This window comes from Anser cygnoides, chromosome 1 (genome assembly GCF_040182565.1).
Source record: "Anser cygnoides isolate HZ-2024a breed goose chromosome 1, Taihu_goose_T2T_genome, whole genome shotgun sequence".
In the NCBI taxonomy this organism is placed as follows: Eukaryota; Metazoa; Chordata; class Aves; order Anseriformes; family Anatidae; genus Anser; species Anser cygnoides.
The window spans coordinates 73,377,849-73,522,027 of NC_089873.1; the positions used below are offsets into that span (position 1 = coordinate 73,377,849).

At 40.9% G+C, this 144,179-nt stretch overlaps 1 protein-coding gene, 2 long non-coding RNA genes and 1 other non-coding gene across 5 annotated transcripts; 3 read left to right on the forward strand and 1 right to left on the reverse strand.

Annotated features, from left to right (window-relative positions):
• Positions 1–16,347: 16,347 nt before the first annotated feature.
• Positions 16,348–110,098, forward strand: WNT7B (Wnt family member 7B). 2 transcript variants are annotated; one of them, XM_013184563.3, is made up of 4 exons: positions 16,348–16,857; positions 70,065–70,291; positions 97,281–97,552; positions 109,345–110,098. In XM_013184563.3, exons 1-4 carry the CDS (start codon positions 16,787–16,789, stop codon positions 109,822–109,824), a joined length of 1,050 nt encoding a protein of 349 aa, XP_013040017.1. In that variant the 5' UTR covers positions 16,348–16,786; the 3' UTR covers positions 109,825–110,098. The 2 variants fall into 2 exon arrangements, with proteins under 2 accessions (XP_013040017.1, XP_013040016.1); XM_013184562.3 differs by lacking the exon at positions 16,348–16,857 and adding an exon at positions 22,589–23,119.
• Positions 17,422–20,412, forward strand: LOC136791156 (uncharacterized). Its single transcript, XR_010832560.1, has 2 exons — positions 17,422–17,743; positions 20,218–20,412. It is a non-coding gene; the product is annotated as an uncharacterized lncRNA (long non-coding RNA).
• On the reverse strand, positions 18,763–22,734 carry LOC125179868 (uncharacterized). The gene is made up of 3 exons (XR_010832559.1): positions 21,783–22,734; positions 20,248–20,370; positions 18,763–19,801 (listed from the first exon to the last, which is right to left on the reverse strand). It is a non-coding gene; the product is annotated as an uncharacterized lncRNA (long non-coding RNA).
• LOC125179870 (U1 spliceosomal RNA) lies at positions 47,384–47,547 on the forward strand. The gene has a single exon (XR_007157852.1). It is a non-coding gene; the product is annotated as a U1 spliceosomal RNA (small nuclear RNA).
• Positions 110,099–144,179: the final 34,081 nt, after the last annotated feature.

Here is a 144,179-nt window from a genome sequence, read left to right on the forward strand (position 1 = left end):
GGCGGCAGCCTCGTAGCGGGACAGATCGACGGCAGCGCCCGGGGGGGGGCTTTGGCGGTACGGGGTGGGCACCCCTGCGTGGCCCCCGCCGTGCTCACTGTCCGGAGCCCCCCGGGGCCGGTGCGGTCCCCGCGGGGCCCCGAGGGAGGGCAGCGCAGGCAGGGGCGGGAAGCGTCAGCAGCGCCTTCCAGAAAGTTCCCCGCGCCCTGAGTGACTGACAGGGCGGGGCAGGGCGCCCTCTGCCGCCTCGCCGTGCTTTTGGGGCCGGGGAACCGCACACGGGATTTTAGTGCTTTCTCGGGGGGGGGGGAAAGTCTTTTAAATAAGCCGAGTCCTCATCCCACAGTATATCCCCCCCCGCCCCACACCTGCTGTTTGTGTAGTTTTTGTCGAGATGGAAGCACGCCGTGTGCCTTCTATGTATAGCTTTAGCACTTCCAAGACAAAAGTGCCGAGTAGAAGTAGAAGTCGACTTAAAAGATGACCACGGCCTGCGTAGAATTTTTCGCTCTTTTTAAAAGTGCATGCTCATTTAATAAAACCTTTATGCTGGTTTACAGTTCCATTAAAATGGCTCTGGCTATCAGATCGCAAATAGCGAAAATGTAAATTTGGCTTGTCATAGTTTAAAATATTCTTGTGATGTCATGAAATGACGGCTTATAAAATATTTTCATTTAATTAGGAAGCACTAAGAGGATTTCTAGAGAAAAAAAAAAAAAAGAGGAAGCTCACTCTGAATTATTTATGTGCTGTGAACTACCATTGTTGCTTCTGAAGCTTTTTAAGTACAAAAATGCAGGCTTTATCCGTTTTCATTTTTAGGCCCTAATTCTTTAATTATTCAGGCATGCAAATGCTTGTGAACAGGGATTAATTATGCAGGTAATCAAGGTTTTATTCCAAGTTTACTCTTGAAAAGCAATGAATATTTGTTATTATGTATACTCTGCCTGACACCATTCATATTAATATACCAAAGTAAGGTTTTAAGGGTATATTAATGTTTTGGAATTTCATAAATGGAAAAAAGTGCACAGATGAATTTGTGCCATGCATAAACTGAAGAACACGTTTTGTTGCAGCGTCACTATGGTCAGTTAGCAGGACTCACTTATCTACAAGAGATGAGAGCATACTCTGTCAGGATCTTTGTTCACTATCTTCTGCCTTTTGCAATGAAGATGTACCACATTATATACAGCAAAGAATTTGGGAGGTCAGAGGCTGTTTTAGGCTGGGAAGATTTAGTTCAGAGTGAGAGTTAAAAGGAAGACCCTTATGTCCAGTAAGGCTGAGCTGACCTCTGCCAAGGAAGCATTCCAGAGCTTTCAGAATTCTGCCTTCCCCAGAACAGTATTGCATTTATTGCACAGCATCATGACACTTTATTTAGCAGCCCTGTTTCCACTTACTTTTCTAGCACTCAGACAGTGATATGACGTTAAGAATCTCAGTTCAGGTGCCGAAGCACGCAAATTTGGTGGTAGGAGACCTTATCATGCAGAAACTTAGGTACATGAGCAGTGTATAATTTAATAAACTTTGCTGTCAGAAGTATCACAGAATACCAACAGAGAGCCATTTACATCTCAAAAAATTTTGCAGCTGTAATCATACTTTCTTCAGTTAGTAAGTCCCTTACTTAAAGCTGACAGTTATACTAGTACAGTTTCAATTTATGGAAGTGTCATAGTGTATGTAGTATGTCTTGTTCCATAAAACAATAATTCCTTAAAAAAGACCTTCTCCTGATCCTCAGACTAAGATATTTTAAATGAGAGCTGAGCTTAAGACCCTGAAAATAGTGAGAATTAAAACAGTAAGCGGTGGAAAACTGACAGCTTCCAGTGTGAGCTGCACAGCATTCCCAAATCCTCCCTTCGGGTAATCTGCAGCGCCATCTTGTGTGAAGCAATGGGAATATTCTTACGGCATGCGGTGGTGGTTGTCTGGTGTACTTGCAAACTGTCCATCACCTGAGTGTTTCTGGCTTTAAGATACGGTACGTTGTGAAATGAAAATGTCGGACTTGACGTATTTTGAATGCAGTTTAATCACGAGTCCCTTCAATAAGTTAAAGAAGTAAAAGCATAGTCGAAAAAATGCCTTTTTGTAGTAGGAGAAAGAGAGACGTATGACTTTATCAAAAGAGCTGAAGAGTAAGGAGTAGCATTACTTTATGCATAGCCCAAAGAGAAGAAAACCAATTTGTTAAATACCAGAGGATTATTTTAAAATGTTAAGACAAGAGCTAGAGGTCTGTGAAATGGGTAGTCCGAGACCTTTGGAGGCTTAGTGAATTTTTTGTTTTCATCCCTCCACTGAACTCTAGTTCCACTCCAATTGTTAAAGACACCCTCTAGGCAATAGGGATTGGTCCTCAGCATCAAAAAGCTATTTTATTTCAGACGGTAAAAAATGTTTTACATCTTGTGTCTCATGCACGTACCACAACTAAACAACAAAAAAATCTTTTAGCTTCTTCTTACCAAAGTAGCTTCCTCAAGCCCTCCACAATATCCACTCCTTAATACAGGGGAAAAAAAAAAAAAAAAAGAAAAAAGAAAACAACAATAACAAAAAACCACTAAACTCAAACCGCCCTTACAACACCAACTAATGCTGTCAGATATCCAGAAGGAGAAATGGACCTCCTACTTTAATTGAACTCTTGTTTTCTTAACTCATTGACGAGACTGGTGATTAGGCAACATTTACAGTGTGTCAGTTCTGACAAGGTTAGAAGGAAAAGACAGCTTGGGGGATACTGGTACAGCAGGGAAAAAGTCTATACTTTTTATAACCAGCCAAATACAGCTAGATGAACACCATAGTGCAATTAATGATATAGAAAATATTTATTCAACATATTTACAGTAAAGATTTTTTAGGGGCCTTTTCAAAGAATAGAAATAGTAATGAACTAAACATTAGCATTAGCATTAGTATTAGCATAGTATTTTTCATCCAGCTTGAAGTAAGACATCCTGTTACGATCAGAACATCCAAGTCCAACCTCATTCTTTGTTCTGAAGGTAACTTCTTCAATCTGAGAAAAACTACTTAGAAAAGGAACATGATTAAAAGAAATCACAGATAGAGTACCTGCATGCTTTCATCTTCTGGTGACATTTACTTCAGACAGCAAAGGACTAGAGAAAGAGAGAAATTAAGGTCTCACTCAACCTCTTATTTTGTTGAAACATGATGGAGTATAAATAAATAAATAAATAAATAAATAAAAGACCGTCACAAAAATGCACAAAAAGGATAAAAACATCAGCACTTAGTAACAAAATTATGACACACTGTTTACTTCACTAGTAGGGTAACATATATTGGCCTGCTTCTGCGACGGTTTACAGAATGTCTACAGTCTGGACTTGCAAGCCACAGGGTTGCATACTGCACTACAGCTGCATCAACATTGTCATTGTGGTGCAAGTTCCCAGTGTAGATACTGGAGTATTGGTGTGACTTCTAAAGAAACTTTCTGCCTTGGGAGAAAAAGGGAGGAGGATCAGACATTTCCTCTTCTCCCTTCTGTTGCATTCAGTTTGTCAAAGCATTGTTTCTCTTGCCGCAGGGGTGGAAGCCACTTCTAGCTTTGGGTGGCTGGAAGAAGAAAGAACAAGGAGCTGAGCTTCGTTTGTATGGAGTGAACAGCAACAGATGGAAAAGCAAGAGACAAATGCTTTGTTCCTTTCCTTCCCTTCCCTTTCTGGATCTTTCTCTGGATTTAATTATCCAGTGATTTTGTAGCTGTCAACTGATGAATGTGCACTCTACCAGTGCCTGCTGGCTAATCCACTTTTGGGCTGTATTAGAGTGGTTGAAGAATGATTGAATTAGAATAATATTCTGCTGCAACATAGAACAATAGTGGGAGAATGAGGAAGTCTATGGAAAAGAAGTAATATTGGTATCAACAGAAGAAACTGTGTTTCAATTTCTAAGGGGAAAATATGAGTTTCAGTTACATTAGTGCAGCATCACAGTTTTAAGAGATACAGAAAGAGTTGGACTTGTTCTCAAAAGACTCAAAATTACATAAAAGAGGAGAGACAGAAAAAAAATAGCAAAACAAATAATAGGATATATGATCTTGTGGTCTGGTAGGATGCCAAATAAAGTATATTAAATTTGGTTTGTGTGGTCAGAAGCATCTTGTAAACCCAGATGCAGAACATGGAGAATGGTAAAACAATAACAATTGGAGAAAAAGAAATGGAAAGTGGTAGAACTATCAAAAGATATACAGGAGGGCTCCTTTAAATGAGTGCTTGAGGTTTTACATAGCTGTTTTACATAGCTAGAGATTTGTCTTATGCCATAAGAATTGCATTTGTATGTGTCGTTTTTCAATGAATCATGCTTGAATAAAAACAGAATGCTGCATAGACCAGAGTGTTTTTGGTACTGTGTATCCATGCCCTTACCTCTTACCACTGAGTAATGGTTTACTAATAATGCAATGATTTGGAGTTGGGTAAAATGAGGGATTCTCCGTGTATCTTAAGGTTCAAGGAAACTCATTTAGTATATAGGGGTTTTGTTTGTTTTTTTGTTTTTGATGTTTTGTGCTCAGTGCAAAAAATACTTTGTCATTTGGCAGAAGTGTGAAAATTATTACTGTATCAACAGTAAGCCTTTATCATCCTAAATTTTTGTTCTTAGATCTGTCTGCATACTGGTATTGCTGTTATCTTGGTTGAGTTGATTCTGACCCATTCTACTCTTCCCTTTTCTCTAAGTAAATGGAAAAGGAAAGTATTTTTTTCATACATAATTTTTGCATAGTGAGAAGTAATAGTATAGTGTCTTTGGAAAACTCAGTCCTTTTAGGAAAGATAGGTAAATCATTATTTTAGTATGCAATGTTTACAAAGGGAGCAGAAATGGCCACTGAAAGCAGAGGCCATAAAATGCCCCAAAAAAGCCAATAGTGATTCAGGAGATATCTCAGTATATCTCACAAAATTCACATGGCATCTTCAACAAAATAAGCCTGACCTCTTTACTTGTTTCTGTCTCTAGGAAGAAATGGTATTTTTTCCCCATTTCACCCATACCAGTTATCAAACAGGTAAAGAAAGAACGTCAGTATGTGAGAACACTACGAGCAGTATTCCCTATAAAAAGCAACAGCTGCTGCAGTCACTAGTGTGTACGGATGACTTCTTCATCCTTAGATGAAATGCCTTCATTACAAATTGTCTTAGATTGGCCATCTATTCAGGAAAGCATTAGTAATCTTGTCAGTAATCACATCAAAACATCCCTGTTGCTCTTTGCAAGCCATAAAGACAAAGGTCTAGCTCACAGTTTTGGCATTTCCTATTCAGCAAAGCTGGTGCAAACATCCAAAGAAGATGGTCTATTTGTGTCCTTTGGCTTGATTATTGCCTCTTTTGTGTAAACCCAATCTGTGGGGACCCATTTAGATTATTCATTGCTAATAATATCACCACTGTCTTTCATAGCACTATCTATGAGTAGACAGCAAAGCAAGTAACGATGGAACTAGCATGGATATCCCCATTTCCTAGCTGAGGAAGGAGGCACAGTGATGGAAATGACTCATACAAAGTCAATCAGTAGGCCAGTGATTCAGTGAAGACTAGCACTAGGCATGTTAAATTCAGTATAGTCAAATTTCATTAGCATCATGAAAAAAGACACGAACAGAGATTAGCTGAAGTGACCTGTGACAAAGAATTAAGAGCTAGAAGGTGCCCACTTGCCAATTGTTTGATTTCTATGGGTAAAGGTTGTATTATTTCAAAACATTATCAGCAGAATGCCTTGATGGACAGTGTTTTGTGCTTAAAACAGCTGGAACTGAGTTGGTCTATCAGCGAAAAAACAACCAAAAAGTCACACCAATCTGAAGGAGTGGTGACAGATTCTTATTTCAGAAAGGGAGCTATAGCTATGGCAAATTATTACTGGAAATAGGAACCCATGGGCCTACATTTGCTGTAGTATTACACTCTTGAACACATTGTTTTTTGTTGTTTTAATTTAGTTGTTGAGTTACAAATAGATTCTTAGAAATACCAAAGAAATGGCTTATCTCCTGTATATTTTAACACAGTGGTTCATTTTACCAGTGCTCCTCTTTCATTTGGTTCCAAAATCTTTCTTTCCTTCATTCCTATTCACAACTAACACTCTTTTCATTGTTGGCTCACTCTTTTCTGCATATCCTTTTTTCTCCTCTTCACTGTTTTTTTCCCATTTTTCTGAAAATTACCTTATATTTTCTGTTCTTACTTTTTTTTTGTTTTGTTTTGTTTCATTTTGTTTTTTAAATATGTAAGTAGCTATAACAGCCACCTTTAAAGTCCTTTGAATACTTATTGTCCTACATCAAATTCTTCCAAAGGATATACTTATGCTGCATATAGAAAACAGATTGCTGTGCATTAAGATACCAAAAGGTAAGACTTAGTAACAATGCAGTCTCTGCAAGAACTGACACAATGTAGCTCTAAGGAATAATAATTAAGATTTGGCTTCCATGTTACAAAGGAAAAGTACCCATGCAGCCATAGAGAAATTCAAAATAAACTTACAGAAAATTGCACTTTTTTTTTTTTTTTAAATTGCTAAAAGTAAATGGACACATGGACACCTACAGCTACCAGCCAAATGAGGATTCCTCCCCCCCCCGTCCCCCCCCTCCCCATCCCTTACCTCTATGTCTCATTGAATGTAAGAGGCATTGTCCGTACAGGCAGTGGAACATTACCTTTAGAATCAAACCAATTTATGACTTTCTAAAAGAAGAAAAAAAGAGTGAAAAATACTAAGGAAAGATTTAGCAAATAGACTGTGTTTGGTAAAAGCAATAAGTAAGTTCTCAGTTTATGGTTCCTAGAGTGTCAGTAGACAATAGCATAACAATAAATTGTAGTATGAACTATCCTTATTACACCAATTAAAGAGCAGAAGACAAATATTAGAAGACCATATTAGCTCTGCCATGCATACAGACAAACAAAACTGCAAAGATCTTGTGAATAAAGCTTTACATCACTTTAGAGGGACTAATTTACTGAGCCTAAAACTCCCTTGCATCCAAAGACCCAGCAGAAAAAATGCAAAGGGGTGAGGAATGTCCTACAGGGTGGTACTAGACTTCGGGGCTCTACTCTGGATCTGGAATTATGGTGGGGACTAATCATTTCAGCTTGGGAATCAGCAGCTCTGTGTTTTGATGCCAACACAATGATTCTGTGTTGGGGAGGAGGAGGATGTCTAATCCAGATGATATTGTCCCACCATTTTCTGCTAGCACAGGCAGAATTCTTTATTAATATGTATGTAATTATGTTGCATTAAGGTCACAAAGCTAGTCTCCAATTTGCTAACCCTTGTCGGAACATACAGAAAAAAAAATCATTGTCTGCAACCAAAGAGGAGTGAAAGAATTTCATTTACACCATGGTGTGAAACCAATCCACCCTACAGAAACAGTTTATGCTTCCTCCAAAGATCCCACAATTGCTCACTATTTTGGAGGCATGGGTACGGATGCACATTACAAACACAGTGGCACCCATACTGCCCATCTTCTGTTGTAAAATCAGAAAGATGCAGTGTTTCTAGAAGCCGAAGAGAATCGAAGCGTGTACTAAGGCAGAGACACATAGATAGATGTCTGCTAGGCTTACTAAATCAGTGGTTTCTGCTCAGTACTTTAAAGGTTTTGCTGTCGTGGGTGGAATCATAGGAGCCCATTCTGAGAGCAAACCTCCACAACAAATAAATGTTTCCCTGAGCATTGGCAGCTCACTGTCTTACAGGATTTATTTTGTGTGCTTCCCTAGGTAATCTGTCCTCATGCTTTGCAGCTTTCAGGGCATACTCTGTTTGAGGGGGAGAGGCAAGGGCTATGGTGGCCACACCATGAATTCAGATAATGCAGAAGTTCAGATGTCATGCCAGGAGGGTGTAATGGATGAGTTACTGCCCTTTAGGGCCTTGCCAGGTACGTCTGTGCTTGATCTGAAAGTAAGATTAACACACACACAGACACACAAACACACACACACACAGAGGTATGTTAGAGCTGCATCAGAAAAATAAATAAATAAAAGTGCTGAGACCCTTCAGCTCCAGTGAAAGTGATGACATAGCAGAAGCAGTCAACACTTAGGTGTAGACCCTGGTTTCTACAGAGATCCTCTATTGAGATTACCAGACACTAGATTTAAGCAAAGAGTTAAGTCTGAAAACCAAAGCATGCACTTCTAAACATCTCATAAATTGCTTATAACTGCACAAAATACTGCAGGGTGCATACGAGCACCCCCACATTAAGCTGAATAGCTGCCAGATAAAATATGATGCAGCTTTTGCTGATAATCATGATAAAAGGAGGCTTATTGTAATAGAGAGAAAATGTAGGAAAGATTTGTAGATAAATGATCATTATAATTCAGTGACCTGGGGAGGACATGACACAAACGACATTATTTGCTGAATCATTGAAAACTTTAATGGGAAGAGTGGCAATCCTGTCTAGCTTGTTTCCAAACTGGTCATTTCTGTACACTAATACAGGCAGCAAAATTTACTATAGAACTGCAGTGCGACAATATAGCTAGGTTAGTCAAAACCTGCTACAGAGGCAAAGATAAAAATATCAGTGTAAAAGCGACAATTGTTTTGGAAAACAGTTCTTTTCTTTTATTTTCTTGCCATAGTTCCTGGGAAGAGGGAGGAAATCCCATTTAGGAGTTTTTCTCGGTATCTCACATGTATGAAAAAAAAAATCCACAGGTTCACAGCTCATCTGTTATTTAAAAACATCAATCGTTAGAAGGCATGCAATTAACTTTTGAAATCTGGCAACTATGTACTGTCAAGTGTGTATAAATGTGAGTCACCAGAGTCATTTTTAAAAATAGCACACACAAAATTGAGATATGATACTTCTATGCCTAACAGGAGGGCACACATTCATACAGATTTACATCAAGATTGTAAGCCATATACAATAAAGCAAATTAATAAATTCAGTATGAATACAGCTGATAAAGTCGTGTGTTTTTAAGCAGATATGGTTATCAAGTCCTTTAATGAGTTACTCTGTGAGAAAAAAAAAATGGATGTTTAAAAGTTCAATTACAAGATAGAGGCCCAAACATATGGCTGATGTTACAAAGTTTCCTACTGGTTGTTGAAATCTGTTGAATATTTTCTTGATATGAGGGAGAAAAAAAAATGCCATTGAATTCCCATGCTCACTGTTCTCCTTTCAGGATGTTTTCCTAACATGAGACTGCATCAGGTAGCTACAGCTGTGCACTCTAGGTAGGGACGTGCACTCTAGATCTCAGATTTCTGGAAAATGTAGTTTAGAAATCGGAAAGAGAAAAGGACGGTTTTTGATAGGCTTATTTGCAATTGATAAAATTAGTGGTTTATCTGAGATATTATGAATAATACCTTTGAAAGCGATAAGATGAACAGCTAAAGAAGATTCACTTGATTAAGCTGTAGTACCAGTGATACATTGATAAATGAAAAAAGAGTTGTGTACCATTTTATCTATCATTATTGCTTTCTTTCACCCCCTATATTTCTCCCACTTCTTATTTAATGAGTATTCCTACTATATACCTTTGATGAGTCTCAGCACAATGCCTCAGTTTCTTACAATGAAAAGTACCTTTGGGTTATCCAAAGAAGGGATCTAAATGATCTGCAACTTTACATGGACAACTTAGCTGCATCACTAGTAGGGATGAAGCTAACATTGAAAAAGGGGACAGCTGCAGTGGCAGAAAGAATGTAATAAAGCCTGCACAGTATTCACAGGCAAGAAAATACCTGAATTCACTCAGCTATCATAAAAACTATCCAGTTACATGGTTTTTGAAAAGGTGATTTTAAGAGGAAAATATAATTTAAAACCACCATAATATCTTTTGTACTTGTTATCTGAAAACACAGATAGCTAAAAAGATTCTTGGCCACCTAGGCTTTTCTGAGAATAACGATTAGAAAACATAAATGAAGCATGAATAATTAATTCTTTAATTAAAAGACCTTCATGTGGATTCCAATTCTGTGTACTTATTGGTGGGACACACCAGGCATGAACCTGTGGATAACATAAATCACAAAAGAGAAAATTACTCCTCAGTCCTGACGTTCCTTTGTTGTATCATAGGTAGTTGTTAACTAAGAGACCTGCAGTGGATCCTAGAAAAATAAAAGAGAAAGGGATTCTCTTTAAATAACACAAAAACAACAGTAGAAGTTTGTACCAATTACAGATTAAATTAGTGGACTAAATTTATTTCTTTTTGATTCCAGTATAAGCCTTGCTGAACTCAATACTTGGTTTGCATTCATTTGGGCTACCCCAGTGGGGCTACCTTAGACAGACAGCAGACTTTGATTCAGTGAGGTTCTCTTACTCTTTACATTACCTGAAGCGGGGAATGAAAGTTATATACATAGCTTCAAACCCTAAGTCTCTGAATTGCTGACCTAACTAGAAATGTGCAGGCTCCTTTTATTAGATGTAGGCATTATGCCTAAAAGGGACCTTGATGTGTGTAGCCTGAGGCAGAATCCTGTACTACTAAAGAATTTCTTGCAGTTTTTTATCTAACCTAATCTTAAATCTCGTGAAGATTTTTCCTGATTTTTAAACTAATTGTATTTAAATTCTGCTCAGATCCATTTATCCCATGTGTGTGTACAACAATTTACTACCTTGCTGTATTTTCAATGTGCTTTTGCACCTTTGATGACTACTATCCTCTCTCTGTTCAGTCCATGTGTCTGTAAAATAAACAAACACAGACGGTTTAACTTTTCTTCATGAATCAGATCTTCCACACATCTTCCTGTTGCTCACCTGTAGATTACCTCCAATCGATCTATATCCTTCTTAAAGTGTGCTGCCCAGGAGACACAGTTCATCCATCACTCTAGCCTTCATGCTACTTCAGAGAATAACAGGATTGGTTCACATATAACATGTACATCTAACAAGTCAGTTTTTTTAAAATTGTTGTATTTAACATTTTTGCTGTTATATTACATTGCTGGCTAATGTTCAATTTTAGCTGCTGAATCTTCTTCTGCAGACAGTGTTTTAGGCTAACATAATTGATGCAGATAAGAAGCCAGTTCATGAAGTACAGACGAAAGGATCTAGAATTATGACCAGTGCAACAAAGCCAGTGAATACCCACTCAGCAGGGGAGGAGTTAGTGAGAGGGTTTGTTAATTCCATTTTGTGCTGGTATCTCATACACATAATGTATTCCTATCAGACATTTCTGTAGTTTGAACAATTCTTCTCTGGTCATTGATGAAAAAAGTAAAAAAATAAAATAAAAATTCAAATCAGGATTAACCTGAAAATGTAAAATGTGAAGCAACCAAACATGGACACCTCTGCTGCTTACTAATCTAATTTGGTATCTGCTAAAGTGATGAAATGTTGGCCGGCTTCGGAATTACAGGAGGACAGACACCTTGAGAGGAAGAACATATTCCAGGCAAGAAGATGTAAAAGAGAAAACAGAAAAAAAAAAAAAAAAAAAAAAAAAAGGAGAGAAATAGGGAATGAAAAACAGGGAAGGAAAATAAACAAAAAACAGTGGTAACTAAAGGTATGGACAAGAGCTGTTAAGTGTAAAACCAAGTGAGAGAACAACTCAGGGTGCAATGGAAAGTTTAGTCACTGTGTAAGACCAGACTCAACCCTTGACCTTGGTGCAAAATTTCTATTGCCGGTAATGGGTGTTATGCCAGACACTGTGCCACATGTGTGCCCCAAGAGCATAAACAGGGTGTAATTTCCATGCCTCTGTCAGATGAGTATCATACCCTCATGCTGAACTGAATCTCAAAGTCCAGATGATCAGAACAAACTTGGCATCAGAACCTCACTGAAGGACATCCTGAATCTTAAAACCAACTCTAGAGGTAGATAGTGGGTTCAGTAGTCTCTCAGAGAGGGTGGCCACCTTACACCTAAGAAGCAGTTAAGTAAATGAGAGAAGGAGCCAAGAAAAGACTTAATGAGCAAAATATTAAGGACTGTTAGTAAATGTGTATAGTTAACACATATACTTGTTAAGAACACTTGCCAATTGTATGGCATAAGATCCTTGTCAGATATAACTCTCTGTTTCTTATGCTCATTTTTATTCTTCTAGTTCTTTTCCTCTCTTTCAGCCACGTCCTCTTCGTGTTTTCCCTGAGGAATACTTTCACGTCTATGTATGTTAGGTGGGCCTTCATCTCCAACAGCGTGGAGCAACAGTGCCGGCCAGTGGCTGGCTGGGATAAACGCAGGCAGATTTTCCGGTGGTTAGCCTTTGGGACCTGGGACAAGCATGCCAGTTACCTATGATTGATCTGAGCAGTAAAAAAGAGAAAGGTGTGTAAGGAAGCCTGTCTCAGAGGCATTATGCCTGCTGCCTGCATTCCCGAGAAATTTCACAAGATTTATTCTGATTTTGAACACCGTGCTTGGAAATAAGCTCTGGGGAAAATGATGTGAAGTGTGACAGACAGTTTAAAATTCCTTTCCCTGTCCACTCTGCTCCATTTATAAAGATTTACATGCTGCTGTGCAGGCTTTTGCCTCTTAGTCCCCTGAGGATTGCTTCCTCATCCTGGGACAGAGTCTGTCCTCTGTCTGTAAGGCCCTACAGTCACGGTGGTCCAGGTCAGACTAGCAGTGCCATGTCCTTTGTGGCACAGATTGGGTAATGGAAAATAATGAGACGCATGCCCTGGCAAGCTGGCAAGTGAATCTTGTTCTCGTTGCCTCCTTTTTTTTTTTTTTTTTTAAGACAGATACTTGCCCTTGTGTTAACAGCACGCCTGGTAGTTACTGCTGATTGACTAAGCTCTGGGACAAATCCACTGCTGACCACCACGAAAGGTTGCCCAGGTTCTCCTCCTTACATGCAGGAAAAGCCTTTCTTGTTGAAGGAGTGCAGGTAAATGTGTCTGTGATGGATTGTGAAAACTGATGTCCAATAGGCCTTTGAAACATTTTACCACATGAGCCATTTCATTAAAAGGCTCTCGGAGGGCTGGCGTCAGGCAGCAGCGTGTTACAGGTGACCTTTCCTTCTGCAGGTTTATAGGAGTGAATGTTACACTTTATCAGCGTGGGGCAAATGAGCAGAAAAAAATGAATTACTGAATTTTCAATCACCTGTAGGAAGCAACCTGCTACACCAATTATTTTGGATGAGTGATAATGATAACGATAATCATTTGCTATGCCTGTGCACTAAAAGAGCGTTCAGCAAATGGTTTCAATCCACACCTACCAATGCTTCTGTATTTGTGAATATTACCTTACTTTCAGGAAATATTTATCATTACTAAGTTGATATTTGTTTAATATAGTTCAACAAGCTTCACATATTTTTGCCTATAAACTATTTGAATTTCTGAATACTAACTGTGAGAACTACCTGCTTTAATATTCTACAGTGCCGTTGTTTTTTTTTTTTTTAAATCTCAGAATTATTAATCTCCATGAAATCTTCTTATTGTTAGCCTAAGCTTTCAGCAATAGATAAACTGATATTTGGAGGAAAGAAAATCTACCATTTATCCCCAGTCCAATTAGCTGATGATAACAGTGAAGTAAGTGTCAAAAATATAAAAGCATTTTGCTCTGAAATTGTAACTGTATCCAAGATAGTTTTAGACAAAATCTAGCTTGGTTGCTTCTATTGGAACTTCATGGAAACATGAAAAAGACTCACCAGTTCAAAGAAGCAGGTGGGATGGGGGGAAGGGGAAGGGGAAGGGGGGGAGGGGGAGGGGAGGGGAAGGGAAGGGGAAGGGAAGGGAAGGGAAGGGGGAAGGGAAGGGAAGGGAAGGGAAGGGAAGGGAAGGGAAGGGAAGGGAAGGGAAGGGAAGGGAAGGGAAGGGAAGGGAAGGGAAGGGAAGGGAAGGGACCACCAGATGGAATGTATAAGTAATCTTTAGAGAAGAAAGGAAACAATTAATCGTTCTGCCCCTGAGACCCTCACTCTTCCTGTTCTCCCAACTCCGACGTCAAAGGGGAGCAGGGAGCACTCGTGGGGGGAAACTGAGGAGCAAGGCAGCTTCTACCGCGCAAAACCCGGCTTTTAGGCAGAGGTTTAGGACGGCAGACGGCGACCTGCAGGGGGGCGGGGGCTCGGGGGCGGCGGCTTCTCCTCGTGGCACCGCCGCCTCCTCCGGATCCCCCCGGGTCCCCCAGGCAGCCTGTGCTGGCAGCGTCCCTGGCTGCCCCCAGGTCCCGGCTGCCCAGGAACCCAGCGGAGCCCCCCGCATGCCCTTTGGCCCGGCCCGGCCCGGCCCGGCCTTGGCATCGGCAGGGCCTCCCGCCGCCCCTGGGTGGCGGTGTTACCCCGTGGGACGCGGCCCCGCACCCCCCCCCCCCCCCGCCCTCCGCGCCCCGGGGGCTCGGCCCTTCCTAGCGGGGTGTCGGAGGGGAGGGGGGAGGGGCACGTCGTCTTCCAGTGGGAAAAAAAGGGGGGAGAGGTATTGTGGGGGCAAGAGGAGGATGAGCATCGTCAGTGCCTCCGGGAGGGAGGTTGGGGGGAAGTCTGGGTTAAGTTATGGGGCTGGAGAAATGTTTTTTGCAAGGGGGAAATACGGCTTCATCTCACGTAAAAAAAAAAAAAAAAAAAAAAAAAAAGGTGTGTGGGGGAAAATAAAGGATATTTAAATAGAAAGAACGGGGAGGAAAAAAACAGCTTTTTAAAAAGACGAGTTATTCACAGCTAAGTGTTAGGAATAAGGGAGTAGAGGTGATGGGGAGGATGGCTGGGCATTAAAGAAAAAGAGGGGAAAGTGGGGGGGTGGGGGGGTGGAAGAAGCCGAGCTGCGGCTAGAGGCAGCGGCGGAGTAGGGCAGGCTCGACCGCCTCTGTGTCACCCCGGGGTGGCACTAAGGGCCCCCAGATGAGGCCGCTCTCTCTTCCCCTCAGCTTCTGCTTCCCTCGCCGGGAGACCCGCTGGACATCCTTGAGCGCTGCCCCGAGGAGAGCCAGTTTTGGGGAGCGGGGTGTCTGTGGGAGGCATCGAGCATGACCTCCAGTTTCACACTGTGTCACTTCAACCACGACAGCCTGTCTGGGCTTTAAAAAATCCTTTGTTCTCTCCATCAGTACTTTACGATGAAGTTCTGTGTTCAGGCTCTTTTGCTTGCTTGTCACTGCCTGCTTGCCTTTCAGCCCTCACTGGTGTGCGTTTAGCTGTTTCTCTTGAAGAGATGCCTAGAGCTATTGGTGTTTACTGTTACTACATGTATATGTACACTTGTGTGCAAGTGGGCATAGGCGCACAGGTTTATCCATATCTCTATAACTTACCACAGCCCACAAGCGTGTATTTGAGTGCTATTTAGACGTGCGTATGCATGCAGACATATGCCTCCAGACAGACACACTTTGTGTAATAGACTGGAATAGGCAATTCCACAGAATGCAGGAATAAACTGAACGACTCTGAAATGAGTGAGAAAAAGAGAAAGAAAGAAAGAAAGAAAGAAAGAAAGAGAGAGAGAAAGAGAGAGAGAGAAAGAAAGAGAAAGAGAGAAAGAGAGAGAGAGAGAAAGAAAGAAAGAAGGAAGGAAGAAAGGAAGGAAGGAAGGAAGGAAGGAAGGAAGGAAGGAAGGAAGGAAGGAAGGAAGGAAGGAAGGAAGGAAGGAAGGAGAGAAAGAAAGAAAGAAAAAGAAAGAAAGAAAGAAAGAAAGAAAGAAAAAGAAAGAAAGAAAGAAAAAGAAAGAAAGAGAAAACTTGCTTGACTGTGTCTGAACACAGTAATTTCACGAAGAGCAGTAAACTGAATATCCCAAACTTATGCTAAAATCCAAGTATATCCGTTTTTTAAAGGACGGGGAATGTTTACTTGCTGTGGAAAATGAAATCAAATTTAGTGACAGGCGTTTTTAAGTGCACAACAGGGTTGGACGGCCAAAGAGAGATAGCCTGGACACACACACACCACGTTTTACGACACAGAGCTATAAGCAACCTGGGGTTAACGCCTGCCTCTTTATGATTAAAAAGGAAAATAATAATAATAAATTATCAATATCTTTCGGAAAGTCAATACATTACAAATGCAGCTTCGTTACCATACTAGAGGAAATGAAAAAAAAAATGCTGTAGCTTGAGACGACGAGTCTTTTATTATTTCCCTTTTTGGATACATTTCATGTGTTTTCCCAAACACTCAGGCTGAGGGACATGCCTACCGAAACACAAACACGCACAGAACTCGCACACACACATACGCACGGACAGATAAGATATGTATTAGATTCTGACACATACAGGGTGGGGGGAAGAGCAGGAGAGAGAGAGAGAGAGAGAGAGGGAGAGAGAGAGAAGAGATCCTCCTACCTGGAGCCATAGATTGCAAGATACGTAGTGTTACCTGGGGAAGTCAGAACAAGTAAAAACACATTGAACTTCAGGGCTCTATGAGGCAGTTGATCAAGATCAGTGCTTGCTCATTTTCTTCCTCAGACTGTCTGTCTTGGGTTTTTGTTTTACCGTTTTGAGCAGCTCTATCTGTTTTCCTCCCTCTTTAGCTTTACTATCGGAGCCGGTTTTGGTCACCATGGCTCTGGGAAGAGCTGCTTATCTGCGCGCTGTTGATTTTTTACAGTTTGGACGGCTTTGCTTCTGGGCAGCTTCAGAAATGCTCTTAACTGGGATTTAATCGACAAGATCAGTTCGACTTTTTGTGCAGTTTTTATGGCTCAGTCCATTCTCTAGATCATGCACAGAAACTTTCGCAAGTGGATTTTCTACGTGTTTCTATGCTTTGGAGTCATCTATGTCAAACTAGGGTAAGTCCTTGTGCACCACAAACCTTGTCTTTTGGGTCACGTTAGCGCGGAGCAAGCGCAGCCGAAAGAAGAGAAGCGATCGAGCGACAAAAGGACGGGAAGCGATCGTGTCTCGCCGCCGGGACCCTGGGGCAGGGTCGCGGTGCGGGGGGTGGCGGCGGGGTCGCTCCGGTGTCGCGGAGCCTGGAGGGAGCCGCTCACCGGGGAACGCCGGATCCTCGTGTTTTACACCGCTCAGCCGGGCTTCGGTATTAGCTCTGGCTCACGGTACCCTCGGAGCCAAAAAAAAAAAAAAAAGAGCCCGACAGAGTTAACTCAGCCGCTGCTGATGAGACAATAGAGAGGAGCTTAAGTATTAAAAAGGAGAAAGGGGCGGGAGGAGGGGAATCCCTGCTCCGAACCTGCACTCGGGGATTTGTTTTATGCAGGCCTAGACACAATTTGCGCTCCTAACCATCACGCCGACGTGGTGAAATTAACTTGACAACTGCTCCGGCTGCCTCCGCATCCCGGCGGCCGGGCGGACTGGGGGGGGCGGGAAAGGGGGGGGGGGGGGGGGGCGCTGGCAGGGGCGTCTCGGGGGAACGGGGGGGGCCGGGGGGGCCCGGCCAGCGCTGCCGGAGATCTCGGTGGTGTCTCCGCGTTGCTGGATGGCAGCGGCCGAGACCGCGCTGTGATTTCAGTCGCCAAGTTTCTCCCTCTGCCTCTCCCCCCCCTTACCTGGGTGCCCTTATTAATATTGCTCGTCGCAGTAGGCTGACTTGAGTTGAATTTCCACATTCCTGAGCCCCAGCCGAGTCCTTACCTGTCGAGCTACAACCTCTTTAAAGATCCTGTCTTTGCATAGCTGTGGGATTTTTTTTTTAAATGATCAAGAATGCATAAGGTGAGTTGCAATCCGAAAACGTTTGCTTCCCGCCTTGAAACCAACACGGGAAAGAAGGGGGCGAAGGGGCAGGTCGCGCGTGTGTGTGTGTGAAGGGGGAGCACGTCCCCGGGGAGCCAGGCCAGCAGCACGGAAAGGGCCGGCAGGGACAAGCGCGGAGCCGGCCGCCGGGACCCTCTAGGGACGCGCAAAGCTGTCGCCCGCCGCCACTCCCCGTCCCCTCCTCGGCCACCCCCCAGAGCAAAACGGGCGGCGACGGGGAGGAGGGGGCCGGCGGGGCAACATAGGGGCGGTCTGCAGCGGGGGGGGAGCGCAGGAGCCGGTTGCACGATTTGGGGTGGTGGTGGGGGGTGGGGGGCTGCTGAACCGGGCTGCAACGGGAGCAAAAGGGAAGCGGTGCCCACGCCGGTCGGTGCTCCTGCCCGCTCCCTCCCGGCCCGGCCCTGCCCGGAGGGTCCCCAGCAGGTTGCATTCACCTTCGCTCGCCCATCTGGCTAGCCACCTAATTCGTGGCCCGGGCACTGCGGCAGGGCTCCCAGCCCGCCCCCACGGCCGCAGGTGCCGCGGAAGGGTCCCCCGCGGAGCCTCGGGGGTGCGGGCCGGGCCGGGTACCTGCACCGCCGTCCTCCTGATCCCTAAATCCACCCAGACGGGGCGCCCCGTCTGCCTCGGTAGCTGACCGGTAGACTCTGTGCAAAGGCGTCCCTCGCGGAGGGCCAGACGAGCTCAAAGAAAAGGGTTTGCAGAAGAAGGGTTAGTGCTAGTGCTGTTCGCTTTCACTGCGGTTTTAGTTGTAAAGGGAACAGAAGATTGGGCACGTGTTACAGTCTGGAAGGCAGATTTCTTTTCGAAATTGATTGTGGCTGTTTTAGAAGGGGATTCGGGTGGAAAAAAAAATCGCAAGAATGCTGTCGAACTGAGCCTGGAAATAAAATTGAGTGGAGGGCAGGAACAGTAAAAGCCCTTACAGAAACCCCATCAGATCCATCACCATGCCTGTAAGGCAATGAGGATGCTTCACTTTCCCTGAACAATAGGAGAGAAATTTGCTCTGAGATCCAGGGCTACTTCTAGGCTAGGCATGTGGGATGCAATTATTTCCTCTTTCATCAGCCACTGGAACTACCATTTTGTTGAAACCATATCCTCTAAGCGTAATGATACCTTTCCTAGTGAGCTCTGTGCGTAGCAAAGGCATGGGGGGGGGGGGGGGGGCGATGAAGTGAGATAAAACACGGTTTGCCTCCCCGCGCCTTAGGTTTAGTTTGCAGGGTGAAGAAGAGATGGAGATAGCAAAGAACTTGGCTTATGCAGTTACGTTATTTGCCGCCGAGCACATGTTCTTGTCTTAATAAAACGTGATCAGAGCTGGGCTTTCTGGCTGGACAGTGGCGAAGGGGAGCCCGAGGGGAGGGAAAACAAGACGATGCCCAGCTGCTGACTGGCGGGGCTGCTGCTGCGGCACGGCAGGGTCCCAGCGGCGGCTTGGAGTGGAGAAGCCGCTGTCCCCAGTACAGAGGAGGGAACGAGACCCCACTCAGGTGGTCCTCCCTTCCTCCATCCCTCCCTCCACCCCTCCATCCCTGCTCCATCACTCCCTCCCACGGAATTCCCGTTCTTCCCAGTTCCATTTTGCATTCCTCAGTATGTTTCTGGCCGTGTCGAGCCTTGCTCCCGCACCGGCTGGCACAGGTGAGGGGGGTGAAGCCGCGGTGACCAGCAACCCCCACTCCGGCGCGGAGTGGTCCGACTCTCGCCGTTGCGCCTTGCAGCCCCCCTGGCTCCCAGCATCTAGCGGCGAAAACAGAGGTAATCAAACGGCGACCTCGGCTGGCAGCTGGATTGAAACAGACAAGTTTCCTGCGAAGATCACAGAGCAGCCAGCTCCAGTTTAATTAATAAACGCGTCGGAAGTCCAAAATCGCAGCTGTGCCGCAGATGCAAATCGCAGCGGATGCTCTGGGGATGAGTGCTGGGACCCTCTGGAAAGACGGAGCGGTTGGCCGTGCCCAGATCGGGGCTCGGGGGGCAAGCCCCCCGTGTTCCCCGTCCTCTTTCCTGGACGGATAGAAGGAGGGCAGCCAGGGGGAGCGGAGAGGAGGCCCGCGGGGAGGAGGCCGAGGTGCGGCTCAAGGGGTGCAGGAGGAGGGGGGCAGGAGCTGGCCCTGCCCCGGGGAGCCACGGAAAGCTTGTGCCGACGGCTCCTGCCCCAAACGCCAAAGAAATCCCGCTCCCCTCTGAGCCTCCCCGTACCTGGGCGCAGCCGCGACGGCGGCCACCATGAGGGAGGCAGCGCCGGGAGCCCCGGAGAGGCCCCGGGAGGAGACGAGAGGGCTTCGACCGTGACCCCCCCGGCCCCTTGCCGCGATGCCCTTGGCTATGCTGCCGCAGCCAGCCCGCCCGCTCCCCGCCAGCCCGACGTCGGGTCGCGTCAAGGGACTCATCTTTGACCCCCTTTTTTTCCCCTGCACTAGACTTGCAGCTCTGCGAGGTACAAGAAATACCTGGTTCCGACCTGAAAGGAGTCCAGTGCGTTGCCTGCTGGACGTGCGGTCAAAGCTCTTTCTGTCTTCCGACGTGATCTCCTGCCGGACACTGCAGGTTTTGGTGTAAGAAAGAAACCGCAGCTGGGAATAGATGAAAGAAATAAAAGGGAAATTCTTAATTCATGCCTGCTCTGCTTCATCTGCCTTCTATCGCACGGTGCCGGCAACCATTTCGGTGCCGCCCTGCCCGTATTTTGTCCAGAAAACACAGGTTTGTGGGAGAAGAAATGACAGATGCTGAAATGTCCATATTAGGTGCTACCGCCAGTACCGGCTCCTAGAGTGCCACACCATTTTATGGGGGTTATATTCGGCTTAACAGGTCGGTTTATTCGACAAAACAAGTGCACTTCTCGCTATTCCAGACTGCCATACATATAGATACAATTTGCAGAGAATTTAAAGCGTTATTGTTATCACCGGCATCATTGCTATTGATTTTCCGACGTAATAATCGGCCCGCGTTTTTAGCGAAAAAAATTATCTTCCCAAAATGAATCGGCACGATTTGGTTGATTTTATAAGACTTTCCTCCCACTACACGACAAAGCTAGCTTCCTCCCGAAGCTGTGCGGAAGGGCAAAGCGTCTTCGTTTCAGCCGGGCTGGCTCAGCCCCTGCCAGCCTTACTTCGAAGTTTTCCAGCGTTTACTTTTCATTTTTAGAATTCACTTTCTTCCCTTCCTTTCCCCGCCATGCACATCTTTAAAAGAACATTTTAAAATATATCTGAAGCCGAAAAAATGGTAGAAATAACCCATCAAAAATCGCTACTCGTTCTCCCAGTTCGCTTTCAGCTCTGCTGCCCCAGCCACTTTTTACATGTCTGAGAAGGGCAACGGGCATCACGGGAGATACACAGCTATATGTCTCTCTCTATATATATGTGTAGACAGATGCACAAACACAGTTAAAGAAGTATAAATACGACAATTTCAGAATCTTAAAGAATTACAAATAAATAAGACGATTCTAGGATGTAAGTAATCGTTGAGAGGCTTAAACTTCTGTCCCTCATTAATCGAGAATAGCGTTCTCCAAATGACGCTCACTGTACCAGCGCATGCATTATTCATCTTGTAGATGAAAGTCGTTAAATGAAACAAACCCCCGAGAAGACTCTTATCGGATATTCGGCGGAACACACCGTTTTTACACCAATTCTGCACTCGCGATTCCATCCGAAGGATTATTTCGTTGTGCCGCAGGGACAGCTGCACCCATGTGCCGGGACTGGTTAACTCGAGGAGGTGTATCCGGGGTGTCCGGAGGAGCTCTCGGCCAAGAAAGCTCCTTCGGTCATTAGGCGATTAACCCGAGACGAACATTACAAATCCTACGGACCAAGGAGCCTTCGGAACCCAGTTCTTTTTCGCTCCGGCTGCACTTCAGCTAAACTCGCCGCGGAGCACATTTCTCTTTGGGGCTTCGTTTGGAGACCCGAAGCCCACGTCCCTCCAGCAGGTTCCCACCAGCGGGACTTCGTTTCCTTACCCGAAAACCAGACGAATCCAGTGCTCCGCGGGGCGAGGGGCTCCCGCTGGCCGCAGCAGGGTCGGGGCGAGCTCCCCCCGGCCCGGGGCCCGAGGGGCACGCAGGGGAGAGGGGGCTGATCCGCCGGCAAAGCGCCTAGCCCGCCCTGTATCCTCTGGGAAAGAAGGAGGGAAAGGGAGAGGCGGCAGCTCTGCCCCCGGGGGCTGCGGGAGAGGCTCCCGGCCGGCCCGGCGCTGCGGCCCCCGCTCGCCCCCGTCACCCGGCTGCTGCCCACACGTCCTTTCCCCCCTTCTCTCACGCCAAAGCCAGCCCCACCAGGAAGCTACGAGTGTGCACGTCTTTATTTCTCTCTTAGGCGGGCTAAGACAACGTGCACGTCTTTTTTTTTTTTTTTTTTTTTTTTTTGTACAGAGGTCCCCCCGAAACCAGAGCTTGATTTGCAACAGCAGGGGCAACAAGAGCCAAGAGCCCTCCGGGGCTGGAGGGGACGGCGGAGCCCTTTGGGGGAGCTGGGGCAGCCACCCATCATAAAGCAATTAACCAGGAGCTGCCGGCTCCTCCAGGACGTCTCCGAACCAGAGCCCAAGAGCTGCCTTCGCCGAGGCACGGAGCGAGCCGCCCCAAAATGCAGCGCTGAGCGGGTGGGGACCGCTCCGAGAGCTGGGCGTACGGACAGGGCTGGCCCGGGGAGAGAGGGTGCATTGCAGCCCGGGCGAGATCAGTGTCTCTCCATTGTCATCCTCCCCTTAAAAAAAAAAAAAAAAAAAAAAAAAAAAAAAAGGAGGGAGAGAGAGGGAGAGAAAAAAGTAGGCGGATTGCAGTGACTGACTGCCCAATGGCAGCCCCGAGTCTCAGGAGAGTTGCAGAAACAGGGAGAGAGAGAGAGAGAGAGAGAGGCACTTTCTGCCATCCAAATCCCTTAAACCATCCTCATTCCAACACGAGAACCCACTGTAACAACTTCCAACCACTGAGACATGACAGGCAGGAGCCCAGAGGCAGCAGCAGCAGCGAGAGCAGCAGCAGCAGCACATACTCTGCACAGGGAGCAGCATTAGCACCAGGGGAATACTAGACACAACAATACAAACAAACAAAAAAAAACCAGACAAAGCCCCCCAAGCCCAAGGGACTGGATTCCAACTCAGATTCAAGCCACAGCTGACACCAAAAAGGGTGGGGAGTTACGACCAGGGGGGGCCAGAAAGGAATAACCAAGGAAGCGAACTCCAAGAGTGTAAACGGGATTCAGCCATGATACTTTTTTCATCTCGCAGTGTGTTACTCTCAGTGTATTACCCTCAGATTTTCCTCATCCTTACCAGTGGGAGTTACCTGTAAGTGATCCAGATTTTTTTTAATTGTTATTTTTTCCAAATACCGTTTGAAATGCCCCCGCTAGCTGCCTAGGGGCAATGCAAGCAGAGGGAGCCGGGACAAGCCAGCCAGCCCGGGCGGCGGCAGCTCCGCGCAGAGCGTGGTGGTGAGGATGATGATGGTGATGATGATTGATGATGATGACGGTGGTGGTGGTGGTGGCGGCGGAGCTGCTGGCGGTCGGGCCCCGACCGGGGAAGGTGCACCGCCAGGTAACTCCCGGGGCTGCCCCGCCGGGGCCGGGACCTTGCGCGCCCCTCCGCGGGGCGGTGGCACCGGGAGGGCGGCGGGCACGGGGAGCGGAGCGGAGCGGAGCCGAGCGGCGTCTCCCCGGGGCCTTCGAGCCCGACTCCTCCTCCTGCCGGAGAGGAGACGGCCACGGCTCCGTGCTCGCCAGGGGAGACCCAGCCCGCAGCCAGGGGGGAGCCGCGGCCGCGTTGCGCGGAGGCGCACGCTAGGCGGGTGCTTTTGCTCAGGAGGGATCTGCAGTCCCGCAGTTAGAGCTGGCTCCAGGACCTTTTCCTTGTGAGGAAGGGGGTGGAGGTAGGGGTGGGGGAAATGAGAGTCGGTGGGTGGGACTGCAAGGAGTTTCGGGCTCGGTTTTTTAATATCTGTATCTGCATTTAATGTTGCGGGGGAGAGGTAGCGGCCAGGCTGCTCCGTGCGGGCTGCGGGGAGCGGCGGCCGCCGCGCTGCTGCGGGTCCCGGGCAGGTCCGGGGCGCCGGCCGGGGGTGCCGGGGCAGCGGGCCAGGGGTCCCCGCACCGACACGCCGCCGTGCCCTGGAGCCCGGTCGGGGCTGCGCTCCAGAGCCCCGAGGGGCTGCTGGAGGGGCTGCCGAGAGCCCCTGCCCTCAGGCGAGGCGCGCCCAAGTTTTGGGGCAGCAGCGGGGACAGGAGGGCACCGGGGGCTGGAGGAGCTGGAGTAGCGCCCGGACTCGCTCCCTCCCTTGAGCATCCCCCAGGGACCCGGCGCGCCCCTCCGTGCGGGGCGCCGGGCTCGGGGGGGCCCGGGGCTAGCTCTGAGGCGGGCAGGTCGCCGGCTGTGTCTGGGGAGTCGCCTTGGCTCCCGCCTGCGCTGGGAAGAGGCTGCTTCGGTGTCACCTCCTCACATTCCCCTCGGCTGCAGGTGCCGGGCGGATTTCTCTTCTATTCCACCCCCGCGGCGAGCACAGACCTCTATTCCACGGCGGGTGCAAAATTGGAGCTCCTACCCCTGAGGTGCATGTGGTTTTCTCTTTCTTTCTTTCTTTCTTTCTTTCTTTCTTTCTTTCTTTCTTTCTTCTTTCTTTCTTTCTTTCTTTCTTTCTTTCTTTCTTTCTTTCTTTCTTTCTTTCTTTCTTTCTTTCTTTCTTTCTTTCTTTCTTTCTTTCTTTCTTTCTTTCTTTCTTTCTTTCTTTCTTTCTTTCTTTCTTTCTTTCTTTCTTTCTCTCTCTCTCTCTCTCTCTCTCTCTCTCTCTTTCTCTCTTTCTCTCTTTCTCTCTTTCTCTCTTTCTCTCTTTCTCTCTTTCTCTCTTTCTCTCTTTCTCTCTTTCTCTCTTTCTCTTTCTCTTTCTACCTACCTACCTACCCACCCACCTACCCACCCATCCATCCATCCATCCATCCATCCATCCATCCACCTATCTATCCTATTCATCCATCCATTCATCCATCCGACTATTTTTCTTTCTGTGCACGCAAGTGAGCAATACACATGCACATAAACAAGCACGTGTGCGTGTTTTTTTGTGGGCTATGGAAAAATATAGCCCACTGGTAGGCAAGAAAAGTAGGAATAAACACAGACATAAAAAGAAACTAAACGCCTATTCCTGCATTCTTAATTCTTAATGAAATGCACATGCCTTGGCTACCGATTTTTAAAGGCGCTTGATTTATGGAGCCACGTTAGGTTTAATTCGGTGGGATGCTATTGATTAGACCAAACAGCCTGGTCTGCCCGCTTCTCTTCCCAGGAGGGATGCGTCTGCTGGTAGGTGACCCAACAGCCCGTGAAAAAATTGCAATGCCATCTTCTTTTTCAAACAGGAGGAAGGAGTCGTGATAAATAAATAAATATACCCATTTAATATAAACGTAGCCATATTCTTCTCAAAACCGTAGGAAATTACTATCCTACAAAGTTTGCCTTCTATAAATAGCTCAAATCTTGAAACAAAAGTTTTAAACCGCACACCAGATGCTGGGATGCTAGTGGTTTCCCTTGCTGTGTGATATAATTATAAGGTCCGAAAGCAAAAGCTATAGAAGTATAATAATAATACTAAGGCGACTGCTGAGGGGAAATACAAGGGGAGCAAAGCCTGCTTTATTTAGAGCGAACCGCTCGGGGATCTTTTGAGCGCTGCCCTGAGACAATGCGAACTTGTTGCGGGGAAATAATGCTGCCTCGGTTCATCCCGCCGGCGGCAGGTCACCGGGAGCTGGACCCGCGGAGCCGGAGCCGCGGGGGCTATTGCAGTCCAGCAGAGCAGAAGGGAAAGGGATCAGGAGGTGAAAGCCAACAAAGCGCAGCCCGAAACCAGCGCGCACGTCCCTCCGGCCATCCATCACCCCGCGGGGACGCAGCCGGCCGCCTCCCCGGGGCCCCGTTGCCCCGGCCCCGCTTCCACCGGGTCGCCCCATCCCCATCCCCTCTCCCTCCATCCCCTCTCCCCTCGACCTTCCTCCCCTAGACCCCTCTTCGCTCGGCCCCGCTGCTGCCCTCCCAGCAGCCCGGAGCGAGCTGGGCGCGCTGCGATGCTTCGCCTCGCTCCCGCTTGGAAGTGAAAAGAAAGAGGAGTTATTTCAGTGCTTAATGGACAGTAGCCTAGAGAACTTGTGGTGTTTATTTTGTGGGTAAATATACTCCTCAGGCTTACTAATGGTAGCTTTTGAAGATTAAAGCATAGTAGAGCCTGTTCGAGCATTATCTTCTGTTGTCTGGTTCTGCTACCCTCGCTCTCTAGAGGGGAGGATGCTTCCCAAGCTGCTGTTTACTAAACTTCCATGGACTGTCAATGACTATGTTAATTGTGCCCGAGATCTCTATCATCTCTTGGCCGTGCGAACAACAAATCGTCTTCCGAGCTGTTGGTACTCAGGGGATAAAGGCGAAGCTCACGAGGGCAGTTTGCAGCGGACGAGCAGAGGGAGAGCGGCGCGTCTGTGCCGCGTCTGTCCCGCTGCCTGCGAGCCGGGCATGGCATGGCACGGCACGGCACGGCACGGCACGGCACGGCACGGCACGGGTCGGCACGGCTCGCGTGTTCTGCCAGCACGGCTGTAACACACAGCCCATCCTGGTCAAGTGCAATTCTGAAAAGTGCGCAAGCAAAAAGGCACCCGAGGCCTCGGTGCTAAGCGCGCAATAGCCTGGAGAAGACACCCAGATTTAAAGAACAAACTCCTTTATAAAGTCGATTTCTGTACTGTGAGCATGCTATCTGCTAAAGCAATCTTTTCCGGCACGCTCACCTACTAACCTCTGGCCCTCTGAGACACTGTAAACATTTTTACAACCAGAAGCAATTAGTGTCTGACTTTTCGAAAAAGAAAACCGACTTCAGGTAGAATGGCTGGTAGTAGGATGACTGATATATGTTAATGCAGTGGACGTATGTTGGTAATCCAATTACATATTTAAAGTATACAACTGTCATTTAATAATATCGATGTAGTTAGTATAAATGTCTAAAACCAGGATTAGATATAACACTGTTTGGCACCGTTTCTCGCAGCGCGTGTTTAAGTGCACATGTGTCTGTACGCATACACATAATTAGCTTCTGAAAAAGACGGGGCTGTTCTGGCTTTCCATTTGTGTACCGCCTTCACTGTTCATCTTCTTCAGGGTTGGGTGCATTCACTAGCAACATGAGAGTGTTCTTAAGAAGCTTATTTTGGGGATTATCTGCTGGTACATAGAGTTAATTCAGTTATTTGCTAAAAAGTGATTGGGAATAACTTGTAAGAGAATGTGTGTGTACAAGGTAATAGCAGCATAAACCTTCAGAACAGCTAAACATTCTGACACCACAGTATAGCAAATAATTTTTATTAGCCAGTAGGTATTACTGGCAGATTATGAAATGTAGGAGAAAAATGCCTCTGCACATTTTGCGTCTGTTCTGCTGATTCTGTCAAGTCCTTATAATTCCACTTCCTTTACAACAGGGCTTCTCCATGTTTGTGGGAAGTGGGTTAGAAGGAGCATGTATTTTTCATATGCTTACAGGAAAGTACTCATGCCTAATCCCTAAAGATTAGGATTGCTGGAGATGGTCCCTGAAGCTTTTCTCTTAATCTGGGAAGTGTAGGAGGGAGCTACACAAACAGAAGAGCAAGCCCGCTCTGTGTTGCAGCCTCTTCAAGAGGAGCCCATTCTTCCTATCCCAGTTAGATCAGAGCTATGTCGACCTCTGTGATAAAACTTGTTATTGGAATAGGATTGTCTCTGGCTCAGTCACTGGACTGTGGTGTAAATCTGCTGTTTCCCTGCTCTCGTGTCTTGTTCATCTTTTTGCTGAGTCTGTGTATGCTTTGGGGGCAAACTTGCTCTCTCAGCCTCTATTTGTGCAGCATCCAGTGTGCAAAGAGAGCTCTTTTGGGATCTTTAGATACTTCTGTTCCATAGAACTTCATAATACTCATTTATAAGACTTTATTTTGCCTCCACAGATGTGTTGGCTTAGATACAGAACAGGTGAACCCCCAAATTATATTGACTATTTTTTAGGATCACCTAAACCACCTTTTCTTTTGCTTAGGAGAAACAAGAAAAATAAAGAAGATTTGCATGCTGTGCTGCCATAATCACTGTAAGCTTGGCTTACCTGTCTGATAGAGGCTATTTCCATCTGTTGAAGCTGCCACACAAAGGCAGGAAAGTGACTGTGATATGACTTCCTAGTAGCTTTAGAAGATCAAGTCTACCATTTCTCCAAGACACCCAAACTAAAATTCCCTGTCTAAAACTATAGGGCTCTGGTAAACATGCCACCCTTCTCCCTGTTTGGTCTAGGCCAAACACTGGATATCCCTGAATTTAAATGCAGATGGATGTAGCACCCATTCTCAATAGTTTGTGGCAAGCAGGTTCTGGGGATTAGATTTCTAGCACACTTTAAATTTTAAAAACTCATGACAAGTAATTATAAGGAAAGGTGGTAGCATCTAGAATTTGTAGGATGACAGCCTGCAATTATTACATGTGTTGCATTACTAACACAATACTACCATTGGATATAAAGCATCTTTAAATGTGCAGATGAGCAGGTCAGGTTTAAAGAAGATATGCTAGCATATTAAAGAACAAGGCTAATCCCTCAGAAGACAATCTTTCAAAGGAGGTGTTAAAGAGCTAGACAAAGAAAGCTGCAATTATACTGCTAGACTGACAAATACATTTTATGCAATGGAAAAAATACACCATGTGGACCTGGCAATATGGCACGGTAAAGGTGGAATGGTGCCAAGTGTTTTCTTAGTGCATGCAGCTGTGTAATTTGGGCTGAAATACTGTCAGAGGGATTCCTCAAAACACACCTTAATGCTGTTGTCCTCCCAGGTCACTACAAACAGCAGGAAGCTGGGACCAGCTCTAGATCAAAGGTGTTCTGCAGGCGTGCTGACACCAGACATTACAGAACTGCTTAATGTTGCAAGGGCGATTCCTTCAGCCCATAACCTTTGCACGTTGTTTAACCCACAGTGGATTCTCACCAGTGTTTTTCACACACATTGGCAAAACACCTCTACCTGCTTGCTACCTGACAGCTGGCTGTTTGCAGCTCTAGGTCATATGCTTGACTCTTCTCATTATCTTTGTTCCTTCCTCCTTGATGCTTCATTGCCCTCCTGGATGGCATTGCCCCAGCCTGTCCCAGTTGAGGCATATAACTTTTATCGTATGGCAGTAGCACCCTACATGGAAGAGTTGTGTGGGAACCAGCCAGGCCTCTGGCCATGAGAGCCATAACCAAAATATCAATGCATGAAAGCAAAATATCCATGACTTGCGGAATTTTTCTGTGTACGCAGGCAAAGAGCCGAACAAGTTTGTCACTGAAAGCTGTGGATTTACAAGCCCAGAATTACTTGGGAAGCTAAGAAAGATCAGGAGCTCAGGCATGCTCTGGAAGAAAAGCCAGGGAAAGAAGGTTCCTTAAGGATATCTTTCAGTCCTTTAAGGATTATTAGCACCTTCTCCATCTCTTTTACTTTCCCTTCAGTCCTGCCCCAAAGGTAAAAGGACACATTTTCCCTCCTTTGTGAAAAAATGCATAGGACTTGGTAGCTGCTTCAAGACAGCTCCTATATATTTGTTCTTGCTAAAATACATGCATAAGGAGCTTTGCAAATACTTCAGCTGGTACAAATGTGACAAAATTTTAGCTAAAGAGACACAAAGGATTTTCTTAGTAGAGTTCTCTATCTACATGCAATGTATTTCTGTGACTTCTCTCTTCTGTTACTGCCTGAATGCTGTTAGGACAAACCTTTATTCAAAGCACTGATTTTTTTTTTCCACATTTCTCTTAGGCTTTGTTTCTCCTCTAAAGGCAGTTTTCTTGAAAGTCTGAGGAAGCTGCCAGCTAGCTATCTTGTTCAGTATTAGCAGAGTATAGACAGTTTCTGCAAAGTTAAGATAGCTATGGCCAAAGCCATCACTTTCATTAAAAAAAAAAAAATCCTTCTTCTACTAGGATTTGACAGCAAGATAATTATCACCTGATAAATATTTTATGACCAATCACACCTTCTTTAGAAAATCTGATGGCAGGCTAAATTAGAGAGCTATTGTATCTTTTTCTAGAAATAATTTTAAAAGTGGATATAATTTGTACCCATGTTGTAGCTACAGTTTTGTACTTATGTTTTCTTCTCATCCTAGGCCTGTGGATCAGATTTCCCTTGTGGCAGAAACCCACTAATGATAAAATTCACTTTAATGCAAAAATCCCACGTAATCATCATGGTGACATAGTCTGTGTTCCAGCTCTTTGTCCAAGGTCAGATTTCATCCTGAGTTCCTAACTAATTAGGGAAAAGGACATCCAGTGGTATAGCAAGTGTGCAACTGTGGGCAAAAGCTAGCCTCAGACGTTTAACATGTGGCAGAAGAATTTTCCCCTGTGAAGTGACAGCAAGTCCACTGGTCACTGTACTGTGTCCCAGATTGCTTATCTGAGGTAGAGCCACCCTGATGCTAGGTGGACTTTACTGGCAGATTTGTGGTTTCGGTACAAAGCGCAAATATAACGCTGATGACTTGCCTCTTCCTCCAGAACATACCTGGGATGCACAACAAAAGTGTTTTCTTCTGGATGGCCACCACCAGAGGTTTGTGCAGCATTTTGGGAAGTTCCTATAATATCTTGTCTTTTCAGCATGAAGGCCTACAGCTTCCCTCCCCTGGGGTTGCATCTGCAATCCAGTAGCTTAACAAAGCAGGAGCAGCTGTGCTGAAGCTGACAGAGCGGCGCAAGTGAGAGGAGAACCAAGCCCAAAGTCAGCACAAGTCTTGTTCTTCCAGCATCCCTTCTCCTGCAGCCTTGGCACAGGCATGCGGTGTTTTGAAATTTGAAGGGAATGTGGCCATACTTCCCAAGAACATACAGCAAAAGCAATATTAATAGGAGGCTATTCCTCCATGTCAGACAAAACCCAAAATCAGTTCTATGGACTATTGAAAGAATCATTATGGCCTCTGGTGACAGTAAGAGCTGACATAAAAACAAAACGTTATTTATTTTTTGAGGGGAGAAGCACTTCAAAAACACTGCAGCATTTGCTTGTTGTGTGCAAGGCACTGTGGGGAAGCCCAGCTTTCAAATCTAGAAGTAAGAATAACTCATAAAGATATAAACCACTGTCTGCCTGCAAGTAGGGTCTGGAAAACAATTTGAGGTGTATTTAATTTAAAACTGTTTAAGCATGGCAGTTCTGGGTCTGGATATCATATCCACCCTCCTAATCTGGCTGAAGTGAAACATAATTATAAAACATGACTACTATTTAATAATAGTTGCTTTCATACAAGGGTTGTAAGTGAATTAATCCTCCCAGTACTCAAGTGAACTGGGCAAGGATCATTTCACTCATGGCTGGGGCAGAACGCTGCAGCTGCCAGGCAGCATATGGCAGAGCTGTGAGCACATGTGGGGCCAGCACTGGTCCTAACATCCCCCACAGTAATGCAGGAAAGCATCTGCAAAAGCCCAAGTGCATCTCTAATTGACCTGGACCATGGCCAGGGCAGCAGGGTAGCCCCTCTAAAGATGAAGCTTTTCTGCGGTGGGTTTTGCTCTGTGGTGATGACAGAGGAGGTCTGAGACTGGAGGAAAACCTCAAATGCTGAATGGCCTGACTTCTGTCTGCCTCAGTTTTTCACAGCTTTAACAGGGCAATGGCAGTGCTGGCATGGCTTAGAGGGAGGGGAGGAAACCAAAAGCTGCCACAGCACTTTGGAAATGGAAAATGCAGTGTAAGTGCCATGTCATTACTTTCAGTGACTCTTCTCTGACAGAAAAGAGGAGAGTCAGCGTGACTGTGTCTCATCAGAAAGATGGCATCGCACTCACCTGCTTCACCACCATGTCCAGTGTGGCCACTTCCCTGGGTCATGAGCATCACTTCTGACTGTCTCTCCTCATCCTGGGAGGCTGGCCAGACACCCACGGGTGCAGCCAAGCAAGGCTCGGCCAGGGAGAGCTGCTGGGCATGAGGCGGTGGCTGGTGGCAGCCTGGGCAGCAGGCAGGACATGGTTAAGGGAGCTCTTGGGGAATGGCAGCATCTCTCATGACTCCTTTGGCTGCTGGCCTGGGAGCCATGTGACTCCTTGGTTAAAAGAGTCCTCTCAACCATGAGACACTTTTTTTTCCCCCTCTGGTTGTACCTTTTCTTTTCTGAAGTTAAAAAAAAACGTACCCACAAAACTTTCCACATTAAAGTTGTACTGTAGTCTGATGACTCAGGGTGAGAAATTCAAGGGGAATGAAGAGTAAGTAACATTTCTGAATCAGACCTGTTGTGCTGAGCCTTAAAGGAGGATTTTTCTGGATGGAGAACAGCATGTCTGTAAAGTCCAGTGAGCAAGGAGCAGAAAAGGGGACTTACATTGATTCCCTACTGCTGTGGGCTACAGCTAAATCAGTTGGGGTAACTTCATATACAGTGGACTTTGATGTTATCAAAAGGGCCAAGGGTGAGGGTGCAAATACATATGGCTTCATCTGATTCACAGTAAATTCCTTTTTCTTCACTCCCATGGCCTTAAGGGGTACATAATTTAGCTTTACAGTTTTTCTTTGTTTTCCTTTATTGGCAACTCTCCTCACAGTATCTGAGCACTGCCCACAACAATTAGATTGGCACATCCCTTGTAGACTTCCTGGAGTCTTTTGTCCCTTTTCTGTCCCTGGGGAGCTCTGCCCAGGGTAGGTGCTTCTGAGGGCTGGGATGGGGTCAGGTTATTGTTGTTAATGTCACTCTGGTTATGTTGTAAAAGATATATCAAAGAGGAAGCTCTTGCACTATGACCCAAAGGTCATCACACTCTGGATTAGTCTAATCTCTGAAGGTTTGTTCCCCAGACAGATCCTTTCGACCGAGAGTAACTTACCTCTGGGCTCAGAGCTTTGTCTTGAGTTTTATGATCTTCGTTGTTCCAGAGGAGCTCAATAGGCCTGGCAGAGACAGAGGTTTGGTCTGTCTTCTGTTGCTAGGCCATGATCCACTAATTGCTATAGGGGTTACGCTTTACACCTTGAACTGGGGATGAAAGAGAACAGGAGGGATGAGAAAGACATGCATGCAGAGACAATATGCAGAGCACAACCTCACCTGGTCATCCTTTGAAGTCGACACGCTGTTTTCATGGTCAGAACATGTTGGAAGTCATAAAGCCTGTGTCTCTCTTTGGCTTTGTCCTCTTCTAGGAGAAAAAGGCAAACCATTTTGAAACCCCCTAGCAGGGAGCTTACCCATCTCTTTTGGTCTCATGTAGGCCACACTGTGGCTGGAGAGCAGCAAGTTCAGGGCTGTCCATTAACCAGTAATGCAATACAACCCATGCTAAGGATGTGAGGGGTGCAGGGCAGACTTTAGAAACAACACCTTGCTCCTTTGTAAACCCAAAACACAGCTGTGCTTCTGAGCAGAACCAACGCATCATCTCAGTGTAAATACTTGATTTTAAGGAATGTGCTGGGACGAGCACTTGCGCCTGCTGCCCCTGTGTGCTCTTCTTTTCTCTTCTCCCTAGACCAGCTCCATAGTGTGCTAATGCCTGCTGCTCAGCAACAAGACTTGGCAGGTGGCACCTGATGAGATAATCGTGCCCCAGGGGCAGAAGGAGGCATAAGGTGCAGCCAGGTGCTCCTAATCTGTCCATGGGTGTGATTTTCTGTGGTAACCACACCCTCAAGTGTTGTCTTACTGCAATTAGGAAATTTGTTCAGTTTAGGTCAAGTACTTATATCAGGGTGCTCTTCACATCTAGCATGTGTTGGCATGGCAGGAGTGTGTAGACATCCAGGGTCAGGTGCTGTACTGAGTGGTATCCCTGCTACTATGAGCTCCTACTTCTCATCACTTTGTGCTTATTTCCAAGCCTTGACCTTCCCTTTCTGTTTCAGGTGCTGTGGTGGTTTTACTTGGGTGGGTGGCCGAGCTCCACCACAACCGCTCTCTCACTCCCCCTCCTCAAAGAGGAACAGGGAGAAAATACGATGAAAAGGGCTCAAGGATTGAGATAAGGACAGGGAGATCGCACAGTAATTATTGTGACGGGCAAAACAGACTCAGCATAGGGAGACAGTAAGATTTATTGCTTATTACTATCAAGCTAGAGAAGTGAGAAACAAAGGAAAGAAACCAAAAGCACCTTCCCCCCCAACCACCCTCTTCCACCTCCTCCCCGCGAGCAGGGGAACGGGGGAATGGGGGTTATGGTCAGTCTATAGCACTTCTTCTCCACCGCTCCTTCTCGGTCATTCTTGTCCCCTGTGCTGTGAGGTCCCCCCCATGGGATGCAGTCCTTCCTGGACTGATCCGGCATGGGCTGCCCACAGGCAGCAGCTCTTCAAGAACTGCTCCAGATGTGGGTCCGTACCACGGGGTCCATCCCTCAGGAGCAAACTGCTCCAACCTGGATCCCTCATGGGCAGCAGCTCCTGCCAGGTCACCTGCTCCTGCGTGGGCTCCTCTCCACGGGCTACAGGTCTGGCCTGGAATCTGCTCCGGCAGGGGTCTTCCACAGGCCGCAGCCTCTGTCGGTGCAGGTCCACCTGCTCCACCGTGGTCTCCTCCACGGGCTGCAGTGTGGAACCCTGCTCCACTGTGGTACTCCATGAGCTGCAGGGGGACAGCCTGCTTCACCAAGGTCCTCACCACAGGCCGCAGGGAACTTCTGCTCCAGCGCCTGGAGCACCTCTCCCCCTCCTTCTTCACTGACCTTGGTGCCTGCAAGGCTGTTCCTCACTCCTCTCACTCTCCCAGTTGCTGTGTGGCGCAGCTTTTTTTTTTCCCCTCTCTTAAATATTCTCTCACAAAGGCGCAAAACAACATCACTTATTGGCTCAGCTCTGGCCAGCAGTGTGGCCCTTACCAAACATGGGGCAGCTTCTAGATCCTTCTCACAGAAGCCACCCCTATGGCCCCCTGCTACCAAAACCTTGCCACTACAGGTGCAAATAAAAACAAATGGAAATACTGCCCCCCCCCCCCCCCCCCCCCCCCGACTAGGCACAAGTTATATCACAGGCAAGGACCCTTTTAAGAATTCACCACTTTTCCGTTCTGGAGTTTCCATTTTACAGAAACGGCTTTGAAAACCAAAATATATGAGGGCTGTACTGTAACAAAGACCAAATGGCAGCTCCTTCCTGAAGGTAGCAAATGCTTCGCTTTTGCAGGCTGACTTGCATTTCAGTCATGCTGCAGGCAGGTATGGCAGCTAGGTATTAAATCAGTCAGGTAATGAAGAATACCTGACAGGTACACATCTTTCTACTGTTTTATTAAAGACTTGGTGTAATAACATCTGACAGGCAATAAGGTTCTCTGGCTGCCACTGAGGTGAACAGGAAAGGGGGGCCTCATGCTGCTCGCAGCATTTGTTCCCTGTGTCTTTACTTGGCAGAACTGTCATTGCTTGCCACAAGCCGCACACTGTGGTTCCTGTTCCAGCCTTGCCTGCTTAGGCTGCAGGAAGGGGAGATGTCTCCATGCCTTCACACAGGGAAGCACGTGCAACGTTTTTCCTGTTTGCCCTTCATGTAAGCTTAAATTTTGGTTCCATCTAAACTTTGCCTGAGTTACTACAGGATTTATCTCACAGTATTTTGTTAGGACATTGCTGTTTATTGTAAAGACGTGGCAAAATACATCAACTCAGAAGAATATCTCATATGCTGGGTAAGGGTAAATCAGGGGCCTGGTATATTTTACCTCTCTGAAAGTGGAAAACACTTTCAGTGCTAACAAAAGTCTCGTTTGCTTTTCTTCATATTGCACAGATTTTCTAATTTTTTATTTTTTGAGGTTTGTCAGATCTTTGCTTACATGATAGTTGCTATTGTATACCTAATTAGAAATCAGCGTTAGCTTGCTGCCAGTAGCTGGCATAGTTTGTGTTCCCCCTAAGACATCTTGTGAGATAATTAAAACGATGACTGACAACATAGCATAGCGAAAGTAATGTTTCTCAAAGTGTTTCTCACTTCTACAGGTTGCTTGTACACATTCTGTTAAATGCAACCCCGTTATAACTACGCTGGTTGATGAATTCCCTGGAAATTAGACTGACCCTCCTTTTTTTTTTTTGAGAGAGCACTAAACCTGCAAGTCTCTCCATTTCTGACTCCTTTCATGTTTAAACGTATGCGCAGGAATATAGTGTTTATGAAGGGTGCCTGAATCAGAGCCCTGGAAAATGAATTCCTCTCCTTACCCACAAAACCAGTACAGCACAAGCAGAGGGTGTGTGAGCTTCCCCACTCCACCCCATCCTTGTGTCTCATCCATGACCTAGAGGGGCAACCTCTAGATAGGCATAAGTGGGTGGCTCAGTCTCTGTACTTATTTAATCCTTGGCCAACCTGCTAAGGCTGCCAATAAGGGTGCCAATTGTGCTGGTGGTTTCTGTGATGTGGATAGTTGTCCACTGGGAACTGGATTAAGACCATCAACTCATTTCAAATACTCTAGGCCACAAAGCATCTGCCAAACGGTAACCATTTTTTTGGTCACTACTGACTTGGGTCATGTTTGGATCAGTGATGAAAGGCTCCATATCCCAGTACCAATCCCCTGAGCAATACAGTTTCCCGGAATAATTTTTTTAAAGAAGGAAAACATTATTTATTGTCCTAAATTCTCCTTTGATCTGCTGTTTTTTAGTGTGCATAATGGCTCTTTAAGGTGCATAATTTTCATTGCCTCACTGTAGAGGATTCAGAGACTGGGAGAGATTTTGGAAGATTGCAGGTGGCAGATCCATGGGGTGTGATCCAAAGTGAGCTCTCAGGGAGAATGGATACACACCCTGGCACCTCAGCTGGCATTGCATTTGGACCTAAAACTTTTATCTTCTTAAAGCTTATCTTATACATACTTCTTACAGTCTCTCAATAGGGAAACTACCATTAAATTGAAGATCACATTGCTTTCTTGTTTGCTCTTGTTCTTTCTAATATATCTAGATATCCATATCAGATAAATGCAGTCAACCAGCTTTTCTGGTAGCTCTTCTAGAAGCTGACTATATTGTCAGATATCTTTGTTACCACAGTCTGTGAACCCACCACAACCTTGTGTATATGCCCGTTAACATGTCATTTTTTTGGGGAAAATGCCCTATTTCACATGTATTGAACTGCAGGATGCAGGGACTAAATAATTTCACTCAAATCACACAGTCCAGCAGGGTGAAGAAATGAAAGGGAACTTTCCTGATCTCAGTGTAGACCCCAAACCATTAACAGTTCTTCTCTTCAGCATACCTGAAAGCGGAGTTAGGGTCAGCTGAAATTTGTAGTGTAGTTGGCAATGAATAATATTGCCTTCCATAGCTGTGTGTGTTGCACAGAAGAGACCCCATCTCAGAAAATACCTGGGCAGGAAACATGTTGTCAGCATGCTGAAGGAATGTCATTGTGGCTTTTCTTGGACAGTACAAAGCTGTGCAATATTCCCTATTCCCACCAGTTCTCCCTTGAACTGAGCAAAATACTAAGAGGTGACTTTTAGTTTTCCTTCCTTCCTTCCTTCCTTCCTTCCTTCCTGCCTGCCTGCCTGCCTGCCTTCCTGCCTTCCTGCCTTCCTCCCTCCCTCCCTCCCTCCCTCCCTTTTTCTTTCTTTGGGGTAATTTACATTTGTGCTAATATGAGGGCACTATGCTTGCATTAGCTCCTTAGAACAATGACAAATCTACCTTCTTCTTCTCTATTACACCTGGAAAAGATGCATGTTATGATTTCAAGAGAGTAGCTGTTGAGATAGAAAATTCTCGGCAGATCCATTACAGTAATGGATGGTCAGATACAACAGGGGTAAACAACAATGATATTGAATTAATTGTGAGGCTGTGATAGTATCTGCTTTCTATCACACAAGTGTCAGGATCACCATATCAGTAGATATCTCATGGAGGTTTATTGATATTAGACTGCAAAGCAGATATTTTGGATTTCCTTATATTTTGTTTAAAATAATAAACAAAAAATTATGTTATTCCATGTATCCTTTCAGTGTGAAAAGTTGTTTCTATTAAGAGAAATAGAAAAAGGAAAAAGTAGGGAAATGATTGTGTTTGTAAGACTGTATGCAGAGGTATAGATATATATAGAATTAATAATTCTTTAGTTCTTAAAAAATAAATGTATCGCTATAAAGCTTTCTTTTTTTTCTTTCTCTTTGCTTTTTTTTTTTTAATTTAAAGTTTTTCAGCTTATTTGAAGTCCTTTTATCTTGAGTTTCTATTTCCAGAGTAGAAGTTTCCCTTTTAATAGCAGCTGAGGCTTAAATCAAGAAAACACACGGAGAAATGTAAGCATACTGGCTTAAGAGATCTTGTAGTTACATGCATATGTTTCAGTAGACCATGGCCTAAACCTAGAAAACATGGGACATACACAGGGCCTACCACCCTCCTATGTTCCCAGAATACAAAGGGATTTCAACACAATTAACTCTTTCCTAAATCAGGTTATTAAGTTGGGTGATAGCTCTCAATTTTACTTTCTTATTAGTATCAAACACACAAAAAGTGAGCTGAAAACATAAAGTGCCAATGAAATCTCAGCTTGGGGCATGACTCAGGTTTTTCCTTTCAGCCTGATGGCTGTGTGCAAAGGCTAGACTTACTGCCTTAGGAGTTTCAGGACATATGGTGGGGGAGAGTGAGGGGTAGCAAGAGAGGGACAGCAAGGACAGGGGCTGCGTATACCCCATGGAAGAGAGAACAGAGAGATGTAGGGGGTGGAAAACCCAACAGGAGGGAGAATGAGCGAACTGGGAAGAGAAAAGGGGAAGGAAGCAGCAAGAAGGAAGAAAATCAGAGGTCAGGAAAGCATGAAAAACAGAAGAGATGGCGCTGGAGAGTGAAGCAGACTGTAGGATCATTGCCAGAGGAAGAGTTCTTGGGAGGTTCAGCGCTTAGCCGAATCATGGTTTAACCTTTCTTGTTGATCAAACCTCCATCAGCTGATAATAAATGTAACCACCTGCGAGCACATTTTTTTGCAGCTCAGCATGAGGACCAGAGCTGGGAGAGGAGCATAGTCTGGAACTGGGAGGCAAGTGTGGAGTTAGGAGAGGTGATCAGAAAGCAGGAGCAAAGCAGCACAGGAAACTACTCTCAGGCAAGAGACACTCTACTGTGCCTCTGAGGCTTATTTGTCCCCCATAGAGGATGTGACTCAACATCACTGGTCAGGAAGAGACAGCAAAGAATAGAGCAGGATATGTTGATGGCTAATTTCAGCAGGCAAAAGATGATCCCCCTTTTGAGGAGAGGGCAGGGGAAGAGATGCAGGAGAGGGCATGTAAAAGGAGTAAGAGACAAAGCAGAGTTTACATCAATAAGAGAATTTGGCTTTGGAAGAAGATTTTGTGCATAGCTGCTCCACATAAATTGTGTTTAGCTCTACGGATTTTGGGGTTTCTGACAAGGCTCTTGAATGTAAACTCTTAAGGACAATTTTACTATTTAGCATCCCAATATGCTGTCATCCACTGAACCTAAAGCCTTGTGATGGTGCACTTTTAAGTTTATAAATTTGGTGATGCTCTAATAATAATGGTTAATAAGCACATAGATTAAAGGCTCTCTTTATGGGATTTCATTTGTGAGTATTGGGGTACTAGGGGGTAAAGGCCTGTCTGGCCTGTGATTCCACAACTGTAGTGTGTAATATATATATTAATAACATAATATCGCATTTCTTTAATGATAGCAAATGCTGTGTAATTCTGGCATGCAGGAGTGAATTGGGCCAGTCACTTGGATAGGATGCTCAGCTTTTCCTTCCTCTAGAGCACGAGTTCATTTCAAGAACCAGGCTTTCAGGGGGTGTAACATTGTTTGTGTATAGCCAAACCATGAAGGATTTTCTTCTCAAAATATATTCAGCTCCTTTCTTCCCATCTCAATAACTAACTCTCTTCAATCTTTCAGCAGAATAGAATGTAGTTTTTGAATATATATAGGAGCTATTGCTTGGCACAGAATAGAGATTGTGGCTTTTATAGTATCCATACACTATCAGGGTCCAGTGTATTACACTGTATTTTGGAATACGTCTTTTTTTTTTTAATATAAAACTAAGTCCAGTACCACGCATATTTCACATCTCTTTCTTCTTTTCTGTTGTCTTCTTCACGAACACAGATATATAAAGGGTTGAGAAGCTATAGAAAGACTCAGGAGTAGGTCCTTTAAGACTTCAAATGATTTTTGGATCTTACTTTTAGCCTTGTTTAGAGTTCTCTTTCCAAAGTTTACCCCAATTTTAATTGAAATTGGTGCCTCATATACACATACATGATTTCAGTGTAAGTCACACAAAGTGGTCCCTAAAGTTTCACTCAACAGTTTTTGCTAAAGACATGTATAAGTAGATCTAAGACAAGGCTAATGTTAATGTGCACTGGCTATTTTATCTCATCCTTCTGAGGAATATAAACTTATGGAGAGGAACAGAGTGAGATTGTCATCTGAAGTAAACTATTTTATCAAATCTTAATCTCTGTGCAGCTATGCTGGTTTGAATCTTGTCTCTGGTCTCACAGTCACAGACCTGCATTTTTCTTTTTCTGACTCTCCTCTATTCCCTTCACTATTGTTTTCCTAAAATATTTTATTTTAGGATTAAGGAAGGAGATAACTGATAGAAAAACACAGCACTGAAACAAGGCTCTGAAGCCATTGATGGTCCTCTTGGTGCATTCTGCTCCTTGGAAGAAACCTGGCATCACCTGCTTTCCACGAGATGTGAAGTTAGAGAGATGCTACCCAGGGAGTAGGAAGCACAGTGCAAATACCTGGAGAAAAGTTTGCTCACAAGCTTAGCAACACATGCTCACACACATGTCACCCAGGCAGAACAGTAAATGCTAGCTACAGTGCTTCCAAGCTGAGAACACATATCTGGGCAAACATAGGTTATTATAACTCTGGACAGCAAACCACAAAGGCATTCAAAGAATCACCACCACAACATTTTACAGAATATTATTACAACTGTCACCAGCAGTTCTGTCAGAAATCTGAAAACTGCAAAGGACAAAATTTAGCTACTGAGGAGCAGAGAATTCTCAAAAATTCTCTGGCAGTATGCTGGCACAGTTTGGACCAGAGAGAAAAATGCTGGGCTTTGCTGCTAAGCATCCTGCAGAGCACAGGGGGAAAAATAATATCAGAATGATATTACGTTATAATCTACACCTCTTCCTTTACATTCCTCCATGCATTTTTGTCAGCATCTTTATGCCTGCTCTCTCTCTCCTTCTGAATTGCACCACCTCTGGAGCTGGACTAGCTCCATGGACCAACTGGAAGGCAGTTCTTCATCAAAATCTCTGATCTCACCATAGCTGTCAGTTTGGAAATGGGTTTGAATTTTATGAGAGAGAAAGTAAAATGGAGTTGTACTCATCTGTTCTATACCTCTAGCAGGAGAATATGTCACAGTATTAGTGGCACACTGCAGTTAAATTATACCTCTGATGTCACATAAAGCACCTGGCTGGGCATGGTCTCTCTTGTTGTTAGAAGACTTACTTTGTACATTTATATATTCTGATATAAAATACCTGATATTTTGTGTTGCTCAAGAACTTCATTATACATTATTAATTGTCAGAGGAGAAGTAGAGATTTGAACACAAGGATCTGAGAGCTGGAGCTTCTGGAACTTGGGAAGCTTCCACAGGGAGAGATTTTGGGGGGCTGGAGCCTTTAGGTTATCTTGATAGGAGGTGGAGCAGGGCTGCTGTTGAAGAAGTGGAGAACTTGAATTCCTGCTTTCAGTTCCACTCTGTCCTTTTCAACTTCTTCTTCAACCAGAAGTGATCCACCAATGCATTGCCTAAAGGCTTCAGTTAAATTATTAGGAGTGAAATGGTTAAGCACACTGATTGCCATTTTCACCAGATTTCAGTAAAAGCAGATTTGTAACATAAACCATGCAGCTTGAATTTCTCCCAGAGCTATAGTTCCAGACTCCTTGTAGACTGAAGGGAACAGCAGAGTTACAGTATGTATGTTGAAGGGCTAAGGGATTTTTTAATATATTCAGGATCAAGATGTTGCTGCAGTTTCCAAACCATAAACAAGGACATGTCAATGCAGTTGGCCCCAACTACTATCTGTGTGAGAGCCTGCCAATATATGTGCAAAGTGTTGCTGAGCATGTGCAAACCTGTGCCAGCAAAGCCTTGTTGCCTCTGTCATCGTGTATTCCAGCAATGGTTCTCCTGGAGCTCCACACACATGAGCACATCCCGTATGCTCCTCTATGCTGGGGTGTGAGCACAGCCAGGGTGGTGTTCAGTGGTGCGTGCTTTCTGTGCTCCTGTGTGATGCCCTATACAGGAGAGGATATAAACACTTGAGAGAGGTATAAAACATATCATTTTTGCTACATGCCATGTCTGTCTCCCTCTAAAGCCATTTGTTTTAACACTGAGAATTGGGTGACTTGTCTGTAATACAGCACTGACATGGTGGAGTTGTCACAGTGTCCAGTTGTGAAATCATCCCATTGTGAAAAATCCCCTCAACTGGCACTGCCCTAATGACGTGGCAATTGGTGTTGATCTGGAAAGTGAATTTCAGCATCATGTCATCTCACTTGGGCCCCAGCAATGCAATGCTGGATGGGATATTTTGTTACTTGGTGTGGTTGTTTGCTACCATGATAAAATGCAATTGCATTTTTGTAAAGGTAAAAAGACTTCTACTTCACAGGCCAGAGGGAAGATGACAACATATTAGAACAGGAGTACTTTTGAGGCAACCTGAGGCTGCTATCCTTATAAGAACGCAGATTGCCTCAGGGTCAACGAGTATAGTTGTATAAGGTCTATAAATGGTCAGAAAGTCATAGCTTCTCTGTTGTACGGCACACTCATTGCCAGTGGCAATGACTTATAAGATATCTCACATGAAGCCTGTCAATCTACCAAGACTGACTGTTGCATCTCTGATATGAGAAATACTGTTTGTGGGGGAAATATGTTTATTTATGTGCTAGTGGTTCTATAAGTGCTCCTTAGGTTGGAGCTTCAGAAGTGGCTCAAGCATGCCCATGTTAAGGTGCTGGATAAATTATTAGGCATTTCTGCAGCTTACCAGCTGATATCACCACAATGTAATAGATTCAACGTATGTGCTGAACAAAACAATCAGTTGTATCAGGTTCCCGCCTAGCTTAGTTCAGCAAGAGGCTGATATTTTGTGGCCTGATTTCACCAAAGTGCGTAATCCCGGGAGCATCCCATTGGCTCTGATTTGAACTCAGTGGGAACATATGCAGGCTTAGAACTTTCCACACACTCTTAGGAGCATGCCTAAAGCCCATGCCTGGTGTACTCAGTGGAACAAACACCAGAGGGTTGAGTGTCTTCTGCAGCCACTGGTGACGAGTGTGCTTCGGTCACAGCGTACTCCCTAGGGTGGGCGATTGCGTCACCAGGCTGTTTGCAGTTACATTTGTTATTGACCAGGGTTGTTTAGTTTGCCCCTTTGCTCTCAGACCTTTGCTTGCACAGTCTGGGTCACTTTTTAAGAGCTGCATTTAAAGAACAAGTTCAGATCTCTGTGGGAAATCTGCCTTCAATCATCAAAATTGAATGGGTCAAATCTACATATGTAACACTCTGAATATGCATTGTCACTCAGTTGCCTAAAGGAGATATGAGATCTTGAGGAAATCGGGCTGCTTCTGTGCTGGAAATCTGTCTTTCAACTCCTTGGAAATCCGAGTGATGGACAGATGTCCTTTCAATAATCTGACTCCCCAGCACTGTTACAAGCTTTACTGAAAGCCTGGAGAATATAGTGTGTACTGACTCACACACGTGTGCCATTGACCATACATCCAGCTGAAGATGTGTGCCTTGCCCAGCCACCTTTATTGTGCTGCCTTCCTTCTCTCAGAGCTGCATCCTTGGCTGCATTACCACTCTATCTGCTGATCTAGCAGGGAAGGAGAGGGAAAAACATGGACATAGGCAAGGTCCTGAGCAGAATGGGAATACTAAGATAGCAATAATGAGAACTGATACTGATACTGCTTTCCTATGTACATATTGCCAGGCAACTTCTACAGTGAGGACAGTCATTTCTCTGGAGTCCACAGTGGACTTAAGTCCTGTGGACTTAAGCAGCCTTTAGCACAGGCCACATTTGTTTGCTCCAATCATTTTATTTAACAGGGTGAGTCAAATTGCTCCAGTTCCCTCCCAGTCTGAGACACGGTTGATTGAAGGGGAGGGTGTGGAGGTTGCAGCAGGAGGGAGAAAGAGGGAATAGTCTCCTTTGAAAGCAAATAAATGCTACCACTTCTGCTAATTGCATAAAAGTCAAAAGCTAAGCCATAAATGGTACTGCAAGTCTGAGATTACTCGACAGCCCTGTTATTCAAATGCAGAATGCTGTATGAGGCAGATATAGAAGAGCTTAGTGTTAGAAAGGGCTCTTATCTTCACTTGTTAAACCACTCGTGTGTTATGACAAGTCATCCCCAGCCTAACAAATGAAGCTTAGTGCACTACCAGCAGCATTAAAAAGTACAGATGCTGGGAACTCTTAACAGTGGACCCAAATGGCCCCTGATCTTTGAAGAACTGACACCTCAGTTCAGCCTTCACTCAGACCCCTTTCTCATGAAAGGTCTGAAACTCACCTGTCTGACACCTACAAATGAACCTGCAAAGTACTCTTTTTGATAGGAGAATTGACTTCCCTGTCACTTTAATCTAGTAAAAGACTCTTATGGATTTCAATAGGCTTTGGATCAAGCCCAGGAGTGACCGATAATGCACACAGAGCATTAACATGTGGCCCTGAAGGATGGCAGATATCACAGCTTCTGCTTGTATTTGGCAGCTCCTGTTAAAGCCAGGGCATACTCAGAGATTGCTTGCTGCGGAGTGGCAGAAAATTGGCCTCGGTGTTAATATCCAGAGTTGTTTTCAAAGTGAACTGGATTACATATTAGTGCATAGGATTTTTCCTTTGAAAAATTCAGTATATGGAAACCACAATTACTCCACGATAAGAGGTACACAAAGAAGAACAAAAGGAACTATCGTGTTGCAATCCATTTGGATGTTTATCTGTAGCAACACGTAGAGGTGGATTAACACAACCAAATTTAGGCAACTAAGAGAGTCAAGTTAGGAGTCTAGTCTCCCTGTGTGCTTTGTATAGTTAATAGAGAAACAGGCAGGTCCATGGCATTATTCAATCCACCTCCATTGTGAATCATCCTGGGAGGCAGCTAGCTCTTTCCTTGATGGTAGAGGGAACTTAGGGTGTCCTGTTGCCTAACTCAGGCACCTTTGGCAACACTATGAATGGTATAGAAAATGGGCCCAATGAAGAACACTACCAAATATCACCATTGAATTCCTATTAAAGTGAATCAGACCTAACTTTGAGTAAGAATGCTGAGATTCAGGAGAGTTTGAAGGGAGCGAATGGCATGCTAAAGAGGCAGGGAACCACACACCTCTGTGCCCATGACGCACCGTGGATCCCAAGTAGCATAGGGAAAATGCAGTGCTGGCAGTCTTTCTGCTGCATGGATTTTCAGAGTGATGAATGGGAGCTGTAATAGTCCCACATAAATTAAAATAGTCTTGCTACATTGCAGCAGCAGCATCCTTCTTTATGCTGGTGGACTGAATGACAGCACTGTTACATAGCAGCATCTCTATGGAGGTGGGATAGTAAGGACTCACAGGAACCCACTGATATTCCTGAAACAAAACAATTCCACAGCCTTTTCCATAAGTTATCAGCACCATGCTCAATGTACAGCTGAGGAGGAAGGAGAACAAACCTCTTTCTAATTCAGGTAAGGAGTTCAGCAGCAGTGCAAGCAGAGGTAACACAATCCCTAGAGCTGCTGAAATGTGTTTGGGACTTCCAAGCAGTGTGAATGAGTCACAAGGAGGGACAGAGAGAGAGAGAAAGAAAAGCAAGCTCAAATCTGGGAAGGTAGAAAGTGTGGGTGGAAGGCAAATACCATAGACAAGCAAAGGGCTGCTTTGTGAGTTAATTGAATCCTATAGATACTAATACTTATCATAAATACCAAAGAGGTTTTAGCAACCGCAAGCTTTCAGGAAACAGTAAATGAAAACTGTTTCCTGTGGCCAGAAGTACCAGAGAGGAAGATGTGAATGGAGGAAAAAGAGATAGCAGGACTGTGAACACAAGGGAAAGGGTACTGCGGAATATGACATAATGGAACATGGATTAGCAGTGATTATGTGGCATGGATAACAAGATCAGATGATTAGCTTTTCCAGAAAGATGCTGTGTTGTTTTTCCCAGTAATCTCTTATTAAAAGGGTGCTAGAATGCATGAACAATACAAGAAAAACCCTTCTTATTCTAGTGGCTTTCCTCCCATAACTCTGTAAATTTTGCACATAAAGCATTGCAGGATACTCTTTTTTTTTTTTTTAAGTGATACTTCATTTTAGTATTATGTTGCTTGCTTGCTTTGGTTTTCAGATGACAATGAAAGCAAGTCTTATTTTTAACTATGAAAGTTGCTTTGGGGAGCTATGTCAATGTGGACATCACCATTTATTACTTTATACTCCACAACATTATCTTCAACAAGGGCCTGCCCCATGGGGTGCAAAATACATCTTAGAAAGTAAGGAAGAAATGCAATGCATAGGAGAGTACAAAGAGATTTCTTTGACCCTTTCATGAGAATGTTATAAAATAAAGCCTAAACTTTAGGCATTGCCAATATATATATATATATATATAAATTTTTGGGAGGACAGAATGCAGTGAGTTTCAAATATAATTGTCAATGTTGGTCTCCAAACCTTCCCAGGTAGCTCCATCCACATGTTAAGTAGAACAGTATTCAGAATGGATATAATTCTGAGAATCTGGGCCACAGCTGTTGTAAGTTAGCATACAAGCCAAAGCAGAGAGGGAGTTTTTTTTTTTCTTGAAATTATAGGAATGATTGCTGTGCATTTAGTTTGGTGTTGAAACTTTTCCTGTTCTGTGACTGCCTCAGTAATTTCAGATGAGTCAGTTCAAAAGACTCTTAGGAAGGGGCTACAGAAAGGATACTGCCCTGACCTTCGTGACTGTTCCTCTCATAGAGTGCTCTTGAACAGGAATTTGCAATTGACATTAGAGTTGCTGCTCAGAGTTGGCATTTAAAAGCTCAGAGTTTGTGTTAAAATTTCAGTTTATTTATTTATTTATTTTTTCCTGAAGAACTGCCAATGAATCATGAGTGTAGCTTGTGCCTAAGTGTGCATTAGCATGGTGTCTTTAACTTCATGGTCACATTTTCTAATGGGATGCCTGCCTCAGGAGTGCATACCCTTGTATATTTGCTGAAATCAGTGGAGGGTCTGCAGGCTTTCTTCTTGTGGCTGTGAATGAACACAGGCTGTCTGGATGAGAGAAGGAAGGTCCTGTGGGTCAGATGTTTGCGTGTTGCTATCAGGAGCTACATTCTCTTTCCTGTCTTATCCTGGCAGGGGAGGCACCATGATCAGGCAGGTGGTTTTCCCAGGGCGAAGCTCATACCTTGAACTCCAGGTATGCTGATTCGTGCGATTTCCCCAAATGTGGGAAACTCGACTGTATAATTTGTGGTAGTGGGGGACTGCATTTGTGCTCTCCACTGGTAAAGGAATTGGAACTAGATGATCTTTAAGGTCCCTTCCAGCCCGAGCCATTCTATGATTCTATCCCATTTACCTGTGTATTGCTAGCAAAGTCATTTAAACTTCTTTTTCAATTTTTTATTTTTTATTTTTGAATTTAGTAGTAGTTGTTCCCCATGTTTGATTGCTTACTTTGGGTTCCCAGCATGTGGCTTTCTGAAGTGGTGAACAACCACAGCTGCAGAAAAGCACCAGAAGTCAGAAGCATCAGTGTTTAAAACCAAAAAGTACTCTGAAGGCTGGTGTCTTAAGACCCATCAAACTGAATTGCTCATACCAGCAAATACTTAGATGTTACATCTTACTACAATGCTAAGGTGGGAGGAATCGTATCTCCTTACCTCAAGTGGATAGATATTGTTAAATGATTTTTTTCTGTGATTCTCTCACACTTTACATTGGTTGGTACTATCCAAAAGCTAAGGTGAAGCTCAGAGTTAATCTATAAAATGGAATAAAATAAATAAATAAATAAATAAAATAAATAAAAATATATAAAATAAAGCCTGGGGTGTGCACAGTGAGCAAGAAGAAAGCAAAACAGAGCAATTGCTCATCAAAAGGGTGAATCCATCCTGCACACTAAGTGGAGGAGAGGGTCCTGTGGAATAAAAGGTTATGTTACCATAAGCATGGAAGATAGCTGAATTAAAGTTTCACTGTCAGTCCTCATTCTGTCACTTCCTAAATTTTAAGTACTTGAACTTATGACCTTGAAATGTTAGTTTAGAAATGCTTTCTCTCCGTTAATGTTATGTATGCTTATAGTGGTTAATATGGAAAGATTGATGGAATGACCCTGGACGTGAAAGCCTGATGTAGATTTTTTCCCCTCCATTTTAGGGCAACAGTGCTTTCCATACTTGATTTTCTGAGGCTTCCTCTATGACTTAATATATTGTCTCACTCACTTTTAAATTAACAAGTTACTTGGAACCTGTTAAATCCTAGAATTTAACAGTTTGGGATTCTAGAGGCATTTACCAAATTCATCCGTCATACTAATTTAATGACTTCGGTATTTGGCTTATTGCACCCATTTTATTTTGGAAGGTTAATCCTGCTAGCCTTACTCACAATGAAGAGATGCATAGACTTAACCTATTACACTGGACTCCTTTGTATCAACAACTCAGTAAACGAAAAGACATATTTGGATGCCTTTGCACAGCAAAAAAGAACTACTTTGTTTTTTGCAGAAGAAACAGAAGCATTCACAGGGCAAATTACAACTTTGCCACATAGTTGATAGAAAACTGCTAAGTGATGATTTCATGCAGCAGTTTGCTGAAGATCTCATTATGCTTATAAGCTCTTGGTTAAATGCATTCTAACTCTTGAACTGTAGCTCCTATTAAAAGAAGGTGTATTTTTTATAGATAAAGGTGTTAGAACACACTGTATTTTCTACAGCAGATTACGCTGCTGAGAAAGTATAAGCCAAACACTGCCCTTTGCAGGAGAAGGAAAGCAAAGTGCTTGGCTGGCTGTGTTAGCGCATAGGTGCATGTGCACATGTGCATGGGTGTGCAGGTGTCTGTAACAAAGGAGGAGTTAACTACTATTTGAAAAAAAAATAATCAACCCTGGCAATTTCTGGTTTTGCTTCATTTCTTTTGAAGAAAAAATGTGTGAAAGGTGAAGCCTGCAAAACAGCTTGGCTACATTAGGCCAGGGAGCATGAAGAAGGGTGACAGCAGAAGAAAGGTATCATGGAATACATCTGCACATAAGCAGCATTAGTTGGAAGACATCATCATGCCATGGCTGCTTAGTGGCTGAGGATAAGATGGATGTTGTGGGCTCCCCAGGGGCCTCACCAAGCCCCTTCTGTAACAGGCAGATTTAGCTTCCCTGTTGCCAGTGTTGGCTTCAAGTCCAAGAGGTAGGTCTGAGAAGGTGACTGTTCTTCTTCTGAGAGTCCCCAAGGTTGTGGATAAACTTGCAGTGAGTATGGCAGTACCCTCCAGCCTTTCAAAACCCAAAGACAATGGACAGCTGGGAAGAGCCCAAGCCATGGGAAGCAATGGATTAAATTTACTATCTCACCATTCAGCTACCCAGAGAAAAAGCAGAGAGATTGGCTTGTGAAGAAAGAGAAATCAACTCGATCTTCAGTTGCTACTGTCAGTGTCATAGAGCAGAATTAAATTTCATACTGCAGAGGTTTCAGTTTTCTCTTTGACTGTCAGTTGCTCTTCTGTGGCATACATAATTGTCTGAATCAATGATGGGAAGCTGAAAACAGAACCATTCAGATTTTTATAACAGCAAACATTATAGCAGGAGTCATAAGAGCAAACCACTAAGGGGAGGAATGGACCACTCACCTTTGTAAGTGCTCATAGGAAGTCTGGATCCTTTCTGGCATGGGCTTTAGTCTTCAGTTTCTCAAATCAGTAGTTCATGGCTTCTTTAGAGGTCCAGTGAGGGTTCAGATGGTATTACAAAGTTTTAGGCAGCAGCATGCAGCCACTTGGTTCCTCCAAGGTGGAGGAGTGAGGGGCAGCTGTGGTTACTGACTGACTGTGGTTGCACCAGCCAAGGCACTGTGCAGCAGCTTCAATTTGCTGACAGGAGCTTGGCTACTATGAACTGAGGTGTCTTGCAGCCAGCTAGGAGGGTAAAGACAGTGGAGCAGAGAAGAGGTATGTTACTGCCAGGTGAGGAGTCAACATAGTCAACATTAACAAATCCACAAAACTTGTGCTGTAGTTATACACAGGCTGCATCTATGATAAGAATTTGAGATATAGTTTATCTAGTATGTCCTCCTTGTCTTTAGAAGGAGATAATCAATAAATGTGATAATACTTATTTTAATGTTAATGTTAGTCTGTTTAAAATAGTTGAATTTAAAAATGGTCCTTAAGATGGTACTGCTGAGCACCATGAAGGAGACATTTAAGATTTGCTATACCTACAGTCATATACCTTCTTTGGGTCTGGAAAACATTGACATATCTTCGGAAAAAGTGAAGAGGATGGTTTGTTTTGGAATTACTAAGTGCTGGATTCAGCACCTGGGATGGGGCATCCCTGGCTGTGTATGTACAGACTGAGGGACAAGAGGCTGGAGAGCTGCCCTGCAGAAAGGGATCTGTGGGTTTTGGTTGACGTCAAGTTGAACATGAGCCAGCAGTGTATCCTGGACGCCAAAAGGGCGAACTATACCCTGGGGTGCATCAAGCACGACATTGCTAGCCAAGGTCAAGGGAAGTGATTATCCTGCTCTGCTCTGCACTGGTACAGCCTCACCTCAAGTACTGTGTGCAGTTTTGGGCACCAAAGTATAAGGAGGACATAAAACTCTTGGTGTCCAAAGGAGAGCTACAAAGATGGTGAAGGGTCTAGAGGGGAAGATGTATGGGGTGTGGCTGAAGGCACTTGGTTTGTTCAGCCCAGAGACTGAGGGGAGGCCTCATGGTGGCCTGCAGCTCCCTCATGAGGGGAGCGGAGGGGCAGGCGCTGAGCTCTGCTCTCCGGGGACAGCGACAGGACCTGAGGGAATGGCATGGAGCTGGGACAGGGAAGGGTCAGGCTGGGTGTTAAGGAAAGGTTCTTCACTGAGGGGCGTTCGGGCACTGGAACAGGCTCCCCAAGGAAGTGGTCATGGCACCAAGCTGCCAGAGTTTAAGAAGCATATGAACAATGCTCTCAGACACACAGTCTGATTTTTTGGTTGTCATGTATGGAGCCAGGGGTTGGACTCAATGATCCTTGTGGGTCCCTTCCAACTCAGGATATTCTGTGATTCTATAATTCTACGATACTACTTTGGTAACAACTTCAACTTATCTAGGAAAAAAAGCTATGGACAGCTAGGAAGACAAAACAAACACCCAACGCAACATCTTTCTCTTGAACAAATGAATAACAGCAACTACAGCAAAAAAGATCAGGATTATTACAAAGTGTGAAAAGGATAATCTGGATGGCAGAGGAAAGCACTAAGCATGATGCTATAGTCAAATGTTTTAGTGCCTCTCTTTGCTGTCAGCTTGTTTGTTACTGGTGGTACGTATGTGGTAGTCAGTTGGTATGTGCCTTCTAATTAATTTTTCAACTAAATTAACACCTAGCACTGAGTCCTTATTGTGACAGAGATCACAGTAATGGGCAAGATACTGTCCTGGCCCACATACCCTCTAGGAAGTTAAAATGAATGCAAGGAAGCAGGAAAGAAGCACAAGACAATGAAGTGGCTTGTCCAAAGATACACAGGGGCCAGAATAGGACCAGATCTTGTTATTTTAAGCTGGTATCCAAGATACTGGAGAAGTGGCTCTCCAGTCTTGCCTGTGGGCTTTCTGGGAGAGTAGGTTAGCAAGGAAAGCATGCCCAGGATGCTCTTCAGGACCAGAAGACTCAATATCCTGCCTCTCTCTGATGCCTCCCTCACACAGTCTGACTCAGAGCTCAGGCTGCTCTGTTCACACCTAGGTATCAGCTTACTTCCCATGTTCACTTGCTTTAAGGAAGTCTCCTGTTATGACCCATCCTGTTTAAAGTGCATTTCATAGTAGGGCAAATAGCCCAATATTTTATGAGTCTATGACTCCAGAGGAGAATCTCCCAGATTTGCATTTCAAATGCTAAACATATGGGATACTTGGCGTATCCTCTCCCTGATTTGACTTTATAGTGGTAAGGTCTCTCATTCAGGAAGACAATAGGAAGGTAAATGTGGTAAAATAGTGCACTAAGTATACACCAGGGAGGATTTCCTTGTCATTTAGCTTCTGATACGGACAGACAACCAAAACCAAGTAAATTGATTGCCACATTCAAATTCAAAACATTTTTTTTTACATAATTCTGTGCCTCAGTATTCGCATATCTAACAGTACCACTTCTCATCTATTGTTATTGCTAGGAATTTTCAATCCCTGATTTTTAAGACCCTACGGTTTTCTCTGCTTCACATAGGAGATGTCTGGAAATTATTTGGTTTGCTTGTACAGTGTCTCACCGCTGGATCACACTGACAGCCCATGTCAATTATGAAAGAAGTTGTGGACGTTAGTGGGCTGCAATATTTTATGATCTTACATCACAGACTATCTTATTTCTCTTTTCTGTTCTGAATGACTGATTTTCTGCGTCACAGGAAACGTGGATTTTTCTTTGTGTTAGTTTTATGCAGTGACATTTTGTGGAGATAGAGGGTACACTGCTGAACATAGGGCAGAAATGAGAATAACCCCTTCACCAAGAAACTTACCGTCTATGTTTATGTCTTCCACTGAAATAATGCAAGTGTGTTTTTGAGCTGCATAACCAAACTGACTGGAGAACTCATCATGACATTTATGGTGCAGAGCGGATCTATGGTATAAAAATGGTTATAATGTCAAGCTTTCTGCCTGAGGTCTCCAAGTCTGTGAATCACATTTTCTTTCCTCTACTAGCAACACAAGAAGGGTCATAATCCTCTTCTATGCAGTGTGGATTTCTTCATGTCCTTTTCTAGAAAGCCCTGAGATCTTCAGAGTACACAATGTAAGTGCAAAAGCAGTAAGCCTATTTCACAAATCTGGCCATACTTAGTGTCAGCCAGCTGTTTTGCTATCCACAATTCCTCTGTGGTAGGTTATGTCCAAAATCCACCCTGGCATGACTTCACTTCTCCAGTCAGAGGGCATCCTATAAAACATACAAAATCATACACCCTTTAATTCTGAGTAAGAGACGCATCCATATACATTGTATATATGTTGTATATAAGGAAGTCACGAATGTACAATATTTTGTTCCATCCTGAAAGAGTCCCAAAACAGTTGCAGGCCTCTGACATGTGTACTCAATTTCACATTCACAGGGCTGTCCCACTGGGCCATGGAGTTAAATGCTAAATTATGTCTAAATTTATAAGTAGAATCATTCAATTCTGAACTAGAAAATAGCCATTTATCAGCAAGCCTTATTCAGTTTACTCAAGTAATTAGCTGGTTTCTTGCCCCCAGTTTTGCCAGAAAAAAACAAAAACAAAAACAAAAAACTACATTGTTCATTATTCAGATCGAATGCAGAAAGTGTTTAGGCAAAACCAGAATGCAATATATAGTTAATGCTTGCAAGAATTTTACCCAGACAATTATAATTATCTTATTTTTTATCAGTTCTCTGATTCCAAAAAACACCAGAGAATTTTTAACACAACAAGAGATCAGGCCCTCTGTTTTATCTCTGGGAGGCAACATCAAAATGTAGTACATGCATCATCATCTATCACCATCTATTTTCACTGTGAATTAGACATTTGGTATCTCCAGAGGAACTGGCTTTTGGGTTGGTATGAGATTGCATTGTTTTGCTCTACAACAAAGATGCTGATTCTTGTTAGCATTTGGGAGTTGGTTTGTGATGCTTGGATCGTATTATCAGCTACTGCACTGTATGGGTTAGTTATTAAATCCTTCATTAAGTTATAGTTTTCCCAACACAAAACAAAACAAAACAGAAAAAATGGGGTGAGGGTGGTGATTTTCTTATTCTTGTGCTTACGTAACGCAGAAAGAATGCTGTGGATCTTTCTTTCTTTTCTTTTTTTCTCTTTTTCTTCTTTTTTTTTTTTTCCTTGGGTGACAGGAAGTTTTCAAGCATAACAAGCAAGAGAAGTCTAAAGTATACTTTAAGACATGGCATTAAGGTATTATTTTACAATATCTTTTGTTGTTGTTGTGAAAGTATTCACAACATTCCCTTTGGTTTGTTGAAGTTAACTTGCTGAACAAACATATATGACGTTCACCTGTTGCAACTGTTTTTTCCTTTAAAATACATCATTCTGTAAGTACTTTTTTAGAACATACGAGAAGTCAGAACAAAAGCAACCAGCTTGGAAAACACTAGCCACCCTAGGAAGAGCCTTGGGAGGATGGATTTTGAACAGCATGAACTGTGATTTTTTTCTGGGCACCTGTGGGGTGGGCTTCCCCACACAGAAGGGCAGTTTGTGTCTCATGGTCAAATTTTCAAAATAAGTAAGATTTCTGTTGACCCTCCGAATGGGTGGCCAACTCATCAGAAAGAATTGTCTGTCAACTGAGTAGATTTGTGACAGGGGTGAATGGTCCTACTTACGGACTGAACCCATGACCTCCTAATCCTATCTCATGTGTAGTGCCTGCTAGACTGTTCAATGGTCATTAGACCTGGGTGAACAATTTGGACAAAATGTTGAGCCATTCTGGGATTAAGGATCCAAAGAAACCAAAACCCAGCTCTTAAAGTTTTGGCTTTCAATTTCCACATAATTTTGTATTTCATTGGTGTCTTGCCTGTGCTATGTGTTTGTTTTGCCATGACAATAAACTTTCATGCTGGATCCTATAGGCTAAGCTTGGAAAGCTCAAGCATATGGCACAAGACCTTTGTGTGTGAGCCAGAGAAACTAGAGTTTAAGGATTCACTTTGATGGAATAACGTGATGGTAATCCAATAAAATCAGGTTGTTTGAATTTTACTAGGAATGAAATGCTCAGAAGTTGAATTCAAAAATGTAAACACTGGTTTAAATCTAGAGTTGTTTATTTTAAGTGGTATTGGACAGAAAGTTTTATACCATATTCTATAAAAATCCATGAATTATAGCAAATTCAGAAGCATCTAATGATTTGGACTCTTAAGTCCTAGGGCCTCTTGAGCATACAGACTGACCTAGAAATTAAAGAGAGAGACTGCTTTTCTGTCTGGAATTGAAAGACACTTTTTCACCAGCATGTGTCATTCCTTACTAAAACAAAACAAAACAAAAACAGACAGACTTTTCTTTCACTCTGTTTTGAGATAGAAAAGAATGACCCAGTAAGGCTGGAAGTGATGCTACCTCTTTTATCTTAAGCAGTTCACAAATTTCTAATTACAGCAATTCACGTGCACAGTTGTTCTAAATCTTTAAAGTGCAATGAAACCAAAACAAGTCAAGTCTACTTTGGCTATTACTTACTGTGAGTTCTTTTTGTCTGCTGTAATTTATGCACCAAAACATTCTTTAGATTTATCTGGAAGCCAGTATATACACTATTTCTAAGACTCTTAAAATCGGTGTTTTTAAAATATGACTTTTTTGTATATTAAGCATTTAGTAAGGATACTTTTAATTGCCATTTTTTTCTGTCTCAAACATTAAAAGTTTTATTGCAAATATCAAGACTAATCTATTAAAATTGTTTCTGCGCCTTTTACTACAATTCTTCTCCATCTGCCCCAAATTTTCAGTCAGAGGCTGCAACTCCTTTTAGACACAAACGAAAGAGGTGCTGATAACTGGACAATATTTGTACAATGTTACTGTTCCATTGTGAGGGGCTGAGACACAAGTTCAAAGACTCAAAATATTTTTGCAGGGCTGATTTTACACAGTGCAAGATAGCTTTAACAGTGGGTCCATGCAAGAACTGAAGAAGTCAGAAGAAATGAAAGATCATTTTAAGATGTGTAAGTGTAAATATCACTTTACTTCAGATCTCCACTCCATTTCTCTCTGCCTTGCCTGTGTACCTATTTTCAGATTTGGCAGTGTTTTGTTCTTACATGGCTATGAAGGATATAAGTGAAGACCTCAGTGCTGAGACAATGTTGGTTTTGATACGCTTGATATATAAATTTTCACTCTCAATATACCAGTACCAGTGATTCCTCAGATGAGCTTATTCCCTGTCACCTACAGCTTTCTCAGAAACTAACAGTTAATCTAATGTGGGCAGGAAGGGTTGCTCAGTATGGCAAATGGCTTGAGGTCTCTGGTCCTTAAAGTCAGTTGAGCTGGTTGTTTGCCTCCTACAGGGCAGCTCTACACTGGATCAAACCTGAAAGGAGCAGTGCTTCTCTTTTCAGACTGTGATATGAAGAAGGGAGGGAAACCTTGGCATTTGGCTTGGGGTATAACATAGGCAAGCAGAGGAAGTTAAGAGTGTTATCTATAAGAAACCCACTGATTGCAACTGTATTGGGGTATAGGGTATAAAGTCACTGCTCAAATCAAAGCCAAGGGCAGCCCAGGATCATCGGGAGCAGGCAGCATCCAGAATGGCACTAAATGTATGGGGTAACAAAGCTAGTTACCTTATTCTTTCATCCTTGAGAGGAGGAGAGGGGAGAGTGTATTTCCTTCAGTGCCAGTCATGATACACAGTTTAGCTTTTTGTGCAAAAAAACATGGACCAATGGGAGGTCTAAAATAGGTCTAGGAAATATGCCTAGGAGGAAAAGTTGGTTGAGGGCTGGTTTGCTCCAGAGAAGACTTATCAACAATGTAAAAGATGGTGCAATACTCCTGGGGACAAAATATTCTGTTTCCATGCATCAGAGAAGTACTGAGCTTTAGTTATATAAATTAGGTTAGGGCATAAGGGAAAATAGGTGTTTTAATGGACAATAAAGTCCTGGAACAGATTGTTTTGGGACATTTGGCATCCCCAAATGTTCTTTATGTGTTTCTTATACATAAAGAACTAAGTGTGTCAGGAATGAAAAAGATGTAGCTGATCTTGCCTCAGGGAAGGTGGATGGACTACTGCCTCCTTAAGGTCACTTTCTGTCCTGTTTACTTGTTTCCATTGTTAATACTGTGCTGTCCTACCACCATTCAGACAAAAATGATTACCACATCACTTTCTTACAAAACTTTCTATAGGGAATTCAGCTCCTTCAGTCTCCAGCATTTGTGGTCCTGTAGTATCCTAATGGGAGCCTTTTAATGTGTACATACAGTGGTCAGCTCTGCACACTGCCATGCATAAATATCTCAGTCCAACAGAGTGCTCTGGCATGCACTTACAGATGCTTTGATTCATGGGTTCTTCTGATATGCCTAAAGACAAGCATACACTTTTTTTTTGGCAAGGCATGTCACATCAACTTAATGCCCATTGTAAGAAACTATGAATGTAGGTTGCAGATTTCACATCTTAGAGCACATCTTGACTTCCCCTGGCTATAATCACAACACTTTTAAACTAACCTCCCCTCTGACTAGTGGGTAAGTTCCATAGGGCTTAATGATATTTAACTTGTGAGATTTTAGAAAAATGTTTCACATACTTTAATATAGCCTATGGTATTATTGCTAGTTGAAGTATTTCTGTTCTAGAATGGTTAAATGTAATGTAGACAGAAAGGTTATACTACTCTATCAATTTCCATTGCACTTCAGGGTAAAATGTTTTTTAAAAAGTCAGTAGCAAAAGAGTGCCAGCACTGGGAAAAAAAAACAGAGTAAATATTTGTTAGCAGAGAAGACTCTTCCAAGAGCACAAGGTTGGCCGAAGACAAAGACTGGAGTGCAGTGCAGAGGTAGCTGTTACACCACGCCCAGTCCTCCCAGGGAATTTTCAGCTTTGCTGAGCCTGCCCTAGGCTCTTGCTGACCAATGCTGCACGTGCTGTGCTGTCTGCCTGTACACCCTGCAGATTGCATATGCTGCATTTTTATGTAGCTGTTGTAGCACAGCCTCTGCTGGCTCAGCTGTGAATCCCAAATTATTATTTTCACTTACTCCCTTAAATAGGTTCACTCGGGAATGCGTGGTCATAAAAGGACTCAAATAATTAGATTTAGAAAGAGAGCTGGAGGAAAAAAAAAAACACATGCAAAATGCAGTAGAAAAAGGCAGACCCAAACAGCATCTTCATTCCGAAGGCAGGAAGAAGCTGAAATGGATTCAATAAACAGCAAAAATAAATAAATAAATAAATAAAAACCACACAGGTGTGAGTGCTGGCATATGTGTGATTTTTTGAGAGATCTTAGAATGAGAAGTACTTCGTCTGGTTGCTTTCACAAGCTTATAGTGATTTGCAAAAAGCCAGTCCCTAGGGACACACCCAACACAGGCCACTGCGATAATAACACAGATGCACAATGTTTACAGCTGTCTACCAAATTTAGAAGCTCCCCCTGGAAAACCAACTCAAAATGTCTTTTGCTAATCCTTCTGAACACCTGGAATAAGTGCAACAAGCCAGGGACCTAGGAAAGATACAATGTGCTTTCCCAATGCTCTTGCATCAGTCAAACTTAAAATTTTGAAATAAGCAGCTGAAAGGAATCTTAGAGATTCATGGGCAGCCTGTTGGGTGTTACATTGTTCTGTGCAGCGTTGACAGTTTGGATTATAAAGCACCATGTTTCTGGTCACAGAAAGTCCACATGCTGAATATAACAACATTTTGAATGCTAGGAAATATGTGTAGGATCTCTCTCTCTATTTTATATTCTACAGTTTTTAAGGGGTTGCCCCCATTTTTTACCCTCATGTGCTTAGGCTGCAGCCATTTTATAGTAATGGCTAACATTTGGGAATAGATCTAAATGTTTGATGAGTCTCACAGTGTGCTAGCAACTAAGCCCTGCTTACAAGGGCTTTCAAGGGCCCTGCTTAGCCCTATTGTACACAAACTGCCTCACAACCTCATGCCAGTACATTAAGGATAAATGATCCAGTGGATCAGAATTTCTTTTTACGTGATTATCAGTGAGAGCTCAATGTAGAAGGCACAGTCCTCCTCCATAAAAGTGGTTTTGCATGCAGTTAGCTATGATGGTGCAGAAGGCTGCAAATAATTTTGTCACTGGAAAATAAAGGTCAACAAACAGACTTTAAAGAGAAAAAGCAAGATTAATTAATGCATTAATAGGCTATTTTTTTTTTTACAAGAGAAATTCAGTTTGATATTTCCTCAAAAATATGTTGCAATCCTTTTTTGTTTGTTTGTTTGTTTGTTTTCAGACAGGTATTTATTAGAAACTTGCAAAACCTACCTAATGCGGTATTTCCGTACCCTGTTTTTCTTAGGCATCTGCCTTAATGCAAAACTTCTACCTCTTAGATTCATTTTGGGATTTGGTGTTTCCTCTGAAATCTACATGCAGGGACATATTCTGGTACATTTACTTCAACTGACTTGCAGTTTAATAGCAAATTTCCCACTGCAATAAATGCAACAAAATGACAAGCATGAAGTGTGGCAAATATTGAAATCAGTGGTAGATGTCTTGCATTTAATGGGCTGGTCCCAACAGCACTCTCCTTCTTTAAGTCAAGGCTCTGCAAGATCTTATCTGAGCTGTGCAGGCTAAAAGGGACTTCTATGGCACTTGTGTTTTGGAAGCATGCTTACGTTGCAGCCAGCCGAGTGAAGTCATTTAAAGCTGCCTGTCTAGTCGCAGCAAAATCTCTTGGTTGCCAAACCTGTCCAGGGAGCAAGACAAGTACCCAGGCAATCAGCTCATGCCGGCCTCTGTGGCATGGTGGTTATGCTGCAACTTCTGCCAGGTCATCTAAAGCCAGTCTGGATATGTCTGCATGGGGCTGAGCTCACGGCCAGGTGATGGTGCAGGGTTAGCCTGGTCTGGGAGGAGGGTTAGCTGTGTAACCCTGCATCTCCAGCAGCAGAAACAGGAGGGAAGCTGTATCTAAATTCTCATCCATAAATGAACAGATGCCACTCTGCTGTTTCCGTTCGTTTGTGCCTGTGTAATTTTCTGTGGACTCTCTTTTCTGGTTGTGACAACCTGCCACTAACATGCCTTGGTATTTTGGTTACTGGTAGCAACATAACAGTACCAACCACAGAATATATGTTGGGTCTCTTAATCAATAGAAAAATACCCAAAGGGGCCAAAATATCTTGATTCTAAAAGGAGACTTCCAAGGAGGAGCTGTGATGTAATTTGTTGCTCTGAAAAAGGGCAAAGCCATGTCTTCATGCCAGACCTGGTGAGATCAATGATTTGTGCTTCTGGGATGTCATGTTTCTTTCCTATTTTTTTCTACATCCTGGAAACAACATAAGTGCATTCACAGTAAGAGAGCGTACACCAACTAATGTAATCTGAGGGAAAGAGAAGTGTTGAAAGTGGGTCTAGGGATGAAGGCTTTGTGAGCAGATTGGGAATATGTCAAAAAGTCAACGGTCTGCCTGGTATATTTGGGCTCTTGTCAAGAGGCCCAGTCCTCACAATTGCTTCCTACATGCTGCACACCTATGCATGAGATGCTGTGTTCCCCTGACCATGCTGTCATCTCAGAGGTTAATCAGTTGAACAGAAAAGCTGAGAGAAGACCTTATGATCTTCAACCCCTACATTGGCAGACAACTGTCTTGCTTTAAGTAAGATGCAGCAAGCATATGGGATTTTGGTTTTAATTTTGTCTGCAGATGTTTTTCAATTTGATATTCTGATATCTCATGGCTGTAGCAAAGATTTACCACCATGAAAACAGTGGTGAGGAAAGAAAACGAGAGAAATCTTGAGTCAAATTATGCTGGTGTATTCAGCGTACAAAAATTTAATGTCAATAACAAAGTGAATTTAATTTTCTCTGTTCTGCTGTTAATTCAAGACCAGTCAGACAGCTAGATTTGTAGTCATATATCAGTGCAGAAATAGCAACCTCCAGTGGTCATTTAGTCCAAATTACACATTTTGCATGGGGTCAATATGGCCTCTTCACTTTCCTTACTTGAAAAGACCTCTGAGACTACTTTAATTGCTTTTCGGTTATAGCTAAAAGCCACATACATGCTTTCACCTTCATGCTTAACAGCCACAGTTTTAAAATTAACATAAAAGACTAAATATTGTGATAGAATGATTCATTAGTAAATTCTCAGAGCTTATTCTCATTGGCTAGCAGAAATGAGTTCCTACCTGCACTACCATAGCACTAAAGCTAGATTGTTTCTTTTGGGAAAGCAGATATCTTCCTTTCTTGTAGATCCACTATTACATGTTTTACTCTTTCAATTGGTGTATCATGTTCATGGAAGTCCTGTGCATGCTAAGCCAAAAAAAAAAAAAAATATATATATATATACTTAAATGCTAAATGTAAATACAAGAAAGCCTGTATTTTAAAATAGATTTCACCAACAGTCCATCTTCAATATTTAAAAAACACAACCACATATCTGCTATTAACTAAATGACAATTTAGAGTGAGCTAGCCAAGTGGAATATATGTTTCTACGCATCAGAGCCATTCTATGAGGATTTCAGAGCCACACCATGTCTGACACACATCATCAGATTTCACAAATTAAACAGGATATGGTCTTGCCAAATTTTGGACTTCACCTGAATGCTTTCATCTTTCTCCTACTCTTATAACTTTTTCACAGGGGAGAGCAGTCTGCTGAACTTTGGACAAAACCAAAACATACACTCCAGTTAGACTTATTTAAGGCTTGGAGTTGATAAATTTTGGAAAATTTCAATAACTATGCATTTGTCATGTGCGACGGAGACAATTTATTCATTCTTGTTTGCTATATGAAAAAAAGCATATAATGAAAGCTTGGGATTTTACATCTTGAAGTGTGACATTTTGATTTGCCTATAACACTGAAACATTTTAGTGTAGACACATAAATTGTGTGGCTTATCTCTTCCAGCCATTTTGGTATTTCAGAGTTCTATTCCCCCACAGAGAAACTGCAATATCCCACCACAATTACGCTGCAAGGTAATCTTTTTCCTCTGTAGTGAATCACTATTCAGCAAACAACTCTGTAACTTTGTTAGATATCAGCATGATTCTTTCTTGTGCTAAAGGAAAACAGAAATAGGGTGGAAGGCAAATAATAGCATTTGACATCCATACCAACTGCAAATGCTCAGCAGGCATTCAGGATTGGACATTTTTGTTATTGATAGTAGATGTTGCCTGGTACTTTGCTGGGCATAATACAGGTGTGTGGATGCTTGCAGGACTGAAATGGTAGGTTCTGTTAACAATGTGCTTGTATAGACATAAGACAAAAAAAGAAGTATTTCAGTGTGATTTCTACATCTGGCATGAAATCAAATCACTTTATATCAACCATTTTTCATTAAACTTACTCAGATAAGTTCAGTTACATCTTGTGTACCACCACTATCATCACTGGGAAGACCAAAGCAGGGATATCGTAGTCTCTCACGAATGACCCCACACATGCCAGGAGAACTGTGGCCTGCCTGTAGCTTGCTCAGTCCTATCAGCTTACTCTGTTTTAGCAAATAAAATGCTTTTTGAAACCCAAATTGTTCTGGAATCAATGTTTCCCACACTTCAGGTATTTTGACATCCTATTTTAATTTTATTGTTTATAGATACGCAAAAATGTTTTTCTCCATCTGACAAGATGCCTCTAGAAAAAAGCAAGTGTAGACCAAAAATGAAAATGCTTGTTACACAGTCGTTTACCATTCAAATACGGTATGCCTACTTTAAGAGATTATGCAAATGTCCAGTTTGGGAGTGTGATTTATCTGATAGAAGATATATTTACACGTGAGGCATTTCTGTTTTTCATGAGCCTTCTCTTGGTGTGAACATTTTCCCACAAAGATCAATGTGGAGGAATGGCTCCTAGATTAGTACGTGGTCACTAAAGATTGTCACATCCTAGACATCATCAGGACTTCATATCAGAAAGGACTCATTTCGATCAAATATTTATGTTGTTCTGTTTTAAACATAACTTAATGGGAAATAAACCCATTACTTTTTCAGAATTTTGAGTTCTTTTGGAAAAGATATTTGCACTTAGATAAGGCCTTCTGGCTCTTGAAAATGAAATCTGTGGGTAATGCACAGATTTCTGAAAAAAACACCATAAAGTAGCCTCATATATAGTGGAGTAATAGTCTTGAAAAAATTGAATACAAGTAAACTAGAGGTGTAACAGGTCTTCAGGATATCCTGTTACATATCAAGAGCTGCCTCACTAACTGATGAATAAGTGATGATTACAGTGGACCATCCACGCACCAGTCAGATTGGAATGTCATTGTGGGTATAAATCTCAAGAGATATCAGACCAGAAATACTTCTGTTTCATAGATGCTTATGCTTTTTCTTGCTCTTGAGTGACCAGAAATAACTAACAAAAAGCTTGTACCAAGCACTAGTGGAATCTGCGAAAGCAAGTGAGTAGTAGGTGAGTCATTTTTTTTCTTTAATCACGCCCAGCCCTCCTACCCTGGCATAACACTATTTAGATGAGGAGTAGCTCCTGGGTCTTCAATTTGAGCTTCAGCTATCTTGCATTAGAAAGCTAAGTGAGTACCACTCCCCAGCTATCCTCCATTCAGGCTCAGGACCACTGGTATTTGTATGATTCTGTACAGCAAGCCAGGGGAGGGCACGAACCCAAAGCTTTGCATAGGCTTTCCCCCATCACTGTTGTGTACAAGGATGTAATGTGGATCCTTGTTCCCACTCCTCTCTAAAGCAAGCATTTTGTCTAAGGCACACCCCGCCCTTATGAGAGCTGTGCCCTCAGGTTTATTTATCTTACCGCATTCATTCTGGACCATGCCACCAACCACACTGTATGATCCAGAAGGCTCTTTTTTAGTGATCTGCTCAGAGAAGTCATTGCCTTTCATTTAACATGAATGACCATGTTGCTATCAATGGCCCACAAGTCCAAAAACTTGGCTTGGAGCTCCAGTGGAGATGAGTGCACCATGGGACAGTATCAAACAGTCCTGTTTGATTTCCATTTCAATAACAGATACACTGAACAATGATTTCTTAAGGCCTGCCGTGGAAAACAAAATTGAAAGCATAAACATATGCAGATGGAACTCAGAGCCCACGATGCTTCTGCCAATTCGTGCAACTTACGCATGCTCAAAATATTTACTTAGGAATTCTTAATTAAGTAAACTATTCGGTAGTGGTGTACTGTTTCAGATATGTCACAGTGTCACCGCAAAATATGCCAGTGCCTCCTCCTAACAAAGATCCCATTATGGAGCTTTTTATCAGGCACAGTGGGGTAAGTTTTCAGTACAGTGTACCCAGATTTAAGCCGTGCAGCTCCTCTTCTGTTAATGGGATTTGTGTGGCTAAATCCCTTCATTCCTTGCTGAAAAGGATACCCCGCCCGACAGCAAGCGAAGGTGAATATCGAGTAGCGCAGTCAGGGCTGACATCAGGGTAATCCTAAGCACGCCTGTTCAAAGGATTTGCAGCAAGGCTGTCTTGGCGGCTTGTGGGGAAATGTGTACTGCACCACTGTGCAAGCAGGAATACAAATGAGAAAGGGTGTTAAAGAAGATGGTACAGCTTCTGAAGCCACTCCTGGCCTGTAATAAAGTGTTATATGCACAGGGTGCAAGGACTGATGGAAAAGAATTTTGAGTGCAGACTCAAATTTCAAACCAAAAGGTTAAAATCAGCTTGGTTAAGTGCTTTGTCTGTATGAAATGTGTTGGTAGTTTAATAATTCTCTTTCTATTTTGCCTTTCATTCCATATTTGCTGGAACAAAATTCTAAGCTCTTTGGAGAAATCTCAGTGCATGTTTGTGCCTGTACTGGAGCTTGGTGAGAACTCTGGTTAGTGACTCCTATTTATCTATAAACAGCTAGTTCTATTTATCACTTTGCTAAAAAGCAGATTCTTCTAACAACAGTAAAAACTAGATTTATTTTTTTTCTCATGTGGTTGTACAATTGCCCATTATAAGGTTTTATTTTATATTTGTGTATTTGCCACTTGTGCAAAGATTCTAAGCCCCTCTATAAAATAGAACTCAGGTGATGACCTTCCTATGCAGGACATTCATCAAGTTGCAAGAACATAATGACATTTGATATCAATGAAATGACTAATGTGCTGAAGTTAAGCAAATGCTTGCATTTGTAAATATAAAATAGAGACTCTAGAAAAATTGTTAATGAAAAGTGCATTTTTATTCTGACAAGCAATATTGCATTCAATATGTGCTTGTTAATTGCTCACATGATTTTAGGGATTAATATTTAATTTCTGAAGTATTTTCAAAGACCTATCATTTTAATGAATTGCTGAATTGCTTGCAATATACAATAATTTTCATGGTTCTGATCTTTACATTTTTCCCTATAATGCTGTGAAAAGGAAGGTTATAGTTGTGTATGTCCCAGAGAGAAGACACAACCATGACAGGGAACACATTTTGAGGGAGAATATTCATTGTCATCTGTCTTTACATAGGTAAACAAGCATTATTTTAGAAAATACTTTGAAATTTTCCTCCTACTGCTGTGTGTTTTTGTTTATATCCAGTCTGACTGCAGCTGCAGACATTTTTTCAAAGAATGATAAACCTGGTATTTCAGGACAAACCAAACCTTCTGAGACACCACTCCTCAGGTTTAGCTTGTTAACTTTGAACTGCAAGGTCCTATCCAAGCCCAGATTTAGATTTTTTTTTTTATTATTTATTTGAAAATTACTCTGTTTAGAGCTCAATTTCAGTGCTGGTGTTTCCCTTGCATTAATGACTAGTGATGGAGAACAGTGATGACTATTCATATGCCAGCCACTACCATTAATTGCTTTGATGTGCAATGTTATCCCACTAACACTGTTCAATTGGATAACCCATGTGGATGGCCCAACATCACACTTTGAATTGTGCATAGGCTATTGCACTGTGGTATGGTTACAATTATAGCAAACTGCAGCAGAAATCTTAACAAAACCCTGCATTCAGGATTTCCTTGTGATAAGAATCATGAGAGTTTGCACCGCAGAGAAATATTAGATGGGAAAAGATGCCAAAATGTGGCGTGTGGATCTGTCTTTTGACAGTTATAAAGCAAAACATTCTCCATCAAGTAAAAAAAGGGTAGTCTTCAACCTGCCAAGGGCCAGGAGTAAAGCACAATCCTCCTGAATGTGTGACAGACGCACAAACTGAGGGACGCCACAAGAAATAGTGGAGAGGAAGCTTGAAATGCTGCTGGATGCATTTCTTTAATATAAATAGTTTTCCAAAACCTCAGATTCATGATTCAGCACTTCTTTTGGCACTAAAATTATAGTAACAATTTAAAGTAGGCTAAACAAGTCTGAGGGAATATGCTGGTAAATTCAGGCCAAAGAGGGGGAAGTCCCTGGAAGTAGTAATAAAAAAACTAAGGCTCTCCTCCTCCTTAACCCCCTCCCCCCTCCCCCCCCCCCCCCCCCAGTAACTGAAGTTTGATCCTTTTAATAAGGAATGTCTTAAATCTCTCTTCAAGCACACAGTAATTATCAATATCCTCACAATACGTTCTGAGGCAGATATGATGATACTTATTTTCTGGATGAATAAGCTGTCCCACTTTGACCAAGGCCTGCTCCAAAAACGATGGGAGACCATAGAATACACTCTTTAACCTAATTATGAGACAGTAGTAATATGTATGGAGGAAGCAACTAAACTGTAAATTATACATGGGGTAGATACCGTAGCCAAACCTTTCCTACTTTTCTTTGTTTTGAAAGTCATAAGTTTTTGCTGCTCAAGTTGAGATAATTGTTAGTGAAAGCTGTGGGGGAAGCTTTCTTTTCCAAAAGAGATGCCAGAAAGTTATCTCATAACTTTTATCAGTATTTTAATGTAAAAATATATTTATATTATACATTTTATATGTATATATATATTATTTATCAGTTAATTGGTCATGTAGCCTCAGCTAGTCAATGACCACTGGGTACCCAGTGGACCAGAACACTGTGTCTTGTGTACATATGTTGAACATAAACTTGAATTTTGAAGTCTTGTGTGTGTTCACATCTAGGACCTAACACCACATTCCTTCAGGATTAGGAATTTTCCTCAGCTGGCCCATTGCCTGTGCTTCCTGACAGTGTGGCTGACCTGTGTGCCTTTCAGCCGCTCTTAGGCAGAAGAGACATTGACCAAGCTGCAATTTCAGGTCCCCTGTTGGGCACATTCAGGTTACGCCTAGATTTATAAGAGCACTGTCAAGTAAACATGGTGAGACTGCTTCCGCATCATTTGAGAGCCATGTAGCTCCAGGGGTGAAACCATCCACAGGGAGGAGAAGGGGACAGTACCAGGATGGTGTTTTTATTTCTGGTGCTGGTGGTATGCAAGCCCAGAGAACACAGCTTGACACCAGAGCCCAGCAATGAATTTGCAGAGCAAGTGGTCAAAAACCTACTAATTTTTGTAAACCTCGTGCACCTGTATTTGAAATTTGCCCTCTCCTCTGCCTCAGTGTACAGTGAAGCTTCTCTGCAAGCTCTTCTGCAGTTTGCCTGTGATCCATCACTTATCAATTTAGTTTGCTTATAATTGGAACTACAATGTTTTCTTTGTCACTTGGAGAGGCACCCAACTACTACCCTTTATACAACATGAACAGTGTAATGCTATATGGTATCATGTGGCTGGATGTATACATACTCTGAACAAGATACAGTTCTCTTGCTGTAACTTTGAAAACAGCCAGACTAAATACCGGCATGGTTTGGGAAAAGATTCTGGTATTTTAAAGTGATCAAGGTGATACTTTTCCTTATGATTTTAAATGTCTCCTTCTCATGTTACTATCTAAGTACTATGTTACTATCTAAAACCGTTGTGGAAGTCAGAGAATCATATTATCTCTACATGACATTCACTTTTTTTTTTTTAAACATTATTGTATCTCTTAGAAAATTTTGATTTAAAGGCATGGTCATTTAAATATTTTATTGAGTTGTTTAAGTAGAGAGGCCAGAAACAAAATCTCAGGTCAAAACCTGACTGAATCTTGGGGAGTTGTAGATTCCAGATGCTCCAGCTTTGTTCCTTAGTACTCAGAGAAACATGAATGAAAGCAACAGGTCTGAGCACTCATGCCCCATACACTGTGAGTGGTCAGAGCTGCAACTACATTTTCTTCTTACTTTTGTTTAGTAGGTAGTACCACATGGCATACATGTTCTGTGTTTGCAATACCTTTTTTCCATATCTATAAAGCCCCAAGCCATAAATAAAAATACAATTGAGAAACTTCTCAGGGATTGTTAACTTTGGAAAAGATGCACAAATACCTATTAAAGGCAGAGTGAATCATCATGGAATTTCCATCCCACAGTAAAACTTGTATTTCATTTTGACCAGCGAAGAGTTCTGCATTTCACCCTTTTTGTTCTGGCTTTACTGTAGTTTATTGAAATGGCAAAATGAAACACTCTGATTTTGTTTAAATGCAACATCTATGTAATTTTCTGGTTACCTTTAAGGTGAAGTTGGTAAGTTCCTACAAAACGCTTCAATTTTGTTTAGTCAGCATTTTCCAAAAAGAGCACTTCCAATGGGAATTTTTCAACACTAAGAACAGAGGCATAAGTGAGCGTACAAGATGGAGAGAAAAGGAATGGGGAATTTATTCTGTATCCTGTAACTAACAGGATGGGAAATTGAAACTAAATGTATGATCCAATACCAGGCTGGGAAAAGCTAAAGAGGGGAAAAAGTTTGCAGAGGTACTTCCTTGGAGCTGCCAAGAAGCAGGATGTTGTCTGCAGAGCACAAAAACCAGCTAGCCCATGCAGCAGGGGCTTTTGCAGGCTTCAGAAGGTCTATATAACTAGTCAGGGATGTGGATCAGAAATGACGACCACATACATCATTATGGGGTAGTATGCCTCAAGCTCTTCCCTTTTGGTGGTCTACGTTTTTTTGGAAGACATTTTCTGAAGTGCTTCATTGACTTGGGTGCTGAAGAGTGTTTTCTGAAAATGGACTGAAGGCTCCTAAGTTGTGGAGCTGTCTCAGGGTCCAACACATTGGGTTGAGAAAGGACTGTTTTGCTAACAAAACTATACTGAGCTCCTTGCTCTTGCTGGCTTGTCCAGAGTCAGTTGAAGCATCCCTGCTGGTACTTGATAGATGTGACCTGAGGCATCCCTGAATGTGTACCCACATTGTCTTATTTTTTCAAAATATGACTGCTTAAAATGTAGCTTGTACTGATGTTGAAAAATGAGCCTGTAATGATGCTGAAAAATGAAAAATAAATGCACTAAAGTGAAAACATATGGCAGGTGCAAGTTATATGCAAGCTTTATAAATAATGCTGAAAATATACTTGAAGAATGAGAAATACAAATGTTTCTGGTCTGGATAGCCCATATTAAGGATCACTCATATGTGCTCCGTGATATTTGCCAGGTCTAGAAGTTCAGTTATGCTGGTGAACTTTCATTAATCACTCAGTACAAGAGTGTAATAACGGGCAAGAAAGTTGGTACTGTCAAGTCATCCTCTAAATTGTGTTCAATGGTTTCAAATGAGTGATGGATGGATGGGCTGCAGTAATTAAAACACTGAGCCTGAATCTGTGTAGGCCATTCAAAGCAGACCTTAACTTCAGAGATTCACATACAACCAGTTATCACTATTTTCTGTTTTTAAATATGACTTACTTTCCACATCTAAACATCTGATGGCAGTGTGTAGGACTGGAAGCAGAAGTGCCAAAGTTCCACTTGTGTGGAGTTTCTGGCACAAATCAGACCAAGAATTACTGCAAGATTTCCAAATCCGCTTACCAGACCAGAAAAGTTGGGATAAGTCTACATAATTATAGGAACTAAACTTCCAAACCTTCCTCATTTACTTAGCACCTTGCCTGCCACATGGCAACATACAGCAAAAGCAATTAATAGCCTCAATCTGGTTCTAATGTGTCTTTCTGCTTTTCTTCAGAGCTTTGTCATCTGTGGTGGCTTTAGGAGCTAATATCATCTGCAACAAAATCCCAGGCTTGGCCCCTCGGCAGCGAGCGATCTGCCAGAGCCGCCCTGATGCCATCATTGTGATTGGAGAAGGGGCACAAATGGGAATCAATGAGTGCCAGTACCAGTTTCGTTATGGGAGGTGGAACTGCTCTGCACTGGGAGAGAAAACAGTCTTTGGACAAGAACTTCGAGTAGGTAAGGGAGTCTCTAATACAGTGCTAAAATGGTATTTTGGGGCTATTTGTCTTTTAGCTTTCTCACTGTGCTTCTGCAATGGTTTAGCTCCCTCTAAGGTATTTGCTTGCTGGAGTTCAACAGTGATGCTCCCAGAGCAACTGTGGTCTGTATTTTTCAATCATCAAATGGTAATTGGCAAGAGACAAGAAATCTCTAATGAACTCTAGACGAAGTCACTCATATCTGTGCAACTTCATACCTAGCAATGACCCAGATCCCTGCACAGGCATCCTAGGGCACAGTCATCACAGCCCCTGAAAAAATATTTCCAATTGTTATCCTGTTAGAGGCTGCCATGATAACTGTGGTGCATGTTAAGGCCAATCGAAAGGGAACTACAATGAGCTCCAAAGAACACCTCCACCGATTTCCCAAGAGCTTAAGTAAAAGGAGAGTCCCAATTAACTGATGGAAGTGTAGCACATACGACACTGGCCTTCCAATAAAAAAATAGCAATACATATCCATTTTAATGTTGCTGTCATATTTTAAAGAAAATACTGCAATTGATTTGAGGCAGGAAACCTATTCGAAGAAAATAATACCGGATCTTGGCCTGACAAACCATTAGCTGGCAGAAGTTAAGTGATCACTTTCCATTTACCGTATGTCTGCTATTATTTCATAGGGAGGATTATGCAAATTTATTTTCCAGCACTGAGATCATTATTTTCCTCATCAACTAGCTCAGTATCCTAACCCTATTCTTGTCCTTTCCTCTCTCCCCCAAGGGCTGTCCACTTACCATACCCCATGCTTATGGTGCTCAATGTTGGGATAACATTTTGTGGTGTTTGGCTCTCACAGGGGTGCTCAGAATGAAATCATCCAGCTTCTCTGTGTGGTTGTAGCATGTTCTTGTGTCACATTCTTCTCTGGGTGACATCTCTTTCTTGAATTCAATAGTTCAGGTGAGTTTTGTAACACAATTCAATGTAGTCAGACACAAGATATCTTTAAAACTGTGTGAAAAAATAGCATAACAATTATTCCCATCTGTGCAAAGAGGAGGCAACTTACATGGTGCTTTGGTTGTTAATAGAGATCAAGGCACTTTTTTTTTCCCCCAACATACTTGTGCAATGAATGCCAAAAGCTCAGGTGCGCTTAAGTCAATGACGAAACTGAATATTTTTTCAAAGCACATGCAAGACTGAGAGTCTGATTGAGGTCTGGGCTTTTTCAGTGCACAGTGGACTAGTTATAAAGAATTGTAACTGAATAAGTACATTGATGTCAGGAGAACTGACTTATACTAGCAGAGAATTTATCATACTCTGGCATTACTCCACACAAAACCACAGAAGTGAAAAGGCCTAGAAAGCCAAACTAATGGCTAAAGAAAAGTCTGAATTTCTTGAACTTTAGAAAAATTTTCGGTAGAATTAATGCTGAAAAGATGGTAGTGAGAAATTTGATTTTCAGTGTCTCTTCCCACATTTGACTGAAGAGATTTCTAATTCCTCTTAGAAAATACATCACACCTAACCTTTGTTTCTTAAAAGGAAGTGGAAGGCATTAAACATCCTCGAGACACCATATACAGGAAATAAACGAACACTTAACATTTGCCTTCATCTTTAAATGAATCAGAAAGCCATCTAGTCACCTGTATTGACTATTAGAAGCACAGGTCTAGTCTTCCTTGGTTGGTCTTAGACTTGTTTGTCATAAGATGATATCCAAAATGATGTTGCTACTAGAAAATATATAGATGCCAAGCAGACTACTGTTGTACTTCTTTATGCTCCTTTGTCTTGACCTGCTAAAGCCTGCAGGCATGCTCTGAACCTTAGACAAGTAAGTCCTCTTAACATCTGTGAGATCATCTATGTCCTTGGAAAGAGACACTTGGTAGTGTTGTACCCGAGTCAGTGTCACTGCTAAACTTTCACTTGAAAATGTTTTCATGACTTCTGCTTTCCTCTTCAAGCTCAGAATCTTGTGACACCTCATCAGCGTAGGTATGATTGTATTCATACCTAACAATCTATACCACTGACAGAAATTGTGCAAGTGAGCACAGTGAAAACGCTTAAAGAAGACAACAAGTCGTGGTTGTGCTTTCTTTCTGAAATAAGAGCCATAGGGAACAGAAATTGTTTGGTATCAGGATGGACCAGCTATCAGGACGGTCAGACTATACAAGTTTTGAAAAAACAAGGTTTTCTTGAGCCATTGTTCAGGTCATATTTGCCAAAATGTTCACCAAATTCTTGACCTCTTCACCGAACCTGGGTGGTTTCTTTCAGCTCTGAAATGACTGATGTGGAATTTGGTGGGTTCTTTTATGGCTTAACCCAAACACAGACAAAACTTGGCAGTTGCAGCTGAGTTCTGCTTTGACATTTGTTGGGTGTGAAACCACACAAACTGTAACGGATGGAGAAGGTTTACATGAACCCTGCCAGCTGAGCCAGATGAGTTCCATGCAGGTCTATAAAGGATCCCATAATCCACATGTCTTTATTTGTTTTATTAGTGGAGTAGCACCCAGAGATGATGTGGTCAGTATCTAGGGAAAGGACAAGGTTTAGGAAGTGGTGTTATTACACTAGTGAGAGGAAAACAAGTGAAAAAAAGGACAAAGTTAAAATAAAATAAAATACTTAAAAGGTACAAAAGACTTGTAAACATAAATATTCACATGTGTAACAAAACACATCTGTATCTGACACATACAGAAACACTAAACCAGACATTTGGTTCTGTCTTGAACAGACTGAAGGAAGGATTAAGACAAAAAAAAAAGACAGACATTATTCCTTTCATCCTCAATAAGCTAGCTATGTTGGATTGATGCTGAGCTATTTTTTCAAAGACTTACTTCAGTGAATGGGTCCTGTATCACCACCTATGTAATACACAGGGTTCAATATTAAAAACAATGCAAATAATTCATTCGGAGGTTAGAATAACAACTGTAGCAACCATGTTATATGTGGGGCATTCATATTTGTGTGAAAGATTTATAGCAACCAGAGATAAAAAGTGGTAAGGAGATCCAAATTAGTAGCATGAACAAAGGACGTGGCATGGAATGCATTAGGCAAGCCATGTGTATAGCTTTTTTTTTTTTTTAATTGTCTTTTTATATATATATATATATTTATAGCTGGGAACTTTCCCAGTCGTGCTAACTCCAAAGAAAAATATCACTACTACACTTACTTTACTCATCCTGTCCCTGCACGTACTCATAATTGTCATCTTCCTGCACTCATCCTTAGTTTTCACACCAGCTTCTCACATAAAGTCATCTTTTGCAGTCTCTATTCATTCCCCTTGTCAGAAGCCATAAGTTTACCTCTTTAACAAATGGATTCACAAATTAATTGGTTAATGATACATAAATTGGTATTATACATCTGATAATCATTGTGGAAAATTTATTGTCCTTCTAACTTTTTGAAGGCAAGGGCCCTGATTTGGAAATGTATAGCCTCTGGTCCTACCAAGCTATTAATGCAAAAGAGTGGATTGGTCTTAATTGCCCCAAATGATGGTTTAAACAATCTATCATGTAGGTACCTCTAAAAGTTATAGATTATTAATAGCAATTGGAAGCAAAAAACTCTAAGCAAATAAGTATCCAGTGCAGCCTCTGAAGTAGGGAGTTAGAATCAATATCAGAATTGAAACCTACCATGGTTCTTTGAAAGTAGATTGTTCTGGCTAATTATTTGAGTATTGACCTTTTCCACTGAAATTCTCCAAACTGAAGTGCTTATAAACAGACTGCTCTTATAGTGTTAAATCCAGGGCAAAAATGAGGTACAGCAGACAAAAGTCTTAGAAATGTATAGCTGTAAAGATATAAAGATATCAAAATAATCTGTAGAAGATCCCTTTGTCAGACTCATGATATAGAAAATTGTCATGAATTAGTAGTATTCATCTGGCTGTCTTTCACACTCATCAGAATGTCTCAAAGATAACTTTAGATATGGGTTATATGGAAAAACTTAATAATTGATCTGAACATTTTACAGGGAAGAAGCAACAAATTGGCAAAAACAAGGGAGTTCAGAAGTTTTTTTTTTTTTTTTTTTTTAATTTCTGACCTTTTGTGTGGATCTGTAGATTTCTGGTATGTTGAAAAGATGCTTCTGAAGTGAGGTTAAGCTTTGATTGCTGTGAGAGATTTAGGAAAAGACCAATATCTTAAGAAATTTCCAGTCACCGTGCATTTACCCAACTCTTATTCCACTCTCCAGGCAGAAAGGGAGAGGGATGGAAGAGAAAACTGCATTTTTAAAGACTACTGAAATATGTGCATGGATTTTGTTAACTCACAGGTGAAGAAGACCTTACAGGTTATTTTGAGAAACAGTCAGAAAATAAAGTCGATTGTCAAGGTTATATACACGCTTTCACTTGTATATATGCACACATAAAATGATAGGAAGACAGCATAATTTCAAACAGAAAGTGAAGAAATGGAGTGAAGCACCTTCCAGAAGAAAGATACTCATAAAAATGTGATTCTTTATATATTTACACTGGAAATATGTAACTAAATCCACGTTGAATCCTGCTATTTTAGCTGCAGGCATAAAAGAACATGGGAATTGGGCATGAAAGATTTGTAAGTGATGACATTGTGGAGAATTGGTTGGCATTTTATCATGCATAATGAGGGATGTCAGTAAATTATTCTTGGTTCAGGCCATATATAGGCTTAATTAAACTTGGATTCACATATGAATCCAGTCATTTTTATTCTGGGCTACGATGGTGGTTTGACCGAGATGCCAAATGTTCATAAAAACTTCCTACCAAAAATGGGAGGAGTAGAGAGGCTCATTACTCTCCAAAAATGGAAAATCACATCCAGGGAGATACATTGATCTAGTACAGTAGTGTCTAGTATGGTATGAGTTGGCCAACTTGGAAAGCTTGACTTGCAGTATGAGCAGAAAATTTCCAATACATGAAGACAGGCGGCATTCTTAGACATGCTTTACAACCATACATGTGTTTTAATGCTATCAGCAAATCAATAAAGGGAACCATAAATGAATCCAGATAGTTTGCCTAAAGTAAGTACACTTCTATCTCTTTATTTCCCTTTCTTTCCTGTTGCCATTTTTTTTCTTTCAATTACTTTATGTTCTCATTTTCCAATTTTTAATCAATATATGTTGTTAGTTAATGCTTAGTAATATTCGTGTATCAGGTTGACTGTATGTTTATTATTCAAACATCTGTGTATTTATTATGGGAAAATCTATCTTTACAGAATTGTGTTATATCCAATAAAAATAATATGGGGAAAAGAAAGGAGTCGTGCAGCTGGAAACAATTTAGAGGGGGAAAATGAGTTGGAATTAGATTATTTTAAATGTGATACAGAGAAGGGTATACACTTCACCAACAGAAAGGCAGTAATTATCTTTGTCATAGCAGTAGGTGCTATGATTGGTTTAGGCATTTGTCAGTTATTGTCAACCACAATTGCACAGTGGCCTTTGGATATAATGTGGAAAAAAATCTTTTTTTTTTTTTTTTTCTGTTGTTGTCATATAGCATGGTTCCAGATAACAAAGTCTTTTTAGCATTCAAGCAACTGATCAGAAAGAAACTTGTTTGTAATTTGAACTGGATGTCTGCATTGGTGCTAGGATATGATAAAAGACATTTCAATGTAGAAGTGGCTTCTCGGGGGATGGCAGCAGCTTCCAACTCATAGTGCAGCAGGTTATCTGGGATGTCAGGAGATAGGTACGCACAATGTGCTCAATCAGCCAAGACTGTGTGCGAGACTTAGAGAAGACTGCCTAAGACCAATACAAATTGGGTCCTTGCTGCTCACATGGCTACCTTGGAATGACTGCTGATGTCCATTTCACAAAATGTCATGTGGAGGCATTGCATTTGCTTGTGTGATTTAGTTAAATGAGTACATGCTATAAATGCCATGGCAAATTTAATGAACCATGGTTTATGCAAGAATAGTTTTTAATAGAAGCACAGAGGTATATTACAAGATGCATAATCCTCGGTTATTTAAAGAAAGAGATTTCCCATTATTAGGCTGAATTCAAAAATAAAAATAAAAAATAAAACAAGACATGCACAGTGAACTGCCACCTATACTGGCTGAGTAACTGTCAGGCAGACAGGCAGAGCCAGCGGTAAAGAGAAGAAAATACAAGCTCTGAGGACCTCCTCAGAATGCTCATTTTGCTGGAAAGATTTATCTTAGTGCAAATACCCTTTGAAAGCCTTATATTAAATAGCTCAAACAAACAGTGTATTTCTTTTCACAACTGGCATGTTTTTGCTGGAAGGAGAAACAAAAATGTTCTTAACTTGAAGAATATCCAGTATATTTGTACTATCTTATTAGATATATATTGCAGAAAGATTTCAGTTATATCAGAGATAGAACAAAGATAGAAAGTCCATGTTAGAACAAAATTGGGTTAATCCACTTAATGTCCCTCATACCTATATTAGTTATCCTGTAGGCAATAAGGTAACCAAAAAAAAGGTATGCAAGCTGCCTTATGAGGACAGTTTTTACAGGGCAATTCATTCTGATGGTGACCTAAAGAGTAGAAAAAAAGCTGTGAAAATCTAGTGGCTACAAGGTAAAGTGAGATGGCTATTTTAGTTTGCATCACTGACTTTGAAGGAAATTGAAGAAAAGATTCAAACAGTTTGTACTTTGTGACTGTAGAAGGGTGGATAAGCTTCTTGCTATCACAAGAAACAAAGCAAGACAGTAACCCAAACCAGAATAAGAAAATAAACCTCCCAGCTGGCAGCAGCTGATGTTGGGAAGGGTTGGTAAAAACTTATGAAACAACTTCTGTGCTAAGAATTGATATTATTCTAGCTGAGGAGACCTTTTGTGAGAGTGATAGGTTGAGACTTTTCCTAATTTTAGTAGGATTCTGTCATCTGAAGGTTTTAGAAAAATAAAAAAGTATTTCTGTTCTAAGGAAGTACTGTTGTATTAAACAAACATCCTATTTTGAGAGGATGGAGAATCCCCATCTTAGTGAATCTATTCAAAAATATGTGGATAATAATTTTGCTGTGCTTTAAATATTTCTTCAGATGTCAGAGCCCCATAATCACCCAGCAAGCCTTAATTAATGTTTTCAAAACAGACTGCAAGTCATAGGTGAAAAGATAAATGTGAATGGACAGCGCCCTTCGTAAATTATTAATTGACAGTAATATATTTTGTTTGACTTTACTAGAAACAATGTCATTTTTCTACATTAATTTAATCATTTCTACCTCTTTTTCTTTGTCTCCCTATAAAAGAAACTTGTCTAGCATATGTAATCTGTCATATAGATAATCACCTTTTTGTAAGGTATAACTGTGTAGTGCAGTGTAGCTCAATTATGTTGTTGTTGTTGTTGTTTGTTTATTTCTTTCTTTTTTGTCAAGGATCATAAGTTTGAAGAAAAGTACAAGTTCTCTTAGATTAAAATATTATCATTGCCATTTAAATATTTACCTCTTTGGCAGAACAGTTGCTTTTAAAATGCAGACATCCTTATTCTAAACGCAGCACTAATATGTTAATACAATTACTTCATGAACTCTGTGTGGCTTGCAGCTGGATGAGAAATGGTAGATGCTGAACTGAATGAAATCTGGAATTCCCATTCTGAGAGGAGTGCTAACTCCTTAAACTTCTATTTCATTTGTCATATAAAAATGAAGTTTTCTTTGGAATACATATTTTTCTTCAGACACTTTCAAACTAAAATGCCTGACTCTGAACAACTTCATTTTGGTTTACTAATGCACTGCCTTTCAAACTAATTAAGGATTAATGCGCATTGATGTAAATCGATGCAGGGACCTGTAACTAGGGAGGCTCAAGTCTCTGCATCTCATGAGCTTTGGTCTCACCTGCTTCCATATGCATCTGAAGTTATATGGCTCTGTGACATACCTTGCAGTTTGGTAAGAGAAATCACAGAGCAAGACACACTGCCTTCCTGTGACATTAAACCTCAGGTTACAAAAGGGCCATTGTGTTCTCAGAAAACAACAGGTTGATGTGGGAAAGCAGTTTAATACTTTGTTTCAATGGTCCAAAACTAAATGGACCACTTTTTTCTTAAATGGAATAGCTCCTTTAAATAACCTTTTTTTTTTTTTTTTTTTTTTTTTGGAGGTGGGTAGGTACTCGTGGTTTTTGGCATTCTGTGATTGTCCTAATAAATCTATAATTAGCTGTAGTAGCAAAGGATACTGTTATGTGCAATGTGACCTTACAGGCAGAGTCTGTAACAACCTGTAACTCTAATCATATCATGCTCAGCACTGACCAGAACAAAATCCTCATTTTCTGTTGCTTTTAACTTTGATTTTAGCTGCTCAGGATAAAATTTTCCATGTTACTGGTCTGCCTTGGGATGAGTGAATCAGAGGTCCTATGGAAAAGATAGTATGCAAATTATAGTTTATTATTTAATTAAATGTAGTACAACAATTTGGACACAACAGTGCTAAATTTGCACAGCAACATTAAGTATGTCATTTCCTTACTTCTAAGTGCCTTGCTTGGAACATTAATGTTCCTTTAACGTCATTTTTTTCATGTCTTTCTGTAATAAAATTGCTGGCTACAAATGATCCTTAGTATGCCGACTGAATTAGTTCCAGCCTCCCAGCCCTATTGGTTAGTGACCTTCAATGTAACGCACACTTAAAAAGGAAGGTGAATAATATTTAAAATTAAATAAAATCTGGTTCTGGACCTAGCCCAAAATCACAGAGGCCAAATTCTAGTCCTTTTACAGTCAGTAAAATTTTTGATTTTGCTTTCACCGAAGCCAGGATTTTACAGCCACTAAAAAGGCACTTGCCTTTTGGGTATGAGCAGAAGTTCAAATTGGAACTGAGTTTCGTAGCAGGGACTCTGCTAAAGCCTAATTAGTTAAATGAAGATCAACTATGCGACATTTGATTTTTTAGGTACAGAAAAACTTTTGAAACTGACAGGTGCTGCTAAATCTTGCCACTGCAAGAAAAGTTCTTTATGTAAAACAAAAGGCAGTGCAGGACAGCAGCTAACCTGAACCTGTTGGTATCTGATCCTGTAATAACTTAGGCTTCTAATGACTTTGAAGATTCCCCGAGCTTTACTAGTGCGGTTAACTATGTTGTCAAAATCTCTTCCCTAGAATTACAGATGATAGGTTTGGTCATCTAGCTCAACCTCTACATCAAGTAGTACAGACTAAACATAACATTAGACTTCGGAGTTACATGTGTAGCAGCATCCCTCCCTTTTCTGCCCTGTTCCTTGGGATGCATTCTGTTTGGTAAACCATTTGTTTCTAAATTTAAGAGCTTGAAATGCACAGAGAGGCATGTACAAACATTACAAAAAACACAGCGTTTGTTGATCTGTACATTTTGGTTTGCAAGCGAATGTTACTGCATTCATGCTCAGATCGCTGATCCATGCAGTTTGCTGTCCTGCCTCTAGGCACGAGCAATTTCTTTTTCTAATGAAGTGGCTGGCATAGTCCAAAATATTACGACTGACAAATATCTTATTTTCTAATTGACAAAACTTCCTTCCTTAGTATCATGCATGACATTTTAGCATTGGATTAAATTACCCATGACTGTAGTTCGTTTCTTACTGACTGTGGAGTACAATATTACTGTTAATGGTATGAGTTGAATTAAAATGAAAGCACATAAGCAAGCAAGCAAGAAGATAGTATCTATTATTTGAAGGTTTGAAAAAATGAATCTAGCCCAGTGGTACTAAGGTAGCTCTTCTCTCAGTCTTCAAATTGGCCAAGAACTTTAGTTTTGCTCTGTTTACCCAATATGTGCTTAACTTTAAGCACTGTGTTTTAAGTCCTATTAAAGTAAAAAAGGGTTTAAAAGTGCTTCACTTTAAATGCATGCCCAAATGGTATGCAGAGTACAAAAGTCATAGTGAAAGCCAGCATGCAAATCAAGCTGGGGATGGGTCTTTCAGATAGTTAAAAGCGTAATACTTTTTCAATTTTGATCTAATTTGGTTTTAGGATTTAAGTAATCCTAGGTGAAAACTTGCAGTCGCAATTTTAATTTGTTACTCTGTCCACTACAGAGGCTCAACCTCAGATTTCTGGGACTGATAAAGAAAGATGATTCCTAAGACTTAACCAATGTTGGTGTAAGTGGGCTTGGATAGCTAAGGCATATTTAAGAAAACTGCTCTAATCCCAGAAAGCCAAATTGTGTGCTGGGAGAAGACACCTGTATCTCTAGGTGTAAGCTCAACAGACATGGACTGACTTTGAAGAAAATAGTTAAAGATGAATTGCTGTAGACTGGAAAGCTCTGTTCAAGTTGCTAAAAAGAATGAAGTTTACTCATGGTTCATTATTTATTTTTACTTGTTTACTGATTTCTTCATGACAACATGGAACCTGGTTTTCTGTCTGACTCAGCATCCACCCATCCTGCTCAGAAAAGATGTCCACACAATGTCCTATTGACAGGGTTAATGCAACCTTGCAGTTTCTGAGGGAAAAGACATGAGAAGTAGCGGTGGTTTCTGTCTCTGTTGCTGAACTTAAGGGCTTCAGACAACAGAGGCAGAAAAATTGGGAGTCCCTTCCTCACTTCTTTCTTTTGGCCCAGTTTCATACCACATAGCTCCAGGCATTTGGTTGAGATGTCTAAGATACGAACCTAGCCAGCCTGTATTCCTTGTATGGAAAGGAATACAGAGAGAAGCACTTCCAGAGGGTGATTTGGATCTTAATTTGACTGCATGACTGTGTGGAGGTCTCTGTTGACTATCCTGGGAGTTTAGACTCCCTAATTAAGTATCAAGCCCCTTAATGTCCAATTTTGGTCTGTCTGTGAAATTTTTCCTCCTCTCCACATATGTTTCTCAGGGGAAAATGTGGTCTATAAAGTCATACCTGCTTGCCTGACATAGCAGAAATGAAAACATGACCTTCCTTTAAACTCTTGGCTATTCTTGGTACTCATTCACCATTAGTACCTGCAAAAGTCATCTTAGCTGATGGCTTTCAGGCAGATATTGGCAAAGAAAAAAAAAAAAAAGAAGCTGTAACCACAGGCATATGCTCCACCACTGCTATTTGGAAATTTAAGAACAAGTGGGAGTCCAAAATTACCACCAGATGGTGCACCTATTTAGCAAGTGACAGAGACATGTTCCACAAGAAAGGGTAGCCACAGCCTCCAGCAACCCATCAAGTTGCTTCCCCTGCTGTTTATTCTCAGCTGTGATATGAACTGAATGTGTTTGAAACATGGACCTGCTGGTCATGCTATTCTGTTACATTTAATATGGAGTATGTTTTCAATCTCTGCAATGAAAGCCTTTCAACTGCCTGGATAGGGGAATGAGGAAGTGGGAAAGTGTGTAGCAGATCTATGGATGTGTATAAAGGGAGAAGAAAAGAAAAAGAGATGGGCTGGGAACAGGAAAAATTGGTGATGGCGAATGGTGATGAGCAGGTTCCAAAATCAGAAATGGTGAGAACAAAGCATATTTGCACTACTGTTTTGTTAAGTGGGAATAATTCTGGATATTTTTGGTAAGTAACTGGGAGAAGGTTGAGGTCAGGGCATTTCTGAAGTATAGCCTCGATGCATAATTTAATATTTTGGAAAACTGCCAGTGCCAGTATCCCGGGTGAAAACATATGGGATAGTGTATTAACTACATAACAAAGGTGGTGAACTTTCCTAGACAGTAAAGTGTTTTTATTCTTTGACTACTGCTCATTCCTAAACATTCATGGTACTCCATACTCAAAGATTAGCACCAGTTAATATACATATATTTTCTGCCATAATTTTCACAACACAAGACCATGCAAATCTTCAACTTGATTTGCTCTAAATCAATACACTATAAATGTGTAGGAGATAAGTAGGTCTTTCTTCCCCTCATACTTTCCTTCTTGCATGAAGTAGTATGTAGGTTACTGGCAATCCTCTTTCAAGAACATTAGAAAATTAACCTAAAAGAAAACATTGTGAGTCTTGTTTTGGTATGCTTTAAAAGATGCTATAAATAGAATTTAATATATCGCTAGAGATTAATTAATTAGAAAAGTTGTTCTTTTGATTGCAATTTGACCAGTACAGAAATGTCTGATCAGAAAGTTTCCTCTGAGCAAAGAATGAAAACATTTAAATATTCTTCTACCTGAGCAGAACTCATTCTGAACAGACAAAATATTTTTTCATTCTCTTTGTCCAAGCTGAGAGGAAGGCATCTTCTAAAGAAGCTCAATAAAATTTCCTTCCTATCATTTTTCATATATCCTGTGGCTCCTAGTCCAATGTGAGAACTATCATTATATGGTTAAAGCATGGACCAGGAGATAATGGACTTGGATGCTGTTCCCAGCTGTGCCATATACTTTTCTTGTGACCGAGGGCAAGTCACTTCATACCTCGCTCTCTGAAGACTAAAGATGTTTAATTTCAGTGGGGAGTTGAAAGGCTTAATTAATGTGGACTAACCTCACTGGGACTTAAACTTTTGTGAAGTACCCTGGGATCCTCAACCAGAAATGGTCACTTTTAAAGACTCCTTATCCAAACAGGAAGCAAAGCACAGATGTGTCATGAAGGGATTCGTTCTTACAGGCCATACTGAAAAATCTTGACAGGCCTGCTAAGATTATTTAGTTTGCATAAGAAAGTATGGAGGCTTTGATTAGTTGTCTGCAAACAGTCTAAATTCCAATTTCTCAAAAATAAAATATTGTCCAGTACTTACATGTAACATTACAGAGAAAGAAAATAAAGCCCACGGGAACAGTAACTGCTGGTTACTTACTGTATGCTCACTGTACATGTGCTGTGATTCTTTGAGTAAATCTTCCTGTCCAAGAGCCTCTTTTTATAGCTATTGGTGCACAGTGACATCCTGACACCAGCAATGGGGCTTGAACACATTTTCCCCTCCTTCCCTTTCTTTTTCTCCTCGTTGTCCCCCTTTTTCTTTTACTTCAGCAGTTTGGCAATGCTGAAACTGAGTTCCCTTTTTTTGTTTGCTTTTCCCTTGTCCATTGATCAACCATGTTGCTTTATTTCAGTCACTGTAGTTTTAAGTACAATATAAACAGAAGTTCTTAGCAGAAGAGTTAGCTGGGATTTCCCTGCCCTCTTACACAACTAAGTTTCTGCAGCACTGCTATCTTGTTTGTTTTCAGGGATTAGTGGCAATATTCCACATACTGCTGTCAAAATGAGGCACAAGTTTGTTCAAAGAAGGCAAAACATTGATTTTTAAAGATCCCTAGACTACAGTGCAACTAGGGATGACCATGGAAAGCTCGAAAGGCAGCGGTCTACCCTCCAATGTGAGTGATAGTAAGACTGATGATGGGTTTTTACACAGCACAAATTATTTCCATGAATATTGTGTCCTGCTCAAAGTTAAATTAAAAGTGTCTGCTCTGAATATCTCATATAGCAGCGTGTGTGCTGTCATTTTGTGTTAGCCAGAGGAACATTACATCATGTGATAGGCAAAAACATGACATGGTACAATACAGACTAATCCAAGACTTTTCACGTGAAACATTTGTTTTGTTTTGGTTTTCAGACATTTGCGTTTCAAACTGGTCTGTTTTAATTACAGCTCAACCTGAACCACAAAAAACATAGATTTGAACTTTCCCAGAGTTCAGTGGTGTTCAGATCTGGCTTTTGGTTTGGCCCATCACAGAGACAGGGGTCAACTTCAAAGTTCAGATCTGCAAACAAGTTTCTACAAAGCATGGGACTATGAAGATTATTTAATGTGACCAATATCTTGTTTTAATGGTAGATTTGCAGTAGAGACACTTGCTAGTGTTTTTTTTTAATATTTTTTATAGTGTCTGGAAGACTGGTATTAATACCAATCTATTTAAATACTCTTGTATTCATACTCCTGGAAGGGAGTCATGTCTCCTTTCTAGGTCGCAAAGCCTAGATCCTGTACTAAACCTGGAGTACTTTAAAAACCTACAGATTTTGCTTCTGATCTCTGTTTAAACTCATCCTTCAGTTCTGGGATATCACATCTAAAAACAATGGAAGCTCCTTGTGGGTAAGAAATTTGATCTTTTTATCCTCATAGCATTACAGATTTTCAGCTGAAAGGGCAGTTAACTCACAGGGCAGGCATCTACTCATTTGCCAAATCATTCTGTGCAACTTCTTGCAGGTATGGACCGGCATCTTAAAGTGAACTTGTGCAATATTTGGCAAAACACGGGCTTAGCTCCCTGATCTTAGCACAACACAAATAATAAATAAGTTACTAATCTAATAGATAAGATAGCCTGACTGGTAGCCAGACAGGTTCAGATTAAACAGTAATTAAGTATCTTTCATGAGGTCTAAGAAGATTAGAGTAATTGTTCCTTATTTTTATGAATCTTGTCGCTTCCTAACTCCTGTCAGGACCAGAAACTCCAGAGCTGAAAAAAAGACTTTGCTCTTGTGATGCTTCCAGACTCATTTTGCAAACCAGAGAGGTTTGGACAAGCATCTGAACTCTGTGTATTTATCCAAAACCCTCTGAGCTCTTTAGTCTTTTAAATCTCTTTCATATGTGTGATTTGTGCTGCATCTCATTCACTGATGTTACAAACGAGTAGCAGGCGAAGACTCTGTAAATAGGAAGGAGGGCAGACATCATCACTTGAATCTTAGCTCTCCTCTCAGAAAGATTGTCAGGCAAGCCAAATCAACCAGAAATGTGAATTCAGCCACACAGGCATTGTAAAAACATTTGGAAGATCTTTAAGTAAATTTGAAAGCAACTCTCAGTTCAGCCCTTTTCATCAGAACTTTCTCATTTTCTTTCCACAAAATCTGAGCTCTGGCAGGGAGCAGCAGTAATTTCTGGGGTTGCTGCCCAGCTATTTGCCCTACACCTGGAAGATGTGAACTCTACAGCAGAATTAGCAGAGCAAAAGGTATGCTTATTCTGATGATCTGCAAACCCAGATTCTCCTCTGCTGCCTCCCAGGAAGGGCTGTAAGCTAAATCCAATGAGGCATGGTTCTTCTGCTACCGTGGGTGATATCAGCACAGTGGTAACATCCTAAACAGTCATGTTGAGACTCACTGCATCTCATCTGTGAAACCTTGCCTTGCCAAGAATGCACCAGAGAAACACTATAAAGACTGCAAGACTAAGAGATGAGTGTTGAGTCACCAGTGATAGGGCTCATGGTAGAGGTTTGCTTGTGAATTCTAGACATTGAGTTGGTCCTCTAGGTTGTCCTGTCAGGCGTCAGAAACCGTGCCAGGAATTTAAGTAAACAACAGAACAATCAACATGCAGAATTATCTTCCAGAAAACTGACAGAACTTTCCTGAAAACACAAGAGCCTCTCTGTTATGTTCCTGCGGGTGCATTTATAAAAAAAGGCAACATTCCAGTACATTATTTGATATGAATTATTTTTCTTTCTTTATCAAGCATAAGAAATGGTCTTTTGTTTATGTCTACCCAGTTCTTTGAGGAGTATCTTGAAAATACCATTCTTTGAAGAATATCTAGAAGACCAGAGTCTATGATGTCTGGACAAGATGACAGCATAACAATTTGTGTGCCTGGGAAGATCTATCCCAGGCATATAGGAAGAGTTTATCCATGACCAGCAGTCTAAAATGCTTCTTGGAGTTCCCGGAGGGGCTATCACCCTTTTTGAGGATGGGCAGTACTTAATCCACCTTCATTGTTATTACCACAAAAAAGTGTGCAGATGTCATTATTTCATAGGTATATGACATAGTACTCCTACATTGCTACTGCGCTGAAAGCTACAATATTACAGGTGGCTATGCCATTTTATGATATTTCTGTAATTTATACTGGAAATCTGAGAAATACTTTATATAAATATTTATTTATTAGATCCTGGCTAGACAAAGTATATGCATTGTCTGTGTTCTTCAGTTTAATAAAGAATACTGCCACTCTTCATAAACCTTACTTTATAAATGTCATGTCTAGGTAGAATTAATACTTTATTTCATATAAGAACATTCTAATTCCATACTTGATATAATGAAGTTTAATGATACTCTGAAAAACTAGAAAAATACACTAGAAGAATTTATATCGTGTTCAGTTTTATTGTTATTTATATATTAGTTTATATATAGAATAGTATATATATATACACTATATATATAGTTTTATTGTTTAATTTATATTGTGTATCCTAATCAGTAGTACTAGCAAAGTCATCTTCTAGCTTTTAATCTAATTAAATCTTTCTTTTCCCAATTAGAATATAGAACAAGATAATGGGCTGAAAGTAGGATATTATAAGGATGGGATCCCCTTTACCAAAATCACCATATACCCTCAGAAATTACACTTAGATGCCCACTGCCAGCATAGATTGAAAAACTTTCTGTCCAGGGAAATGTGGCTTACCTCTCTGACAGGATGGGTTTAGACTCTGTCCCTTTCTTTGAATTTTCTACACATAGTTTTGGGGGTTCCCCATCCAGCTTGATCACTTCTGGAAGTCTTACTTTGTGGCATCTAACTCTCTCAATACTTGATAAGGCTCAATTCCTATCCTTACCACATAGAAAATACTAGCAGGCAGAACATCTAAGAGACAAGCTTTAGAGCCAAAATCCTGCCAGAGATTTATCTCTAGGTGTCTAGCTTTTGTCCTGTAGAAGTGATTAATTTTGTATACACTGGCATTAATTTTGTAAACACTGTCATCTAATCTGAAAACAGTATCTCATCCCTGCAAAAATAAAGGTCTATTATCATCAACTCCAAATGGGGACATAAAAACATTTAGGATCTCTGAAACAGAAGCAAATGTAACCTCAGCAAAATCTCAGGTAAAACACTTAAATTATTTTTTTTTTATCCAAGTATAAATTAAAGGAAAGGTATGTGTCTAACTCTCTGCAGGTATGGCACGTGAGGAGGTGTGAGTACAGGGTGTTAGGAGCAGGCTCTGCTGTGTCCTTCTTCTACATCACGGGTAGGCATGGTGATGCCAAGCATTGCTGTGTCCAAATCCCCTTAGGGTTCTGGCAGTAGATGGACTGGTTCAATATCATGCTGGAACAATATGTAGAGGTGCAGAGCAGAGAAGCCTCAGTCCAAGGGAACACTTCTGCAATCATGTTGTCTCCTGCCACACTATGCATTTGCATGGACATCCTCCCTGCAAATGGTTGAATTTGTGTTGGATGAGAAGTCCACAGCTGCCTTCCTCCATAGACTCCCTACAAAGAGAATAGCTCATTTTCTTGCAAGTCCTTCTGCCATGTGGATAAATGCCTTAATATCCTCATGTCCCTGTGAAACAGAGGTATATAGTATCTGTTGTCCTCTCCAGTTGAAAGTCACATTCCATTTTAAGTCACAATCTACCTCTTGCATAAACAGATTTTGTCTAACATGAATTTCGGCTGGGCATCATATGGTATATCTGTAATTCAATAATTATGGCAAAGCAGTGCCTGCCCACTAACAGACTCTGCACAATATATTGAGGTAACATCCATGATTTAACTAAAACGTCTTAAGAAATTCTGAAGTGAGAGCTAAAATTTCATCTGTAATGTACACAGATACTCACACCCACAGATACACACCCACAGATACTCTGGCATTCCCAGGTATAGGAGCTTAGTGTTGACTTCTACTTATAATTTAGCGAACCCTTTAAAAGGTATTATTTAACATGTTTCTACAGCAAAGCACAGGTGTGCACAGTGATTTACAAGAGAATACGGACATGACCACTGCCCTCAGGGATTTGTTATCTACCTTTGAAGTGACAGAATATAATACAGGAAAAGATGACTTCATGCAAAAGATAGTGCAGATTTATTTTTGAAGAAATGTTCTTCAACATTTATAAGTCAGGCCACTGAAGTGATTTAAACAAGTTAATTCAAATACTAACCCAGCACAGAGTCCACTGAGAAGGTCCGATTCTGCAAAGTGATAATTTCTTAATATTCGTGGGCACGGCAGGGGGGATCACAGGTATTTGTGAAATTGGGTCCATAGCAAAGTCAAATAAAACCACAGAATCACAGAATAATTTAGGTTGCAAGGATCCTATATTGGCAGCCATGTAGAACATCTATTCTAAACTGTTTCATTCATTATGAGCTCAAGTCTATTAAATCCACACACATGAAAATCTGAGTGACTGAAATGGTTTGGTAGCAACCTACTCAGCTGTTGTATACTAATAAATTGGAGCATAAGTTAACTTCAAAATAAATCTCCTTTAAAAATGTGGTAGTACTGTCCTCCATTTCTCTGACTGGTTCAGAGTGGATTTTTTTTTCTGTTTTGTTTGTTTGTTTGTTTGTTTTGTTTTGTTTTTAATGTAATTAAATTAAATTAATGATTATTTTTATGACTATGGAAAGCATGTTTTCTATTTCTTAAATTGAAGCAGGCAACATAGCAGCACACAGATCTCTCAGAAACCTTTAACAGGCCATATTGTGGTGCAAGAGCATGATCAAGAGCAAACAAACAAACGAAAAAATATGCCCACATATAGCTGTAGTGTCCCTTCCCTTTTTCTTAATTACCATTTTTATTTCTCCCTGTGAAATGTTTTTCAAAAAAAGGAGGCATAATGCATAGGTAAACCCTATGCATAAGAACTGTTATCATGAATAGATTGACATGATTCAATTTTTATAGCAACACCTGGTTTCTCATAGTTCCATCTCCTTCAAGGACATTAGCATAGTTTAGGACCAAGTTTCTATGAGCGGTCTTCAGGAGTCCATGCTTTATGACAGTGGGTGCAAACAACTTAAAAATAAAAAACAGTATGCTTCAAGATGCCTCCAGCTGAGCTTTTACATATACAATATATTACATACAATATATTACAATATATTAATCCACTAGTCATCACTGAAAAGCAAAAACACCAAACATTCAGCAGGGAATCAATTCCCCCAATGAAACTTCAGTAGGTCCAGAACAGAACACAGGCAGGAGATGATCCCTCTGCTACAGCTATTGCTTCCCACATACTACTTTGACAGTATTAGCAGTAGCATTGTGAAAACACAGCCAGCTGTGACACTGCACAGGCTTTTCTCAATGGTACGGTGTATGTGGGAACTACCCCCTCATGCTTTGTGCACTATGTATTTTTCAAGCAATGGTCTTGTACATTCTTTCAAGGAGCGCTTAACACCATGTTTTGATTAAAACTTAACAAAAACAAGCAGTAGTGCTTTTGGATCCAAACTTGATTTCCCCATTTTCACTAAGAACGAGATACAGATTGCTTCTTAGAGCTGAGTTAGTAAGAAATACTTGCTGCAACAAGTATAGCTTTACAAGGGAGAGCTTAAAAAAAATCCTGTTTCCCTAGGTACTTTTAAACATCACTAACATAAACATCAGAGCAAGCTTACTGAATTCACAGGAGCTGTCCCAGAAAACTCCAAATGATATGCCACCAAAAGACAGTCAAATACAAAATAGAATTATGCTCAATTTAGAATGGAAATGCTGACTATTTTTTATAGCTGTCAGGAGCTAACTGAATATGTTTAGGGGGCAAATTAAGAAAAAAAATTCTGTAAAATGTTGAAAGCCTCGTTACAGAGACCACTGTGGAAAGTACCACCAAGCCTTTAGAAAATAACTGTGAAATTGGAAAAATGTTTTAAAAAATACGAAATGCGGAGGCATGTTAAATATATATATATATTTTAATAGACATGCTTCCAAAACTATATAAATAGTGAGAGCAAGGAGTTACAAAAAGCAAGTGTGAAATAAATCTGGCTCATGTGCAGCCCATTCTAAAAGATAATCTGACAAACCCACATGAGCAACAGAAAACAATCCAGTTAACAGAGTGATTTTAGACTGATGGCCAAAATTCTGGCACTTCCACCCATAAAAACTTAGTGGGATGCTAGAGATTAAAATTACTGAATAACAGAAGAATCTGTAAACAAAACATTATGTCACAGCACTGCACAATCTCAGCTTTGAATATGCACCATTCATTCTCTGTCCCATCCAAGTGTAATTGAAAATAGACATTATGAGCAGTCTACAAAGAAGATGCTGAAATAATTTGCAACTCCTGCTTTACTTCTAATCTATCTAAACAGGCCTATCTGGATGAAAAATTATTTTTTTAAAAAAAAGACAATTTTAATTAGATTGTAGTAGAAAATAAAGATTTTAGGCAGGAAATGGGAAAAAAATACCACAAAGAGAACATTATCCAATATGACCATCAAAAGACTCCATCAGATTTGATCAGAAAGCCCTGCCAGAGTAGCAGATATTCAGTCTGCATCAGGTTCCTCATTCAGGAGGACTACTGAGTGCAGGTGTTGCAAGATGGACCTCATGACCATGGGTGACTCTTTCTGGTGTTGGTTTTTGTTGTTGTTGGCTTAGGGTTTTTTGTTTGTTTATTTGTTTGTTTTTTTTGACAACACACTACACAGTAATGATTCAGTCAGTACTTTGTCAGTGAGTGGAAGATGTATAAAAAAGCTGGTCCACTACTACCATGGCGAGTGTAAACTAAGGATAATGTTAAGAAGGTCAAGAACTTCTTGCATCAGCCTTCACTAAGAGAGTGAGTGGTGAGCAGATGGTTATAGAACTAACATCATCTACAGAGGAATATCATCTCATTAGCTTGGGAGAAGTATCTCTCCAGGTTGTGTGCATTCTAGTTAGCTGTCCCTCATATCAGAACATTTAATGAAACCATTTTAGGGCCATTAGTCCTGGCAGCCATTAGAGCTGAAAACTTGTGGAGAACTCCCATTAAGAAAAATTGATAAGACAAATGTATTGCCTTTGTCTAAAACTAACAGCAGAAGAATTATAGGAACAATCATCCTAACTTCAGTAAATTAAAAAAATAATGGGAACAAACACTCATTTGAGCTCATAACTGAAAACAAAGAGATGAGTAACAATAACAGTCAACAAAGGTCTGTTAAGAACAAATCATGTTAAATCAACCTAATTTCCTTATTTTGCCACCAAAGACCTCAGAGGCAGAGAAGAACAATTTCATACCATTTATTTAGGATTTAAATGAAGCTTTTAACACTGCTTTATATGACATTCTCATGAGAAAACTAAGGAAACTCCAACCAAATGGGTATATACTGTCAAGAAATTTATTTGGAGGATAGTTATCAAAATGGAAGGATGTAATAACTAACTTGACTTTGTGATCTATGCTGATTCTGGTACTGGTTAATCTTACACTCTTGATTTGACTGAAGGCATAAACTGAGCTCATTGAATTTACAAATGAAGTCAGGCTGGGGAGGACTGCAATGAAATTGGAGGAAGTTTCAGTCAAAATTGAAAATGATCATGGAAAAATTGACTGGAAAGGAAGAAAAAAGAAAAAAAAAAGAAAGAAAAAGGAGGTAAATCAGAAAGACAAAGATCTGTATGTGGTAATAATCAGCGTCACAAATGAAAGATGGGAAACATCTGTTGTGATAGCAGCAGCATAGAAGAAGACCACAAACTGATTAAGAGTCAAAAATGTCCTGCTGCTTTGAAAACACCATAATGGCATGAGTAAACAGGAGTGTAGCATGCAAGACATGTGAAGTGCTACTTCTGCTCTAACCCCAAGTGAGCAAGGCCTTAGCTGGAGCAGCCTGTCCCATCTCTGGCATGGAACTGCAAGACACAGGACAGCTAGTTGGGAGAGCCCAGGGAGAGCAACAGGAATGGTCAGAGCCCATGAAACTGCTCTACAAGGACTGACAGACCACATCTAGAAAGGGGGTGGAAGCCTTTAAACGTTTAAAGGCTGCTGCTAGAAGAAGGGAACAATCAGGTTCTTAATATCTGTACAGTAAGAAGTAGTAGGTTTGTATTCAGAAAGACAGTTTCAGGTTAATACTAGTAAAACATAAATAAAAACGTGGGTCCTGAAGCAATGGAATAGACTGTGGAATCTCCACCATGAAGAACTTTAAGAAAGAATATATAAAACTGTTTTGAAGGACACCTGCGTTATTAGCCTACGTTAGGGTCAAGGGACGGACTAGAAACCCCCCTGAGGATCCTGGCAGCCCTACTTTCTTATAGCTTTTCTTCTACTTGTGCAATCTGATTTCAGTGCTCTCTCACATGCCTCACTGTAAATTAGTAGTAAATTATAGTAAATTAGAAGGTTAGAGAAATTATTCCAACCCCTGCTTTTAGATTATAAATCAAGAAGTACAAAATTAGTTAACTGATAATGCAAATAGAGAAAGGATCTGCTCCAGACAGTGAGAAAACTCTCACTGACTTGTATTACCCTTGGATTGAACCCAAGGAGAAGAGCCTGTACTGTTTTCTTTGAGAACTGCTAATGAGTGTGTTGAATAAAATACAAAATTACAAAGGAACTAAACTTGTCTGCAAAAGACTTCAGCCAGCCCTACTTGGGGGGCTATTATCTGAGTTTCAGTTTACTCATCTAGATGTATCTCTTTTGTCCATAAAAAATGACTTAATGTGTCCTCAGCTTTCATTTGCAAAAGACTCGTCAAAAATAAGGCAAAAATAATCTAACTTCTGCTATAGTTCATTTTTCTTACCACCAACCTTTATTGAATTGTGCCATATAATTCAAGATCCGTTGTCTACAGATTGTAAGCATATAAGGAATTTGTTTTGTTTCATAGCAGTGTGTACATTTTTTCTATCATTGTTAATCCAAGATTTAGCAAAATACTGGTTAAACAGTGTATATTCCATAGTGTACTCTTTCAATTTAAATTAGAGTTCTACTAGCTGACATTTTATGACACTTTTATTCATTTAACTGCTGAGAAAATACATTTCTGAATGATGTGTGGAATAGTAATATTCTCATCTAGTTACTCTGAAAAACAGATGCCTTACTAATAACTATGAAACAGTCAAATCTGTAACCCTGCACTCACAGACGAATGATCAAAATATATATTTAGCATGCACGATTCTCAGCTGATTGTGGTTACATGCTGAAAATATGCTGCTGAATATATGCATATTAGAATGCCGTAAACTACAGCAGTTATGAAACTTGTAATAATTTCCACATCAGACCATACTAAGTTTAGTGCAGTTAGCAGTCTAAAAGTCAGTCAGAGATGACATCTAAATTAGGGCTAAAGTATAGGCTGTTCCAAGATTCCAACAACAGATAAATAGACTCCTCTCACCCTTTCTGCCAGAAATTGTTCACTGTAGGAAGCAATGATCCAATATCTGACTTTCTGAGCAGAAAATGTCTACATTACTGGGTAGTAGGCCACTTTTAAAATACAACCCACCGTGAGAAAACAAGTGAACTCAAGCAAATGGCAGCAACGCAGACTGGCAGACCACAGGCAAGACTTCTCTCATGGCCTAGCAGATTGCAAGTAGTGACTCTCAGCACCTTTACCAAAGACAATAGGCTACATTTCAGTCAGTACTGACTGCCATCTTCTATTGGAGTTACTAGATGAGACAATTTCTGTGTACCATTCTATGTCTGGGGAATTAAATCAGAACTGTCTTCTTTGACATGAAGGCAGGCATTTCTAATATGGAAATGTAGGGATCCAAGGTCTGCAATAAAAGCCAAAACAGTGTCTTTTCCACTAAAATCAAATCTTGACAGAATTATTCTTGTCTACATAAAAGAAAACTTTGAAAAGTTAAACAAGAAATTTTTGTTCTGAGACACAGGTAGTATGCACTTATACTGCCAAATAACTAGTTGACCAAGATATTCAACGAAAAACAAAACAAAACAAACAAAAAATTCTAGCTTCCAAGTTGAGTCATATCCCAAATCTTCTGATATTTGTTTTTCCTTTTAATGAACATTTTTGGAAAGATTTGTCTCTTTCTTTCATTGCAGAATAAGAATATTTTCGAAATCTCAAAAAAATGCATAAAATGAGATTATTGTTCTTCATGCAGGTATCACAGCAATCATTACTTAAATTGTTTTAGCTGCCTAACAAGGACTTGCTTAGGGCTGATTCAAATGATGACATGCTAATGGAAAGCTTTGTGTACAGCAGACATATTATTCAAGCACAGAGTTTCCTATCCCTCCTCCATCAGCATTTCCTGATAGACTCTCTTGATCCTAGGACTTTAGAGAATCGTTGAGGTAATGCTTACCCTGAAGCTCAAAGAAAGCTTTGGAACATTCTTTAGATAAAAAACTAAACTAAAATAAAATAAAATGCAAAAAATAAAAAATAAATTATTGGCAGGACACCTTAACTTGCAATCTGATTTTCAAGCCACCTATTATTTCTGATCCCTTCTTATTTTAGAGCTGCATTGAAACAGAAGAATAACATCTTCAGAGAGTCAATGTGATTTCCATTAAGAATTACTCCATGACTTGAGATAATTCCTTTACTGGTATAACTGTCAAGTGGGTGAAGGAAAGATATTTTCCTCTGTTCCCAAATGTAACCAGGGGTATAATGGGAACAAAGAGGAGAAAAAGGAATATAAAGACAGAATATTCTTTAGTTTTACAAAACTGATTAAGGGAAGTGATGTGTGAAAACTCATGAGCAAGGCATAGACAGTGCCATTACAAAATGTCACTTTCTACTCTGGATACATGTGGAATACATTGAATTGAAAAAATAAAACATCAGCAACCTCTTTCTAGCTAATCTGATAAATCTACTGAACTGTAGCTCACAGCTGTGGTATTCCCTGACAGGAATATGTTTCTGCTTGTTTACGAGCTTTTCTACATGTGTTTATTCTACTTACTCTCATCCTGGAGAGAAAGGAAAACTTATCTCTATATGTCATTTCTGTTGTATCTCATATTTCCAGTCTTTCAATTTAAGAATAAAGAATCCAAATTAAGAATAGATTTTTTTTTTTTTGAAAGGAGATGAAGAAGGAAATCCTGCAAGTCAACAGGTTATGTTTTAAAACACGTCTCAGTTTTGACTTCAGTTGGGGAGTGAAAGAGAGAGGAGTGAATATTGATATGCATTTTAGAGAACATACTAGGAATAGAAGTTCCCAAACTTTTTTTGGATTGCTATCAACCCTCAGAATTTCTTGTGGACCACCAGGCATTGTTATCATCAAACTTTTAATTAAAAACACTATTAAAAACAATGTTTAATATGGCTCTGCAGATTAGCTGTAAACCCTTTACTGTGGCCTCCTGGACCACCAATGTTCTGCGGACCATGGTTTGGGAACCACTGAACCAGACTACACACACCGCACACCCCAGCAAAACACTTGTGTGTCTGAAAGCAGAGTCAAGCCTTCTGTTGGGTGATATACTCAAATAGTCTACAAGTCAGTTTAACCTTCCTGGTACCTGAATAAAAACAGACCCTTTTATTTTTCTCTTACCTTATGTTACTTTTTTTATTGCTTTGGAGAAACAAGGAAATGGTGCCAAAAACTTGTTTATGATTGCTTCTTGTAGGATCTCTCTTGTATCCTGCAAAGGTGTAACTTTTCAGGAAGCTATATATGCAAATAAGACACATAAAATATAAAGAAACCCCACTGTGCACAGGTCATTCCAGAATAGTTATGATATCTGTGAATGCTAAAATAAAAAATTAAAAATAGACTCTAAGGGTTTTTTTATTTTTATTTATTTATTTTTTCTCCTCTGGAAATTTTGTTCTTTTTATTTTTTTTCTCCCCAAATCCATTAACCATGTTAAAGCTTTGTGTGTGGTCATTAAAGCACTTCAGCAACTTTCTGCAAATTCTTTACAGTTGTTCTTTGGCAGTAGTATTACAAGATTGTCGATTTATCACCAAATAAACACACAGAGGAAAATAATGATAGCACTGAGAGGGGAATTTGTAGGGAAATGTTGTAAATAAGAACAGCAAAATGAAAAGGGCCATAATCTACCCCTACACTAAGTCGGTAACAGAGTGTAGACTCACATGAGAGCAGGCAGAGGTTGTAACATCCCTTTCAATTGCCCTGCCTCTGTATCTCCTTGCTTATGTGCATCCCAAAAGCAACTCACCCTATCAATATCTAGTCAAGAAATGGCATTTATTTGTCCCTTATATACTCAATATCAATACCTATAACAAGGAGTGGGGAATGAGGAACATTGGCGAGTAGTGACATCATTAATAATAATAATATTAAAGCATAAAAACAAGGCTTTGCCTTCACAGCAGCATCTCACTTGTTCCAGAGAGGAAACAATGCTTCCCTAGCACTTCCATCACTCTGTACACTCACTAGACAAGATAAAGCAGAAATCAGGGTGGGAGTGGAAAAGCTCACAGCAAAACACACACATGAGAAAAGTCAGCAAAAGATGTCATCTCTACTTCACCTTGAAAGAAAACAAAACCTACCTAGCTCTTGTCCCTGTGGGCAACTCTTGCCATAGTTGACCATCAGCATCACTAATGGGCCCTACTGGTCCATAAAGGTGCAATAATAACCTCCCCCATTTGTGCCCAACCCTCTCGTGCACCCAAAAGGGTCTGGTATTTCTTAAGCTGTCTGTACACTTTTTCCAGGCAGTACCAACTGTTAGAGCAAACTACTGTTTTCCGGTGAGCATTGCCATCAGTGACTCACCTATTATTCATCCGAAATATATACAGTTCAGCTTGCAAACCTGATGAGACAATATAAAAACAAATCATATTGCCTCACCTCGCTACTGCCCAGACTCATTGCCAAATTCCCTTCTGGTGCAGGGGATTAGACGGGACTGTCATGCAGCTGGTGCTTACCTGGGGCAATAAGCCCCAGACGAACCAAACATTTAAAATACATATGTAATTCTGCCAGAATACGAAGCACACGCTAGAAGTAATGCCTGCCTCACATTCCTACCTGACACCATTGCTGTACATAATGTGTGTACTTTCTTTAGTAAGTGCTACCCTTCTGCAAATCCATCAGCTTTTGGCTTCTCTCCACAGGAAGCAGGGAAGCTGCGTTCACCTATGCCATTACTGCTGCCGGGGTTGCACACGCTGTTACGGCCGCCTGCAGCCAGGGCAACCTCAGCAATTGTGGCTGTGACCGAGAGAAACAGGGCTACTACAACCAGGAGGAGGGCTGGAAGTGGGGAGGCTGCTCTGCGGATATCAGATACGGCATTGAGTTCTCCCGGAGGTTTGTTGATGCCCGAGAAATCAAAAAGAATGCACGGAGGCTGATGAACTTGCACAACAATGAGGCTGGAAGAAAGGTATTTGAGCAAGCAAGAGGGATGGATGGGGAAGTGTGTGCACTGGAGGAAGGGGGGAGGCTGGCTTGGTCACAGGGGGCATTCCCCAAGAATGTACCCCTCTCTATGCTGTTATCCTGCACCCACACCGTTACCTGATAGTATTTAATGTTTATGGTTTGTTGCTGTTTCTTTTTATTCATAGCTGACTGTATATTACAGCCCCCATAGCTGCTCTTCACAATGTTTCTGCTCCCTAACCCACCTTTTGAGTCCCCCCAGTAAAAGAGGACTTTGCTAGAGCTGTTTGGGATAAAGCTAAATCTTTGCCTTTCATCTCCTTTTCAAAAATCTAGCAAGAGATGACAGGGCTTGTGATGGCACAGGACTGAGTTTCTGCATTTCTGAACTCCCACAGCACTTGCAGCTATTTATTCCATCCAAAACCAAAACAATTCTTAGACCGCAGCTCTAATGAAATACATACTTCACAGCAAATGCACAATTGTCTGTTCCTCACTAGCAGGCTACAGGCAGCTGCATCATAAGTGCCACTTTGGAAGAAGAAACAGCTTCATGTCTACAGCCACGATTGAGCTGCTTGCAATCAAAACAATAAATGTCCTGGAGCTACACTGATTTATGTCCATTGAATAACAATCCTCACAGATCTCAAAGATCACCCTGCAAAAAGTTAAATAAATATTTGTACATAACACACACCAACCAGAGATTTTACTGTATCTTTCAAGGTGTTTTCATCCAGGTTAAAAAATGCTGTTTCTACCCTCCAGTGTGAATATATTTTGTTGTAGGTGACATCAATATTCTGCTCCTCCCACCTAGCCCCAAAAGTTAGACTCAAATTTTCTTCTCCAAACCAACATGAGCTTTTATTCTACACCAAGTACTAGCAATCCATGTGGCTGGATTGGTGGTGGCAGAAGCAATGCACTTTTCTTGCTGTCCCTATTCTGGAGAATTCTTCTTAATGCTCAGAGCATGCAACAAAATCTCCAGGGAAGAGCAGTCAGTTGTGCACTGAAATGGAAGGTGTCATGTGGGCAGTTGTTCACTGGGATGAAAGTGTTGCATAAATTCCAAGTGATGAAAGAGATCAGTCATGGGGCATAATTGCAAGCGTAGAGGCAGGATTGATACTCAATTGATGCTTGATACTGAGGTCTCCAGAGCCTGACAGAGAACATCCTTAATAGTAGCACTATCTTTTCCTGAAAACTTGTTCTGCCAAGGTGGGTAAGAGCACCCCATACTGCTATACAGCATCATGGAGGACTGGTTCCAGGCTTGACTGTTCTCTTAGCCAAGGTGTTTCACTTTGGTGTCATGCATTGCATTTGGATGCAAAAGAAGCTGAAAGCCACACGCTGAACATGTAACAGAGTATTTGCTACTACTAGATGCAATATGGTCCCCGCTTAAACTGGCAACCCTCTGTGGTGGGCACTGTGCCACCCCTACAGAGATGCAGATGTATGTCCTGTTTTGAACGTGTTACAGCCTACATGTGAAAATGTGACAAAAGAGCAAAAGTGGATGCATAGATTGAGAACAGTGATGTCCCTTGCCCAGTCACAGAAGGCAGCTCAGCATCTGAGCTAGGCACTGAGCCCAGGTCCCCGGGTTCTAAATATAGTTCAGTAACCACTAGACCACATTGCTGATTCTTATTAAGCAAATTGCATTTTTACTGTTCATCAGTATTTCATAAGCAGGAGGACATTAGCAAATCAAAGAAGCATGTGCTTTTACAAATATTACGGGTAGCAGCATTCATGCAATTGCATTTCTTTCAACTTTTCTAAAAACTTTGTTTTCTGCAAATGTTCTTGCAAAAACAAATGGTAATGCTCACTTGTTGTGTTTTTGAGATAGGAATAAAAAGGCTTGCAAATACTGACCACATTCTTTCCCCCCCAGAATATACTTTCTTCATAAATAGTGTTTTGGAATTAACCCATTTTGTTGTTGGTGGTATTTTTCAGTAGTCATTTATAGCTATATATTTTCATTGTAATCTTTAATGCATCATATAATTTTGAACAGCTAAGGATGCCTGAAAGAATTTGATGCAGCTTTTTGCTTTTTTTTTTAAGTACAATCCATCAAATCCTGAGGAATGTGCTCATATAAAAGATGGTTTGGGGTCCATGCTTAGAAATAATGTTGGTGTTATGACATACATTCCCATGAAATGAATATGCAAAGTTTTACAGTATATAATAGTGATTTTGGTTCATCTGAGATCATCTGCTATTTGTACAAATTAGATATTCTGAACTTGAGGACTGACTGAAACTTAGGGCTAGAACAAAACTCTGGAAACCAGGATAGGTTTTCTTTGTTTTCTGAGCTGGACCTTTAAGAAAGCAGCCACAGAGTTTTGTGCAATTTCAGCCTGAAATCAGAAGTCCCTTCTGAGAATCCAGACAAGCTTGAAATTGTTCCTACATTTCCTAGCAATGTGGCAGTTTTGGATATTCTGGGTAAACTTAGATTGGATTGTGAGCCAGAAACAAAATCCCAAAACAGGAAATTTTGCTTACATGTGGATGTTATTCTGACGTGCTCCATGTGTTCCTTATTCAAAGTCAAGTCAGAAACATTGCATTTATGGCTGGACACTTGCTGAAGTACCACACTGGATCTCCATCTTTCTTCTTTCCCCTTCCAAAATTTCCCCCCAAAACTGGGAAAAGCTCATACCTCTCTGCTTGCTCTGTCAGTACCATTCTGCTGATCTGAATGCAGCTTGTCTTAAAATTTGTAAACAGTTTGGAATCAAGCTTTGGATTCCTGTCCAAGATTACTAAAGGACCAAAGATGTTTACATCTGTAACATTAAGGCTCTTAAGTCTCACAGTTCTTAGTCAGTTCATACTGTATTGGCTTTTTGAGTTGCATAAGACTGACAATATTTAGGCAATAAATTTGCTATCTTCATTTTAGTCTTGTGTTTAAATCCCAGAGCCTCCTAATACAGAAAAATCAGGAAAAAATGTTGCAAAGAGATCCCAACCCCACCTACAATTATTCCCAGGTTGCTCCAAAATCAGTGGAAGGCCCTTGACCCCAGTAGACCTCTACTAAGTGCCCAGAAAATCATTTCTATAAGCATTATTCAGGAGGCTAATCAGCAGTTTTGCCCACAGAGCAATTATTTGAATGCCCCCTTATATCCCTGTATGGGATTTTTCATGGACCGAGGCAGGATTTTTGCCTATTTCCAGTCTCTCCCAGCACTTGTCCCAGAGTTGTCACATCTCCCCTCAGACATGCCTGGTGGTTAGAGACATTTGTAGCTATAGCAGTGACAGTAATGTTTTGCTCTCATAGGGATGTTCTCAAAAGCTGGCCTGCTGGCATTTTGTTCTTGTTAAAAACAGAGTACCGAGGAATTTTTCTTTGAGGAAAAGACAGCATGCTGCATAAATAACTGCATGAACTTTGCAAGCAGATGAGGGGGAAAATAGTTCTGGGGGGCTCGTTAATGTGACTTTGCAGCTGAGATGCTCAGGACAACACTCAGAAACAGTACCACCGTGAAAATGCAGATATTTAGGATTTTCAGGGAATTTTTGGTGACTGTGGAAAGAATGAATCTCCTAATTGCTCCACTAATTGCATCTCCTTATTTCTCTGCATTGCATTTCTGAAAATTGTTTCAGCTAATGGCAAGCTTGTGAAGTTTCTAATACATTTGCAATAAATAGCACCAGTGACAAAATCATAAACTTGCCATTGGCACCATTTGGAAGAAATAAATGCTTAGAGATTCCTGATGACATGAGATGCTACTGATGGAAGATTTTTGCTTTGCAGAAAAATAGTGCCACGCAGTGTAAAAGAACAAAGCAGCTAACTTCACCATCATTATTTAAAGGGCTGCTATGACTCAGAATGGAAAGTACAAGTGTGGTAAATGAAAACAACCCCCCAAAGGAAGCCTAGCATAAGCCTAATGCAAACATTACTGTGAAAAGAGTAAAGAATGGTTTGTTGTAAATCTGAACGATTACAGAGAGATCTGTGGGCAAAACTTTGATAGAGTAATGAAAAATTAAATAGCAACAAAACCAAGTAAGCTTTAATGCTGTTTTATGAGACAGCTTTCTACCGTGTATTTTTAGAAACAAGTGTCTTTACTCTGAGATAAATGAACTTAGAAAGAGTAACATCTGGGAACACATGACATTAATCTTAACTTTTTGTAGAAAGGTTCAAAACAATGACTAGCACTCATGGTGAATCTCGATAAAAATGTGTTTATTTGTTTGTTTGTTTTTAAGGGGGGGGGCGGGGAGAGAGAGCTAAAAGAACAAGTTGACAAATTGGTAGCAGATCACAGTTTTTACCAAATAGAAGACATGAAATATTTCTAACAGTTTATGAATCAATTAAGCTCTTATAACAGACAATGTCTGTGGTTACACGGAGAAAAAGATGGCCTATTTCTTTCCCTTCCATGGACACACCCATAACACTGACTGCCAGAAACTCAGCCTGGTACCATCCCAATATTTATTCCTTTGCAATGTCAATGGGTTTTGCTTGTTGTTTTTCTGGAATGCCTGGAAGATGACATCTTATTTTACATTTGAAACAATAAGAGAGTGGGGACAAAAAAAAAAAATCAGACTCTCTTTAAAAGAGATTATTCAATTACGTGGGACAACATTTCCATCTAAGCCATGACTAGTTCTCACAGTTCCTGGTGCCACAGAACTGTGGTACTGGGAAGGGTTTTCTGCTGACATGCTTTAGCAGTAGAACAGCAAATGAGGTGATTTGTTGGTCACCATTATGTATATACATATATATACATATACATATATACAGATATGTAGAGTGTGTGTGTGCACGTCATTGTATATATTTATATATAAATCTATATGTGCTGTTTGTGCATAAAATATATGAGAAAGTGTTAGCTCAGTTCACCCCACCTGAAATATTTAAATTAATAAGCTCACTTTTGCAAGATGCTCCATACGCCTTAATATATTGCAAACTGCCTTCACAGTTACCTAGCAGGACATAAAGTTTAGAAACAGTCCTCAGACTCTGGATGACATGCTCTGAAGTTGCAATGGAGCCTGAATCCCAGTTTCAAAATTGAAAGCCAACTAATTTTCTTCTCTTGTAAGCCTAGAATATTCTTCAAAATGTGACTCTGTTTCCTAAGTCATTTCAGTGATTTAAAGAATGTGACTTTCCAGGTTTTACAGCCCTGATCCCTTTATTTGCTGAACATTTTTTTCTCTAAAAGAGACACACTATTTCACTGCAATTCCATTGTAAGAATATTCATGAAAGAAAAGCTTTTGATATTTGTGCTTGACGGCATACTTTCCACTTTTCCACTTAAACTGATTTGCAGACAGTTATAAATCCAACTTCAAAAAGTTTGGTGTTACAGCTTGGGTGGGTTAGATGGATAACTAATGCTTATCCATATGTCCTGAGTATGCAAGCTTTGGCTCAAAATCTCATGAGGATAGTTCTCCCGCTTCCAGTTGGGCTGGATTTACTAGCCTATTTTTTTCTTCCAGAAACACACCCTTAACATCGACTGCCAGAAGCTACATCTGGTACTATCCTACGTTTTGAAAATTTGCTTTAAAATTAGAGGAAGGAAATCGCAAAATATTTTAGAACTTGTTAAACAGTTTTATTCTAGAAATGGACTTGCCAGTGCAACCTATGCGGTGTATACAAGATGTACATATCATTCATCTAGTAAAATATTACTTCACACCCCCTAAACCTGACATCTCTATATTGTCTGACATGGTAAAAATGACAATGAAGTACTTTCATCTCTTTAAGATGATATTAAAAAATTTATCTGCAAGCTTCACAGCAATTTCCATAGAAAAAAAAATGAAATAATGTATTTGCACTTGTTTTGGGGATGCTTTAAGGGGTGCATCTGGAGATTTTCGCTTTTTTCAACATTTCACTGTGAAAATACATTTCAGAAATTTTAACTGGTTGCAGCAGTTTGCTGCCCAAACTTAGAAGCTATTTTCTATTCTTCTAGAAGGACAGGAAGAGGCCCAGATGTGTCTATAACACATCCTCATAATAGTCTCTATAGCCCATCCTTATAACAGTAGGGACTTCCATCTGATGGGCAGGAGGTCTCAAATTCCCAGGCTTGTATTCCTGCTAGCCAGGAGGAGAACATGGGTAAAGAAAGCAACAACCTTCTTCCATTTTTTTAAAGCATTCAGTGGGATTGGAGGCAGGTGAAGGGCAGAAGGAGGTGAATTAATGTCCCTGGTCCTGCTGAGCTGTGGCCAGTGCCAGGGAAAAGCCATCTCATGTTGCAGCTGGACACTGATCCACTGCCAAACAGAGGGTCCCTGCTCCCTCAAACTAAACAATAAAAAAAATAGGGATGCAATAAAAGAGGGAGTAAACACAATAAGTCAACTCCTCACCTTCCCTCCTAGAGTAGAAATACTGGTTTGATGCTTGATGGAGTAGCCTCAAGCAGGAGCACAAAGTAAAATACGCAGCTGAATCACTAGTATTGCTCTCTTGCTGGCTCCAGTATGCCTTCTCTTCATAGGGCTGGACACAATCTGATGAAATATGACATAAACCGCTCTATTTTTGGCTTTCTGGATTGCTGTTAATGAAGAATATTTCGAGGACATTTGTATTAGAGTAGTATTACATCCTATTAATATTAGAACCCCTGGCTGTCAGAGTGTTTTTTTTGTTTGTTTGTTTGTTTTTAAAAAAAAGGAAAGGAAAGGAAAGGAAAGGAAAGGAAAGGAAAGGAAAGGAAAGGAAAGGAAAGGAAAGGAAAGGAAAGGAAAGGAAAGGAAAGGAAAGGAAAGGAAAGGAAAGGAAAGGAAAGGAAAGGAAAGGAAAGGAAAGGAAAGGAAAGGAAAGGAAAGGAAAGGAAAGGAAAGGAAAGGAAAGGAAAGGAAAGGAAAGGAAAGGAAAGGAAAGGAAAGGAAAGGAAAGGAAAGGAAAGGAAAGGAAAGGAAAGGAAAGGAAAGGAAAGGAAAGGAAAGGAAAGGAAAGGAAAGGAAAGGAAAGGAAAGGAAAGGAAAGGAAAGGAAAGGAAAGGAAAGGAAAGGAAAGGAAAGGAAAGGAAAGGAAAGGAAAGGAAAGGAAAGGAAAGGAAAGGAAAGGAAAGGAAAGGAAAGGAAAGGAAAGGAAAGGAAAGGAAAGGAAAGGAAAGGAAAGGAAAGGAAAGGAAAGGAAAGGAAAGGAAAGGAACCCCAAACCCAACTTTGTTTCCCAGATGGGTCCATGAGGTCAACATTTTGCCAGCAGTGCTGGACACCAGACTGCACTGGGACTAAAATTTGCTGGGACCCAGCCATAAGCTCTCATGGCTGCAGCCGCTCAAGTATGCAAGGGGATGGTGACATCTCATGACCACAATCTGACTCTTTGGGTACTGGTATTACCCAAGGCAAAAGCTGATCACTTGCATATTTGATGGGGGAAAACTTTTAAAGTCTTCAATTTCTTTTTGATACTGCAGTCAAAAACTAATATGGATTTTGTTACATTCAACATCTGGTCCAAAAATGTGCATTTCCACTAAGGAAAACACAAACCAGAAAAGGCAAGCCAAAACAAACACACACAAAACATTACTATTGTTTTTACATATTTTATCCAGATAGGATTTTTAATATGTACAGAAACTGTATCTGATATTATGCAGTTGGGTCTAGATATGGAACTTGAAAAAATGAGTTTCTTTTCATGCATATCATTTTGTTTTATTTCAGTCTTTGCTAGGTTTTTCTACTTTATTGGCAGCACACAACCCTCAAATTGTATTTTCAGTATATGATTTATGTAGGTATAAAAATATGTGGAATAAGAAAGCTTTAATGTTATATTTCACAATTCATTTAACAAAGTAGCAGCAGTTAGAAAATTTTACTTGGCAAGATCCTACTGGGGTGGGAGTGGGCCTGCATGTGGAAAATGGACCTAAAGAATGTTCCTACTATTAGTCTGAGGCAGCACGGTCCAACGATGGGAATTTGCTTTGGGAAGTAGATCTTGCTGTAAACTATTCGAGATTAGATATGAGGCGCTGACATATGACAAATGAAACTGCTGAACGACTAGGTCATACAAGCTAACGATTTTCAGTCTTTAATCAGGCACCTACCTTGGCATAATGTATCAGATTTCAGTAAATAAGTACCTTTAGGGCTCAGGGTCGAAGCTCTGATGGGAATTTTGCTGAAGAAAAATAAGTTGGAGGGACATTTAGGAAGAAAATGCTAGTCACTCTTTGTTCACAGTACTGCGTGGGGAGGGCCAAACACTACCATTTTTGCCAGGCCCAGTAGCACCTTGCAAGTGGGAAGCTGCTTGAGATACCAAGCAGAAAGGTGCGGCTATCCATGTAAATGGCAAGCTGCAAAGCAGCGGCAGGGCCTGCTCCGGGATCTCCACACTGCGCCTCGTGGGGCTTCACAACCACACCTCTGGAAAAGCCTGACTGTGCTGGCTTGCTAACAAAGAGGAATGCTCAGCAGCATCTGTGTAGAAACAGGAAAAAATATAAAAAAATCTTACTTTGAATCTGCTTAGTTTGGGCCTTGTATTCCCTGACCTCCAAGTTTTTGGGCACAGTTTTATACCCACAGCTGACTGTGGGCACGCAAATTATAGCATTCAGGAATTTAACTACCTGATGATTGGGCCTGCACTCGGTGTTGTAACCCCAAGCATTCCACATTCATGAGAGAAGTCTCCAAAAAAATAAAAAATAAAAACCTGTAAGATTGGCTTCAGGATCATGAATTAATACATTTTGAAACTTATGCTTTTTTGCGTGGCTTGCATTTTCAAGATCTTTCACAAATTTAAACGTCAGGAATATCTGAAAAAAATACAATGCTGGAATCTGATTTCTGTTCACCAAAATGACTCATGGAACTGCACCTTCAGAAAGACAAAAAAGAAAAAAAAAGCAAAACAGGATAAAGTTGCTGCAGATGGTACTACAAAGTGTGTCAGGCAGTGCTGTATATAAAAACCAGTGTCTCAACCAAATACAAACAGATAAAGATATATACACATGCACATATAAATATAAATATACATATATGAAGATATCACCAAGGACACCTGAGTGGGTAATATCTTGTTTTTCAAGAACAATGACACTCTCTGTTGTAGGAGGTAAGCATGTCAACAAGAGAGACCAAGGCTCCTCAAAACAGTGCCCAGAGCGTTAAGTCCACAGACAACCAGGAGCCTCACAAGCTTCACCTCCTCCCACTCTCTGGGCCAATTACTGACTTGCCTTTCCAAACTAAAAATCAGACATCACACACACTCACAGAACCTGGTAAAACATATACTAAACCACAAACCTCTGCCCTTCACCAAGAACTGTTACATAGGGAGAAGAGGAACACAAATCAGGCATGGTGGATCAGTCCCATTGCTAATGCTTTCCTGAAGTCCTTACATCCTGTAGTGCTCTGAGAAGTTGCTGTAGAGAAGGTTACCTTCATCCAGCTTCTGTTACGAATTTTGCTGCAGTGCTTGTGTCTGCAACTGTATGGTGACCACCAGTCAAAAGAGAGAGCTGTGGAAATAGGCTGGTTTAAAACAAAGTATTTCAGCAATGTCAGTGAAACAAGCAATTAAAAAAAAAGTATATATATACATCATGCACATCTAAATACCAACAGATTATTTCAACACAAATTTGTGGAACAGGATTGTTTTTTTTTTTTTTAATTTATTTTTAGGGGGGTGAAGAAGGAAGGTCTTTGAAAAAAAATCACATTCTTCTACAGATGAGTAGAAGAGTACTCTACTGACAAAGTAGAGTCAGAGGAGTCCTGACAGACCCTATAGTATTTCATAAGGCATCCCTCTACTTGCAGCTACTGTAACGTTGCTGCCATTGCAGAAGGTGGCACTCTTTTTGACTTTTTTTTTTTTTTTTTTTTTAACTGTGGGGAAAGACAGGTGGGTGATACAGTTCATTAGAGAGCAGTGGCTGTTCCAGTGTCCATAGAAAGCAGCTCATCCTAGCCTTGCTGATTTTACTTTTAGAGTATTGCAATTGCAGGAGCTTCTTCCCTAACACAATAACGCTTGCTGCAAGCCACCTTTTCTGCCTCTGAGCACTGAAAGGCAAACTGGACATTGACATAGGAAAAGCCTGTGGTTCCGGAAAGTCTAAGGTATTTTTGACTAGGATGCTCAGCTGTCTTGTACTTGCTACTGTATATTGGCAAGTCAGAATCAAAACCAAATATTCTCTTTAATATTGAAACCCCAAAAATTTGGGGAGAAAAAAAAAAACAAAAAACAAAAAACAAAAAAAAACCACATACAATTTAACTGAAACTCGAACAACTCAGGAGGGTGCCCTCTATTTGCAGGGATAACCAGATCTGTACAGCTTTTATTTTAAGGCCAGTTTCTTAAGCAGTAAGCATTTTTTACTTCCCTTCTACTTCATTATGCCATTGTACTCAGATTTCATCCCTTTTATCCTTTGCCCACTTCAGTCATGTTCTGGGATATGCAATGAAACCACTATTGGAGATGGTCCGCAGCATCAATAATGCTTCAAGACAAGCCTGGTAGCTCATATTTCTTTGTTAGCATCCCATTGTGAAAGAGAAAGATCAGTTTGCTTTGTTCTAAGGCCTTGATTTTCATAAGCTAATGATGACTGTGGGTGCAGTTGTGGCCAGGCTTAAGTGGCAGCGCAAGGGCAGAAAAACAGAGAGGCACTTCCCTGAGGCCAGTCTCCCCTCCCCGTGTACACAAAAGGCAGGAGGGCATCTCCCTGCCTTTCCCAGGGCTGTGTCAGTGCCCAGGGAAGGAGGGATGAGCCAGCTATGGTGCGTCTGAACCACAGGTGAGGCTAAAGATGAGGAGTGGAGCATGAGCATGAATGTCTGCTAGCGTTGGGATTCCTCTTAGGGTCCACCTGATGCTGGGTTAGCCTCCTCCAGAGGCTGGTGGCAAGACCATCACCAATCCCTGAATGCACATCCATGATGGGAGGGAGGCATCCTTAGGTATTACACAGCCATAGCAATAATAAATAATCCCATTTCTCTTTAGCTCACAGCTTAGCAGAGCCCTTTGGTGGTTTTTATTTTCTCTAATGCTGCACAACGATTGCCCCAGGGTGAAAAATATACTTATGGGTGAACATTTGCATGATATGGGGCTAGGTGCAAGAAGTGCTGCTTTTAAGGGTGATGATGTGCTCTGTGGGTTAAATAGTTAATATGAATGCTTCTATTACCACTGCCAGTGTAGGCAAAATTTTGATTATGCAGTGAATACACACCCACAAAGTATAGTTCTGTGAATTTTAAAGCTGTTCAAAATTTTTAAATATTTTTTAAACGTTGCTTAAAGCAATTAAGGTTAAATATTCTGAATCTTAAAACACTTTTAAAAAAATTTTTTCTTTTCTTCTGCTTTCAAAATTAAGATGATATGATTTTATTTTTTTTAAGTCATTGTAGTCTTATTTTGTCTCTAAAGACATCTCCTGAAATTTCATTAAATATTTTCCAATATTTGGAAATAGAATGAAAATATTTTGTAATGAAATGGCAAACCACTGTATTTCTCATCATGTAAAACAAAGTGTGTTACAAGCATTCTGCTGGGAGGCAAGAAGATTCATAGGCATGCATTTGAAAAATTTCAGCCAGCATTAATGAATATTAATATAAACTAGACAGACAGATTTAGGTAAGCTTGCAATGTCATTTTCCTCAGTAACAATATGTAAATGTTTATATACATAGGTGCTTGAAGAGAGAATGAAATTGGAGTGCAAGTGTCATGGAGTTTCAGGTTCCTGCACAACCAAGACCTGCTGGACCACACTTCCTAAATTCAGAGAGATTGGATATATTTTGAAAGAGAAATACAATGCTGCAGTGCAAGTGGAGGTGGTACGAGCCAGTAGACTAAGACAGCCAACTTTCCTGAAGATTAAGCAGATCAAGAGTTACCAGAAACCAATGGAAACAGATTTAGTGTATATCGAAAAGTCACCCAACTACTGTGAGGAAGATGCTTCCACGGGGAGCGTTGGTACCCAGGGACGACTCTGTAACCGAACCTCTCCCAACGCAGATGGGTGTGACATGATGTGCTGCGGAAGAGGTTACAACACACACCAGTACACCAAGGTGTGGCAGTGTAATTGCAAATTCCACTGGTGCTGCTTTGTGAAGTGCAACACATGTAGCGAGCGGACAGAGGTGTTCACCTGCAAATAACGGCATCATGCACAAATGAACAGAGCAAATCGCCACAAGTGAAGACAGTGGAGTACAACGAATGACGACAGCATCATTTTGCACATCTAATCTTCTTTGGGAAAAAAATAAACCAACACAACAACCAATCTCTCCCCACTACTTACACCTCTACGGATGGTGCATTTCGGCTGGCTGTTGTGACTGCTTTGGAAACAAGGGCAACAGGATTAAGGTGATGTTGACAACTACATGACAACCGTTTCTCTCTCTCTCTTTTTTTTTTTTTTTTAAACTACAATCTGGGTGTTGTAGAGTTCTCCTAGTAAGTGTTTTAAGTTATACATATCAGAGAAGCTGATTGCATTACAGCTCCCATGAAATTTTAAAGAAAAAGACATATTCTCATATTTTATGACAACAAAAGCACAAAGCCCTGTGCAAATAAAGACTTTTTTTTAGGAAATGAAATCTCCACTGACTACAACAAAGCAGTCTTGCTGCAAAAAACTAAATTGCTATGAAAGCTGGTAGAGAGAAAACTACAACTGGTAGGGAGACAAAATCTGTGGCGGAAGTACTCCACTATCAGCTTGAAAAAATAAAGTTCACAAAATTACATCAGCTGCCAGTGACACTGGAACTCTTTGAATGAACATTAAAAATAATTATTTATGTTTTTAATAGTATCAAAAAATTCTAAGCACTAACGGGTAGCTATGTCTTAATTCTGTACTAAATGTAAACTGATTGGAACTCTGACTTTATGATTTTTGTATTTGGTTCTCCCTAAGTTCTTCAATGCTACTGATCTGTTGTCACTCCACTAGTAGAGAGTTCGATTACTATAGGCCTTAAGCAATGACCAGAACTGAACAAAAAGATCATGTGAAGCTGTGGTTACAAATGCTTAATGAAGACTTTCCCCACTTGCCTCCTGAATAAGAATGACTCTTCTAGATTCAGGCTTCAGGTGTGGATCACCTACCCTCAGCTCCTTGTAGGGAGTTTCAGGACACAAAGTCATGCTCTGACAAACATTAAAGATTTGCTTTGCAGTCAAATGCACTGGCAGGATCTTCCAAGCGTGACACTGCTTTTAATGGTTAAAACATAATATTATCAATAGTTTTTGAAAAAAATATGCTCAGCATGAGCTGAGAAGTTAATAAAAATATGGTAGCTGAACACTAGGTTGCTGCAACCTGTGAGCTGCGGTGGCTTCATGAGCATAAGAAAGCCAAAATTTGGGTTAGTCTTTGTCATCATTATTCTAAGGTTGGCAATAACATAAACCCAGTAAATGCATGAATGTTAAGAAAGAAGTGGACTTTTTACACCACCATTCAATTCTAATTTACACACTTTTTCCCTATGAGAGATTTTTTAAAAAATCCTCAGACGTTTTACTACTGTAGAATCTAGCGGTTTAAACCCCAAGTGCCAGATACTCCCAGGTAATACAGCACATTTAATTACGTTAATTTGCTTGCATCAGGGATACTTAGCTGAATTTCAGAAAAGTTGGATTAAAAATTTCCTGATGTCTGTGTATCTGCATTTCTAGCTTTCGTTTCATCCTGTTACCTTTTGTGAGGGGCTGCACAGCCATGAGGCCTCCTCACCCAACACGGGAGCATGTGCTACACCACATTATGCTCTTGGGGCAAGGGGCCTGTGGAGCTGCCATGCCGCCAGCTCCCATGCTGAGTATGTGGATGATCCAGGATTACCTCCCAAATTTGTGGGCCTGTGTTATCCAAAGTAACCAGCCACCTGGGCACCTTGGTTTGAATACTCGTGAGGTCCTGCCTTTCTGACCACAAGCCTTTCTTACACTCTGAAAATCATACCCTTTTGATGGGTATTCCAAGGATCAACCCAAACTCAAATCACTCATGCTTTTTTGTTGTTGCTGCTGGTTTCTAAGTGCCAACTAGAGGTTCAAACTCAGCCTTCGCATAAATGAGTGCAACCCCACGGAAGTAAGCAGGAGCCCCCAAAATGCTAGAGTCAATTGATATAATTTAAAGTTCCCTAGATTTATGGGTATTGTTGTTGAACAATAGTAGTATACTGTACTTTCATTACATTTTTGACAGGAAGCAAATAAAGCTCCCAAGCACAGTAATGCACAGTCTTATGGTACTAGATACTGTAAATATATTAGAATAGTATTTGTTAAGTACAACTGAGGAATCCGATTAAGTTATATTATTGTATATCGTTTAAATGTCTATAGAGTATTTTAAATTATTGTGAATTACACTGCGTTAAGAAATGAAAAAAGGTTATATATTATAACACCATCCACTCTGAAAAGTGGACCAAAATGACACTTTCTTTTTTTTACACACCCCTATTTCAAATAGCTCTGTCAGCTATTCAGAATTGTAACAGTCCTACGATTGGATTAGCTGTCTAGAATATAATGTATCAGAGCATCCTATAAAAGCCTTGCTCATGTGGGGGTGCAGCATTCAGAAAAGTACTGTATGGCACAAAACAGGGGCTGACCACAGAAGTGCATGGACTTTGAACTATGTCCCAAGAAAAAACGGTTTTGGTCAGAAAACACCATTACCACTAATACACTGAAACGTCGGAAAAAAAAAAAGACAAAAAAAAAAGACAACCTTTTCACAAAGGTGTTTATGAACAGAAGTAGGTTACACACAACTTTTCTTTTAAAAAATGTAGTTTGATGTCAAAGAACTGTGACAATAGGTGTTTGAACATGAACAGCATCACAACATGCTTTAACCATACATTAGCCATGACAAAATTCAAAATACTGTATGTTATTAAAGAATATAAGAACAAAGATCAATTTGTTTACTATGTGAATGTTTTATGGCGAGCAGAAAAGATGAAATGTGTTTCCATTAAAACTTAATTTTTTCCCCTTCTAGCCCACTTTCTTTTTGTTCATTATTTATTTAGAAAAAAGAAAAAAGACAAAGGCTCCTCTGGATGAGAAATGACATGCAGATTCCAAGTTCTAAGCAGGTTTTATGTTTGTGAGAAATGGTAATGACTAGTCCTGTGTTTGATATTGAAGTCCAGAGTCATCTATCTACATTAGTGGTAGAGTGAACTTTGCAGTAGCACCAGCCTTAGTATTACCAGAGATGTCCATTGGCTCAAATGAGACAGAGATAAATGTTTTCTGATAGAAATGTGTCTTCAGACTCCAAAATGCTGCCCTTCCACGAACCTCATGTTACTAATTAGTGAACAGAAGGAAACACAGACACATAGGAGAGGTCTGAAGGCCCTGACTGGACCAGCACTTGCATGCACTCCAGCTTATTCAAGCAAGTTATGGACACATCTGAAAACCTAGCTAAATCAGGACCTAAAAGATTTTACAGCATTTACTTTGCTCAGAATAGCAGCAACCTCCTTGATACTGGAAATAGTGTCTTCCTACAAGAAATCTAAAGAAAATGCACGTTTGTTATATTTGTCCCTTAGGATAGATATCCAGCTATAGATAAAGGTATAGCCAAATTCCACATGAACTAAGTCAAAAGTAACTTCATTAAAATGATAGGAGTATAAGTATGCACAGCATTTTACCCACAGATACCAAAGAAAACACTACACCTTCTTTCTAATTACATCATGAGAAACTTGTTAATAGAGCTGCAGGAAGTTTTTATATTAAATGGTAATATTACATTCATTTCAGCGATGACATCTGGGAAATAGAAGAAGCTCATCAAAAGGTTTGTAAATATTTTAACAAATCTAAAGCATGGTGTGAATAGGTCACTTAAAGTTTCCAGCAATTATTCCCATGGATTTCTTTGTTTAAGATTTAAAATTGAAAGTGATATTAAAAGTAACAAATTGAGACCTTCCCTTTTACCAGCCTTCCCATGTGAATAACTTGATATGCAAATATGCCTTTCACTACTGAAGTCACTCTTGACGTTCAACAGAAAATACTTTCTGTAAAGCTGGAGATAATTTGCATTCATAGCAATTGTCATAACTAGATGGAACGACTGCACATTTCCTTTCCAATTGCTGGGACTTTTTGTTGCAGTGACAGTTCCCACAGCAAGGGCAGTACAGTAAATAGTACAGTAAAGTGTTCTTCTCCGAGAGTGACAGCCACAATGAGACAAAAATATACACAAACAAGTCTACATCCAAGGGAAAACATTGAAGTGGAAAGGCAGAAAAGGTTGCAAGTAATTTCAGTTTGTGATACTGAGACTGTGAGAAACCTCTTGCATGCAAAACAAACTACATTGTAGGCTGAACTTCACACGCAATACTTTTCCCCTCAAACCCAAAGTCCCTGTCTGCATCTCTGCAAATTCAGAAAGTTTTGTTGGAGAAAAACCATGTGCAAAGATTGGCAGTTATTTCCCTTTTGTGTTTTTGCTGTTATCAGGAAATTTTAGGGGATCACTACCTGACAAAGGACATACAAATGCAAATTTAAAATTTGCATCTCGTTTTCTTAAATTAAGATCTGTTTTTCTTTCCCCACCAATTCCTCTGGTACAGATATATGTATGCCAAAAGATTTGCTTGGTGGAGAATAAAGATTGCAGTTTTCACATAATATACGCTTGTTGGTTGTAATGTGTTCCACAGAGCACTAAGGTAGAGGGAATAATACTGCTTTAAATTTCAAACATTTATATGTATAGTTTTAACTGATAACAGTACACTAAATACGAACTGTTTGGAGACCCAAGTGCAATTCTATTTTATAGTATGGTTCTTCTCATAACTTGGTACTATGGAAGGCCAGGAAAATGAGAATAATAAAGTTTACTTTGGCTTTGGGTCCTCCTTCCAGGTCCTCACTGCAAACAGACAAGATCAATAAGAAACCAGACTTATGATTTTTAAATTTATGCCTATGTATTAAAAAGTATTAAGATATTTATTTCATAGATGATTCCAAATAAATGTTGCTGAACCAGCCATTGGAAATGCTTGAATTGAAAGCCATCTGTATGATTAGCCTCTATCTTTATTTGCCCCACAATTTAGGGAAAAACAGCATTTTAGATCCATGCAGCTAAAAGGAATTCCCAAGAAGATTACAAAATGTTGATCTTATTGTTTAATTCCTGTAGCTTAGAGTGAAAACGAACTTTCTCTACTTCTCTGAGCAAAGGGAAAACTAAAAGCATTTTGAAGACTACTCACACCTCTCAACTTAAAAGGGTGGCCAAGAGGGCTGACTGCCCCTCAGGGCTCCCTCCAGGACGGTCAGGGGATGTGTTGGTTCAGCCATGGTCTCTGACCTTCTCCTCCTCCTCAGCTGGAAAAAAATCGAGATGTGTCAGGGTGATTTATCCAATCAAATAAAGCACCAAACATTGTGCTGTGGGAATGAAATCCCATGAGCTATGCCCCCAAAGAAACGGTCTCAAACAAAATTGTAAAAGCTGGACTATTATCCAATGATTTGATGAGGCAGTTCTTTGCAATATGTTTTATTTATTGGTTTGACTTCCTCTTAAAATTTGTGCTGTGTGGAGAAATTAATCCAAGGGTTGAACATTTAATAACATTTTGATACTTGTGAAGGATCCCAAGAAGTGTGCACTGCAATGCTCCCCTAGTTATTCCATGAGATCACACCTACGCTTCTATTTCTGGGCTCATTAGGCTATGCCAAAAGGCTCTCACAGCAGCTGCATCCTGATTACTTGCATGAGTTGCACCTTGCCATTAAAGCTGAGTTCAGCCTACATTTTGGTTTGTTAAAAAGGCAGTGAAATTTAATAGTCAAGTATTTTCAATAATGCTAGCCATTGCATGGCATCCTCATCTCAACACCTTTCTGAGGTAAGTATTATATATTTGTAAGACAAAGAAAAATATACATACCAGTACTTAAAAAGGGTTTTCCTGCCCAGAGAGAGGAAAAAAGGCACTTCTGAAATTGCAGTGTGTACTCCAAATATGAAGCCTAATATGCACACACATCATGCACGTATTTCTGTATACACACATACAAACATATGTAAATACATAAAAATACATAAATATATGTGTGTGCTTGAAAAATACACACAGCAGATATTCAGTGCAATTTATGTAAGATCATTGTTAATTTTGTCCCTTTCTAAGGGGAATAGATTCTGTGCCCTCACACTGAACTACAGAGCTACAAATTTTGCACATTTCCTTGCAGATATGCTATATCATCAGCACCTGATAATGCTTCTTTTATTTGTAGGTCTTTTTGTTTATTTCTATTTCTGTTTTCAAAGAAAAACAACAAAAAAGAAACCCAATATTTTGCAGCTGGAGAAAGTGCAGACGTGTGAAATCTCTCCCTCCTTCATTTATTCGGGAAGAGGATGCAACATAATTTAGCTCTAAACCACTTGCCAAAGGCTCCAGCAAAAATCTATAGCTAGGACTACTACTACTCAGATGTCCTGGTTTTTGGACTGGGGCTCTAACTGCCAGCACTACTTGCCATGGTTACTGTAATGTATAAGAGCATCAGCTGTGATGTACACATATGTATATATTTATTGGCAAACACATCACAACTCTTCTTCCTTATCTCTCTCTTTAAAAGATAAGCTACTTAATATTTGCCCCTGGTTGCTATCAGCAAATGTGTCATGATCTGCACTCACTTTGCACCCATGTTAACCTTTTGAGCAGATGCAGGCACTTTCAGTCATAAAATCATCACCAGCATGCTCTTTTAGTATATTTACAGTAATGAGTCAGATAAATGCTTTCTCTTTTTAAAAGGCTGGAAGCAATGCAGCAGGACAGGTTTGTCCACCCACTGCATTTTGTTCTAGCAACTCTGGCACAGAGCTGCATCTGGGATCAAATAGTCTTAGCAAGCCAACATGCAAAGCTTGAACAGTAGGCTAAAGTAAATATATAATGGCGTGGGAAAAAAGTCTTTTGTTTGTTAATATTAGGTGATCTGTTGTTCAGGACAAGGAACTGGAGCGTTGTTGGATTATGTTCAGTTGTCTTCATTTCACTGCATAAGTTGCTTTCCTCTCTGTGTTGGTGTGTATGTGCATGCAGGAGGACTTAAGAAGCATTTAAGTCAGTGCCTTAATAAATTTTTCATTTCATGAACAGGAAAAAAATGGGGCAGGGGGTGGGTGGGTGGGAATTAGTGGAAACCTAAATGAGAAATACCTGGAGTTGGCTCACAGCAACATATTTTCTTACCATGTGCTTTGGAAGTTTCAGCTGACTACCTAATGCAAACCACTCCTGAAGGAAGGAGAAAGAATGAGGAAGTCAGCTTGTGGTCAGCAGATTCTCTGCCCGTGATATCCAGTACATAATTACTGCAGGGCTACAGTTCAGCCAGCTTTTGACAAATGAACTACCAAGAGTTTTCCCTGCATGTTTTCTATTCAAGGGTGTTTAGTCATAAATACTTGGTTCCAATGGCATTTTCTTAGTCAAACAGAGCCACTCCTAAGCATTAATAATACTTCTTATTCTTACTATAAGCCTCTGAACAAGATTCTTTTATTCTGGTTGAAGGTCTCTTTACAGAAGTTGAGTATCCTGGACTTTCTCCACCCACGCTAATTTTGACTAATTATACCCCTAGTACTCTTCATCTCCAAACCCTTTGCAACAGACCATACATTCTGTGCTGAAAAGTTTCCATGAAACACATTCTGTGCTGTACAATAAAATTATCGAATTCATTTTATGAAAGGAAAATCAATAGCAGAAGGCACAATGTTAGAACACCAAATTTCTTTGCTCCTTTACTCGTAGTCAGCTTCTCTTTCTTCAGGTTCATAAAATGGCAATTCCTGAGTGCATGGAACACAGTAGCCCATTCCTGAGTGCATGGAACCCAGTAACCTCACTAGAGATATCACCATTTTAGAGGTATCAGTCACAAAGACCTGAAGGAGGAAGTAATGAGCCATAAACACTCCCTGGTAGTGCTACTGTATGATGTGACTGTATTTGCAAACAATATTAAAATAATAAGGTATGTATGGAAAATGTTAATTTTTAGTCAATACACATTTTTCAGGATATATCACTTTTTAAAATGAGGGGCAGTACTCATCTTCATTCAATGTATTTTTACAATCAGATAATAGGAGGTCATATTCCCCTTTGGTGATGGTTTCCTGAAGTGTAAATTAAGATTTAATGCCAGGAGCCCTTACTAGTGTCTGAACCCTTTTTATAATCTTTGACTCTGTATGAGGAACTTAAAACACACATGTAAAATGCTCTTAGTGAAGTACCAGCACTGGCAATTTTTGTCCTCATGTATTCATCTTCTGTTTTTCACCCCACCCCTAATTACCGACCAGCAAAGAGAAAAAACAGTGTTTTTTTTTTTAACAAACCAGCCAAATGGATACTTTTCCAAGGACCTCTGTTTGTTTTCCTTTAAAAACAGTACCCTCTGTCTTCTGTTTAAAACCTTTTGCATTCAAGAGATGCCTCTTCTCCCTAGATGGGTTCACTTGAGCTTCTTTCTCCACTTCAGCTTTTTAGTTAGTTACACTCCCTCACAATCTGATGCCTGTTCAAATGTCTCTACTCAAGTTGAGACAGATCCAAAACGTACTTGTAAAGGGTGTTGGCCACAGTCCTGAAAGCTTTTCTGCTGGCACTTCAGAGCAGTGAAGTGTTTGCCTGCTCCCATCATCTTCAACTGAATGAGGAGGGAACTGAGCTCATCCTTCAGCCACAGACGACTGCAAGGTAAGCCACAGAACTTTAAGGAGCAATAAATCAAATCATGCCCCGCTCAGTCTCTTGACCTGAAACTTGACAAAGGTGACAGTTACCACCAAATTCAGCTCCCGTTCAGTCGCCAGCAGAGCAAGACTAGGGAATGCCAGGACTCTAAATGAGGGGGTTTTCTAAGCCCTTCTGAACACCTCACCCTAAATATCCTTTTTCAATTTTGAAAATTTTGAATCAAGTTTTGCTTAAAAGCTTTGTGTTCATTGTAATTCACATAACATACTACCATTCCATAATTCAGCTATCAGAGAAAGACCTCTAAATGTGGGATTTTAAGGATTAGTCTCAAAACAATACTGCAACCCACACACCCAACAGAAGCACCAGAAATAATAATAATAATAAAAAAAACATTAAAGCTGTCACACAAAACTTAAAAAATTGAAACTACTGAAAAGGTGGAGTCTATGCAGAACAATAATGTTGGCACAGATTGTACTTGGGATGTAATTGCAGCAGTTTTGAGGCCAGAAGGGCTGAACAAACTTACCTTAGTTGGAAAAAAATCAAAAAACAAAAACCAAAATACCTGTAACAGAGCTTAGCAAAAAAATTTCTTTGGTGAAAAAAGAGAGATTAATCAAGACGAAAACAAGGTGCAGCTGGGATGAATCTCTCAAACTGTTCACAAAAATGGGAGACTAACAGGTGAGAAAACTTTTTAGATGGTGCTTCCTGTTTATTTGTTTTTATTTCATTTTAATTAATTATTTTAATATATTTAAGCTAAAACATCAAAAAGGGGAAAGAAAAAAGATACAAAAAGGATTTCACAATTATCTGAATGAAATAAGATGACTGGTTCAAACCAGACCCTATCTTAGATCCAAGAAATCCCAGAACTATAAATTTTTGTGCTCACTTGGGAAGAAAACACTTTTCAGAATTCTTTTTGTGTGTGTGTGCATGATGGGAAAATTATTTCACCCCCTGTTTAAAGAGAACGTTATCTTTTTGAATGTTTTGTTCAAATAGATCCCATAATATTCCTTCCCCTCCTACTTTGGTAAAAATCTGATCAGGTGATAGTGGTGTAGTTTCAGATTTCAGTTCTGAATGATGACAAGTCCTTCTTTTTCTTCCTTCTAGCCTTTCTCAGATTTATACATATATATTACAAGATAACTTTCTTCTGAGTTCAGACATCCAAAACAAACAAAATTGGAACATATAGTCTTCTTTATCTTGGATAAATATATAAAGCTAAAATCAATTAAGAGCATTTTTTTTAAAGGTAGTGGGAATTTAAACCAAAACAAGAAAACTCAGAAGATATCATTTAAATAACAGAAGCCTAATATTTAAACAAATCTGGGCTGCCATATTCTCTCAGTGTTTTAACATAAGCACAATTGATCAAATATGAGCTGACTGAACAAGACATGAGTTCTCACTTTTGAAGTACGGTCTATTGGTTAGGTACTTTCCCCTTTTTCTGCCTTCAGAAAACCCTGTTAAAGCTTGATCCCAAGGTCAGGAACAGCAGATGACACTTCAGAGAGACTAAATCAAACCTGGGGAGTCAGGGCGCACATGCCAGTTATAGCAGTCCACTTGCTGTCATGGCTTTTTTAACATCACCATAGCTGTCTGTGAGAGACAAAAATTGCAATGCCAATAGCCAATAGCCATACCGCAGCCAATTTATGGCTAGAAAGTTTTTCAGACGTGTCTTGGGTCTGACTAACAGTGCTTGACTTCTCCTCACCGTTGGGTGTTGTCTACATCTGCATCCCCAGTGGGAGAAGAGGACAGAATGCAAGTCTCCAAGGCTTCATTTGGGGAACCGAAGGTGAACTGCTGAAAAAGCAGTGTAACAGTATCAAAGAAATTATCTGAGAGAGATAAAAATGAGATGCAGTCAGTGCCCTAGCACAGAGCTCTTCTCAAGCACCACTGCAGTCCTGTAATGCTAGCAGCTCCCTCCTGAATCCCCCAATATTGAGCCTCTAATAATCGGACAGCACTGGGTCATACCTGTTTTCTTGTTGCTTATCGAAAAGAAGGCAGAAAGTGTCTATCTTTTCAAGACAAGTGACAAATCAATGCCAAATAAACAGGCTGCAAGGGGAGGGTGCTGTTAGACATCTTCAGCACAGACTGCAGAGTCACACCAAGCGTGGGCAAAGTAAACAAACAAACACCCCCCCAGCTGATAAAGCAAATAAGTTGTTTGTGTCTTTTTGTCTGAAAGGCACCAGGGGAACCCATCCACTCACTGGAGCTGAATGGGGTTTCTGCCCTTGCAAAGCTGCCTTGCTGCAAGCACAGAGCCACGGCTGGGACCACGGGGCCGGGCAGACGTTAGCCCAATGCACGGCACACCTCCCTGCCTCGCTTGCAGCTCATGCTGAAGAGATCATGTTTGCATACTCAGGGCATGAATAAGGGCGAAATTTTCCGAACTATTTTAATGTAAATACAGGGGTGTCCACAGCTAACCAGCATGGCAGTTTGACTGGGATGACTGCCAAGGAACAAATTTAATGCAATGTATTTCATTTACTCCTAACAATGGATAAATGGCACTCTCTTTCTTTTTAAATGGCATGCCCACTGCTGTCTACGTGTCTGCCCACAGGTGTTATGCAGTATGAACACTTACGTTTGTTAACATAAATTTGTCCATTTGTGTTTGCTTCCCTCTTCTAGCATGGCTGCTAAGCCAATCAAACTGACAAAACTAAACAAGTACAAACACTTCTTGCAAAGTGTGTATGCAACAATTAAAGCACGCTGAGGTAGGGTGCAGGGTTTTAATCACACTGGCCCTTGGCCAAGGAGCTGTAGAAGTGAACTGTGCTTTCCCAGCCAAGGAGGAAGAAGGAGGAAGTTGCTCCAAGCCCCTAGCAGAGAGATCTGTGTTGCTGTTGCTCCTTAGTTTTTAGGGCTCTCCTTGTCCACACATTTCTACCTGCCACTGGATCTTCACATGAATACTCTTAGAATTTGCCTCTGCTGCAACTACTACTGTAAGTTTGCAGATGACACCAAGCTAAGTGCGTGTGTCGATCTGCTCGAGGGCAGGAAGGCTCTGCAGGAGGATCTGGATAGGCTGGAGCGATGGGCTGAGGTCAACTGTATGAAGTTCAACAAGGCCAAGTGCCGGGTCCTGCACCTGGGGCGCAACAACCCCAAGCAGAGCTACAGGCTGGGAGATGAGTGGCTGGAAAGCTGCCTGGCCGAGAGGGACCTGGGAGTATTGGTTGATAGTCGGCTGAATATGAGCCAGCAGTGTGCCCAGGTGGCCAAGAAGGCCAACAGCATCCTGGCCTGCATAAGAAGCAGTGTGGCCAGCAGGTCTAGGGAAGTGATTGTGCCCCTGTACTCGGCTCTGGTGAGGCCACACCTTGAGTACTGTGTTCAGTTTTGGGCCCCTCGCTACAGGAAGGACATGGACGTGCTCGAGCGAGTCCAGAGAAGGGCGACCAAGCTGGTGAGGGGTCTGGAGAACAAGTCTTACGAGGAGCGGCTGAGGGAGCTGGGCTTGTTCAGCCTGGAGAAGAGGAGGCTCAGGGGCGACCTTATCGCTCTCTACAGTTACCTTAAAGGAGGCTGTAAAGAGGTGGGGGTTGGTCTGTTCTCCTACGTGCCTGGTGACAGGACGAGGGGGAATGGGCGAAAGTTGCGACAGGGGAGTTCTAGGTTGGATGTTAGGAAGTACTTCTTTACCGAAAGGGTTATTAAGCATTGGAACGGGCTGCCCAGGGAGGTGGTGGAGTCACCATCCCTGGAGGTCTTTAAAAGACGTTTAGATGTAGAGCTTAGCGATATGGTTTAGTGGAGTACTTAGTGTTAGGTCGGAGGTTGGACTCGATGATCTTGAGGTCTCTTCCAACCTAGAAATCTGTGATACTGTGATACTCCTGGAACCATATTAAATAGAAGTGATAGCCCCTTTTTTCCCCCCGACAATTATTTGTGAGCAAACAGGCTTCAATTGAAGTGAATTTATTACCTTATTTGTGCAAATGCTGACAGCTTTGTGTTGCTTTTTGCAGTGTTCGTGAAATGTCAGTACCAAAAGAAAGCAGAGAAGATATTTTGCTGCTACACAATAACAGGGGAAAATGTAATTTTAAATCATTGAACTGAGATGTTTTATAAGATTATAGGCTTTAAAATGAGCATGTACAGAAACAGTTTGCCAAATTGTAACCAAAAAGTTTTGCACCTTCTGAGACCAAACCCCAGTGTAGTACTGATGATGGGTAGCAAAGAAAATCTATTAATTCTGTGAGTTTTTCTTTCAAGATTTTTGTTTAGTTATTTAATGCATTGGGATGTAAATATGTGTGTGTGTTGGGGGAGGGGGAGGGAGCAGGGCACTCCCAGAATGTTCAGCTTTGCATTTGCTTTTGTATTGCTGTGAAATAACTGGAAATGCATCTCAGACATTAGCATACAAATAGTTACACTGAATTGTTTATAAACATCAAATATTATTTATAGCTCATGCACACACATCACCATGGAAACAAAGCAATTGTTGTACTTTTAGGATGCAATTTCTCTGCACAGTGAGGCAGAATGGCAATTTATCTGCATCTGGGTGGTTTCACATTACTGTTTGTGGTCACAGATCTCCCCTCCAAATCATCTCTTGGATGTGAAATTAGTTTTGATTACTGAAGAAAAGATTAGATCAATATAAGACAGACAATTTGAAACAGCAGAACACATGTGAAAACACTGCAATTATTGCACAGGAGTGATGTGAACTATTCAGGGATGGTGATTCAAACGCAAACCAAGGAATTTCGAAGCCAGTGAAGGTCACTGCAGGCGTTTCCCGTCTTGCCGTTGCTGATGGTCAATGGTCGTTGCCATCTGCTTGCTGGTTGGCAGCCTAAACGAAGTTGTATTGATTACAGAGTGCAAATCTAAAAAATTAGCATGAAGAGGCATCCTTGCTTATAATCTCTCTGGTAAGGTCAAGGATTGAATAGACAGAGAAATATTCTCCCTCCTTAAAGAAGACAGAGTTTATGCAATACCAGTTTTTAAGTCTAAACAGAGATCTATCAAAAGAATATAGGGCACAGTTTATATAGATAGACTTTTAATAGACTTTTTTTTTTTTTTTTGATAACAAAGAATGTAAGGAATTGGGATCACTGTCTTCCACCTGGCACTTGAAATGGAGACTATGATACAAAGAAACATATTCTTAGTCCTAACAGTGTAAATGACAAGATCATCACACCTTGGCAATAACAGCTGTCTACTTGGTCATTCCTGAATAACACGAGCCCTTCAAGGGAGTTAACAGAAAATGCATGATAATTCATCACAGCAGCATACCAGACTGTACTAAACCATGGCTTGAATTAATCATGTATTTTTAACACAAGAAAACAAACTAAAATTCTCTCACAACTGAAATAATCAGTCTTCTCAACCATGTTCTGTAAGAGTGGGCTTACAGAATTCTTGCAATTTTAACAAAAAGCTCACAATGAGGCTCATCTTGCAATATTACTGCAGGCAACACTCCCAGAGATGTTCTGCCTGAGTCAGAGCTGCAAGGTCACTCCAAAAAGATTGCTTGTAGAAAGTCCCATTACTGCATGAATTCAGCTTATTCCCCAGCTAGATTTGATATGAAATGACCAGCATTCTGCTTCATTAAAAAGTGCTCCTTAACTCAGAATGGAAGATTCCTTTGTGCAATCTGTCCTAATAACACTGAAAACAGAACAGCTTCTCTATCTCTGACAGAGGCTCTTTTTCAGAAGGGGAAAAAAGAGTCCTCTCTCTCCTCACAGATGTAAATGCTGCAAAGTACTTTGGGAGCCTTTAGGATAAAAACTGCTCGAGTAAACACAGGGTATAATTATCATCATCTGCCATCTCTGCGAATCCATACATTTTATATTCCACTTAAAACAGAAAAAAAAATCCTCAGTGGGATGTCTTCCAGCGAACCAATTTAGCTAATGAGAGTGAATATCAATGACTGTTGGCTAATCAGAATGGTATTAGCATAAATTTTACTTAATGAGGACATATTTGGCTGGTGCCAGGAGCAAAATGGTACTGAGCTAGAGTGTAAAATGCAAAGGATGTGTAAGTCTCCACAGAAAACCAAAACAAAACCAAAAAATACCCTATCAGAGCAAATACACAGAAATGTATCTGAGGTCACAGTTATACTAGCACTTTCTATGCAACCTGAGATTTTACCCTCACTTGAGGCTTTTCAAACTTTTTCATTATTACAGAATCTTATCAACCTTTTAACTGCGATGAATAAAACACCCTGGGGAACAGCCTGACAAGAGATTCGATTGAACTCTTTTAACCTCATGTTGGTAGGTAGATCACCAAGGGAACTTGCTTTCTTTTTAATTTAAGGCATGCAATACACGCGCTGTGCTGCACAACCAAAGTATATTTTTCCTTTGTGCATTGTGTAAGGCTCTGTTTTGAAAAATGCCAAAATATTGCTCCCAGCTTCAAAATGAGAAATGTAACATTGCCCTCTGTCTGCTTGTTAGCAATCTCAGGAAGAAAATTCCCTGCCTCACAGTCTGCCACTACTGTCTTGAAGGAGTTAACTTCTAGAAGCATCCAAGTGCTGTTGTGCACAGCGCACTTCTTCTTTATATATGCTCCGTATTAGACAGTCTGAGAAGTCCCCATGAACAATATGAAAGATTTTTGTCACAGTAACATAAAGGGGTTAGAGTTCAATGCTCTCACAAAATATTTAATCTTGTGAAATGTTATTTGTAGTGTCATTCTTGTATATACCTGCTTTGAAATTCCTAACCCTAGATTCTTCTATGTAAAGGAATATAGGGCAGAAGTGTTCTTACCTTTGATATACTGTAGGATCTAACAATATTTAACCGCTGAAGTCATTTTTGTTTCCAAACCTGTGTCTCAAATATGCTTGGGAACGTGGAAACTCACAATGCCCTTATTCATGACATCAAAATCAGTTCCATGGTAACACATTGTGATGACAAAATACACAGATTGCAAGGTCACAAGTCACACTTAAGAACAGGCAGGGGAGAAATTGTTAGTTTAATGAATAACATTAGCCAATTCCAATAGGAATAAAAATAAAGAAAAAATAATGTGCCTAAAGTAAACGCCCTTAAATGCACTTCAGAGCCATTTCATCTTAAGTAGTTCTTTAAAGGCAGAAGGCTTGCGCAGGTTTCACCGCTGCAGCAAATAGAAGCTCATGTTAAAAATAAAAGCAAGACGCTGTACGGTAGTGATAATACTCATTGTGCTTTTTCTCTATGTATGCAGACAGAAATGGCAACTGCAGGAAGAAAAATAGCACAAAAGCAATCAACCTTAAAAATATTCACATTAAATCCAGACTAAATCTTCCAAACAACTTAAGGTTCTTTCACCTTCCAAGGATTTGGTTTTCATGTACAGTGACCAACCACTTCTGCATCTTGCATTTCCTTGGTCTATAGCCAGGTATTTGAAATATTTCTGTCACAGAAGTTAGCAACTGCAACTCTTGTTATAGCTTCTTCTAATGAATTCCTAGTGCTTCCTTTACTGCTTACTTGCTGAACACTGTATCACAAGAAAATGATCCAAATGTATGAGATTTAAATGTACACAGGCCACCTCTGAAATTTAAGTCCTTTTGCTGCAAGAACCCTAATATATGTAGGTAGGAGATATCACCACAGCTAGCTCATCACCTAAGAACATAAAGCATACAAAAGAGGGAAAGGAAGGAATACCAAAAGGATAAAATTGACAGCCCGAGATTTGAACAAATGACAAACACCTTTAAGTCTTTGACATTGCCATCAGCTTTGCTTGTAGCTTCTCACGGCAATGAGAGGAAAAATTTGGAAAAAAAAAATGAAAAAAAAAACCAAACAAACAAGAAAACTCTGTTTAAGGGACTGTTCTTGAACGTGGCATGTCTTAAGCTTTACGTGGTCGTTCGTAAAGGCACTGTACAAAAGGTAACAAGAATACATTTGGATGAATCTTTCCTTCTAACTCTCACAATCAAAACTTTTTTTGAAATTGCAACTAAAATAAATCACATACAATCTATTTGATTTTACTGTGTCATAAAGTTGGCACTACACAGTCTGTGCTTACCACATTCTGCAAGGTCAAAGGAGAGGATGGATTTCCTTTAACCTCTTGTTAAAATAGCACCTTATTTTTATTAGGAAATATATATATATGTGTGTATATATATATATATATTACCATATCAAGGCAGACAGCCCTATCCCAATACATCCTTACATAAACAGTGACTGAATAGCCAAAAAAACAAATTGCAACTTAAATTCTACAGGGAGAAGCTCAGATTAGTTTTCTTTCCATCTATCAGAGGAGAAGATTTGAAAGGCCAGAGCATTTCAAAATAGATGGGAGAACAGCATCTTTGATTTTATTTAAATGGCATAAAAACATTGGATTATTCAAAAATAGTGAAGCATGGTTTTGTAAGACATTAACATTTTTAACATATTCTTGCACTCTGACAGTGCTGGGGATGGTAAAATTCCCTCTATATTATATAAAATGGCTTGACAGTTGCATACATACTGAACCACAGGTGGGGGGTTCTTCTTAAATTGGTGTCCATCATGTGATGCTTCATAAGCAAAGAATAGCAGGCCATGCTGCTTTATTCAACTGGGTTATGCTTTTACTCTTTCTTCCTGCATGTGAAAAGCATAACAGAGAGCTAGCAGAGCAGAAGTAAGATGTGTTTTGTTAGTTGTCTGAAGCCCTGGGGCCCGGAACCGGATAAGTCCTGATATTATACCCTGGATTGAGCAGAATAAATCCATTTTGTTTCCTACAAACATTTAGCCATTAAAAAAATATGAGATAGAAAAACAGACTTTGCTGTCTGCATGCCTTCTTGTAAAGCTTGTATTGTGGAAATGTCAGAATCATTAGGTCATTGGCCTATATTTTGCAAGCTAATGCTTCTACTTTAATTCTCACTGGGGACTGCATGTCTGCATAAAATCTACAATAAAATCTAGACTGGAGAAGGTGAAGTGAGCTTAAAATGATGCTGGTAATACTCCGTGATGGCTGATAGTACTTCTAGATATGAGTAATTAGGAAATATCAGCCAAGGTTGATACAACCACAGCTTTTTAAGTACCTACTTTTATATCAAGCTCCACATAAGTAATTGGTAAGTGTTAAAATTGTCTCATAAATATTTGTGGCTCCTTTTAAATGCACATAGAGACATGTGATTGAATAAAGTTTTAAAATAAATACAGCACGAGAAGTAAATTTAATATCTGAAATTACGCATATCATATGAGAAGCATGGAGGCTTATACTCCAAGTGGGTAAGTTTTCTCCTGAATCACCAGACAGTTGCAGAAGAAGCGATCACAGAAACATCAACCCCATTCCAAAAATTCCTCTCTTAAAACATGGTTTGCTGATAAAATCTGGCATGTGCTCAAGTAAGAGGTTAACACTAATAGGAATAATAATCCAAGTAGAAACACTCAACTCACAGTTGGATAAGTAGGTCTTGAACTTGCAGCAGAAACTCCTCTGCCTGAATCTATACTCCCTGCATCAGCTTTTCAGCTCTCTCTTATAGAAACACACGCATGCTTTCTTCTGTGTAGAACAGAAGCATGCCTACTACTGCCAGAAAGACAGACTCTTTGCAGAAGCCGTCCTGCTTCCTCTGCATGGCCCCTGTGGACTTGCCTGAGGCTCCTGGAGGCAGCAGGCCTGGGCTGGCACCTCCAGAACTCCATATTGAGTGGGGGGCTGTCGTGAACTCAAAACATCTCCTCAAAAGTCAGACAAAACCACCGAGCGCTACCTGGTTTCTTAGTGTGGCCAGTTTAAATCATATGAAACCACAAGTTTAGTGTGATTTTGATACTGCTCTATAAATCAACCCAGGCTTATTTGAAAATGAATTTAGAGTCAGTAGACAAGCTAGTGAATTCAAACAGACCTTAGGATAAATGTAGTTTTTATTCTGAATTTCTAAACAAATCCTCAAACTAAACAAATTTCACACAGTTTCTGTTTTCACTGTGGACATCTTGCACAGTTCTAAATAGTTGCAGATTTCTGGGTCCATTTTTACGTTTCTGATCCATATTTTCGTGGTTGCATGCTCCATAAGAATCCTATGGTATATATATCCTGATCGCCTTTCACAGGAACTCCATGTACTGTGACACACTGGCTTAAAGTTACATAGCTCCAATACATAGGAAAATCAGCTGTGAACACTGAATGCCATTTCACTGGCATTCTTCAAGCTATCCATTTAACTACTGAATGCTTCAAACTCTCCGTAGGAATAGTATGTATGTAGGAATAGTCTTCAATAATATTTTAATAAATCAAAACTGCTCTGCAAAATTCTTTAAAGTCAAAATACAGGGCCCAAAAAGATCATGGGCAATTCATAGACATGATTCTGTAACCATATATTGTAAAACCTGAATATTCCATTGTAGAAAACTTTTTAAGTTTTGCTGATCTCTTTCTTCAAACTGAACTCATTTATGTTTATTCTAATAAAAATCAGTCTGGCTCTACAAACTGTGCTATGTATTACAGACAAAAATACCAAAAGCATTCTGTGTCATTCCTCTGAAACTGTAAGAATGACAGTTGCATTGTCTTATACAAATAAAAGATGAATTTACAGGTGTTCAGTTATCATCTGTAAGTGCCCCCCCCCCCCCCATTTTTGCACTGCAAGAGTGGGTAAGATGATCAGTAAATAAATCATTAGAAATGGAAAATTTTTACTCAAATTCTGTTTATGATTCATTTTTGTCCTCCAATAAATTTGAGCAGTTCAAAGCTTATTGGGAAAATGTGAATTCCCGAAAGCTTGAACACTGAAATAAAATAATTTTCAAAATGTACACCCAAAGAACCTTCAGAATATATGCTGTGCAATGTAAATATTCCTAGCTAGGCAGCAGTCTCAGGCAAAGAGCAGAACATCATCTTAAGTATCAGCACCTTCAGTAAATGTGCATGGACTATACAGAGAGAAAGATAGTTCACAGAGAAAACTGTAGAAATCTGAATTAATTTAGTTTCTTTCAAATATTGTGGAAGGCAAGTAAGCCTGGAAATATTTTCAAAAATCAAATACATATTTTCACAATTGGCTTTGCATATAAATTTTCTCTGATTATTGGCTCAGTGGTGCTTCTATTTTTTCTCAACTGCTATACAAAAAGAGTTTGCCAAGTATTAGCCTCCTGTATTTTCCTTTCCAGATCAAGCGCAAGAAGAACTGGAATATGATTAAAAAGAAGACTGTATTATTGCTCCTGAGAGAATGATGGCAATGTTTTTGTGGGTTAGAGCAAAAGAAGACACACTCTGCAAGAGAACTAGCTCTCTAAAAGGCATGGAACTTTTTGATTTCATTGTGTTTTTAGAATTAGCTGGCTTCATGAAGAGCCCCCTTCTGCCTCTGTATCTTATAAATACCTTTTTTTCATAGGCTGTGAGCTTGCTTATTTTATAAAAGACTTGCTAGACATCACTAGAGTGATGTCAACTCATGAGCATTATCTGGTGCCATAAATTTAGAGGTGACCTCCAGAACTTGAGGAAAGGATGAAAGAATAAGTGCAGGGTTTGGAAAAGCTAATGCCGGTCACAGAGCCAATAAAGGTGGCACACAACTAGAAGAGGTTCAAGCAATATTCACCTCCTCGTGAAGACAGTGAGTGGCAGGAAGACAAAAATTGTGATTATTTTGAATTGTACTGGGTCAAAATCATTAGGTTTATTGAACAGAGAAAATAAAGCTAGTTCTCATTCTAAATTACAGAAATCATAATGATACCATTTTAGGAAAAAGGAAACTATGGAGATAGAAATTTCTATCCACATAGGAGAGGTAAGAAGATAGAAAGACTTTTGAGCTATTTATAACAAATGTTTGACTCTGACTGCTTAAATTCATAATCATAATTTGATATGGATCACAGACATAAATCAAGGGGAAAACTGATATGATTTAGTTACAAGAAGGAAGCCCGTAGAAGGCAAAAGTGGAGACAGGCTACCCAGGAGGACTACAGAGACACTGCTTGGTCCTCCAGGGCTGGAACTAGTAGGGGATGTGATGGGCAAGAAGGTGGTGGGTTTTTTTGTTTGTTTGTTTGTATATATATAATAGCGAAAGGAAGGTGAAGAGCCACATGGGCCCATTGTTCATGGGGATTTAGTGATGAGGAAATGACTAAGAAAAGACTAAGGTACACAATGCCTTTTTTGTCTCAGTTTTTACTCGTAGGGTTTGCCCCAAGATCTCCCAGATCCCTGAGCCTAGCACAGTCCGTGAGGAGGAAGCAGAACCCCCAAGAAAGGAAAATTAAGTTAGGGATCACTTAACCCACCTGGACGTACAGGACTCCATGGAGTGGAGATGTATCCAAGGGAGCTGAAAGAGCAGGCCAATGTCATTGTGAGGCTGCTCTGTCACCTTCAAGAAGTCATAGCAGTCGGGGGAGAATGCTGATCACTGGAGAGAGGAAAATTCCACACCCATCTGCAAGAAGGTGGCAAGGAGGATCAAGGCCAACCAGCTACACACACCTTGGTTCCTGGGAAGGTTATGGAGCAAATCCTCCTGGAAGTCATTTCCATGCATGAGAAGGACAAGAAGCTGACTGGGAGCAGTCAGCATAGATTTAACAAGGACAAAACATGCTCACCAACTCTGTTGCTTTCTGTGGCAAGGTGATGGGCCCTGTAGGCAAGGGGAAGGTGGTGCATGTTGTATACCTTGGCTTTAGCAAAGCCTTTGACTTGGTCAAAGCCCAGGATAAAAAGAAACAGTAGGTATTCCCATACTCTGAAATAAAAGAGAGGAAAATGGGTAGGATGCTTTTTGAAAAGAAAGCTACAACCAGTAAGTGAAATATCATGTTTTTGTAGGTTAGACTTAGGTGCACGAGTTATTCTTACATGCAGAGTTTATAAAGACTATTAGGTAGCTGGAGTTACAAAAACTGGTTTTGAAGAGAAAACCTATATATGGTGAAAACAAGTTGCTAAAAGCTTTCTTTGATCCCACTGGAGTGAACTCAAGCCGTTACGTGTGGATATGAACTCCATGTGAAAGTATAACAAAATCTTGAAGAAATAACATTTATAATTGTTTTCTTACAAAACATTTTCAGGAAAGGGAGTACTTACTCAAGGGGTGAAAATGCCAGAAATTAGGTTGTTAAGACAGTGAATACAGGAGGAGGACAGAAGCCACTAAAAGGTAGAAAATATATCCTCAGATGTTTTTAATGGCATAGAAAAGCTATCAATGGAATATAAAATAAAGTTAACAGAACTCGATTTCCTTGTTATATACATGCCAACACATACCTAGATGTGTACTTAGACAATAATTTAAGGAAGAAATTAGACTTATTACTCAATCTAGCAGAGAACACATGCTTCTTTGGAGTTTTTTTTTTTTTTTCTACCAGCTTCTGAAGAGAAAGGGGAAACGCTTCCTACACCTACATCCTAAGGCGATAAGAAATCCAGCTATCTACTAGGAAAGACATTTCTTATCAAAAGTTTTTTGCTCTTTTTATTTTATTTTTATTTTTATTTTTATTTTTGCCAATACCCCTTGCCTTCTCATCTCACCTACGTACTTTACCTAGGCTGTGGAAAGTTTTTTAAACAACAATTAATTTCCACCAAATTTTAACTTCCCCCATTTGAATACAATGCTTTATTGTAACTTTTAAGCTTTGCTCTGCACCCATATCATTTCACAAAATGATATCCCAGCATGGCAAGATACTGAAGGCAATGGAGTTTACCGATGGTATTTTGCTGTGAGTATAAATGATAGAGTGGGATCGCAGACATGGATTTTGTGGTGTAAGCCTGAAACTTGTCAGACAGCAATGTAAATTTAGGGGTGAATAATTAACTTATGGAGTGAAAAAAAATAGAGTGATTGAGGGGCCCTGTTGGGGGGAGGGTCATAGAAAATTATCAGTACTTCTCTACTTACAGAGAAGGAATGATACATTTGGCTAAAAAAATTATATCCAGTCTGTCTGCCATAACTATTGATCCAAAAATATTAATCTGGAAAAAAAAGATAGTGTATGAAAGTTACTAAACATGACAGGTAGCCTAAGAAGTGTTTATAAAGAAGACACCCTTCCTTTGATTCTCTGATGCTATTTGCTATACCAAGTTGCCCAGTGAGTCCATTATGAAGGCCTTGCAACATTTTTTGCAGAAATGGGAATCACCAGAGGTTGTAATTAATGCTGCAGAAAATCTAGCTTTAGGTGGATGCCAGTGAATATGGACAGAAAAAAAGAAAAGTCTGCTATGCTTTTGTATGCATGAAAAAAGGGTTTCTGGATGGAATGACAATACTCACAGAAGCAGACTGCAAGCCATTTATGACAGTGGTGTAGAAAAGGGTTTCACAAACACAACTTTGAATGAAGAGGTTATTCTTTCAGTTGCAGTTGGATGATTTATAGCTAGAACATAAACTGGAAAAACCCTCATGTCAGCAGACACTTTGTCTGAGCCTTCAATAAAACAGAGGTAGTACAAACACCAAGTCTGATGTTGTTCATGTAAAAATGTTCACGAAAATGTTCTCAGTCCCAGACAGGATGCGGTCTGTCACTGCAAGAGACCATAATAAGACTTTACAAAAGGTAATACCAGCAATTAAGGCTGACTGCCCTTCTGAACATAAAACTACTCCTTTTAACAGCTTTGGAGAAGAAATGTATGTTGTAGATGGTAATTAAAAGTTCTAGATCAGTAGTGTCTGAAAACTTAAAATAAGAAATACAAAATATAGTACCTGAAAGATGTATGCATATCAGAATTGGAGAAGACTGGTTAGAAGCACATGGTATTTGCCTCAAAAATAGTGCAGACATTAGAGGGGAAAAACAAACAAACAAAAACATGATACCAAAAGTGAAAAATAGGAATATTCAGAAACTGGGGTGGGGGGAGAAACTGTGATTGTAATTTAAACAAGGTTAGACCTATAGTCCTCATTTACTTTAGATAGATTTATGTGTTTAGATGAATAACTATTCCTGTTTTGATTTGGAATTATTATTCTTAATTTCCAGAAATATCACCATTAGATTATATAACCATAAAATATGTGATCACACATATAAAACCTGTGTTTGCATACAAGAAATTACCTACCTAGGAGAACTAATAATGCTATGAAACATTTTTGAAAATTTTTATAAACAGAAGAAAAAAAATGAAGCGAAAGACATACCATGACAATATATCACATGAATTAAAGTCTTCGTAGTCACAAAATAGCACACACAAGGTATTTGACAGCAAATGCAGTTATAAAAATCACTTGTTTCCTGTAAAACAAGTTTGTTCATTTCTCTGAGAATATGACTCAGAAAGGCCATACAAATAGTGGCCATCTTAAACTTGCATAAAAGGAAGAGGAAAAAGAAACAAGATGCTTGAAGCTCCAAAACAGAGCACACTAGAAAAGAGAGCAAGGATCAACCAACTCAGTGGAAAGGACTGAACAAAACATTATGGAGAGCTACAAGCAAATGAGCACGAGCTCAGAGTCTGACAGGAAGCTATGCAGAATTTGCTGCATTGTCACAATTTTTTTCCCCTCCTTCATGGAGAAATGAAAAGGCAATGGGTCCTCAGGGAGGTCTGATAACATGTTTTATCTATTTAGTTTACAACTATTAATGTAAGCAGCCTGATTTTGACAAGGGATTCATCTCCCTTGCTCCTGTAAGTAGTCACTACCTGACATTGAAAACTCCAACTGATTATTGGCCACCATTTAAACATACAAGACAGGCCTCACATAGTGTATGGTTCAGGTAGACAACCATGATGATGGAAAAAGGGAAGTAACCGAAGCTGACTATCAGGAGACAAGCAAAGGAAAAACAGACATACTAATTCCTTTATTGTGTTATTACAAATTTGTTTCCCTTTCTATCCTCTCCAGACTCGTCTTTCAAAACAGTTTAAAGAAACAAGCCATCATCTGTGCAAAGTGAGTTTTGAAAAAGAGAGGCTAAAAGACAAGATTTGTAGTGCATATATTAATTTGCCACGAGACTACAGGATGCAGTCTTCCCACAAGGCCTGCTACTGCATATCTGTATCACTCAGCCAGTATTGACCAATGGTAGTAGCTCAAGATCCCTGAAGTAAATTTCTAGATTTGCAAGCAAAGAACCTACTGATTTATTACAGCCATTTGGCCTGTCTTGACCCTGCTTGTATCTCTGCCCCATTTTATGCATTTAGACCTCAATGAAGAAAAATCATTTATGAACGTACTCAACTTTAAAGAGGTGTTTTAAGCCTGCAGACATCAGTAGCAGGTAAGCACATAATTACTTATGTCTAAAACAAAGATGAGATTTGTACAGTTTAAGTGCATTCCTAAAAGGATTTCTTATGATTTTTATTTTTTTTTTTGTAATTTTGCTCCTCTGTAAAGAGTCTTTCACAAAGATTTCTGTAAATAAATAAACACAGAAACATTTCCTTGGCAAGTATGTTTAAGAAAGAAACAGATCATTTTGATTTACTTGGAACATAATACATTTCAACATATATTAATTTCTTCTAACATCTGTAGTGTCTGCGTGAAGGGTTTTTCAAGACAGTATAATCTACCTTTTGATTTTTCAAGTATAATGTCCATGCTTCTACTTTTAAGTCAGCCACTAATTGTCACTCACAGTCACAGTAAACAAGAAAGCTTCCTTCTCTTTTTATAAGGCCTGTTTGATGCTGTTTCTTGATCTTGAATTAGTTGACTCATATCAAATGCAAATCAAGCTCTTTTACAGTATGAATCATTGCTGCCCTTGGTTAAAGGGGTAAGAAGAGATGAGAAGGGAAACATTACATTTCTAGACAATACTGATGACTGAGGGCTGGTATGACTCATACTTAAGAGGGTTGATAGGCACTTTCAAGTCAACAACTTATGAGATTAAGAAGCAGCTTCAAACAGGGCTTTCAAAGGGAGAAGAAAACAGGAACTGGAATAAGCAACAGGGTAATGCATACGGCCACATCCTGAACTCCTCACTGATGCAAGATTCTCATTGACATGAAATTCATGGTTTGCAAGCAGTGCGCTTAGAGTTCATGGTTTAAGACTGACCCTTTGTTAGCTGGGAGCTTCAAACAGCTGAAAGTCCACTCAGTAGGTTTTTTAAGTAATTATGCTTTTTGGTCAGATTTTGTAACAAACAGGAATCCAGAGAGCTGTATGTCATTTTCCACACACAAGAAAAGTTTCTTTCTTGTATATAAAGTACCGTTTTAAAAACAGTGGACATAGTTGTGGTTACAAGGAAGAGGATATATATGGGGGCATTTCTACTTATTGAAAATTAAATGTGGAGGATAAGTCACAAAGCAGCATCCAATGAATTATTTTGGTGTCCAAACTAATTTTACACTATATGGGAAATAAGTATGGAATTAGAAAAATGTCCACCCTTGCAGCAAAGCATCTCCCTGCTGAGGAGAAAGAGACAGCAAAAATGTATTAGAAGATCAACAAATCAGAAATGTACCCACTTTTGCTGTTTACCATAGACAGAAATAGCCATTTCTTCACAATTGTAAGTGAAGAATGTTTTTTTTTTTTCTTTTTTCTTTTTTTTTCTTAAATTCACTAAAACTTGAAAGAGGTTTTTGCTACTCCTTTAGAGACAACTTTTGTTTGGGGGGTGTGCTTTTTAATCAAAGCTTTTTCCATGTATTACATTATTACCTACCGCATACATTACTGCACATGAGCTCCCTTTATATTTGGCTACGCCAGATTTAACCGCAGAACTTGTATTGCTCTCTTTGGAGGACAAGGAATCAACATGTCTTTTGTGTATGAGCAAGAGTCTGTCATAATCCTATAATAATTTTCTAATTCCTTTCATTTTCTTGTAACTAGTGCTTAAGACAAAAAAGAAAAAGGTGAAAAGGCTTAAAAACAAAGTCAAGATTTTGCTCAACTAATGTAAAAAGAGCAAGGAAGAAGAAATTTACTTATTTTTAGAGCAGCAGTGAAATAAATGTTTCTAATTTGAAGAGGATAGATGACTTGATTTTGAGTCTTTAAGAACATTTTGGATTAAAGAACAAACACAATTAGGGTTACTTGGTAATTACACTGAGGTAAGCAGCCAATGATCCTGCACAGAGATATGCTACTTCTATCGCTTCTGCCCAAAGGAGGGCATTGTATTCAATGCCAATGACCCAAGGAGTGCCTGCTATCAGCAGGGAGTTGTCCATCAACCCTCCTCCTCCAACATCTCTGTATGAAAACTTTGCCGCAGGCCCCCTGTCCCCACCAGGCATTCCTGTTGTGGGGGGTGGGGAGGTGGGGGCACACATGGGGACTTGCTCTCTAGCCACAAACTCACCCCGCTGGGACCTATACCGTCTCCTATCTTCACATGCTGTCCTTCCTGCTCCACCAGACAGTGCCAAGCAACTGCGCTAAACCACGTGTTATGATATGACAGATTAAACACCAAGAATGAGGAAATCAAACAGCGCATGAAATCCACAAGGCGAGTTCACTGGACAAATATTTCCAATTAACTTTGCAGTTGGGGCCAAGTTGACTCTGAAGCTGGCTCTGTAATCAGCAACCTTGCAGTCAGCCAGATGGGTTTCATGTGGTTGGGCTGTGCTGTGTTCAATCTGGCAGAGAAGAGAGTCCTGTGGAAATGACATGGTGGGAGGATCATAAAATTGGTGTTTGTGAGCTCTTTAGGGCTGGCACTCACTTATTTGGGTTGCCATTTAAGCAGGCAAGTCAATGGGATTCAGGTGTTGAGCTCCCATGAGCACATCTGGAAACCCATGTGGGACCCAGAAGCCACAATACAGTGAAGTCCCAGTTATTTCATGCTCTGACCCAATATTCCGCCTCAGCCTAGCCTTTTTGGGAAAGCAGACTGACACTCATTCAGCATAGACAACACAGACACTGAACTATGTGCCTGACTTGTAAAATTAATAAGCTTGAGACCTTCCGTCTGTCAAAAGTGCTCCTAAATGTAAATCAAGCACACACATGGCATTGCTCCTTTAAAGCAACATTAGGTCTCTGTCTTGCCAGAACTTCAGTAACTGCAGCTTTAAAGTTTTGGCTAGCACTAAAACAGTTTCTGCAAAATACACCACAGATAGCTTCTAATTTGAAAATATTAGCATGAATAACAATTTTTGATATACATTCAGCCAGTTATGCCCTTGGTTAAAAACAAAATAAATAAATAAATAAAAAATTAAAGACTCTAATAAACGTTTGAGAGAATCTGTCCACAGAAGGGAACAATATGTATTTGGGGTGTGTTTTCTTATCTGTTTAAATTTAAAATAGAAAATCAGGTTGACTAGGTTTTCCATTTTACCTTAACTTTCTAGATACCCTCTGATGTTAAGTTGCTAATTACACAAGTGTGGCATAACAGTCAAGTGCTAAAAATTTGTCACACGGAATACTTACAGTCTCGCATAGACTCCAGGGAGCAATGCTATACCAGATTTACAAAGCAGAGCTGTGAAGCTAAAACACTGAATTCCTGCTTGCAAAGAAACAGCACAAACGGCAAGAATTCCCAGTACCCAGTAGCATCTCTTGCACACCTCAGATCAGCCTCTGATGGAACTGATGTGTATTTATCATTCATTTAAGTCACCCCATGTATTGCATTTTCTGCTTTAAAATCCTACTTTTAAAACATTGATTCAAATATCTTAACATGTACCTGGAAATGCTGGAGGAATAATCTCCCTGGCAATATTTATTTATTTATTACTGTTTTGTCATGTTTTACACATCAGTGTTTTCTATTTCATTAACCAAAATTAGAGAAAACAAATCTGCAGTAGCCTACAGTCCCACCTGTACATTCTGCATCTTTCTTTTCATCACCACTGGGTAAAGATTTCCTTAGGGCAGCTAATGGGTGGATGGGAGACACCCATCCACCACATGTGGGCTGTCTCAAGGACTCCAGTACTTTCCCTCTCATCTTCTGTGACCCAGTCTGCAGATTCAAACTCCTTCTCCTTGATGTTAAACAGGGCTGCACCTAGCCCTGCACACACCTATTTATTCGGTCCACTGTGCATAAGTGATTAACAGAGAAGAGCACTGACTACAAACATCCACTGGTCAGGGCAGTCCAGCCTAGATTTCAGATTCATTCATCATAAACTCCATCCCTGTCCTGTGTTTGTCTGCTCTGAGACACTGCTGCTATTAACTGGGACCAGGATCTCCTCACGTTAGGCCAAAGGCACATATACAGAAACAGCAACAGAAAGCAGTGGGGCCCCCAAGAGCTGACAAGAGTCTGAACAAGCTGTGAGAGGAGAGGTGGGAGGACAGGCAGACAGTAAAGACATGAAATGATGCTCTGAAAGGCTGAAGTGGCTTATGAGCAGAAGTCTCACTTACTTTCAGCAGGGCTTTTGAAAACTGCATCCAAAATGACTTCTCCAGGGTCACAGGAGAAGTCAGCAGTGAAGCTGATACATGAGCAGCAGTCCAGTACCCACAGGACCCCACAGCTCCCCCAAGACAGCTGGAGGCAGACTTCAAATGCTACAGATAACCAAACTGAGAGATTAGGTCCGAGTCAGAAAAAAGTTAGGTAGTCCAGCAATGCTGCTGAAAACAAGCAATATGGCACTGGCACTAATGCTAGCCTCAGCATCCAAACCACAGAAAAGAAAGCCATGGCAGCAAGGCTTGCTGAATAAAAGAACTCAAAACCTCATGAACAGCTATGAGGGAGGGGAAAAAGGATCTGCAAACTCTGCAATCATCCATACAAAACTGCATCAAGAAGATGTAAAGCTAGCGAGGTCCTCATGGTGTGATGAACAACACATGCACATGCTCATGACTTAGTGCAGACTTGAGATGAGAGAACTGTGACTGGGGAAGAACAAGAATGTAACTAGAAGAAATTAGAAAACAGTAGAAGGTCTGAGGGGGTAGGAACAAGCCCAAATCCCTCATTTCTCCGATGCAAGCAACAGAAACTCACAAATTTAAGGAGCAACCTTGAATTCTGTTCTTCTTCTTCTTTTTTTTTTTTTTTTTCTTCATGTGGGCATTTTTTTTTCTCATTCTAATATGAGGCCAACAATAGCAAACCATATGCTGCAAGAGATGGCTGTTCAGGTAAGTAATGAAGTGGTAAAATCCTAATGACACAGACGCCTGTCCTGCTAAAGGGGTGGCCTGGCTCCAAGGTGCTGAACGACAAACTGATGTGATCAATCCTAGCCTTCGTCAGTCAGCAGGTTAAGCACAGTCAAGCAAAACCATTAGGACTTTTGAAGACTTTCTCTAGACACCACAGAAGACCACGCAGGGGAAACATTCATGCTGTGTTTGGAGAGGCAAGCTAGGGCTGCTGCCAAGATCCAATTTGCTGCCCAGGGATGTCTGGCAAGTGTGCAGCCCCATGTGGTGCCCTCCATGACAAAGGGGACCTCCCATACTTGGCAAGTGGCTTGACAGGGTGCTCAGTATGACTGGGAAGGCTCTGCAGGGAAGCACACCATGAGAGAGTATTGCGGTCATGGCTGCTCCCCAAGCTCCTGAAGACACCGCCACAAGGCAGGGCCGTAAGAGAAAAGGACATCTAAGACCCCACACAACCTGCACAGAAATTTGCTTTATCTTTATCATTTATTTTCTTGGCAAAGACATGTAGCTATTTTTAGCACCCACTCTCTAGATTACTTCCCTCTGCAAACTAAGGCTCGTACTGGTTTTTACGCTTTTCACTAGCATGACTTTGGTAACATCACTACACACAATGCCAGAAATTTAAAAACTCTAGCAATACAGGAGACTACAAAAGTGATGTCAAATACTGAGGCATTAAACAAAGAATGTCATTGAATGACAAATATTGAGGCATGACGCCGAAATGTGTCTGCCCAGGCTTGTACCCTAACTACACTAAAATTCCTTATAAGGCTTTTAAACTCAAACACTAGATTCATTCCCTTCACCCTCCACCTCTTACCACCTTGTTCTAAAATGAGACAGAAGAGAATAAATGAATTAGAAGTAATTATTTCCCCACCTGATCCCTATGTTGTTGCAGGGTGCATCTTTTGGGGGCTTGGCTGTTTTTCACCATCTCTTACTTATTCTGCTTACCTGGAAGTAGGACCTACCTGGTCTGCAGCAGTCTCAGCACATCTCAAAGTCCCTTCGAGTCCATCATCCTGCTTCTTCTCAGAAGTCACCACTCCCTGCTGGTTTATAAGCTCCTTGCCCTTTGGCTGGCACTTGGGACTTCGGCAGTTTTGATGCTTCCATCCTTCCACTGGGACCTGCTAGACTCTGGAACCAGAAGCCACCTGCCTGGCCTTCCTCCATGAAATACAGTATTATTATGAACAGAGCAGGAGGATGCAGGCTACTGTCCTCAGGATTTCATGGGGTGGATTAAAAAAAACATAAATCACAGAATCACAGAATTGTAGGGGTCGGAAGGGACCTCAAGAGATCATCGGGTCCAACCCCCATGCCAAAGCAGGTTCCCTAAAGCAGGTTGCCCAGGTAGGCGTCCAGATGGGCCCTGAACATCTCCAGAGAAGGAGACCCCACAACTTCCCTGGGCAGCCTGTTCCAGTGCTCCATTACCCTTACCATGAAGAAGTTATTTCACATGTTGGCGCGGAACTTCCTGTGCTCCATTTTGTGGCCATTGCCCATTGTCCTATCCCCACAAACCACTGAAAAGAGGTTGGCCATATACCTCTGTCTCCTGCACTTAAGATATTTATAAACATTGATAAGATCCCCTCTCAGTCTTCTTTTCTCAAGGCTGAACACACCCAGGTCTCTCAGCCTTTCCCCATAGGGAAGATGCTCCAGGCCCTGTATCATTTTTGTGACCCTCCGCTGGACTCTTTCCAGGAGATCTTTTTTTGTACTGGGGAGCCCAGAACTGGACACAGTACTCCAGGTGAGGCCTGTCTAGGGCAGAGTAGAGTGGGAGGATCACCTCCCTTGACCTGCTGGCCATGCTCCTTTTTATGCATGCCAGGATCCCATTGGCCTTCTTGGCCACCAGGGCACACTGCTCGCTCATGGCCAACCTGTCATCCACCAGGACCCCCAAGGTCCTTCTCTGCAGAGCTCCTCTCCAGCAGGTCATTCCCCAGCCTGTACTGATACATGCAGTTGTTCCTTCCCAGGTGCAGGACTCTACGCTTGCTCTTGTTAAACCTCATTTGGTTTCTTCCTGCCCAGCTCTCCAGCCTGTCCAGGTCTCGCTGAATGGCAGCACAGCCTTCTAGCGTGTCAGCCACTCCTCCCAGCTTTGTATCATCTTGCTGAGGGTGGACACTATTCCCTCATCAAGGTTGTCGATGAAGATGTTGAACAAGACCACACCCAGCACCAACCCTTGGGGAACACCACTAGTCACAGGATGGTGGGGGAAAATGGTGGGGGAAACCTGCTATCTTGTAAAAGGTTGTTCACAACAGCTGGAGAAAGCAGTCCAGAATAGTCTTAGTCTTCATTAAAAATTAAAGGCTGATTAGCACCCTTTAAAGAATAAATAAAAATTGCAATTTAGCCAGTTTCCTAACGGAATAAGTATGAATAAATATAATACCTTGCAAAGCAGTGTGTTGCAGGACAAGTTTGACTCAAGCTGGATTTTGTGGAGCAAAGCTTGCCTTGCCTGGTGACATAAAGAACTACTAGGAATGGTGAACTTGGTGTGCATGTACATGTGTCAGTGATATTAGCCAAAGCAAGTGAATAATAGAGGATGTGAACACACAGATTGCCCTGATCAGACAGGAGAGCTTTTAGTAGTGGAGCAAGCAGAAAGGATAGGTGTGGTCCTCCTGTGCTGATGGTGGTGTGGACCTTTACCTGGAAACAAGAGCTGTGTGCATTATCCACAAATGCATGGCCTTGCACCAAAGAACTTTCCTGACTTCCATCACTTTCCCTCCCAATATGAAAGGTTTATCTAGTCACAGCAACCACCCCACTATGCTGCAGATACACCCAGAACACTAAGGTTCTTCTGTAAATTATCCTCTTAAAAAGATTCAAAGCTAGTAATTTTATTTATTAAGTTTCCAACTATGCTACTGTTTGTTAGTCTTGTTGCTCCTTGTTCAGACATTTATGTGATGGCAAAGTCCAAGAGAATTTTTTTTTTTCTTTTAAATAATGGCAGGTACAGTTCCCTTGAAAAATTCAATCCTGCAGTTTGGTTTTGCTTCACATACACAAAGTCTCAGTAACAGATTCTAAGGGACAGCTCTTGATCCTTGCTGTGGGAAAGACATGTTGCTTTTTCTGAGAGATGTTTAGAGCCTATAGAAAGTGCATTTGCTGAGTGTGAAGAAGTATACAGTCAACAGGGAAGATAATTCAAAATGAAGGAGCAATTTAAAATCCTTTCTTTGGCCAACACTGGCCGTAAATGTCTCACTTGAAATACTGCAAGGAAATACAGCTAGTCTTCACAGTAGAGTTTTGGCAGAGCGGGAAACTAGGTCCAGTAATTAACAGAGAGATTTTAGTTCTGGCAACATAAAACACAGAACAGCACATGGCACTTTCTATTATTTTGCATTTCTGTCTAAGAACAAGGGCAGACTGAAATAATGCAAAGGACTTCAGTGAAAGTTAATCATTCAACAGCATGTCCTAGCAAGGATTCCCTGACCCTCTCTTGGAACAATGCTGGGCCCTCTGTGAGCGCTTGCGTCCTCATTAGCAGATCACGTTTTGCAAAATTGGTGCCTGATGGACTAGCTAAAATAATTCAAGTTTTTTGCTTACCCAAAGAGACATGTCAGGCAGCTACAATGGAAGTACAGGGGAAGGGATACAGACCTTGCTGGTTGTTCAACTGTAAGAGTGTGTTGAAAGATTTCTTTCTGAGCCTACTCCAGCACAACTCCACAGTGAAAGCTACTGCACCGGGTCTACAAAAGTCTTATTACTGTGCACACCGTGCACTAGCTCAGCAATGAAGTCATTCAGTAGTCTGATTAAAATAACATCTTCTAATTCCCTTTTTGTTGTAATTTACAGTCTCTCTCCTTTGGCTGAACCTGCCAGCCATCCTGGAGGTGAACAAAGAGAATGTGCTAAAGTTGCCAGTTCTGGGGCCTGGTGTGAGAGAAAGCTTTTGTTTCCAGGGGTTGTATTTACTCTGGAGACAGTTAATCAAAGCTCCACAGAGCATTGTAATTCTTCTGTTACTTTCATACGGGTATGAACTCTCAGTGTCTGATCCCCACGACTGTCTTTCAAATCCCCACAGTAAGTGAACTCAATTGTAACTTACACTAGGAATGGTTAAGAAAGATTCAAGCTTTTTCAAAATGGCTGTAGATAATTAGATTATATCACTAGTGTGCAAAATAAGACTTGGAGGGACTCACACAGCATGGAGGAAATGAACATTTGGGACAATACCATAAATTTATCAAATGCTTAACATAAATTCAAAGGATGATTCACACAGACACATCCAAAAAGAGCAGGTGACGAAGGTGTGCATATTAGATTT

Excerpts from the sequence above, each read along its gene's own strand:
- WNT7B (XM_013184562.3), top strand. The coding sequence starts at position 23,037 with ATGATACTTTTTTCATCTCGCAGTGTGTTACTCTCAGTGTATTACCCT. Across the intron at positions 23,120-70,064 it reads CTTACCAGTGGGAGTTACCT|AGCTTTGTCATCTGTGGTGG; the intron begins GTAAGTGATCCA and ends GCTTTTCTTCAG. Across the intron at positions 70,292-97,280 it reads TGGACAAGAACTTCGAGTAG|GAAGCAGGGAAGCTGCGTTC; the intron begins GTAAGGGAGTCT and ends TTCTCTCCACAG.